Source organism: Echeneis naucrates, chromosome 3 (assembly GCF_900963305.1).
Source record: "Echeneis naucrates chromosome 3, fEcheNa1.1, whole genome shotgun sequence".
Taxonomy (NCBI): domain Eukaryota; kingdom Metazoa; phylum Chordata; class Actinopteri; order Carangiformes; family Echeneidae; genus Echeneis; species Echeneis naucrates.
Genome location: NC_042513.1, coordinates 14,032,209 through 14,175,284, shown reverse-complemented (window position 1 = coordinate 14,175,284; position 143,076 = coordinate 14,032,209). Strand labels below are relative to the sequence as shown.

The following is a 143,076-nucleotide window of genomic DNA, read 5'->3' as shown; positions in this document are numbered from 1 at the left end:
AATTATGTCACACCACAGGACGAGATGAAACACTGTATGAACATTTTTAGTAGAATTTATTACATACATTTGTAACAAACAATTCCATTTGTAACTTACTTTAACATTAGTCAAAATGTAACATCTCATTAAAATATTGAAGATATAAACATATAATAGAAAAATGTGGTGAAATATAATAAAATATGAAGATATACGGAGGCAGGCAAATTTAGGAGAGTCTAAGACAGAGTGGCAATTCAGTTTGTTCAAGAAGGAGGGAAAGTTACTAAGATAACAAGGAGGCAAGGCAGCTTAGAGGGTGCTAGACTGGGAAGGGTTAGGGTTAGGAGGAAGGGGACAGAGCGTGAGGAAAGTAGTGAAGGAAATGTTGGATGAAGCATTAAGATCCAGTCAGTGGATTTGGATGAGAAGTAATAGTAGCTGGGGCCCAGCAGGGGGAGCTCTTAAGACAGACAGACTCTTGGGAGAAGCGGAGGAAGAAATCCAGGAAGAGGAAGTGTATTTAAGTGGAGAGTGAGGCCTGTTTGAGCCTCTTTGAGACCACGCGGTTAGTCCCGATGAGTTGGCCTGTATTGGTTTGATTATAGGACTGTTCAGGTGAGTTTGTTTGCTGAATCTGCCAGTGTAGCTTGTCCTCCACCTCCTCCTGCACTCTACACGTTCATGCCCCCTACCTGAACCAGCGTCTGTATCCCCACCCCGCTCTTACTGGTGCAGTTGGTGAGAGGTCAGGGAAGTTGACGGTAGTGCTGTTTGAGATAGATGGAGATAGGAGGCGTTGTGGGCCTAACTAGACAAAGCACCGGTGAAAGGAGGTTCCCACCTGATGACCCCAAAGACATGTTAGCTATCACCGCTCACTGGCCTAGCTAGATATTACACGTACGACAGGGTGAAAGCTTGTTGTTAGGGAGGTAGTCAATGAGTCTGGTCCTTTTTTTTTTTATTTTTTTTGTCGCACAAGTTTCTCGTGTTTGCTCTAAATTCTTTTCTAATCCTTTTCTTCAGCCAGTTTTTGAAGACCTTTTTCCCCCACTGTGACATCCACCCGCTGCCACTGCTCCCACCTAGATTGTGTGACTTGAGCTGCACTTCAGCAAAACAGTTATTGCACTGCCTGTACATGTACTGTTGTTCTTCTGTGTTACAAGCAATGTCTGAAAGAAGATTAGACAGACTCTTCGTTGAAATCATGCCTTTAAAGACCAAAGAGTCAATCAGCAGCTGCATGTTCTTGTGCTGTAGCATGTACATGTGTTTGTCTGTAGGCCTGGCCTCTGTGGCATGCTTGGGCCTATATCTGACAAATTATCAGTAAGACATTCGATGCATTAAGCTACATTCCTGGTTGTACTGGGTGTGGAGCTCAAATAAGCGCTTGGTTAGAACCTGCCGCTGCATTTTGTTTTTCTGCCCTACTGTATCCTTTTTTCCCGCCAAGAGCCTACTGTTCACATCCCTCGACAGAAATTGAGTGACTTGCTGTTTTTTTTTTTTTTTTGTTTGTTTGTTTGTTTTTTTTTTTTCCCCTGCCACACACCTTTTCTTCAATGATCTGTAGGTGGATAGACGAGCAGTTTTCTTGGTTTTATTCAAGCGATGCTTTTGAACTCTCATTTTACGATCAGCTTTTCTCATGCAATCCAGCTCTGTTCTGAGCTTAATGTTTTCTTTTTCCAGCTTCTTTACTTTTGCTCTCAACTTGGATTGACGAACTTTCTTCTGGTCATTATTGATTTGCAGATGGTCTAAGGGAGGGCTAGGACTGATTGCTGACAGAATAGTAGCTTGGGGAGTTGCAGAAAAAGGCCTAGATAAGGAGCCATGAGCAGGAGCGCTATGGACTGGACTTCCGGCAACATCATATTCATGGGACACATCGAATTCTTCAGGTGATGGGATAGTTGTGTCAAAAATGGCTGCCAAATCCTTCTATCTCTTCCTGTTTTTTGACTTTGGCTTCCTCCATTCCTCACAAAGCTTTTCTCGCTTATGTTTCGGGAAGCAACTTATTTTTTGCGGTTGAATTTCTCCTTTGGCTTTCTTTTCTTTATCTGTTGATGGAGTAGACACAGCTATTATGTATTTTCTACACAAAGTGTACATCTCAAGGAACGCTTCACTAACCCCCTTTCCCTATTAGCAACTCATTTACTTTCTTCTTCTCTCCCTAAGGGTCTCCTCATGCCTGGCTTTATCTTGGTTTAACCTTTCCCGGTATTTCCTTGTCCTTTCTTTGCTTATGCCTAAAAACTCACAAAATTATTAAAAAAAAAATTTAAAAACATTATCAATGATTGTTAACCTTACATCTACAATGATGCCACATTGAGAAAAATAACTTTTATATATAACATTTTAAAAATAAGACAACAGACATCTGACTGAATTAGCACACCACAGGACATTTTCACCATTGTGGCCATTTTGAGTCATTGCTCTGCTAGACTGACCTTGTGCGTTATGGTAGGTGAATACATTTATTGTTTTAAATATTTTAATATTTTTTTTAACTAGAGCGGTCACACCGCAGGACTATCGAAAATGGACACCTTCATGGTCTGACACAAACATTGAAATTGTGAAAATAATAAGAGATTAACACTCACTTTTCAATTGACTCAGCAAATTCCAACATCTGGGGGACTTCATGGTGGGGGGTTTGACTAAAATACCCCTAAAAGCTGTCCATGTCACTGCCACTCCAAAAATCCTACATTTCATGTCACACAGCAGGACAGCATTTGTCACAAAACTGAATTTACTGTAAATATTTTATTATTATTTTCCATTTTGAAACTTTATATAAATGAAGTAAATATATACAAAGTAATGCCAGGAAATGTATTAGCTGCTCCAGATATTTTTGGCTTATTTTACCAACATTTACATTTAATGAATCATCAATGTTACGGACACACCGCAGGATATTTTGCATATTCGCCTGTTCTGTGCCACAGTGACATATGATGGTTTAGTGGGAAAATGCATCTAACTCTGTGTTTCCCACACTTCCTTTCATATTATGACTGTGAAATGGTAAGCAGAATATATTAATTTAACACTGTTAGAGGAAATTGCATTCTAATATAATGTGCTCATTGGATTGTATTTGATCGTTTTGTGTAGTACATTTCATAGTCTTAGTTGTTAGACCTGTATGAATAAAAGCTTTTACACTTCAAACTTATTCTGCTCTCTGTAATGGGGCTTTTTTTCCTGCTGAAATAGTGAGTAACCTTTAGCTGTGCTAAGTGGAAGAGTTGGATTGTATGGCCTTAACAGTCTAAAGGCTGATCTTGGTGGATACTGTGATTGTTGTCACAGATGCAAAAAGCCTCAGTGTGCAACAATCATGTAAAAGAAGAACACAGCGTCAGCCAGTTCATGACCATATTTAATTGTAAAACATTCAGTAGTACCTAGCGCAATTTTTTTTTTCTGCTGTCAATTATAACCATTTATTATGCTCAGTCTGTGTTTTACATGATTAGCGCTTCAGAAATTGATCTGCGCATCAGTAAAAATGTTCCATTTACGTGAGAAGCCTGAAACTTTGCAACCTCATTCAAAGCACTTTTTCATCTGAAACCTCAGGGCCGCCATCGTTCCTGCAAGTTACATCAATGTGTAATATTGCTGTGGAAAAGGAAAGTGAATATTGTATTGACATATTCAGCATCAATGTCTCAAGCACACGTTGGAAGAATCGAAGTAAATTTAGCTGAAGAGCTGCCAAAGTGCACAGCTATGTTCCTATTTGGAAGCTGCTGATTAAATGGTGTCATTTTCACTCATCATTTAGCATCAGCTGATTAAGTCATTTTTAAATGTGTGGTTGTCTATCAGACATTTCCTTCCCACAGCTGAGCGTCTTTAGTCAGTTGCACTCTCCTCTGAGGGGACAGCAGCTAGTGCAGGTTGGAGGAAAAGAGGAGGAAGTGGTGGTGGTGATGATGGGGACTGGTGATTATTGGAGTTATTCAGCGTTTCCACTGTTTGTGGTTTGAGTGAATGGTGCCAGCAACGCTGTCTGAACAATTTTCTGAGGGGCGAAAAGAGGCTTTTCAAGATACTCCATCTGTGTCGATAACAGCAGATGTCAAATTTCTTAATTTTTTTCAGTTTCCTTGGTTTAAAATTGAGAGACACAAACATTGAAATAAATTGCACTATGTGTGTGCCATATTGAATTTGTTTGTAAAATATAGTTTGGTGTATTCTGTTGTGGAAGAAAGTATTAATACGCTAATGCAATAAATGTTGTGCAGCACTTACAAGTGCACAATTATTAGTACCAAAATGTGCTTAAAGAATCAGAAGGGAAATGTTTGTTGTGCTATAAAATATACCATTATTGCCATATTTGTATATGACAGACTGTTTATGGAATTCATGGATTCACAACTTCACAACTTGAGTAAAAGTACAGATACTGCTTGTCAAATATTACTCCACTACAAGTAAAAGTAGCTTCGTCAAAATATTACTGGTCTAGTCTCGAGCCTCTTGGGGTCGGGGGGGGCAGAAGGGTCTGGTCTAGTCTTTAGTCTCCGTGAACTCAGACCAAGACAGTCCACGTGCTATCAAATAATCCATCCATTTACCGCTTCTCCGTGCTGTAGCCCAGTCCATCACTCACACTAGGACAATTTAGAGTCGCCACTTAACCAATTAACCTAAGCTGCCCAGGGGGGGGTCTGATCTACTCTTTAGTCCAGGAGTGTCAAACCTATTTTCATCGAGGGCCACATCAGCAGAATGGTTGCCCTCAAAGGGCTGCATGTAACTGACAGTATAAATGTAACTAAATGCAACCAAATATAATGTATAATCAATGTAACTACTGCTTAAATAACTCTGAATGTATTACTTCAAATTACAAATATGATGAATACATATGAATATGCATATGTATGCATACATACTTTTTCCTAAAATTTTTTGCAGAAATACTAAATGACTGACTAAGAGAGGAGTTTTAGGGGAAATGTTTCGTTGGCTAAGCTGATTCAGAAAGTTCTTCGGACTTCATAATGCTGTCATGGAGTGAAATCTGTTGGCGTATAACTATATAAAGTGGCTTTGAATGGATATGCAAATTAGGCACAAGAAGTGCTTAACTGTTCTTGAGTAAATGCACTTGGATGCTGAGCACACCATTTAAAGTCAGTGAGAAAAAGCAGAGGAGTAAAATAATTCATTTTATTTTTAAAACGCCTGCAGGTTTGTGAGCAAACTGTGACACAAGAGGAGCTTTGAGACATCTGATTGGAGGGTAAGAATCCTCTGGACCTTAAAGACCACATGTCTGAATCACTGATGCTCACTTGTCTGAAATCACTCCTGACTCTACATCGACTCTGCCATTTTATCAGTGTCGGGATTCTTTGTAAATCCATCCAATATATGTTAGGCCCTCAGAAATTCAAACCATAGTGCTTTAAAGTACAAGGCCATGATGCAATGCGTTTCATTTTACAAAGAAAATTAAAGGTACTCCACTGGTAGTACAAGGAAGTCACATTGTACTGAAGTCTTTGTGAAAATGGCCCGACTTCTCATTTGTCTTATTAGGTTGGTAAATTTATTTCTGAAGAGTTTATGGTCTCAGTCTCCAGGTTCAAGTCCTTGTCAATACGACACAACTTTCTTTTTTCTTTTTTTTTTTAAATGATCGTCCCATTTAGAGCAAAATAGACCATAAAGCATATTCAGGTTTGGCTACTGTGTGACAGATTGTAGCACACAAGGAGGCTTCAAAACAGCAGTTCACAGATCTGTTTACTGCTGTCTCCAAAATAAAGTGTAATGTATGTATGACCCAGGAATTGATTTCAGACTCAAATTACTTTCCTATCGTCCATGTATCTCCTTGTAATCAGGTTGGCCTCAGCCTACATGCATGAAACATCCTTGTGTTGTGTGCATTTCAATTCTAACTATGGTTTAGGATTAGCTAAATCCATATGTTACTCTTCTCTATTGGATTTGAACTGTATGCCCATTTTGGGAAGGCTTAGGAATACAAATCAGGAGTCCTAGATGTCCTAGATAAATTTAACTGGATTTGGCTGAGCTGAAATTTTTTTTTCCAGCCGTTTGATTCCACATCTGGATGCCAGGGTCGACAAAAAAGCAAAAAAAAAAAAACAACCACTGAATATGGCTACTTGGCAGAACGTGTGATTTTTAAATGTTTTATATTGTACTTTCACTGATTATGGGCACGTGTATGTGTATTTGTGTCACACTTATTCACTTTTCCAAAATCTCAATTAATCTCTTTACATTATTATAGCAAAAATCAGTTTACTCCCATATGACCAACCTTGCTCTAATAATGATACTAATTATTATAGTTAGAACTCTATACAGCACAATGAATACAGCAGGGGCCACCGCCACTCAAAAGTTGTTAAAATAACATGAACAAACACTATCATCGACAGGAATCACTGCTACTGTTAGCAGGCTAAAATGCTTCTTCTCCAAACGGAGAAAGCTTTAAAGGGAAAGGCATCTAAAATCGTAGCCACTGACTGCTAAAATTATACAGAGGAGGGTTTGAAAAAGCTGTATGGACATCTTTATATGCACAATGTGTACATAATAAGAATTGGATTAAAGTTAACGAAGGTGAATTCCCATCCAGTTTCATCTGAATGTTTCATATAGCGCTGCATACAAGATGTGAAAAATCTCAATTACCACCTTTATAAGTAGATGAATGCAGAACAGGTAGAGAAACAGACTTAAGTTTAATACACAGCTCGCAATATAACTGGTCTTTGGAGCTTCAACAAACCTACACAGAAAGAGTTTGCCTTTTTTACCTCTGACATCTGAATGCGTCTGCTCTGTTAGAAAACTGAAGATGGAAGTGTGGCTTGTTGGCTCTTGCTTGAAATCAGCCCGTCATTTACTTCCTTGGATGCAGAAGTGAGCTCATCCAGTGAAAAACTGACTTTAGACCAACTCCACTCTGACTCAATGGCCATTTCCTCACCTCGCTCCTCCTTCCACAGCCGCTCATACTCTTGTTTAAGCTCTTGATAGGAGCGAGAGAAGGTGTGGAAGATGGAGGTGGCAGGAAATGCCATGATGAGTATGCCACTCAGGATGCTGGTCAACGCCACTATCTGCCCAGGGATGCTGCACGGCACCATGTCGCCGTAGCCCACTGTTGTCATGGAGATGATGGCCCACCAGTAAGAGGCTGGGATGCTGCTGAAACTGTGGTGTGGGTGTGTGGCGGCAAACGGCGCCAGTTCGCTCTCCGCTAGATGGACCAGAGGTGAAAACAGGGTCACGGCCACGCAGACGAACAGCAGCAGCAGGCCGAACTCCCTCATGCTGCGCTGCATTGTCAGTCCTAATGTCTGCAGGCCCAGCGAGTGGCGAGCCAGCCGCATCACGTACAGGATCCGTAGAGCTCGCAGGAGGCGTAGGATCAGACTAAGTTTGTCCAGATAGCCCCTTCCGGCACCCATGATGACTTCCTCTTTTGTCTCATCTCTGACGTCGACGACAAGGGACACGTAGTATGGCAAGATGGCTATGGCATCGATGATGTTGAGGGGGCCACGAGCGAAGGCCAGCTTGCTCTGAGCATTTAGGAATCGCAGCACAAACTCCAGCGTGAACCAGGCGACACAGATGGACTCCACCACAAACATGCTGTGACACTTCTTGGAGCACTCACCCTGCAGACACACAAACAGTGATGGCGGATATTCAATTGCTGTAATGGGCCAATCTGCCAGTCATAGCAAACCCCAGTGTTAGGGTGGGGGGGTCTGAGCCGAATGGCAAATATGTGGGGAATACACAGTTTGAGAGATTTGTTTATTCCATTGTGGTGTGTCTCTTAAAAGTCTACTTTCTTTATTGTAGTCCAGTGCAAAAAATTTTTATATTTGGGCTTTCCTAAAATCAAGGTACCTTCTTGCCAACAGCTGAAATTTTCTGTGTCCCCGAAAGACCATTAGAAAAAAAATGCAGCTGCATCCACCGATGCTTATACTTGCACTTATATGCAGTCTGTGGTTTTAGCTGAACGGTTGATATACGTAAGAAAATATATTTGTGATCAACTCCTCACTCAGGACACGAACATCTCATTACTCAGGTTTCTCTCTGCATCCCGAGTGACAACAGGTCAGTGAGACAATCAGAGGAGAAAATATAGCAGATTTCAGGTAAACCCACAAAAACCTAATCCTGCAAAGTTGGATGGAATGGGCTTTGCTGAGGGCGGCGACTGTTTTGTTGTGACATCACAAAGTCCCAGAAGTCCTGACAGCTTTTAGGGCTCCGTTTTTGAATACAGGCTGTGAGCATTTCCGTGTGGTCTTTCACTGCATTCACATAAAATATAAAACCGTATGGGATCTTTAAATGAGATAACATCAAAGAAACGAAGTTAAGCAAAACTGCACGGCATGCAATGGGAATTTGGTTTAGAAAAACACGTTAAAATAATAATTCTTTGTCAGTGAATGTTAAAAATGGTCTGGTGAGAGTGAGCCATTGAAGTGAAGAAAAAAAAAAAAAATCAATTGCCATTTCAGTGGAGCTTTGAAGCTGACTGATGACAATAACGAGCAGTCACAAAAATGTTTTTAGTGGCCAAAAGGAAAAGCTGAAATTAAAGCCATGTGAAACGCAGGCCTATTTAAGTGTTTAAGCGCTGTAATGTTTACTGACAATGATAAGCTGGGGGGTATGTTTGATTGGGTGTTAAAATCAATATTTTAATCTCCGTTGGTCAGCACGCTGTGTTATCAGAGCTGTAATGCCTGACAATGACTGAATTATTTCTGCTGGAAACAGGGGTCAACCTAATCTAAACTTTCTGCTTCCCAACATTTTCATTCTACTTATTTCAACTATTGGTTTTAAGCAGTGCTGTTACAGTCTGCAAAGCTAATGTCTCGCTAAATATCAAGGCGGCAGGAGCGAACGTGGCGGGTACATGACTTTAGTGATTTCACAGTCAGATCAGACTGTCAACTCAACAGAATCAGTGACATCTTTCAAATGTTTTCCTCAAAGTTTTAGTGACGAACTTTTGCTGTTTTGTTTAATTTTAGAATTCCCAAGGCAGATACACAATCCCTGAATTAAGTTGTGTGGTTTTGCAAGTGTTGCTCTATTCAGCCAGTGTGTTTTATTTCAGATTTATAAAGGCCTATGTAACATGGGTTCAGCAAATGTTGGCTTTTGGCCTAAATCTGATTTAATTTCCAAGAAAAACTTTATCTTCAACATTAAAGTCCTTTGAAAACCTTTTAACATTTACATTTATGTCCAAAGCTGCTGGCAGTATTGAATTTTAATCACACTATTTTATTTTTTTATTTTTTTATTTTTTTTACATTTTGTTTGGTTTGGCTGGAGAAAATTCCCTGTTCAGGATCAACACATTGCCCAACAAGGTGTAACACATCTGCCTGATGCTGTAACTCAGAGTTTAAGATAATTTGCTGTAATTTGACATGAGTCAAAAAAAATCTAGATTTTGACCAAAGCCCGTCTCTGAATATATAACTTTGTTTATATAAGGATGACTGACTGATTTTATATAAGGATGACTGATAAGAATGACTGATACATTACTTACTGTAATGTATTTATTATTGTATGATTAATATAATTTCTCACATCAAACAAGTAAGCAACACACAAGACAGAAGCGACATTTAAAGGAGTGGAAGAGTAACTGAGTAATGGTGCATGTGAGGGTTAAAAATTTTAAATATTAACAGACAACAGATTTTACCATTGTCTCTTAAATTGTGAACAATCTTTTTATCTTTATCATTTGACAAGATTTATTCACCTGTCAAAAATGAATAAAAGCCAGTTAAACCAAGTGGCCAACATTAAACTTTCTGCCAAGCACAAAATTGAAAAACAACACTGGTTTCCAGAAATTAAAAGGAATCTTGGCTCTGCTTTTTGACTCTGAGCCGAGTTTAGAAACACAACTTCAGATGTTTTTTTTTTTTCTCTTTTTTTTCCAGTCTTGTTCATGTCAGTTGTGAGACACATGAAAAACACCTTCAGAAGTGAATGTAATTTTTTCTTGTCCTTATTAAAGCCATTAATACACGACATCAGGAAGGAATCTATCCATCATCTGCGCCTCAGAAAGGTAATCCGATCAGCCTTGTTCAGTGTCCTTATAACTGTAATGCATTTAGCCTGATGGCCATGGTTTACTTTACAGCACCTTACCCCACATTTTGCCTTCACAAATAACCCTACATTTAGATTTAACTAACTATTTATACTTTTAGAAGTCATCTTTGTTCTGTTTTTTTTTTTGTTCTGTGTGTGTGTGTGTGGTGATGTTTGCAAGTAGTATTAGAATTTTCAATTACTATTTTCATTTGCATGCCTAGACTTTTAAATGGCGAAAGTATCCAATTCATTTTATTTAGGCAAACAATTATATTCTAACCATAATTATGTGCTGCCGCATGATTGCAATTATTACTATGATCTCACTAAATACACTGTCTATTCGAACACTGCTGAACCTGTGTTGTAGAACTGAAGAACAGTCGTCTCTAAAGCCCACGCAATTGCATTTGCTTCCAAATATCATGCTGTCTTTGTGTCATTGTTCTCTGACAGTTTGAGCTAAAGATGGGATTTTTCTCCTAAAACTGGAGAATCAGTTCTTTTTAATGCCAAAGGCATTACATGTGCGCATAAAGATTTGGATTAGTCTGACCCTTTGACTGGTCTGTTTATCAATAAAATCTCATCCTCCATGTTTGCTCATGAAATGTGGGTCTACATCGGACACTCCAAGCTCCAGTGGGTGATGTCACAGCAACATTGGTGTTTCATTCAAAGGCCGAGCTGTCAGCCGCTTGTGGAAAGTAAATGGGGTCATAGTTGTATTTTTCTGATCTTTTCTCACCTTGCTTTTGGAAAATAGGGAAATGTTTAACTTCAGTTTTTTCGATTTATTTGCTTTATGAGCCACCAGATCCCAGTATGCTGACTCTGAATATGTGCAGCATTTGATGGATTTTTTTTTTTTTAAACTGAACTCTTCACAAGGAAAAAAAAAAAAAAAATAAAACATGAAAAAATAAAAATTGATGTGAATAATGCATTTTATTCACAAAATGCAATTTTTGATTTTCATTAGACGTCATATTTTATAATGCACTGTTTATTGGAAATGTACTTTGCTTGCTTTAAAATGAAACATAACTGTAGTGCTTCGTGACTCACCACCATCGGTGATAAAGATGTGTCAGTTAAAAAAAACAAACCCTGTTGCTTCAGCACATCTAAACAATGGATAACCCTCTTTGTGTTGGTGTTTCACTGACTTCACACTCACCCTGGTCTCCTCATCTCTGAGATCTGGCATGGTGCTTATGCACAGGCTAATGACGGTGACTAGCACCATGATAACAGAGAGGCAGGCGAACATCTTCCCAGCCAGCCCTGAGTGCGGGTTTTCCACCACCTCCCTCAGCATCCATAACAGACGACGGTAGCCCCTCTCAGCCTCTGAGGGGCTGTTTTTCAGCATCACCCTCTTCTGCCTCCACTCCTCTTCCTTACGTTCTCTCTCAGCCACCTCCTCTACGCGGCTGATCATGCGGCGACGACAACAACGCTCCATGTGACCCGGATCCACACCCCAGTAGTCCAGCTCGTCATGCAGTGACACCGCACAGAGTTCCCGGAGGAGACGCAGTTTGCCTGCAGCCAGGAAGTTTAGGATGACCCTGAAGGCTGTTGGGTTTCGGTCAAAGAAGAACTCCTTGCAGGTTTCATCATAGTCATCGCAGAGTCGTGCAATCTCCTCAGGGGTGGTGCAGAAACGAAGGCGACCCAGTCGGCTGTGGGGAAACTGCTCCAATGTGCTCCAAGGGAAGGTGTAGCGGTTGCCCCCGACATTGATGAGAACCTGAAGGGTGTGGTCAACCACATACGAGGCCTTGGAGTCACGAAGCATTTGGGCTCGCTGGAAGTAAACGCCCTTGATAGTCTCGGTTTCCGGGATCTCAGTAAAGAAGCGGTCGAGGCTGCTGTCGTCACTGCTGATGGAGCAGGTGCCAAAGTCATGGTTGGCATTGCTGATGATGGGCATGCTGGCTGCAGGAAGGGGGACACGGCAAAAGGAGATATTTGTATGTCCAGCTGACAGGAACAGTTATGAAAGAGGATCTTCAGAGAAGCTCTTCAACTGCAATGAAAGAAAAGTCTTTTAAATATCACGTCTTTCTATGAACACAACAATTTGTTGTCTTTGTTCATCACAACTTAACATTTCTGGTTTGCATTGGTTTGTTGTGCAACCTCTATAGAGCTGCTTATCCCATAGAGGCATCATAATGTAAAAGATAGTTCTCTTATGAACCACCTTTTAGATTTTGTTTATTTTAAGTCTGCCTTTTAACCTGAGCGAAGGATTTTAGCCATCAGGCTTGTGGTTTTAGCATGACGCTGTCTCTGTTACAGCACGCAGCCAGACACAAGCCTTCCATTTTAACCTGTGAAGCACTTTGTGTTTATTTGTATGAAAAGTGCTATAAAAGATAAAGTTGGATTTGATTTGATAAGATTAGATAGAATAGAAGTAGTTACTTAGAGACACCTTCAGCCCTCTTTATTACTAGGACTATAATTGGTTTATCCAAATATGTCTCAAGCAAAACTGAAGTCAATTCTACAAGTTGGAGATTTCATCAGATTTTCTCTACTGAATTCATTCTGCATTCAATTCTGACCAGTTTCCCCGAAAGTGCAACTGAGAAACCACCGCCATGATTCACTGTTCTGGTGTTATCTGCCAGGTGACGAGAAGCTTTTGTTGCATATAATACTTGGAGTTTGGTTTTATTCCCATCAAAGAAGGTATTCTTCAGTCTCAAACATGTAATTTAAATGCTGTTTGGCTCCAGAAGGTTGTCATCAGACTTTTACTCAAATTGGCTTCTTTCTAACCATTCAACCGTAAAGGCCTAATTGCTGGAGTACTGCTGAGGCATCTGGATAGCCAACCCTCGGCAGAATCCTCGTAATTGCACTGTGCTCCTGGGAGCCCTCAGACCTTTAGAAATGGCTTTACACCTTTTTCCCGATTGGCACCTCACTATCGCTTTATTACAGGGGTCTTGAGAGAGTGTCTCAGACTTCATAGTTTGTTTCTTGTCCTGACATATGAACTGTAGAAATCTACATCATACAGGTGTTAGTCCAGCCAATTTCATTTGGTACAGGTTGATACCAGGCAGGTTCTTGAGACGCCTCAAGGCTAATTCAAGCCCCTGACCACACTTTAGAGGGACACAACAAACAGTCTGGAAACTTCGGTTTTTCATTTTTGAATAAATTGCATTAATTTTGGTCATAATTTGTCTTACGGGGTTATTGATTGGGTATTAAAACTTCCTGAAGAATTGAAATTGTAATGATGTATTATGAATCCGATTATTTTGTAATTACAAGCAATGCTTTTGAAAAGCTTTGCCCTCAGGTGGCAGTAGCAAAAGATTAAAAAAGAGCACAATTAAGTGTTTGTATTGTGTTGAATTTATTTATTCCAATAATAGACCCAATTATAGCGAGTGTTTGTCTGTGGACTTTCACTGAAATAGTTTCCATTCTTCCAGAGTTGTTTCCACATTGTGTAGTGCATGCTAAGGTCACTAAAAATAAGTCTTGCAGACCTTGAGAAATATTTGATAACATAAAACTTTTGTGATTTAAAAAAAATTAATTCAACCAAAGAATAATGTGCCGTTTGAAATTTACTTATCTGTTTAGTAGATGTTCATCTTATAATGGAGGTCTACAGGAGAAATGCATCTTGGGCTTCAGGGATTTTTTTTTCTTGCAGCAAACTATTTAAATATTTAGTATTGATGTACAGTATTTAAAGTTTTCTATTATATGGCCAATTTCTTCACTGACTCATCAAACAACTACTAAATACAGCTAGATAAGATCCACTGGATTGAATGTTGTTACGCTACTTTCAGATGCGTACACGTTACCTGAAATAAATAAAACACATGTTCACCCAACAGGCCTGACACGCCTGACTCACCAGTTCATACTTTGATACATGTGACATCTCTCACATCACTGTCACGTGACTGTACAAATTCATCAGCCAGCATAGCATGGAGGACCCTGAGAGGTTAAACTGTCTGAGAACTGCCAACACAAACATGTTTTTCCATGATCAACCCATTATGATCCAACTAATCCTGGAGACCTGAAACACAAAATGTGGCTCTACACTGACACCAAACTCCTTCCAGGTAATCTGAGTGATCCAGGGTCATCAATTCAAAGTCTAAACACCCTCTTAAACTTTCCATCTCCTTCCAGACTTCTTGCTTTTTTAGAATAAGATTGCACTGTTTTTCAAATGTAATTTATCAGTGCTGTGAGCTCCCTGAAATCAATTTCACCTCTTATGAGTCGGAGGCAGAACTCTAAGAGATGGTTTTCTGAAAACAAATGAGCACAAATAAAACCAAAGCAATCTGATAGCTGAAAATGGAACAGATGAATTTTTGGTGCTGTTGTTAGTGGTGGAACAATTGTTTATTTTAATCATAAGGTAAATCGATTCATGCACAGATTCATGACTTTGTTGCTTTTAGTTTGTTTTTCGACAGAAGCCATTAGGTTGTCATACATGTCAAGCACCATGTTAAAAATGTAACACAGGTCTATAACATGGAACTTAAAGAAACGGTCAGAAAATGCAGACAACATCGTTTCATTTCACAGCAATAAGATCTTGCGCGACTTCCAATGATGATCTCATTTGCAGTGTTTCAGTGTTACACCTTAAACAGGCAAATGATTTATGACACCGAGATGCTGTTTCAAAAAGAAGCGGCTGAAATTACTCACTGAAACATTAAACTAATCATTAATGCTGCTATTTTCATTTAATAGTTATTCAAACTTGAGGATGCCATATTGACCAATACATTTTAGAAATGTCTTGCTCTCATTTCTGTCCAGCAGGTGGATGTCTGAAAGCTTCCTGGTGAAATCCTGAAAAAGTTCGTTAACTCAGCTACGCTTCACTTTATTTTCATGTCAAGCAAGTTAACACTTCGACTCCACTTTAGTTTTTTATACTATTCGCTCCACTTCACTTGTCTGACAGCTATTTTTGGTTTGCCAATAAAGATTTCCCAAAATCCATGCATTATTTATAAGATGTATCCATCAGTGCCCTGGGGGCCAATCCCAGCTGGGCTGGTTTTACAATGGACAGGTCTACAGCTTTTTACAGGCACCGATTACATTTGAGAAGCTTTAACCAGCAAACATTTTGAATTGTTTTTTGCTTTAGGATAACTCGATTATTGAAACATTTTCTGTGGATAAAAGAAAAAAGTGTGATAAAGTGAGTACTATGAAAACATAATATGCTCATTGTATCATCTAATTACTTTCACTTTCATAATAGTGCTTTAAATTACAAATGCAAAATTTTTAGGTTACTTGCGTTTTTACAGTCTGTTTTTTTTTTTCTTTTAAGTAAAAGATCTTAAAATGTCCTTCACTTGAAAGTGAAATCATTCAAAATGTAGACGTTCCAGTACACTGATAAAGTTTGTAAGTGTGATAACTTTACAGCCAGGATCAACTTTAAACCCTCACATCATTAAGATGATGGGTCTATGGTGCCAAAATATTAAACCTTTTAAGAAGTGGCATTTTCAAATGCTAAATATCAGAGCTACGTGCCTCTCAAACAATTTCCCCGAAACGTTGTCTGGATCTTACATGGATGTTATGTAACCTACTGTCCAGTGTTCGTGTTCACTTCAACAACACGTTTATTCTCCCGTCAGAAAAACAAAACACTGTCACCTGCTTATTTATGAAGGAATATACAACAGAAAGGTTGCATAGTACAGCATAGTTGAGCGCTACAGGCCATCGTGTTGATTGCTGGGAAATGAAATAAAGTGAAAGTTGCGCTCACCTTACGGCGTGCAGGTGCTGTGCCTCATGTTTGTCTCCTGCAGCTCAGTGAGGAGGGCTCTGGTCGGCTCTGCAGGTGGCAGCAACAGGCGCGGTGTGATCGCACTTTGTGGAGCCTGTGGGAAGTTTTTCGGGCTCGGCGTGTGTCCTTGCAGCATCACCGGGCTGCTGGAGGGAATCAGAAGAGTGTGATTTCTGCTCCCTCCCCGTCCATCGAGGCCAGGACAAATGCGATTACCTAACGGCGGTGCCCACCTCAACCCTGCTGCTGTGGTTTCCTCTGTGTCTGACAGCAGGACCATCCTCCTCCTCCTCCCCCTCTCTCCACCCTCCCCTCCTCCAGCTCTCTCCTCTGCTGCACTGTAAAAACATGGAAACAAGGCAGGAAGCACCGGTCCAAATATGACTTTCATCTCTTCTCCTCTGAAAAATCATCGTCTGAGATAAGAGCCTAAGAAATGTCAGGGCCGGGGAGGTCTCTGCTGGAGAGACTTCAGGAGTTGGCTCCACCATCAGAGGACCACAGACCAGAACGGTCTGGACTGAGATGGTCCTGTTCCTCCAGTGACTGAGAAGGAGCATGGAGCTGAATGTGTGACCCCCCCCAGGATACTTGCAGGTGGTCTCTTATAAAGTCTTCCAAGGCCTTACATTCACTGTCTAACGAGTTTTGTGTGTGCACCAAATAATCAGTGAATCTCAGGAACTATTGTTCAGATCATAAATATATTAATTTAATATAGGCCACAGACCGTTTCTGCTGCTTTCCAGGACTTCACTTGTCTTCACTGTTTAAGCCATTATAAACTGAGGAATGATGTTATTTTCTGATGTCCTATTTCTCAACTGGACATGAACATTGTGTTGCACATGGCATTAACCTAGGCTGAAGGCTGAACTCCAGTTGCGTAGTTTTGGTTGGGAACTGTAGTGCTGTAAAACCCCTTAAAGATGAAGTTATGGTGGTTCAGGGTCATGAAAGTCATGTTAATTTAAAATGGGAGACTTTGCCCTGTTTTGACATTTCATCCTTTTCAAACTGCTTTTTTTTTTTTTTTTTTTTTTTACTGCTCTGTTTCCTGGACTTGAATCAGATCTCCAAACCTTCGAAATGGTCCTTGCAGTTTTATAAAACTCAGTCGCCATCATCAGATCAGAAAAAGAAATTATAACCCCTAGCAAGACAAAGACTAGGGTTCTGTTTTGCTCCTTAGCAAAGCAGACAATGTGCCATGAATGATCTGCAAAAGTTCATCTAATTCAAAATCTTCCAGCTGTTGAGACGGAGAACCAGCAGCTGTGCTCTGACTTGAGCTGATCTAAGCTGATGTCCTGCACAAGATTTAGCTCTGTATCCCCCTCAGCCGGCTGACAGGCAGACACAAACACTTCAACTTGCAGTAAATAGACCTAACACAAAAGTTTTGGGTTTTTTTTACAGTGCAAAGCTTCTACGTCTCTGTTTGATCATGAGTCCTCAGCATAAACTCAGCTCTACTTGAAAGCTTTTCTTTAAATGCTGCTTAAGCCTTATTGACAAAGTTTGTGCAGTCAGACATGCAAACACAGAGAGGATTAATGAAGATGACAGATGATAAAACACAAATCAAGCTCACACACGCGCGCGCACACACACACACACACACACACACACACACACACACACACACACACACACTGTTATGTCATTCATAATTTGCATCCCTGGTGTACAAGAAGCAGGTGGTTGTTTGGGTCCAGATCTAATAAGCAGAGCATCAGCCGCTGTGAAGGCGGTGGTGTCATGCTGTGGTCATGTGACTTCTGCAAAAGAAATGAAGATTCATCTCAAGATTTATTTCCTGTTTATATATAAACTGTAGCCCCGGGAAATGGATTACACACAGAGTCACTCGCGTGTTGTTGTGATGAATTGCAGCAACGTTGCCATGGCAACTGATTGGGCTGAGCCTGCCTGTCAGGGTTTCATTAAAAGTTTGCCTCACAGATTTATTTGTATTTGTATTTCCAAAGTGGAAGAATTTGTTCTCTGAAAACATCTCATGTGCTCATACATTTCTTTTTCAGGATGATCAGTCTCCCACTCAGAGCAACGCTAAAACTCCTGCAAAAGCATTATCGGCTAAATGCAGTAGGAGTAGCTAAAAATTAAAGTGCTCGTTCTGCAGAAGTATGTCACCAATAACTGATCATTTCATTGGCATTGAGTGTTGGAGCTGGACCTAAATCTGCAGCATCCAGCCAAAGCGATGGAGTCCTTCAAAGAGCCAGGAGATGAAGCTGAGTGGTCATCAGATCATTAATAACTGTTCTTTTGTGCAAATGATGTGATGAAGAGGAGGAGTACAAAATAGGCACTTCTTCTTTTTTACAGTACTACCAAAATAACACTGCAATTAAAACCTACGCACAGCTCCAACATCCATGTCATTTAAAATCAATCACTTACTTCAGTCAGTCTTTTTTCAAGGAGATGTCGTCGAGATCCGTGTGCTGATCTTTGACTTCTAAGCTTAAGAGACGAAAATGATTGGAGAAGACAGTCAGTGTCTCAGTCCTTTCTTCAGGTGACTCAGGTAGCAAAAAGCACGTCACTGATAAGATGAGAGGAGAGACGATGTGCAGCGAGATCCCCCTTCCTCCTGTCAGCCGTCGGTCAGTCCATTACATCACAGGGAGCTCCCACTGTTTTCACATTGTGTGCTGTTTCTCTTCATGTGAAAATCAAATGTCATTTAGGAGAATCCACACATTAGTGCACCACATATTTGGAGCTCATTTTTATTCAAATGCACTTTTATCATAGAGCTTTTCATGATTTAACTGAATTTCAGCCTCCTTTAAGAAAATATGTCTCTTCTTAACAGATTTGGAGGGTTTGCTTTTTACTGGTGAAGTTGTACTTGATTTTGTTTTCATTGTTCAGATTATTTAAACCTTTCTTTTATGGATTTATTGACTTCTAGTGATCATCCTCCTGTTGTTGATTATTATCATTTGTATTTCTGATTTACTTGTTTTGAACTCTCTTTTTTTACCTCCATTGTTCTGCTCTTTTGTGTAAAGCGTTGTCCAATGTTTAGATGGCACGCTACAGATGAATATTATAATTGTTTTATATTTTGTTATTGCTATGGTAGCTGTAGCCATGTGTGTTGTGACAGCTGTGGTTCAAATCAGGGTCTTAGCAGCAGCGGTGAGCTGAACTGATTCATGTTCCTGTTTGATAACCTCAATTTGGAAAGGGACACTCGTGTTTGTTTTCCTGCTTGGAGCTCCTTTTCTTCCTGGCTCATCGAATCAGCACGTCTACATGCTCCAGACTTCGCATCCAAACACCGCAATTGCTTGAATTGTCTTTGTTATTATGTCACCCTCCACACCTGCCCACTTCTCAGGTACGTACGACTATAGAATAACACCCTGGAGTGGAGGCCACCTACTGCTCAGAGGAATCAGACAATAGAAGTTGCCATCCTGGCGTTGATCTGTGTTTGTTCTCCTTTCTTTCATCCCACAAACCAGAAAATCCAGTTCATCCACACAGATGAAAGAGATGCTGCAGAATTGTAATAAAATGAACTCTGACCTCCTGGGCAGATGAATACCAGGGATTACACGATAATCCACTGGCTAGGACAGGGCAGAGGGAAGGCAAACAACAGAGTAGGTTGGGATGGAGCCAAGCTACAGGAGCATGCTGGGAAATGTACTGAGAAGAGTAAATCATGACTGCCACTAATACTGCGACGGGATTGGAACTGAAATGATAATACAAGTTGGAGTAAAAGGTTTGACACAAATTTAAGGATTTTGAAGCATTAATGAAATACTTCACCAAACTGTTTTTCTTTAGAGTGCCTAGGTAGTCAAAGAGTGATTGTCCATAAGATCTGGACAATGTCTGACTTTAAAGTTTCGAAAGCACATTCAGCTGTTTTGTGCTCACATTTATGTTGCATGGTCATTTCAGTGGAGACCTCTGTCTAAAGTGAAACACAAAAAAAGGTGAATCAGTCACTCACTCAGTCATCTTCTACTGCTTATCCACGTGCTGAGGGACAACCTGGACAATTTGCCAGTCCATTGCAGACACAGGTGAATATTTTCTTAATTTTTATTAATTTTCTAAATTAGCAAGCAAAAAAGAAATGTTGTAATCACAGGCAACATTTAGTAAGGAGAGGGACTTAACACAGTCATGAAATATATAACCTACATTTTAAAATGTACCTGCATAAACTTGTTTCACCGAAGAGTCATGAAACCCAAACGAGTGAGCGTATCAGCCTGTGACACCTTCATTCAGCCTTCTCCTATTTCCTGTAACCCCAACCTGAGCTCTCATACAGACACAGTCCCCAAGCTTTGTTTTCTTCTCTACAAGTTTTTACATCAAATAATCATTTAAGCACTCCCCATAAATACTTATCAGGTAAATATAAGGTAACTTAAGTTTGGGAATCGCTCAGCTCAATCAGCAGTGGGACAATGATCTTAAGCACACAGAGAAAACAGAGAAGAGGAACTATATGATCTGAGCATCAATAAGTTCTGATCTCAGCATCATGGAGTCAGTCTTGAATCACATGAGCAGACAGAGACACTGAAGAACTGTAGCTGATTCTCCAAAATACTGGAGCAACCCACTCATCAAGTACCTGAACAAGCTGACTCATATTAACTCCACTTCAAATGCAACAAGAAATATACATTATAAAATTTGTGCGCTCTCTTGGATCAGCCTCAGCCGGCCTTTCATTTTATTTTGTTTGGAAACTTTAAGCCTCTTTTGCAACTTAATTCCCTGATGCTGCTGGGGTTAACATGGTTCAGTGGAATCTCTCTGACAGAAGAAATTAAACTAAACTCCTGGGGAATTGCTCCGCTCTCTGAATTTGTGCTCTCTCAATTACTAGGGGACCCCGACATTAGGGCAACTGATAACTCTCCCTTGATTCAGCACAATCATTCCTTAAACACTTGTTAATTAACTGCTGCTTCAAATCCAGGTCTTCTCAGCCTTCCCAAAGTCTACGTTCAAAGGCTGCCTGTGCTTAAAAATGCTGTTGACTTGTATTTCATTAATATGGTACGTTGATGTGAGCGCTGCTTCATTAAGCATTCAGGCTTTGTTTGTGCCTTCCCTCACTGTCTCCAGTTTCTCATAATGGAATAAAGAAAGAGAGGAAGTCTGCAGAGCAGAGATGGAGGAAACCCTGAAGTAGGAATCCAATTATATAGGCCAGGTGTCCTTTTACAGTCATTGACGAACTGCCCTCTCCAAGTCCAGCTCAACTTACAAGCTGGCTGACTGATCCTGGAGTGACATCATCTTAAACAGTGTGCATCCTTCTGTAAACGAAGCCACACAGTCTGTCTGATAATGATTTATGAGCACGTTTAACCAAAGCACATGAAAATGTTCATTCTTCTTATGGTTTGGTTTTTTGTTTTTTGTTTTTTTTTGTGCAATCTATGTTTTTCTGTCAAAATACAAATACAATCTCGTACATCAAAGAGTCCACGGCATTGAAAAAAAAAAAATGTTTAAAACATTCTCGGCTCAGAGGTTCCGTCCCGCTGTAAATTCAACCCACATAATTATAATCTGTTTTCACACCCATTTTATTGGAATGACTTTTACTTTACTAATACAATAATATATAATAATACTAATGAATACAAATGATTGAATTTTTTAAATGCACAAATCATTTTTTTCAGTTGGTGAGGTGATGCTTTTATCAGTGGAGCCACTGCTGAGTGATCAGTTCAATGTCAGTGTAGAGGCCAGAGATCACCAGGTGAATGTGCTAATTGTTGCACATTCAGACCAACCTACATTTTATGTAATGACTATCATGAGGTGTATGGAAGTATATACCAAATGGCCCTGCTTAGCATCATTTTTTATATTATGGTCCCATTCAGAGGAAAATAGACCTAAATCAGGGGATGATGACAGCCTGTACCACATACAGCGATCTGCATGACAACCTGGATATAGTACAAAGCAAGTCAGAGCCACCTTTGACTACTCCTCAGCTCCACCTTCTCCTCCAAATACAAACAAACAAACAGAAAAAGTTACCCGACAGACATATTTCAAACTGAAAGGTTTAAAAGAGTAGTTCATCAATCGAAGGCTGATGTCACTGACCGTATTTTGTCATGCCATAATTGACAGGAGGCTGCACTGCTGCTAGCAACTATTCTCATCTTCTGAAACATTGCAGTTCAGCGACAAATGACACCAGCTTCTTTGAAGGGATTTAAGATACAACTAAACTGAATTCGCCAACAAGTCAGTGCAAGAAAATTGAGGGACAATACCAAAGCTCCAGAGCATGTAAGTACATGGCCTGAACCATGGGCTGGGTAACACACTGACATTGTCTCGAGTGAAGCTGAAATGTAAACCGAGACTGTGGGGTTATCTGGCAGGAACAGCAGGAGTAGTTGGTTGTCATCTGCATAGGAGCAGATAAATGGTCACTAGGATGTGGTGTCTATTGCTAAGAGACAGGAGATCTATATGGAACCTTAAGGCACCTCTTTGGTGAAAAACACTGGGTGAGGACATCCGGCCTCGCTGTGACCCACTAAAGGATCACCAGCATCACCTTTATTAGAAAGTTCAGATAGTAGGATGCAATGGTTCACCATGTGAAGGGCAACTGATAGATCCAGAGTCTAAGGACCGGCTGCAGCTCGAGTTTCCCTTCGAGCTTCTGTCACAGATGACAGAACCATTCCAGTGGAGCAGCGGCTCTTAAAGCCCCATGGATTATGCTCAAGTAGAGCCATTCGTGAGAGGAATCCCTGACTGGACTTTCAAAGTTGAGTAAAGGAAGTTTCTAGAGCAGATGTGTTATCCAATGCAGATGAAAATGTTTCCGAAGCTAGTGAAGCATTTATTACATGTGTGACTGACTCACAGCAATCAGATTATTTATGAATATTTCATGAAATGCTAAACTATTTTGTTGCGGGTGGGGAGTGTTAAAATTGTGGTGTGAATTCAGAATGACAATGTGAAATGTGACCTGGGCACTGAAGGTGTTCTTATTTTGACGGGGACACACATTACTCTTTAAAACATTCTGTCCTTGCTCTGGTGTGTCTCCAAGCATGACTAAGCTCTATTTATTCCTGACAGCTCTGGATATGTTCAAATCACTGCTGTCGCAGGAGATCACCTTCATCTCATCATGCATCTCTTCCCTAAAGATAGCACTTCTGTCCAGCATGGTGTTTTTAAGGCTCTAATGGACATCAAGGTTGTCCCTTGTCAAAGTATCTATTTATGATTTTCATGGACGAGATCTTTAACATATTCAAAGATTCAAAGGGGCTAAATAAGGATAAATATAGAGTTTAAAAGCATAATAAGGGAAGAGTATAAGACAATTTCTAACAGTATAAAAGCACAGAATGTGACGGTTAGAAGACTAACTGAAGGCAGTGGAGAACAGTAGTTTTTAGTTTCTCTGAGCTCCTTCCAGCAGTGTGCATCATGGAGGCTGAAAGACATTTCACTCCATTTAGATTTAACTCTCAGCTCCACTGATTGGCCAGCTCTTGGAGACCTTAGAAACCTTTTAACCTCACAGCCTCACAGCTGCTGTGACTTTTTATTTCTCCATTGAAACTTTCTGTGTGGAGTCTACATGTTGTCCCTGTTCCCTCATTAGGTGAAATGGTGTCTTGTTCCCATAGTTGTGAGTGTAAGGGTGACTGGTTGTCTCTCCATTTCAGCCCTGGCTATAAATTGGCAGCTATGATATTCTACTGTGCTAAAGCTTGGCTCCCGTTGTAAGTCGGCTTGGATAGAAGTGTCTGCCAGATGAGCTAATGTAATGTCAATCCTTGTGTACTGAGACTACCTTCTGCCACTACCTCACCACTCACCAGCCATCATCCCTGTTATTATATTATTTTATTTATTTATTTATTATTCTGCCTCCCCCAGGATCCCTAACCCATCACCATTCCCATTAGGACTATCATTAATTTCTCAAAATATTCTCTGCTCAAACAGTGCGTCCCGTGTCTTAATCAAAAATAACTTAAAAATTTGAATTCAACTCTGTTTTGGTCAGGGAGCCTGTGCAAAGGGAATGATGAGCTCTCTCTCTCCCTCTCTTTAGTACAGCAGTGCACTAAATAAGATGTAGATATTTCATAGTTTAATGTGATAAACCAGTGAAGACAGTGTTGAGATAATTGACTCTGGAGGATAATTAATTCATGTCATCAGAGGATAAATCCAATTGATGTTCTCCCTAGAAACACCAATTGATCAAAATTAAATGTTTTCCAAATCTTTGGTTTATGACCAAAACCCTGTGAAATGTCAACCTCATCAGACTTGATGTTACACATTTTGAGCTAAATCAAGTAAAGATTCAAGTTTCCTGACTGACTTCACAAACCCAATCAGAGCCAAATGAGTCCGACCAGGCTTTGGAAACACTGATGAAATTATTGATGAAATGAAATGGCTAGAGAGCAGGAATCCAAAGACAACTTCTTCCCCTCTTTGAATCTAGTTAAAAGAGACAAGCTGTGTACTTAGGCCCTATTCCCTCGACTGCAGTCGGGATTGAAAAAGAATCAATACAAGAAATTGCAAACTAGAGAAATTAGATGGAAAACAAGAGAAGAAGAGCTACTGATAGGAAAAAAACAAGTAAAAAGGTCAAGCAGGAGCAAAAGATGGAGGAGAGAAACTCTGCTGAAATCGAACTGTTCCCTTGAGTTTAACCACTGAGCTGTCCAACTGTGTGTCTGTGCGTGTGTGTGAGTGTGATGTTAATATTGAGGAGAGAATCTCTGCCGAAATCGAACAGTTCCCCTGAGCTGTCCAACTGTGTGTGTGTGTGTGTGTGTGTGTGTGTGTGTGTGTACGTGAAGGTGATGTTAACATTGGCTTGCTGCTTGTGCTTCAGGCTCCAAGTTTGTTTATGCAGAAACAGCTGACCCTCCACACTGTATTATACCTGAACAGACAGGCACAGACACACACACACGCACACACAGTTGTTCAACTATTTTTGTGAAGTTACATCATTTGCATTAATGCATTATTTTCTCTCTTACTGTAACTTCAACCATTACAGCTGAATGACTAACCTCCTGTTTTTGTCATAGATACAGGAATAATTAGCCACATTATGACTGCATTCTTGTGTCTAAACTGATTTACAATCACAAAAATGTATTGAGTTTCTTTCTTTCTTTTTTTTTACATATTCCAAAAGTTTAGAATATGTAAGTATAAACATATAGAGAAGGCACAACCACACACAAGCCCCCACACTGATGCACCCACAGACACACAACAACATGCACAGATAAAAAAGGCTGCTAGAAATATGCATTATCATAATGCACTGCATTAACAAACAAAAGGGCACCATAAAGTGAAAACTGGCAAAGAGACATGAAAATATAAACTTTTCAGCAAAAAATTAATGTGTTCCAACAAACAATGCATTAAACTCTAAATCTTTCTGCCCAGCATTAGAGAAATAACACAAAATCTGACCCAGATGAATGATATTATGCAGCAATATTTTACAATATAACATCATTCAAATGTGACATTTCCCATGAGCAATATCTGAAGATACAGTTAGAGCTGTCCTTTCATAATATGAGTTTTGAATATCTGGCTATCCTCACAGATTTTTCATGATGCATAGCAAAATGCAAAAGAGCAATGATCTCTGCTTTTCACCCACTTATTCCCTCTCGTGTTCTGCAGCTATTCCTGTAGAGGAGGTCTGAGTCAAAAAGTCCTCCAGGAATCAACAGCAAAATCATGCTTTCTACATGCAACAGCGAGGCGAGCAGCAGCTCTGATTAAATGGTAGCTCCTAAACATGGCAAAGATCCAAACTAACGTACACTCAATACTGACATCACACTATAATCTAGCAGCTTCAGGCCTATTAGCCCACAACAGATACTCATCCACTCAGCACCCACATGCAGTACTCTGTTCTCCTTTCCTCTGAGTTCATGAAACAGTTCAGAAAATAACCTTTCACCATCAATAAAACACTCAGCATGTCAAAATCCACTACACAAAAGCAAAATCTCTGTCAAAATAGTCGCAGCACATCATACACACATGTACAGATCAAGTCTTGTTTCTGTGCAGCGACCTGAGTCGTTGCAGACAAATTCTCTCCTCTTTCGTACACCTCCATGTGCCTGCATACATTTGCTTTTTATTGTAAAAAGTTATTGTATCTCAAAATATGTACTATAGAGTCGGTGCCAAGGACTGTGTATTTGCTGTCTTCAGCCTGGTTGAGTCCTAGTTGCTGCAGATGCTATTGATTGGATTGGATTTCTTATCTTTAGGTTACCTAATTAGTAAGACAAAACTCTTAGCAAAAGTAAGAGAAAAAATGTGAAGTGTAGGTTGCAGCTGTTCACTAAATTCAGACTTAACATTTCAGCAACATAATTAACGTTCACTGAGAACATTCATCTGATCATATTGAACTCAGTGTTTTCGTTGGATTATATATGTATATGCAGGGCGAATGAACTTTTTTGATCACCAATGTGGCTGGTAAATTTCTAAAGTTACCAGCAAATCACAATTTCTACTAGCCATTTTTTCGGGGGAAATAGGACCATGTATAAAATCAACTTAATGCATTTGTAGTGGGTTGGAAATGCCACATGTTAAGGGTTTTATGTGAACAGACACTCCTTATTTTTATTTGTTTGTTTTTTTTTTGTTTTTTTTTTGCAAATTTTCTGAATCAATCCAACTTTGTTTATACCGTTTTGACATCAGGTCATCACTCGGTAGAGGGCGCTCTCGTTCCAATGAGGGCACCTTAGGGAGCTCACTCACGTGCTCCGCTCGTGCGCTGCTCAATGCTAACTTTGGCTGTCTCCCTCAATAATCCACAGGTACGTGAAACCTGCTTTTCTCCGATTGGCTCTGTTTAATATTTATTATTTCACATAAATGCATCGCAAATCGTTTTGTGAAGTTGTGACGTGGGTTTTGAGATGTGTTTGGAACGGATTTTTGTTAATATTTGTCAAAACGGGCGCCGCCTTTGTAGATGATCACCTCCGTGAGTTTCAGTTTTACACCGTTCCTGGCACAAGTTATAAACAACTGCATGCGCTCACAGACGAAAATGTGTTGATTTAGAGTAGAAGCCATTCAGCCGTGTGTTCACGGTTAGCTTTTCCGGTCGCTCGTTAACCGAGCATGGTGGCGCCATTTTGCTAAAAGTGAAAATGAATGCTGTAATAATGTTGCGGAGAGGTTCTGTGTACGTTATATCAGTGTAAGTTAAGTGTAACTGTGTATGTGTTAAAATAGGAGTGATCGTAGTAATGTGAATTAAGTCTATTTGTGTTTTGGGTAATATAATTTTTGTATTGTAATATTTTATACAGATCTTCAATATTTATATGTATAGATTATCAAAGAAAATTCTAGTAAGCCTCTTGTTTATTTCGAGATATGACATTTTAAATTGGTGTATATCTGTTTGTGTGTGTGTGTGTGTGTGTGTGTGTGTGTATGTTGTGTAATAGTTTTGGTAGCCATCCTCTTCGCTGGGTGGCGCTGTCGCAAAATGGAGGTCTTAGAAAAGAAGCTTTGCCAAAGAGCCAGTGAGAGTCAACGAGAACTGAATCGCATCTTCTCGCGAGAGTTGTTTGGGGTATATAAATAGGTTCTCCACAGACTGTCTTCCTTTCTGTGTCCCTTAGCGGTGAAGGTGCAACAGTAATCGGTCGTCCCGAGTCCGGGTTCATCCGACACCCTCACCAACCAAGCTGAACTGAGCTCAACCTACACAGCAGCAACATGCCTCCCAAATTCGACCCCAACGAGATTAAGATTGGTATGTTTTTACTGTGGAGCGGGTAATAAAAGCTGAGGCTTGTTCACACCCAAGATGGAGCCGATCGATGTGTCGGCCTCTGACCGGCGCGGAAAACGGTAAAGATAGGACACAAAAAACAGCAAAGACGAGCTGTGTTTAGTGTTTGCAGGCATCAATGTGTCGAGCGGTGACCCATTTTTTAAAACAAAAGGGTTTAACGGTTCAATCGGCTAAAGGTAGACTCCATATTTATCCACGTGGGACAAACCTACTAGCTGTGTGCTAACAAGGATGCTATGCTAAAATGAATGTCATTGTGAACTTCAAAGATTAATACATTAATTTGTGGTTAAACCTAACATCTCTTGTGGGATTTATCGCAATGATTTAAATGTTTGCCATTTTTTAAGCAAAGGGGGAATTCATCAATTTGTTCTATCAAAAGTGAGTTAACGTTATCGCTATAGTTTTTATTAAATAGCTCTTAAAAGGTAAAATATTACTATTATTGACGCATTCTATTGTTAGTGTCAAAACTGATCGTTTTGTTAAGAGTTGCAGTTTTAAAGTTCAGCTGGTTTCCTTGTATTCTGCGATACTGCTGCACAGGTCCGTTCAATCATTTCCTAAAAGCTCACATACATTAATCTGTTACGAATAGTTATACCGATTCAGGACCAGTCAGCCTGAGTGGATATCATCACTGGGCTGTTATTCTTGTTATGCAGCAGTCTGTGAATGCACAAGTGTGCAGAAATCAGGCAAAGCTGAAACAATTTTGTTTTTCTTGCAGTGCACATGAGATGCACAGGAGGAGAAGTCGGTGCCACTTCAGCTCTGGCCCCCAAAATTGGACCTCTGGGTCTGGTGAGTATCCAAATCGGTTTGCACAAATCTAACCAGCCTCCCGCCACTATTCCTGTCTAAGTGACTGAGTATAATCCAGTGGAGGCTCAGACTAACCCAGCTTTAGGAAACAGGGCTGTCCAAACTAATGGACAACTCTGTGCCGAAAAGTCTGGAACAAGAACCTGAAGCTCCTGTGTCATAAATATTTCAATGCATGTAGTTCTACTTGTTAAATCTACAGTACTAGAGAATTGATTTTTAGTTTAGGCAGGATAAATTAATCTTAAGTTGTGTTACCTTATTAAAGCTGATTGTTCCTTGGTGTTTTCTTCCCAGTCTCCCAAGAAAGTTGGTGATGACATTGCCAAGGCCACCGGTGACTGGAAGGGCCTGAGGATCACTGTAAAGCTGACCATCCAGAACAGACAGGCAGCTGTACGTACTGTATATACTGCCATGCTAACCTCATTACTACTTCCAGCCTGCTTAAAGTAGAAATGCTTAGTGCTGCAGGGCCATGGATTTGTAGGATTGAGTCATTTGAATAACTTCCCATTTTAATTTATCTTGTTCAGATTGAGGTGGTTCCCTCTGCATCTGCCCTGATCATCAAGGCGCTGAAAGAGCCTCCTCGTGATAGAAAGAAGGTCAAGAATAGTAAGTAATATTTCTTCAAAACCTTTTTAATTAAAGATGAGTGAGACAGACTGACTACATCTCATCTTTTTTAATTCTTTCTCAGTCAAGCACAGCGGAAGTGTGACCTTCGACGAGATCGTGAACATTGCTCGTGTGATGAGGCCACGCTCCATTGCCAGGGAGCTCTCTGGTAAGTACGTGGGTTTCAGGAAGAGTCGAGACAAGTGTGACATTTATTTCCTATTAGGAACATCTGATACTAGTCCAGTGCTTCCCTTGGCAAGCAGACTTTTTGATACTTTTGCATTAGCCTCCCGCCACTATGCCTGTCTCTCTGAGTGACTGTGTATAATCCAGTGGAGGCTCAGATTGACCCGGCTTTAGGAAACAGGGCTGCCCAAACTAATGGACAATTCTGTGCCGAAAAGTCTGGAACACCCGTAACCAATCCAATACATACATTCAATTCCATGTTATTGTTAATTTAGACTAAATCTGACTCTTCATTGTTGAATCACTTTTGTGTAGACAATAGGTGAGTGGCAGCTAAGTTTTCATGAACCTTTTCCCCTTTCAGGAACCATCAAGGAGATCCTGGGCACTGCTCAGTCCGTTGGATGCACCATTGATGGCCGACATCCCCATGATGTCATTGATGACATCAACAGCGGCAAAGTTGAGTGCCCATCTGACTAAATGAACAAATAAAACGTTCACAAAAAACCGAGCTACTTGTTAAGTGTGTTTATTTATTTTTGTTTGTTTTTTTAAACAAACTACCTGGGTTTTAGTGTGTATCTAATAAACTAATGTACTTCTGCAGGACTGGGGTGGTGTTCTGGGGAACCTTGATGTTGAGTTGATGCAAATGGATAAAATTTGGGGGATCTGCACCAGTGAAGTTGTTCACTTCCATATTTGCAGAGGGGGGAAAATCTTCAACATTTCCAACTAACTCAGCTTCTAAGTTCTGCTTTTCAGAATGGAACTGAAATTAAGTTTCAATGAAAATACTTTAAGAAATTTGTATAACTTAAGTGATTTCAACACAAATGCATAGCAGTACATTGATGTTTACTGCTTTATTCTTTAAGTTTGAAGTGACTTATTAGCTTTCTATAAGGTTGTATTTTATAATTGAAGGACTGACCCTATTAAGCCCAAAGAAGCATAGCTGCTTGAGTGGCAATTCTCTGTATTTGAACCTGAGATGGGTTTAGCGTCTTATAACTGATACAAAGTTGCTTGTACAGGGTAAATGGGATCAGTTGTCCATTTCTGTTCTGATCTTATTGTGATGGGGAAAAGAGATGTCAACTATATTTACAGCATTGGAGACTTTAGAGCAAATTTTTTCATGAATGCTGCTCAAAGCTCAGAACTTTTGGTTTCTGATTGTCATGGTTTACAGTGCATAAATTCAGCAAGTATCCAATGTGTCGAGCTATTTGCCCGTTACAGCGAACAAATCTTTGAGTGAGGTTCTTCACACATTCTTGTCATATCCATTCAATCTTTGCTTCAACTCTAGCAAAGCACCCTCGTGCTATCTGAAAGTAGTTCAGCTTTAAGAAATGAGTCTTGATCAGCCTGCAGATGACAACGGTGTTCGTTTTTTGCCACTGATTATTCTATGCAGGTTTGGCTTTATACAAAATATTTATTGAAAATCCAGTCATATAAAAGTCTACAAACGTATTAATGGTTCCAAAAACTCAGCAGTCAAAGAACAACAGAGGACCTATTCTTACTGGTGCAGCTGATTGTACTAGGTACAAAGTAATAGGGTCCAACAACAGTTTATCACAGCAATTATTTTTTTTTTTATAAACACATTTCAAAGCTACTTTTTTTAAATCACCGGACAAAAACAACCTTTCTTCTAACACTGGATTTCTTACTTGAAGTGTCATAAAAAATATTTAGCCAAACAAAATGTATGAAAAAAAAATTTACAATCAAAAGCTGACCTCAAATGGCAGGATTTCTGTTTACTTGTTCTTTGGACTATAAACTAATTTTTATTCAGGAAAAGGATTGATGCAGTTAAACATCTTTTTTGGAGAACTTTTGTTAATCTAATAAAAACAGTTTGTAAAAAACTGAATTTATGCTTCTCAGTCTGAAGGTGTCTTGTTGACAGTGATCAAACATTTCAGACACCTTTTTTTTTTACAACAGATGAAATCACTCCCTATGTTCTCACCCTCTCCACTGGTTAATCGACTGAGATGCTGATTTACCAAATGTACTAGCTCGTTACCTAGTAAAACGTTACCTAGTGCCAAGAAAATGCTGTTAAAGAAATCAGTGTTTCTACCAAAACATGGGTCAGGTTTATATACTAAACAGTACAAAATGTACTGGAACAAAGTAGAGAGATGGATTATGTACTTGGACATTTGTGGTCTTTGTGCTTTATGTTGTGTGTTTGGTTAGAAGACAGAAGCTGCACCATCACAAACAACTGGACTATACCGTACCTCCTCATCACAGTGCTGCTGCACTGCACAGGGACTTGATGACAAAACAAGCGTCACTTAAACGTGTCGCATCCAGGCAGTGATAACTTCAGAGGAGTTGGTGAAGTGCATTTCATTTTGTCACCAGAGCTTTGTGGTGGAACATCCTCAATTCTCCACCTCCTCTTCCTCCGCTTCGTTCTCAGCTTCAGGCTCCTCCTCCATGCGCTCCTCCTCCTCTTCTTCCTCTTCCCTGCTCTTATCATTCTCAGAGTCAGCCTTCTTCTCTTTATCTTTGCGCTTCTGCTCTGACACTTCCTTCTTTCCTTTCTGACCTTTCTTATACACTGTTAAACACAGAGGGCCAACATCAACACTAAATAAGCAGCATTAGAAATGAGAGAACAACAGTTCCTGATATTTAATATTGATAATTTGTTCCCACACAAAGAGACTATCCAATCACAAATTAGCTGTAATCTGAATAGAACCTGCCATTTGACTTTGGCGTTTAGTGCATGTTGGTATCAATGTTACAGGCATAGCAACAATACCTAAGGGGGGTTATCACTAAGTCAAGGATGGTCTTAAAGGATAGGGTTTTGTAATGCATTCTCATGACTGAAACATTTTTCACACTGGCAAATATGGTCAGTTTCTATAAATCAGACTGATGTTAATCCATAGCACATATCAGTGGAGTCACATGAACTTTTCTTCTGGAAAGATGGACTCATGTACTGACCTTCCAAAGCTTCTCTCAGGGGCTCCAGGAATCGCTCAAACTCCATTTCTTCCATTGCAGCCAAAACATCTCCTGCATTCAAAGTTTTTCTCTTGGCTTTCATAGCGAAATTATTTGCACTGTGACAAGATACACATATAAAAATTATTTCCATAATCACATTACGTTTCAAGCTACCCTGTAAAGTTAGAATATGTTAATTCATACTCTCCATGTTTTTGTTGGGATTTTTCATGAATCAGCATGATTGCGTTTAAATTTTTCACTCTTACCAAGAGGTTGCATACAACACAAACACACTGGCAGCTTGGGATATGGCTCTTCTTGCTTCTTTTGACACATTCACCCCATCTGGGAGCTGTTTAAAAGAAACGTTGTTGAAGAATTACCTAATCTCAAAACTATGGTCCAGGTTTTATCAGAAAAAAAGGGAGGCTGGACCAGTATCTGTTGATTTTGATGTTTTTGGACTTGCATATTATATTTCTAAAGCTTGTAAAAAAGGCAAGACAGGTTGCTGTCATTACTTTCTATTGCATCCTGACTGTATGTCATCAATGTGTATGGATGACACAACAATAATCAAATTTCATTCATCCAACTTTCTTGAATAAGCAGCATTTTACTCTAGCAGTCACTTGATTCATTGATAAACCAACTAATTATCTTTAAAAATATGACAAAATAGTGAGCAAAAACTACATTTAACTAGAGTGTAAAGACATATTTACAACACTTCTTTTGACCATACAATAACAAAAAAAAATCTAATATTGCTCAAAACAAATGAATATTAATAATTCCAAATTTAAACCTGACATTTCACTATCAAGCTAATTTCCAATAAACATTCTGTCATTCAGATAGAGATGAAACTATGTATTACATGTATTATCATCATATCACTTGAGATCTGTTTCTCCAGCCCAATTATACATTTGACTATGTCAAATTTGTGCTTTTCAGGGGCTTGTTGAATAAATGAATATATCAAATATTACTATAGGACAAAATAGGAGAGGTGGTAGGCCATCAAAATGAACAAGTACAAGAAATAATAAAAATATGCGACATAAGCTGAACACAAGAACATGAAACATTTTGTGTACGTGTAATTAAGTACTTGATAAAGTATGGCGACATGACGATATTATAACTGATTAAATCAAATCATATCAAATCAATTTTTTTATACAGCGCCAAATCATAACAAAGTTACACTTTACATATAGAGCAGGTCTAGACCAAGTAAATCAAGTAACCACTTAAATCGGAATTAGTGTCTAATTAATATTCATTCCGTCCACTCCTAGATTTTTTATTTTTAGAGAATAAAAAAAAACACACACTCAGATAATCATTTTTAAATCGACCTATTGGTCTAACGCCTGAATATAACAGACTTTCGTTCCCCGCACTCACCGCCTCCTTGATGATGCGGGTGATCACCGCGTTGGGAAGGTTAAGGTCCTCCGGCCTTTCTGCCATCTCCCTGTTCACCGGCTGTTCACCGGCTGTTAGCCGACTATTCGTCGCCTGTTCCCCGTGAACCGAGCCGCCGTTGGGCCGCTACCTCCACTGACGCCGAGGGAGCGTGCTGGTGCTAAGCTAGCCCGGTTAGCCCCGCTGACGGTGCGGTGTTGGCCCGGAGCTCCGGAGCTCCAGCTGCTTCAGTCCCGGACAGAGCAACTCGGTCAACCGGCCGGTGCTCCTTCGGTTACCGCGTGCAGACGTTGACGCTGAGGGGGTCAAAGTTCACCCGGTGCCTGGACCCGCGCGCGCGCCCATCAAGCTAATTTGTTTTGAGCCGTTTCCCGCAAACCTTCCAACCACGAGCCCCCTACGTCATCTCTCAACTTTGACCTCTGACGTGTAATGACGTACACCGCGTAAAATTACGTAGTTAACTCTATGTAGTCCCGATTGCCTATTAAACTTATCAGTTAAAAACGTATAAAAAGTATGGGAATGGTGGGAATAAAAACAAGTTGTGTTGTTATTATAATTATTCATTTATTCATCTTCTAAAATGCACAGCACCTATATGAATATCTATTGAATGCTTCCTTTTGATCTGACCTTAGAAAATTCAAACTGACTCTTCCTTTTTTGTTGTTGTTTATTTGACTTCATGTTATCTTTAATTAATTTTTTCAATTACTTTTATGTTCCTTTTTTGTTTGTTCACATTACAATTAATGTGTAAACTGTTTTCACTCAGTTTCAAAAGCACAAACGTTATTCTTGTGTTTCAACAGAACTGCATGCAGCTCCAGTTCACTGTTAAAAAAATAATTTATTGCAGCAAGGAGTTCAAATTTAAAATATTGACAGTTTGCCTATCAATAATACACGTTTGCACCCACTTCAATCCAACAACAGCATTTAACAAGACACTAACAGCTGATGCCAGTCCGATACACATTTACCTGACACACATACAAATCGCTGTTTCTCTCCACCACAGTTATATCGACACAACAATATACTGTCTCACACACAAAAAACGCCATTTTACACATTGAACATGAACAAATATTATTTTAAATGGTTGAAGAAAGAACAGGGTTTTAGGGATACAGTTGAGGAAATAATGACATACAAAACTGAAGTTGCATCCACTGAGTTTCAATTGCTGCACAGTGAATCTGGACCGTTCATGCTGGAAAATTGTAATTAATCTAAGTAAACTTGTGAATGTTCATGAAAAACCCCAAATCACTGCCGAAACAGTCAGTGGAGACAGTGGGCAAAAGTGTTGCATTAGTGATGATGTTTTATTGTTGGAATTATTTTCATATTTCCAGCAGCTACAATGATTTCAGAGAAAGTGGAATTGTTCTGCAAAAAAATAAAAAAATAAAAATAAAAATGAGGGTTTCCTTGTAGAACTGTGATTTCATGTAAATTTAAATAGGACCATGTTAATTCTCTCTTGCACAGTACAAATAATCACATATGTGAAACATTAATTGGTCTGACATGCATTGTAATGAAGATAAGTTAATGCACTTCATTTGCAGAAAACAGATTTTTTTTTTTTTTTTTTGAGCAGCCAAGTTGTTCTTTAAAAGTGTTATATCAACAGCTACATGGTGCAAAACACAGCAGCCGCAAAGACAAGTTGAGTATGCTATGACAACAGGGGTCAACCTCGGCATACAGCAACTGGAATGTGATAAACTCCAGCTTTTCTTTGGTGTCAATAATCATCTTTGATGGAAAACAGAACAGTGATGTATCTCAGTAGTTTAATAGATTTTTGGGCTTTATTATAAAATTCCAACAGACACAGTGCAACAACTTGCGTGGTGATAAGGTTTGGATTCAGAATAAGAGAAGCCAAGAATCCAACATCTGACGACTTAACTTTCTGATGAAGACTGATCACCTCTATGCCCACCCATGTCTGAAGAAATACATACTGGGAATGTAGCTGAAATAGGAGCTCATTTTGTACACCAGGACTGTGTTGTACGGGGTAAATACTGTATTATATTAAACGGGGAGTGATTCTAGAGTCAAGTTATTACAAAGTAGCTGCTGGAAAATGTTAAAGATTTTGGGAAGTTGTGCTGAGAGTGTATTTTTTGTTTAGCATCACTGCTTGTTTTGTTATGTGTTTCTACTCTGTGTCTACTCTGTGCCAGGTCAGCTTTTGACATTTTGGCCTTTGTAATATCTAATACATCCTACTTCCAGTGGGATCCAGCCTAGACATACTAGGTTATGCACAGCTGGTGTCAGTTGCTTTTAGCCTTGGCCCGTCAGCTCAGATTGAAACTGGGCAGATGAGGATACGATCCTCCAGCAGGACGCTGAGGACTAGGAACACAAAGTACAGTATGAACATGGTGAGTCCCAGCATTCGGCTCATCTTCCAGCGGCAGGCAGCGATGGAGATGATAACAAAGAGGAGCATGAGGAAGAGCAGCACGATGGCGCAGAACAGGCCGTTGGAGCTGACAGTTACCGGCTTGCCATTGTTCAACATCGTGTATATGAGCCATGGGACTGGCAGACTGGAAACAGAGAGGACAGATGTGTTCAGATAGCTTATAGCTCACATCACGTTGATGTGACCAGTGCATCATAAGAGAGTTAATATGAATCAAGCTGTGCCCTGGGCCCAGATAGCCCATTTCAAAAATACAATACTATCCAACACTTGATCTTTTAAAGGAAGTGAAACACAGTTCACCAACTCGAAACAGCTGAAAACTACCAACTCCTCCGGTACCAGGCTAGTCTACCAGTCTGTTAGTTTTTGGTCAAAACATTTAAACTTACATACATCTACATAAGATAGTATTTAAGTGAGTGACAAGAGAGAGTAAAGAGAGTAACAACTGCATTGTCTCTGCAGAACATCAGGGGTGATTCGACTAGTTGGGAATAACAAGACACACTCTATTGAAGTCTATGCAGAAATGACCCTTTTTCTCACTTGACCCCTTTCTGGTCTCAGTCTCTTTTTTCTTTTTCTTTTTCATCTGATTTGTCTTCACGGTTGATACTGATGCACTTTTAGTCTTGCAGCTAAATATTTCAGCGTGTGTGTGTGTATGCGACCATCACTGGAGGCCCATGCCATGTCATTATCTGTGCTTCCTGAATCTGTCATGAAAGCATTGCCCTGCAATGTGAATAAGTGACCATGGATGTTGCGTGGTGCATTAAGATTGGGGGAAAGGAGAGGAGGGTGGGGGGAGGTCAGAGGACTGCAGCCTACCTCGACCGAATGCCCCCTAAGCCCACCTCCGTCCATCCCCCAAGCTGTGGTGCATTAAAATCTTATGCTGGATATACGTTGTGTACCTAAATGTGCCTGTAAGTGTGTGGTGGGTGAAGACTGATATAGCTGCAATTTAGGAGGCAGGCAAGTGAGGGCCTGGTCTCCAGCCAGAGGGTCACTGGTGCGGCGGTCCAGGGGGCCCCAGGGAATTCTTCAATATAACATGATTAATTTTTTAAATGATGGTCCCATTTTCAGGAAAATAGACCATAAAGAAGGGGATGGATTAGGGTTAGGGTTACAGTGTGATTGACACAGTCATCTGCCTGACAATCAGGAGAGGATCTGATTTCGGTTTGCAAACTGGATGCTTCAAAACCGCAATCTATCTCAGGGGTTTGTCACTTGGTATTCACAGCTTAAATGTTATCACTACAAGAGCCATGTCTCCTGACTTTTATCAAACATTTAATTAGATAACTCAGCCTTTTCTTCATATGTAGCCTTTTCTTGTGAAAGAAAAGTGAGCTGTTGTAGAAGACCACAAGGGATTCTTTTGGGATGCTTTACCCATTTTTTTCCCACAATGACTGCTATAAGACAGGTACACCAGTTACTCACCCTACAGTGATATCAAAGATGTTACTGCCCACTGAACTGGACACTGCCATGTCCCCCAAACCTTTCCGCGCCACGATCACACTCGTGATCAGGTCAGGGATGGATGTTCCAGCCGCCAAGATGGTCAGGCCCATGATTTCCTCAGAAATGCCTATGGTCTCACCCACCTGTGCACAGGAAAATATGAAGACAGGTCATTCAACTGGGAGATTTCTGGAACATCCCCAATGAGATCCTAACATCTCTTCAACGTCTCATCAAATTAAACAGAATCCAGAGTTCATTAGTTTTCACTGTGAATATATAAAAATAGCCTTGTTGTGGCTGTGACCTCTCCAAATCACAAGGGCAGCACCATAAAATCTCAACATGCAATTTTTACACGAGCAATATGTAACGTCAGAATTAGAGAGCTTTAAAGGTGCTGGTAGGGAGTTCCTTCAATTTCCACTCCTTGCTGTGACTTCACATTAATTGTAAGGGAAACTGACTGCAACATTATGTAGTGTACACAGTTGATTTTCAGCAGAAGAACACACTTAAAGTGGGACTGTTAAATTTATGGAACCATCGTTCAGCAAATGCTCTCATTAGACATTGTTAATTATACCGAAATGGGCCAAATCTGTTTCAGTGCTCTTTTGTAAAACTTCAGTTATTTCCACCTTCACCAAAACCAAACATTTCCACATTGTGTACAAAAAAACATCACACTCACAGCAAACGTAAATCTTTGAAAATGTGACATGTGAAGTGCCGACCAACCTGATGAGCCCACCACACCATCAAGTAGGAGAACACTCCGATCCACAGGATGGAGCCGAGAAACGTCATCACAAAGTATCTCCTGGATTCCTGTTCAGAATAATCTAATTGTTAATTGGCACTGTAGTTTAATGAATGATTCATTTGCGAATCAAATGATCATTTTAGTTATTTTTTCATGTAAAAATGTCCAATAATTTGATAGTTTGAGGTTTTCATGTTTGACAGTCTACAACCTTTCCTCAACTACAGGAACCCGAGGCTCTGAGTTTTGGTTATATTAATGTTGGTTATAAAAACAACAACAACAAAAACACATTTATGGATGGACCAAATCATTGATTAAGAAAATAATAAGCAGATTAATGGAAGTCATCACTACTTGCAGGACTAACTGAAATAGTCCCTTTTTTTTTTCTTTTTTTTTTTATTTCTGTGACATTACCCTTTAATTCTCTTTGGCATTGGATTGGCTAACTGGATTGGATTACTTGGAATAGCCATTCATTTTCTTCTTGAAACCACTCGGAACAAACCAGGTTCACACCAGCTCAGGTGTGACGCAGATCAAATGAAAAGGTCTGTCGTGATTCTGAGTCTGGCTCACGCTCACCATGTTGCGAACATCAGGCAGCGTGAGCCACAGCGGGAACACGATGGGCAGCAGGAACAAATAGGTGGCCTGCTTGCGTCTGGTGTCTGGCCACTCCAAAGATAAGGGCTCATTCTCCTCCTCCGCATCCCCATTTTCCTCCTCCTCTTTGTTTCCATCGTTACTGTCATCATCATCATCATCGTCTTCACTCTCACCGGAGTCACTGCTTTCCTCCTCATCACTCTTGTCTTCATCGCTGCCCCCTGGGCCCTCTGATCCCCCCGCTGTTGCTGCTGCCGCCTGCAGCAGTGAAACAGACACAACATCCCTTGTACAAATAACAATATAATAAGCTCTTGTTGTTGTTTCTTGTAGTTTCTAGTCTAGAATTAAGTTCATTTTCTGGTGTGAATGTGCATCATGGAGAGTTGTTGAGTAAGCTGCTAGCAGTTTGTTTGCTGTCACCATGGACAGACAGACAACCACCTCTCAGATCGCATTAAATTTAATAAAATTTTAGAGATTAGGAAACAACGGTTACCTTTGTCTCATCTGGCGGGTTCGACTTCTTCTCAGTTGTGTCTTCTGTCTTCTGAGGCTGTGAGGTGGACGGCTCAGCGTCGCCTCCCCCAGGAGGACCAGTGGCGGCACTCTGCTCAGACTTTGGCTTCTGATCAGCATCTGGAGAAAGAGCAGGAAGACATAAACTGATGAGTGGCAATCTGAATTTGATACATACACACACACACACACACACACACACACACACACACACACACACACACACACACGCATGTCATAATGACCTTAGAGTTGAAGCTTATTTAACTGGAAATATATGTGTTTAACCCACTCACTGTCAAAGGAGCTTCCTCTGATGAGGAATATGGATAACTTCCTCTCACACAGTTTTAAAATTCTGCGACAGTGACAAATTGCTGTCTATTTCACACTTTCAGGAAAAAACAAATGTAAATTGTGTTGTTGAGTTTCAGGCAGAATTATTATGCTGCGTGGGCTGGGATGAAGAGCAAATAATTGGAGTGTTTGGAGGTAAACATGCTCCAGACATGGAGGAAAACTGATTCAAGCACACACACACAGACACAGTGTCCCATGTTAATCCTCGGGCTGATTGATACGGGCCTGTTGAGGCCTCTTCAGGCTTCCTGCCGCCTCACTTTGCTCTGCACCTCAGACTCTGAAGCACCTCATTACTCCACACTGTGACGTGCAAACACACAGACTGAGAGGCTCTGCTGATTGTGGAGAGCAATCTCCTTCTACCATTAACCCCTCTGACAATCAACAGACAGACAAACGGCCTCCTCTGGGTGCTGCACTGCCATCTGACAATGTAATCCACAAAGACCACAAATCATTCACAAAACATAAGACAACCTTGGTTACTTAGCTGTATTTTGTGCAATTATTAAATAGACAATATATTGTAAATAGACTCTATTTATAGGGCAGCCTCCACTTATGGGAGCTCATAAGAACAGTAAACATTCAAATCTATGTACAATGATTATGCTTGATTTATAATTTGTTTAGATTCACAAACGCACTTGCATATATAGAATAATATTGTGAAGGTTTCCCCCACGTGTTAACAGCTACAGCTCCACATGTTGCTGCTGCGCTTCATCTAGGCTATGAGTTTCCCCCTTCTTCCTGTCAGTTAGACTCATGAAGCTGAAATCAATCACATTTTCAAGCTGTGGGATTTTATTAATAAGTGGAACTGTGTACGTTTAGGAAAAGGTGTTAAACTCACCTTCAGGGAGGCACTGCTGGGACTTGCTATGCAATTTGCCCGTGACTGGGATGTTCAGAGGCTTTACTTTGTTTTTTGCTGAAATTCAGAGCGACAAAGCGACGGCTCGTACAAATTGCATGTGAGAGTTGAGAGATAATGTACATCTTTTTTTCACCATAAAACTCACACACTGGCCATTTTGTAAGAGACAAAAAGTCAAAAACTAAATCACAGCAAACTTTGCTTTGACTGAGCGCAAATGCCATTTAGAGGTTCAGAGGTAAATGACACCTGTCCTGTTTTTTCTTTAGTAGTGAATGGTAGTTTGGGTGTAGACTAAATCCTGGCACTTTAATCCTAACACTCATTAAAGGCAAATGTAGGATAATGTTAATATTTTCCTCTATTTTTCCTTTAATTTAGATTCCACAAATGAAAACATTATTTTATATGAAAGTACGCACAGATTTTGAAGCCATATCAACAACCAAATAGAGACATTTTACCAGAATTGAACATCTGACAGAATACTGTAATTATAACAGGATTTTTTTTCCCAAACAGCCGATGTGTGAAAAAGTCCAGTGATATTCACAACAACACAACAACATGCAGGCACAACCACATCGACATCAATCAGTTCAACATCCACAAAGCACCATCTAAAATAAACATGAGACAATCCAAAATTAGGCCAGGCACATTTCTGAGACGAACACCAACTAGGCTGGGCACGACAACAGCAGACACGCACACATCTTACCGTTTGTCTGCACTGACCCCTCCCCTCTGACGTTACCATTAAAGGATGTCTCTGTTTGAGATACACATCAGCATGAAAACCTGACCTCATTCATCTCATTTCACTCACATTCACCTACACATGCATGACAAATCAGATTTTAAAAATGCTGTTTAAGAAGGAAAGTTTGTTTAAACTACTGCGGATGAGAATGCCTCAAATCAACGTGAGCGTGTGCAGTCACAATAACACACAACAAGAAACAGTAAGACGACATCCTGTTACCCGCTCTTACCTCGTCTGGCTATTCTTGCGCTGGGGGTTTTAAGGGCCCCTCTAAGGGCTGCCTCTAGGATGGAAACCGACAGCACTGATTTTAACTTTTTGTTGTTGCATGCCTTCTGCTGATACAACAGCAAATTTTTTTCAGTCTATGTAACAGTTTGTGTAACAGAACCTTCTTGCTGTGAGGATCTCTTTTTGTTGGCCTGAACATATCCTCCCCTACTTCTCAGCACAGTTGTCCTGATAATTTTACAATACACATTTTAAAATGTTTGCCCTCACTTTTATGGTGTTGTGTTATGAGGTCGTGAAACCACCTCCCACCATCGTTGAGATCCTTGCTGTTACTTGAAATCCCATCTGTTCGGAGCGGCTTTTAGGTTGCTGACTCTCAGGCAGCATGTAGTCCTCTTTTGTCGACTGTACGTTATTCAGTGTTTTTGAATGATTTTATCTGATTGTATTCTTTGAATTGTGAATCACTTTTTTAAATAGTTCCAGCAAAAAGTGCCGTACATATTCATTTTGCTTGTTTGCTTGCCACTGCCCAACTGTGCCAGGACCAGATCGCCACTTGTTTCTGATAAGCTGTCTACATTCACCTTCAGAGAGAGATTTCCAAGATTTGATGCTGTACGTTTCAAGAAAACCAGAGGATGTATAGTGAGTTAAATTAATTCTGGTCCAGGTGCACTTCAGCTAAGTGGAGGCTTCCCCATGACAAATTTAAAGACTGAAAATATGCGTCAGAGAAAAATAAAAACCCGGAAAAACAATGTTCCAAAAAAGTGTCCTTTCAATGACTTTCAGCTGATTCTCAAAAAATTATCAGATTGCTGTGACTGGTGCCCTTGAATTACAATAAATTTTATCTGTTTTTATATTGGTCTTTTAATATGCTTTTGTACAACATTTGATGATCTCACGGTATCTGGCTGCATCAAATAATGCTCCTCTTTTGTCAGTCCAAATACTGTGTCACAGTTCAGACATCTAGTGCAGCACACTGGCTGCCATAATCTGTTGCAGCATGCATTAATCCATGGAGGAAAAAACAGATAAATAGTCACGTTTCCTTATCTGGAAGCCTAATTTAAGATGCTGACAGTAAACCAAAGTAGGGACAGTCAATCCAGCTGCATGGGGCCGGGGCCAACGCCGGTCTCCAGGTGGGGGTTGGGGGTGAGGGGGTCATTGCTAGTTTAGTTCCCTGGAGATAAAGAGCTTGGTCTGCTAGCACGCTGGTTTTTATCCAGCTTTTATTAGCCTATATTGAAAAGCTGATTAAGGATCAGCTGTGGCCAAGCGCGGCGAGAGCGAGGCACAGCAACCTGGTGAGTTTGAGGACGCTCTGAAGGTCGTAATGGTTCATCACGCCAGCTTGACTTACAGGAAGGGACAGGGAGGCAATGACCTGACTCACTGTATCCTATACCTGCAACAGTCATTGATTACCAAAGAGAAAATTATTCCATCAAGCTTTCAGTCACGATGATGATGAGTAATAATTTCATGATTTAATTATTAGTTATCATTATATTTATAGAATTTTATTATCGAGGCTTACATATTGTGAATAATTAGAGTCTTAATAACAAACCACAATCTGGTTGGGAGCAGATAAAATTGGGCCAATTTTACCCTGTGCTGTGGGTGTGACATTTCAAATTGTACAGGGACTTTAATAAATCCCACTATAGTTTTTCTTTAAACAGCTTCAACCCCAGGCTGAAGGTTTTAATCTTGTGACCGTGGAAGCCATTGTTGGTTCTGGTTATTACCCTCTGCCAAAGGGTCCAGTGTGTGGATCATCAGCTGAAAGATGGTGCTCCGCAGTGATGTGTTGTGGAGGGAGGCTGAGCTGCCACCTCGCTGCAGGACTGGACGTACCTGCAATTCAGCAGATAAACACATCGGGGGCCAATAAGAGACAATTTAATGTTAGCACTTTTTTTTACATAGCAAAAACAAGCCACTTACGATGACAAACTATGTGTGGATCTGACAAATGAAGAGTCAGTGAAGCAGCTGGACACACAGAAAACATTCATAGCTCCAGTTTGTGATTTGTCTCTCAGGAATCTTGATTGTTTTGAAAGCAAAAGAAACCATACTTGGATGTGAAAGTGGAGCTGAGGTCAAATGTTCAGGCCTTATCATACCATGTTCTTAAAAAACTAGTTAATAAAGATGAACTCTGAATAAGCAACATTATTAAGAAAGAGCGTATCATCGATGGGATTTCAGTCATTTCCATGGATTGAAAATGTTGGTGCAAAATAAATCTTAAATAAATAAATCTTCAATTTAAAGAACTTTTTGTGATGTGTATTACAAACGTGTCCACTGAGGTTGCAAGTGGAAGATTCTTTGGGATTAATTTACATTTGTCTGAAGATGCTGTCAGGAAAGAGCAACATTGAAAGGATTTTTCATACCCTGAGTCTTGCTTTGTCTTCCTGTGAATCTGATGGTCTGCTCCGTTGTGGGCTACCTGGAGGTGGTTCAGGTTCTGGTTTGGATTTATCTTCAGCTTTTGAGGCAGGAAGGGGAGCAGCAGCAGCAGCAGGAGGAGGAGGGGGCGGTTGAACTTCACTCTCCTGTAAATCAATGACAACCTGATCAGCTGGGAGGGCTTCAGATAAGGACACCTGTCAAAGGTCCATTATGTGTGAGTGTGAAAAAGAGAATTTCATGTCTTAAGGAGGGAAATGAGTGAGTACACCGGGGCGAAGGTTTGACAGGCAGCTGGATGCTAAAACATATCAGCATAATCCAAACTCTATTTGGCTTCAAATAAAAGCAAATTAGAGCTGCAACAACAAATTAATGAATTTATCGATTACTCGAATAGAAGGGCGAAACTTTGAGTTGAACATTGGTGGGATTGAGATTTCTACCTGTGAAACAGGTCAGATACGCTGTTTTGTGTTCGTGTTTTTGTTTTTTCTTAGTTTGGAAGCTTTGGATATGTGGTCAGCTGTACTATTTTCCATACTATTTTGAGGAATAAAAGAAAACTTGATCACATTGGGAACATAATATAGCATAACAACAGTAACCAAGGGGGGGGGGGGGGGGGGGGGTTTGTGAGTTTGACTGATAAAAAGAAATTCATGAAGCATTGCAACAGGACCATGAAATAAGTCATTAAATAGTGAAATAATTATATATAGTTTTACATTTCTGGATGGGTGCCATCACCTCCTTATTGCGGGTTGGCAACATTAACATATATATTTATATTTGTTATTTTATTATAAATATGATATATACTTTATTTATCCTGAGGGAAATTCACCTACATGCATCATTCACACAATAAGACACACAGAGACATGCTGCCTCACCTTTACACTGCAATGTGCTTTACTTCCCAACATGACAGACAAACAGCTCGTTTTTGTCGAGATTAGGTGATGAAAGGTTCACAAACACAAAATAGGCTCAGCAATGGGGACGTATATTGAATTGTATGCTGATACTTGTGGCACATGAGATTTTGTGCTAAAACAGCTGGTTAATATTCACACAGCTCCACTTTAGGGGATCAGACTCTGGGTCTTCTGTCCTCAGTCTCTCATTCACATGTGGCCGCTGGTCAGTGTGACCGGCCTGAGCATTCCCCTTTAAGGAGGTGGGCTTGTGGGTAATGTGTGACGTAGTCAGCACGTAGCCGTGTTGTGTTGTGTTGTGTGTACGCTTGCAGAAAAGCGTGTTTGTCCCTCTCTCCTGTGAATGGTGTGAGAAGTAACTCCAGCTGTAGCCTCTGTAGGCTTTATAGGCAGTGTGATGAAACTCCTAAAAGTCCTGTGTTGTGATGCTGAAGGAAGTAAAGAGCTGAATAAAGCCGGTCCATGTGTTCAACTACTCCGCCTTTCCTCTTAGCCCGGACTGCTAGTTACCATGGTTACCAGCGTCAACGAGACTCACTAACTCACTAATTCTCGCCTCCATTTTTGCCGTCATCCTGAATCTATGACAAGAAGTACAACCATAAAAGGAGGCAGAGGAGGAAGTAGACATGGAGCACACAGGACAGTCTATTCATCAAGGTGAATAGAAGAGACAGCAACACGAGGTAGCACACAGCACAACCAGCAGAGACCGGACCCCCCACAGACCACCCGGAGTTTGAGACTGTTTTTATAGTGTCCATATAAAATACGTTTTGTACAGATGAGAGACTAGACCCCCCCCAGAGATCTGACCCCTCCAGAGACTAGAGACCAGACCAGACGCCTCCAGAGACTAGTTCTTGTAGGGTCTCTTTAACTGAGCCATAAACATGTCTGTAGCAGAATCGCATCAGTGTGTTGTGTAATGACAATAAAGCTAATTTCCTTCCCTGTATTTCCTGAGGTATTTTTTTACACTTTTACTTAAATTATTTTTTAAGCGATTACTTTTGTACTTTTACTTAAGCAATATTCTTACTAAGCTACTTTTACTTGCTTTGGAGTAATATTTGACAAGGAGTATCTGTACTTTTACTCCAGTGGTGAAGTTGTGTAGTCTCTCAGCTCTGCTCTGCTTCATGAATCTTAAGGCCTTACTGCATATTCAACAGGTATCAACAGTTAATCATGCCCAAGCTATGGAATCTTGGTTAATATGATAAAAAAGCAAGCCTGATCTGACAACCAGTACTTGTGACCCGTTCAAATGGCAGCAAACCTCATTAAAGCCATCAGATGAAGGAAGGAGCACACACATGCTGGATGTGAACTTGAGGATGCAGCTGCTGACAGTTGAAATACTGAGACGCAGCTCTGCTTGTTAATCACAGACCTTTACTGCTCTCTGTCGGCGGCTGCTTTGTCTGCAGATGTGGCTCAAAAAATGTGCTTTTTAAAAATGCATTATTCCTTTGTTTTTTGTCTAAATTCAAAATGAAATGACGTCTACACACCGATGTTCCAGAAGCGAGACACAGAAAGTGATGGTGACATTTCTATCACTTCATTGGTGTGACACACTATCTGTGACACCTGGAGTCCTTTCTGTTCAGCATCATCAAAGGATTTTACACAAATACAGGCTGTCACCTGCTCAGACCCACAAATCACTATCCCTGTTTCACTGCATCTGAGCAGGCAACAGTCCCAACTGTGAGGAGATGAAAGGAGAGGAAATATTGTGTGTGTGGAGGGAAGTTGATGCCGTAACAACTGATCTGTACAGATTACTATTATGTGTGTATGAATGTTTTTGTTTGTCTGAAGTCAAAGAAGTTAAATATCTGTATCAATATCTGCTGGAGTTAATTCACAGCTCAGATCATTCTAGAGAACAATGCTTGTGTCAAGGCAGCACTGTGGAATAGTAGTTACCAGTGTTGCCCCACAACAAGAAGGTTGCAGGTTCGATTCCTGGGCCTGGAGCCTTTCTGTGTGGAGTTTACATGTTCTCCCCGTGCTTGTGTGGGTTTCCGCCAGGCACACTGATTTACTCCCTCCGTCCAAAGACATGCATGTTAGGTTCATTGGTGACTAAATTGTCTGTAGCTCTGAGTGTGAGTCTGAGTGGTTGTTCATCACAGATTGGCTCCAGCACCCGCCACAACCCGGAAACGGATAGGTGGCCGAAAATGAATGAATACTTGTTATTTTCTACTGTCATCAAAACACCAAAAGCCATTGATTTAGTGCAATTCTTGATCACTTCTCCATCACCTCTGTGTAACTCATCCCCCATCCAAATGATTCTTACTATGGATGTCCATCTTTAAAATCAGCTCAGAAAGTCATAGTTCATTCATCAGAAAGGCATAGAAAAGCTGGGCAGAGCAGCTTGGAGGAAATCCTATTCAAGTTTAGTTTTTTCAACAATTAGTGACTCAAAGTAAACTGATGTGCGTGTCTTCATGGTAATAAAAACCCATTGTGATAACTCGTATCAGACTTTGCAGAATTGGATAAGAAAGAACATACAATATCACCAGACTAACAATCAAATCTAGAGCCGTTCTGTGATTTAAAATTATCCTCCACAGTGGAGTTCTTCCATTCGCCAGTATGAAACAGTAGATTCGATTTTGCTGTGGTATTCACAAGTCAAAGAAAATATTATTTTGTGATGATTGATTTCAACCGAAGTAGAGACAAATTACAAAACATCACCAATCAATCTACTAGTGCTTTGATTAACCCATTTAATTTGTGGTCTATAAAACCAGTTTCAAATGTGTCATAAGGTTGTTGTGTATTGTTGGTGTTGTAATGCTACAGGTGCCCTTGCCTGGTGGATGTAAGGCACAACACAAGCCACAACCAAAGTTAGAATCATCATTTCAATTTCTTTTCTCCAGATCATGAAATCCAAAGCAATGATTCCAAGTGGTGTTGTACCACTTGTCACAATTGCAATATCTGACAAGAAAAATAATCATGATGTGATTTTATTTTTTGCTTCTTTTTTTTTGGCATATCGCAGTTTCCCTAAACTCAGATTTACTTGTTGAAATTGCTTAGTTTGTACCCCCAACAAGACGAAACACAGATATTGAGATTGGTGATGTATCCTCTGTATTTTACAAAAGCGAACACTGGCAGAGGTTTGTTTTCTACAACTCCAGAGTAAACACCGAGGAAATTTATTAGGACACTTTATATCTTCAAGCTTTTTTATCCCCACATGAATGTGAACTCAACTAACCTTCTCCGGCTCCTCTGCGGACCACACCTTGACGATACTCATGTGCTTGTTGACCTGGGTCTTGACCGCCTGCTCTATCTGACTGTTGAACTTCATGAAGCTCACATAGCTGATGTAGCCCAGCACCAGCAAGATGCTCTCCCACCAGATGATCATACTATCCAGGAAGAAGATGATGAGCATTATAAGGTCCAGGATATAGAACGTCACGTCTCTGAACAGGGGCCACCAGGTGAGGTGCAGCATCTCTCTGGAGAAAATGGCACACATGCCGATCACAAACAGGATGTTGAAGACAGCTGAGCCCACAATGGTGCCAATGCCCACGTTGCTGTGGGAGATGAAGACGCCGATCAGGGAAGTGAAGAGCTCAGGGGCAGAGCCGCCAGCTGCCATGAAGGTGGCCCCGGCCACATCGTCAGAAATGTCCATCTTCACAGTGATGACCTCCAGAGCAGGAACGAAGAATTCATCGCAGACAATGGCCAGGGCAACAAACATGTAGGTCATGCCGATAATGTGCAGTACCACCCAGCCTTGTTGTCGCTGCTCCACTGAGAAGATGTCTTCAGGGTATTCACCCTTCCTGCGAGGGGGAGGTGGGGGAGTTGCGGTGGTTGCAGGCAGTGGAGTTGGAGTTAAACTTGGAGGAGGTTTGGGGGTTTGAGGATCTACGTAGATACACTGTTCGATATCGGTCTTGTTGACGATGATCACCAGAGGAGGTTTATGACTCTCAGGTGAGACAACCTCCTCCTCCGTCTCATTGGATGCCATCACCTCCCGAATGCTGACTTCCAGAACCTCATCGACAGCTCCCTCTGCTCTGAGAGGGCCGTCCGTCTGTGCGGAGGCCCGCGGCTCTGATAGCCTGACTTTCAAAGTCAGAGTGTAGATGACACACAACAGCACACCTGAGATGTAGAAGAGTAGGCGACTGCGCCTCAGTCTCCTCCTCAGAGGCGAGTGCACGTTCATTGCCCTCGTGGTCTCGACTCCAAGCAGAAAGCTATGTCAGATGCATTGCTATTCTTTGATAGCTCCAGCACCGTTGTGTGGCGACACACCGCTGACAGAATAGAGACACACACTCGCGCACACAGTGTGTTTCATCTTTTACAGCTGGAGGCTGCAACCTGTGGATGGACTGAAAACAGAAAGCACACAGCTGACACTCACATCATGAATAAGTGTGTTTTTCTCTGCTTGCATGTGGCACATCTAGTGAGTAGAGGTTTGTCTTGTGGGGGGGGGATGCAAAGAGCCACCTGTTACTATGGCTACATAATCACACAGGCTTTGGCTTGACACAAATCAGAGTCCATTGAAAGCACATTAAACATGTTCAATCGGCGAGTGCCCCCCCCCCCCCCCCCCCAAATTAAACATTTTATTCGCCTCTAAAAACATATTTAGCGTGGGCTCTGCGCGTGCACAATAGGCTTCCTATAGAAAATGAATTATGCCCATCAGCAGAGCTGGAAGAGCTGTGTTCACACAACGGCGCGATCTCTCACTGAAAAATGGCGCGTTGAGCTTTAATTATGGAATAACTGAGACCGGTGCGGATTACCTAAGGCAAGGTCGACGCAAATTGTTGGTCCACAGTCTTTCACTAACTGAAAATAAGAAGAGGAGGAGAATAGAAGGCAAAAAGCTGATGTCTTACCTGTGCCGCTGGCCGCTCGGCCCCTCGCCGCTGCGCTGCTCACAGTCCCTCCAGCTGTGCGCAACGGACGCAGAGATGCTGACTCCGGTTTTTGGGGAGCTACAAGGGCGCACCGCATGTCAGGGCTTGACCGAGGCTCAGCATAATGCTGCTAAGAGGATTAGGAGCCAAACACTTCTCACCTTCCCTTTCACACATAACACTCTGTATCAATAAGCCAACATTCAAACTGCTGCGCTGCTGCGGGGTTTGGAGGGAGACCTTGGAGGCGCCTGTGAGCGGGGCGCTCTGTTTGGAGGCTCACAGGAGGAGTTTGGTCTTTAGTTTGGGTGGGGTCAGTGAAAGCCTCGTTTGTAGGATCGTGGATAAATGATGAATGTATCGGCGTTAAACAGTCATGGAAAAATGACTAATACGTCCAAATGTAAATCACCAAGGAGTTTGATGTGGATCAAGTGCTTGGTGTTACATTTACATTTCCCATGTCACATGGATTGGTTACATTCATCACATTTCACTTACTAGAGACCATCGTTATGAAGTGAAATGCTCAAAATTGGGGTCAGAGGTCACACAGACTGTTTTAAAAAATGGATGCAGAGCTGAAATTAAGAACTTTAGAGGTGCATCCATTATAAGTCAACAAGAGTGTCTGCTGGGGTGATGAGAAAGGAAGTGATTTAAACACATTCCTGCAGAAGCTAAAATCCTTGTAACCTTTGTGTGTGAAACTGAAACTTTATTCTGAATTTCTAAAAATCTCAGTTTGGGTTGCTAGTGTGCACTAGGATTTTGCTGTTTATGTTATCAAGCCAGAAAATTTGTTGGGTTATTGAATTCCAATTAAATAAGATTTTTTTTATTACAAGTTTAATAATGCCACAATGTCTTAATTTTCCTCATTAAAACTTTACTGACTGTCAACCCCACAATTGGGGATGGTTGTCACAAGTGCACAAGAAGTAACTGCCAGTCCTCAACTTTTGAAAAGAATAACCTGAAATAGATTAAGATGCACAATTTATATAACTAATGGTAACACTAAACTATAAAAAGAATCAACTGTAGATCTGCAACATTTCCATCTTTCACCAAAAAATATATATTATGCATTATTCTGAATATAAGTTAAAGCTACCAGGCATTTTTCATTGCAAATACAGGGAGAGGTAACTACCATGACTGCAGATCACGGGAGGGGGGGCATGTCCCCCCCAATAACAATACCCTAGGCCTTCATATTTTGATATTCATCAATTAATCATGCATAAAGTAGTCCCATACACTGGGAGAAAAGGAAGATGGTGAGAAGAATTGATCTGAGAGGGTCGGAGGGAGGCGAAAGATAAGAACGTGAGTAGACATGCCCAAGACCCTTAAAATTATGATTTACTAATGTAACAGTTAAGTAAGCAGTGATACACGCTGTTGGCTGTTTAGGACAAATAAACAAGAAAGGTAAATACAATAAATGATTCCCTGTGTAAAAAAAAAAACTTTATCCATTGTGACTAATGCACAATGAAGCAGCTAATATTTGTATATAAGAAAATATCACATTTGGAAGAGGTATCCAGAACAGGGAAAAAATAACAGAGCCTAAACAGATCTCAGATGTTTAATTTGGTCAGGAAACCATGAGTCTGAGTTATAACCAAACACAGCATTAATCTGACTGTGACAACACAGTAAACAGGTGATTGAATGTGTCTGCATCAACCTGTGTCAACTGAAAATTCTCCCCAAGAGAAATCTATCAACAGGAAATAAATTAAACACAACTTCAGCACACACACAAAAAGCAAAGGCCCGTTTGTGAACAGAATAGGAATAATAAAAGAAAAAAAAAAAAAAAAAATCAACAGATTTTGAACAGGCCATTGATCATTACAGCACTATGAACAATCTCTCCAAACAGTGTAAACCTGAAAGTAATTCCTTCAAAACTCTGGTCTCATACTGCATGAACAACAGCTTTTTCTGAGATATACTGAGCTGGAACTGTTACAGATGAAGAAGACATTTTTTCAGTGCCCATCGCTGGACACACTTTCCAACAGCTTATGAGTTAAGTCTTGACATTCCACTTTCTGATCACTTTCTGATATTTATAGGCTTCAGTAACTTGTTGTAATAATGATGGGTGAATCATCTAGTAATGTGCTATAGATTTTATTTGATAAACTGAACAACTGTCTGGATTAAGCGGAGGTGGTGGTTGTGATGGTGAAAACATCAGGGAGATCTTTCCAATGGACCACTCACCTTCTGGGAAATTGCTGCTGGACACTTGCTAAGTTGTATGATTTGTCAAGTCTTAACATTTAATCAGTAACTGACCGATTTATTGTAACGATCTACTACAAAACAAGGAACATCCAGGCCCAGAAGAGCAACACATTAAGTCTGATTTAATGTCCCTACATCGGTTTCCTGTAAGCTTCATTATAGATTGTTTTCTACGTAGTGTTTCATGTACCAACATTCATTTACATCCTTACGCTCTATGAAATCTGGATCATCAGGTCCTCTGGAAGAAATCCGTAGATCAACCTGACATCAAGGCATTTATAACTACAGACCTGGTTGCTTGCAGTTCTATTAAATTTGAGTGTTAGTAAAATGTGATAGACTCAACACCTTTCCCCTGACTCCTTAGCATAAAAGTTGGTATGAGTGCCTTAAAACTCATTTGACACAAATTTAAACGTTAGATGTGACATTTTATCAGAAAGAGGCACAAGTCTTACAACAAAAATTAAAACAGGACACAAACAAACTTGGAATTTTAAATCTCACATAAAACTGCTCCCTTTGCCAAAAGAAAATGGGAATAATATCGAGGTAAATCTCCCATAGGTATACAACACATCAGGAATGATCATTATCATTTCTATTAAGTGTGATCAAATGGAGAGCTATTAACACTGATCAACAACAGCTCCACCATTGTGAAAGAGCAACTGAACACTTGTTGAATATCTCTAACAGTTCATCAGCTCCGCATGCTCCAGTGAAGAAAAAGTGTTGGATGAGTTTACAGGTGCCACAAATCCTCTTTCTGACTACACCCAACCATGGCTGAGTCCAGGGGCGACACTGACGTGAAACCCTGGGAGCTTCATAACCTGGTGGTCAGTTACTCTTTCAATCTTGCCTATTGCGAAGCATCGAGATTGATTTCACATCATAGTGTTTCAGGTTATGTACTAGATTAGATTTTCATTCACAGTTTATATCAGTTCCTGCTGCAGCTATAAATAAAAATTAATGTTGTTGGGGGGTAAACAAAGTCATTGAGGCTGAAGCACAAGTGTTTGTTGAAGATTATCAAAGAAAAGTGCCGTAAAATTTAAATACAAATAAGATAAAGAAATTTCCGGTGCATAAATTTGTATGGCTTTAAAGAGAGAGAGATTGATTCCTTCATCCCAGGCTCAGAGTTATTTATGCACTTTAGCAAGAAACAAACTGAAAATCTTCACAGTGACACTTACTAGTTCAGAGAGACTGCAATAATGCAACAGCCACTGAAATAATTTTCCTTCAATACAAAAATCATAATAAATGTTTGCAAGTTACTGCTGTAGCTTCCTCTGTAACTTACAGAAACAATGTATCTGCAATTGAAACCAACAGAAACCCAAATAAAGAACCATCACAGAACACACTCACTGATGTGACGTGTTCAAGGAGGGAGTACATTAAACTAACAGAATTAACAAAACAAAAACACGATGATTATATGTGATATGATTATATGTTGACCTTAATAGATTTGTCATTAGATAGCTTTTAAATGTTTTGAGAGTAACAGCATAATTTTTGCACCAACATGTAATTTGGAATATGAATATGACAAACCTGCAGTAATGTTACACACAGAGCAGCTTTTAAATGGTTTTCTTCTCAACACATCAACAGTAACTTTTATATTTTCAATAATAAACCAAATTATTCCTATATTTTCATAAATATAGGAATAATCATCCTGGACCGCAGTTAGCTGACAATACTAGGATTGATTTCATTTTTACTTTTGGAAATAGTGAAAAATATCTTCCAAATCCCCGACAAGAAAGTCAACACAAACAAATCAGATGCATGTAGACGTTTGGTCAGTGACTACAGACAATCACTGGTGCAGAAATGTTGCTAAAAGTGGACATTTTTAAGAGAAGAACCTTTATAACAACTGAACTGAACAGCAGACTGTTCAACAGAGAGTGACTGAGCTGGTAGAGGAGGATTTACAGGATTAGTTCTGAACAGCTGACCCAGTGCAGAAAAAAGGTGACCAGTCTCCCACCATTAGGCCACCTTGACTGTTACGGTGTTAAGGAAGATGACAAATGACAGTAGGAAGAGAAGAGCTGTTTTATCTTTCAGTGGACAGCAGTTCACTGTGTCTGCAAACTGAATGTACCAATTAGTTAGTGGACCTTCTTTTTCCTCGAGCGGTATCGTCTGCTCCTTTGCTTGTACAGGTGGCGGAAGTTGATGAAGAGTCCTGGAGAAGAGAGGAAACCTTGCTCAGTACGTGGCTGATGGATACATTTTCTATCTGACTGGGCGGCTGCAGGAAGTGTTTCTTTTCGCTGCGTCCTAACAAACCGAATGACCCGTTTCCTCACTGCCTGTTCAGTTACACATTCACACACATTAGCTCTGTGCCACTGGGCACCAATTTTCACAAGCCTGGCGATAATGAACAGGCTCTTCAATCATTCTATTAGAGCCCACATGTAGAGACCAGATTAAAACAGAAGTGATATAACAAAGCTAATCACATACAATAACAAATAATGAAGAGGAGTATTTCAGAGCCCTCACACAAAAAAGACGAAAAGACCAAACAAAGTGACACACTTTTCTGTGACAACAACTGAATTAATGAATAACTAATAATAATTAATAATAATAATTAATAACTGAATTCATAAAAACACAAGATATTTTCACAATTAACTGAACTTTGTAATCATGTGAAAGTGTGGTCCTTCCATTATCCAATGTCATTTATGTTCCTGGGAAATGGTAGACTGGGAGGTCCAATGAGATGCATCACTTTTCGAATTGAGTCCTCAGAAGGTTTTTTTTTTTTTTTTGTTGTTGTTTTTTTTTTAAACCCAATCTGAAAAACCTACTACAACCTGCTTACATCTGGCTTTTGTCAACAACGGAAAAGGTTACAATAACAATTCGAAACCAGATTAATTGACTCTGCACCAGGCACAAGTATCTGTCGTTTTGGTGAAAATGAAGGTCAATTTCTTACTTGACCTGTGGCACTATTAGTGACACTTTAGTTAGTTTTAGTAAATTTAAGAAGTTTAAGGAGGCGAGAGTTGATGTGTGAATCAGAGTGGAAGGTGGTATGTCAGTGGATGTCTCACCCAGAAACATGAGGACCAAGTAGAGCTGCAGCGTGTAGGAGAAGCTCAAAGAGTGTCCTAGCACTGCAGGGAGGGGGAGGCTGAACAGACGGGTCTGATCGAATATGGGCAAGGACTGGATCACAACCACCGCTGTAAACGTGCAGAGAACACACTGTCAGAAACAACTAACCTGCCACAAACATTTGTTTATTCCTCCACTTTCTCTATAGACTGAACAGCGTTGCTAACCTTCAGCTATAACCCCCAGTGGGTACAGAGGGATCCAGAGGCTGTATCTGAGCCAGGTTAGCAGCTTCCACTCTGTGTCGATGCAGGCCAGCATGTAGAAAGGGTACCTGGTGTAAGAGGTGAGGGGGCTAATGTCACGGCGGACAACATAACAGGTTCACTGAAGAAAAAGAAGGCGAGCCGATCTGACCTGAAGATCTCAATGGTGCTCCAGAGGTAGAAGACAAAGAAGACAACAGGCTTGTTCTGCATCTCCTCCAGGCTGCCGAAGATGACGAACAGAATGACATTCCTCCCTGCAACCTGCGACAGGGAAAAAGAATTTTTCTCATATTAATTTAGGTTCAAATTATCAGATCAAATCAAACTTGAATCGTATAGCACTTTTAATGCAAGCAAGCAACACAAAGTGCTTTGCAGGTTAAAAGAACAGAGAAAAAAGCATCAAAGGGTAAATTTGTTAATCTATTTTAGCAAAACATTTTACAGCGATTTCCTTTTTTCTTTACTTACTTTTTTGGGCTTTTTATGCCTTTATCATAGCTGCAATAAGAGAAACAGGAAAGGTGGGGGAGATGGGGGCTATAAAAATATTTGTATTTTAAGATTTTTAATGTGCTTGTTTTAATCTTCACAGCTGAAGAAGATGAAAACATGTTGCAATAAAATTGGAAGTGACTGTCTACTGTATCCTACCTGTATCATAGCAGGAAAAAATCCAGTCTTAACCAGACCCAACAAGGGATTAATGACTTCAAGCATGGCCATCATCTGACAGAAATACATCATATCAGCTGTGGTGTGGAAGGTATCGTAGAATGAATCTGAGGGAGCCAAGGGAGAAAAACAAATGGCACATTGCGTGAGCAACTGTCCATAATCCTCATCATTTGCAAAACAAATTCCCACTGTGTATAGACGTGTTTCTGTTTCTATTCAAATGACCTCATCACTGAATAGCTCCTAGCAAACAAAAACACAGACCCCGTCTCTCCTGTTTGTTTTATCTTATTGCACAGTTGTGCTAATTGTGTTTGCCCCTTTTCTGTTGCTGTGTTCCATTGACACCCAAAAACTACTGTGCTGTAACAAATTTTTGGTCCATTCATTTCAAAAGATACAAAAAAAGACAAGTGCTTTAGTTTAAATATTGCTCATTCTGTATTTACTCCAATCACTTTCTTTACTGTCACCCAGATTTCTGTAATATAAATCCAAGTAACTGACAACAAGGTGACTAAAGATAAACTGGTTTACTTCTGTTCAGCAGAATGTAATGTATGCACTGTACTCTATTCTATTCTGACAGGCCAGTCGCCATTCCCAGTACAGTCTGTCACTCACATGGTGGCCAACCTAATCCATACCAATTTATCAGGCATTTTGCTTGTTTCAGACGAAACCATCGTCTGAAACTTAACATCATGTCGATTGAAGAAGACTTAAAACGTGAGACTGACGCCATAAACTAAACCACTGAGATTTCATCTGTGCTGAGCATTATTTTACATTTTACTTTGAATGAATGATGAAATGATGAAATGATGATGAAATGATGAAAACAATAGTTGGTTTGTTCGCATTGACTAGCATGTTTATCTGTCATTATCATTAGGAAAATAGCAATGATAAATAGGCTAAAGAATACAAACAGGCAGAGGGTTACCCTACAGTCTGACAGCACATGACGTTTTTCATTTTATTTCTTACACAACATATTCTGACATTTTTTACTATATTATACTTTAGAAACAAACCTTGACCAAGAATGAAGAGTCGAACAGTCATGTTGACAAATATCCAGGAGAATCCCAGAAACTGTACAAGGTTGTACATAAACAAGTAGCCTTTCTTCAGACCAAGGTAGGCTGAGGAAACAAGAAAAATTACCTCAACCAAAAAAAAAAAAAATGTAAAAAAAATCAAGTAATACCACAGACACATCAACAATGAGGAAGAATGGTGTTTAGTGAATCAGAAACACGTGATGTGGTTTTTGCTTGTTTTGCTGATGCAGAGCTCAGTGGGACTCACGGTCTTTACGAACCCTTGACTCCACACTTATCTTGTTTATCTTCTCCTCCTCCTGAAAGAGATCAGACCATTAAATACCATCATGTATCAAATGTTCTACATTTAGTGTAGAAGTCTTCACTTGCTTTAATTATTAAAAATGTATGACTTGGGGAATTATCTATTACATCCCAAATTTGTCTTGAAGCACCAAATTCATTTTGTTTGGTGCTTTATTGACACTGAAAAACACATTCTCTGTCTATGAAAGTGAAAACTTTACATATGTTAAAAAAAATAATAAATAAATAAGTGTTTTAAAATTCAGACCTTGGCCTGAAGCTCCATCTCAGCATCAGACTCGTCCAGCCAGCGGTCGAAGTCTGGAGCCAGAAACAGAGGCTTCTTTTCTTGGAGTGTCAGCCGGTCCCACCATCCCTCATCCTGCTTCTTGATCTTGATGTCAACCTGACGCTGCGTGGACTTGTGATCAATCTGAAGTCCACCATTATAGACACACACACACAAAGTTAGGAAATTTTAATTAACAATTCTTGAAGAAAACACACAAGCGATGAATTAATGAGAGCAGATGTGATGTGAATACAGTTTGTTTTTCTTTATGCACCATACACATTGGATGTAAAAGTATTTTCTCTATTAACGATTGGTGGAGCAAGACCAGTAGTTGCAAAAATTAGTAAGAATGTATTAGAGTCAATTGTGCCATTCTAGTTCTGTTTTTTTTCCCTAAAAATGTAAACAATATTACAATTACATTTCGATATAATAATAATTTTAACCCCTAATTAGTAAAAGAAGGTTAAGAGATCAATACCTCAGGCCTGACAGGTTGCAGGAACTCCAAGCTGAATACGTATTCATTATCTCCTTTCGCGCCATGGCCCTGTGCTGTAGAACAACATTACAGACACTGTAACATTAGACTTCACGTTGTGTTCATGTTGTGCTTCCATTACAGTGGTCAAAAACTTTGAGTGTACAAAATATCTTTTAAACTCAATAACAGGAATAAACATTTTCTCCACTTATTTGTACAAACTTGTATACAAACCTCTGAACTGAAGTTTGTTATTTTCCTGTAGGCTGATGTCAAGGTTCTGAAAAACACAAAGACTTCTGTCTTAACCACACTGAAATGGAGAACATAGATGTGCTATGTGGTGGAAATAAAAGGATAAGGTGCTTTTATTATTATCAATGAGTTCAAGAAAGTATTAGTGTGTCTGCATTACACTGAGAATACATTCTCGTATTTAGTTGATCCTCACTGATTATGAATGGACTCAGTCAGTGCAACGTGAAATGTGTTCTGTTGACCTGCTTCAGGTTATCTATCTCACAGTAAACGTCATGCATCTTTCATAAGACATTCGTCCAACAGATGCCAGATGAGGATGAAGCAGGCTGAACATGCACATTGCAGAGGCGGGAGGATAACCTGTGTTTCATGTTACAAATGCAAAAATTGTACAGAATTAATATAAATAAGTAAATGCCAGGCTCACAGAGGAGTTGAAACTAAAAGTCTAATCAATACAAACTTTTAATGGATGACAACAACCACAATCCCTAATTTATTTTGCAAAAACCTGGGCTTTAGTATCTACTGGCGTTGATATACAACACTAAAGGTAACTTCCTGAGAAGGTGCCATTTTATGGTTATAAAAGCTCTAGTTAATGGCTCTGGTGGTGCATTTACTAATGCTTTACATTAACGCTCAGATTTGGGCTATTGATAAGAGCCACTTCTGTTTGATGGGTTGTGAAAAAATTCTCCAATGGCAGCTCATTTTACTGCTCTCAAACTGAAGACTTGATAGATGATTGATTTTCACAGAAACTGGACTTAAACAGGCCTTACTTTACCTTCTCGCTTGTTTGTGTTTCTCTGAGTTAACTGCAGTGTCTATTATCATTACGACTTTTTGGTAGAAAAACCTCAAGTGCAAAGAGTTTGCAATCACAAGGTTGGAAGTACAGTAACCTTGGAAACTGGTTTGAAATTTCTATTCCAAATGATTAATTAGAGATGTTTTTTTTTATTTTTTTTTTTTTATTTGCAGTTCTCAGCGTCCAAGTACAAGTGAAGCACTTCTCATCACAGGGGAGAGCTGTCAGTCTCAGCTGTTTCCGGACTGTGTGTGATACAGCCAGTGCTGGTTTTTAGTGTTGACAAACACACTTGTCATGTATAAAAACAGCCAACACACCCTGTGTAACGCCATCTTATTTCACATTCGTTATGCTGTGAAAACACAGTCATGAGAGGAGGTTTGTGGTCTTTTGTCCTCCACACGGGAACATCCGAGGTGAATTTATCCTCCTTAATCTGGAGCTGCATCCTCGCTGAGCTAACGGAGAAGCTAACCGTGTCTGCTGTGAGACCTCCGCAGCGGTGAGGAGGCAGAGGCCCGGGCAGGGCTGGATGTGGACTGTCCTACCGTGGCATCGCTCAGGTCCACCCGGAGGTAAATCTCTCCGTGACGCTGCGCCCAGTACACATGAGGAGTCAGGATCTGCATCGTCACTCCGTCCTTCCTGGAGCCGACATGCTACAGAAAAGGGGAAAAGTTGAGTTACACCGCCGAGATGAAGTCCAGCTCCGCGGATCCGAAAACCCCCACAGACCGGAGCAGGCGACAGACTTCCGGGAGGAGGCGGCTCGTGGACTTCAAAATAAACGTCTGGGTGTTCAGAAGATACTGTTATCTTATTTATTTCCCTTAATACGTATTTTCTTCGCTGTGTGGTATCGCATTACAACATGTATAATGCTGTATAGTCCAATTTCATGTTCTTTTTTATCCTAAAAAAATGAATGTTATGTTATGTCATGCTAATCATTAATGATCACTTCCGTAGAACAAAAACTTCCCGACTTTCCCCGGAGGGGCCTGAACTCATCACTAAAGTAAACTTTCACAGTCACGGTGGATTTCCATAATAACCGATTCATGTCGGTGCAGCTCGTCTCTCCGGTGTTTCCCTCAGGGTGACTGTTCTGGTGCAAACCTTTAAACCAGGATCTCCCATTTTCCCGTCTCTGGTTACACTTTGCCCACATCAGCTGAGTGTACTTCGGGTTCCGTGTGCAGTCGTGCAGCCTCGGACGCGGACACACGCTCTGCCATCCGGTGCTGTGTGAAAGTTCACCGATGTGCTGGGGTTTAACCGGACAACCAGCCCGGACTCGAACCACAGCCACGGATCCATCTTCCTGCTTCCGCTGGGAAATATACCTGACATGAGCCGAGGAGGTGACAAGGTGGAAGGAGCTCCCGGAGGAGCGGACCGGGCGGAGAGGAAGAAGATTATTTACATCGTTTATGTAATCGCTGCTCTGGATATAACATGGATGTTTTTGCAGTTTTCTGTCACCCCTGTAAGTATAAACCTGTTAGTCAGAGCAGGAAGCTGACATTTCCGCGCAGAACGTGAACGCCGAGTAATGTCAGTTCAGCTGCACTTCAGTAGATTTTATGACAGGACTTTTCCTGGTTTAAAGTCCTTTTACTTACACTCTGACACTGAAGCTATTGAATACTTTTCTTTGTAAATATGTAAGCCATGCACAGCCACTTTTAACTGAACATGCGGTACACCTATAATGCACCAATAATACACACTACAAATAATAAAGCAGTTAGTAAAATGTCTTTGCAGTGTGAAATGGTTTTCCCATTGAAGGCCGTTACCTTTGGACTCGCCTGGAGGCGGCTCTCATGTCATGACAGAAATGGGAAATCACAACAAACGTGAAGGGAGAAACACACTTCAGTGAACGGCCTACAGTATTGTAGTGAATAGCCCAAATACTGTAGGGGTGCTGTGTAGAACGGCCACTTTTAACTTTCACAGAGGCAGATTTCATTTCAAACACAGCCTGATGTTACAGGTGAGCTGTGCCACCTTCATGTCTATGGTGGGTCTATGGGTATCATTCATTTTCTCAAAGGAAAGAGACTGCTCAAATTTATATTTATATATACTGTATATAAAAGCACAACCATAATTTTGTTGTAGGATGGCATTTTAATTTCCTTTGGGCAACTGAAAAAATATATTTATTGTAACATCATGTTATACTTTGGTAGCAGCTACAGCTGAGTTTAACAGTTTTAAGATAACTAGTATATTTTCAGTTTCAGTCATATTGATTTGTATGCATGTATGCACAGTACAGGCCAAAAGTTTGGACACACTTTCCTATTCATTTGAATGAGAAGGTGTGTCCAAATTTTTGGTGTGTCTGTGTGTGTTTGTGTTGTGTTCTCTGTACACTCTGTACTAGTATGACAGTGTTTGTATGAAGAGGGGAGGTGGTTGCGCCGAGCACTGAGCCTGTGCTTTACCCATCAGCTGATTTCTATACATACGTACTCTTTGTACATGTATGTGTATATGGTAACATGTATTTCAGTTTTATTACCATGTCTCTTTGCAGTATTTGGCAAAGAAACTCGGCTTTGACACGTTGTGGTTTGGCTATTTGCAAACCATGGTGGGCGTCATTCAGCTGTTTGGAGGTCCCATGTTTGGGAGGTAAGCATTAGACCTTGTACTGTGTACTTGTACATACTTGTGGAGATTGTTCTTTATGTAGTCCACAGGCTAGCATTAGTGACCTACCTGATTATGTTTGTCTGACAGAAAACTTGTGGTTTTTGGGTTTTGTTCTGTTGGCAGGTTTGCAGACCTCTTTGGAGCGCGAATGGCCCTTTCTCTGTCCTGTACTGCAACCATTGCTTTCTTTCTCCTGTTGGCCATAGCAGACCATCCTGCTATGCTATTCATCCACAAAATTCCCACATTTTTCATGCATGTGCTACCTGGTGAGCAACGAGTATCACTGAAAAGACAACCCCGCGCCCACTTGAAATTTCACACCAATAGGATTATATTCATATGCATTAACTCTGAAAAGTATGGCACAGTTGAAGATTTCTCCCCTGTCCACTCCATTACTGTCTGCAGTGTCTCAGATGGTTGTTGCAGACCTTTCAGAACCTGAAAAACGGGCAGACGCTTTATCCAAAATAGGTCTTTGTTTTGGCATTGGTATGATTGCCGGCTCCACGTTGGGCGGACATCTGAACGCACGCATCGGGTAAGTGTGACTGTATGTTTCTTTTGTGTGGTGAATGAATAAAGGAGGATTGCTGTAGAGCAGAGTGGTAAACACATTGCTACAAGCTGTGAGAGCCAATGAAAGGCCAGAGATCTTTATGATGAGGAACATCAATGGAAGATCTTATTTCCACTTTTTCGTATTTCCATAGTAAGGATCAGCTGCCTCGACAAGATGACACTATGTCCTATTGAAAAGCATAACTACAAAACAATCCTATTGTAGGCCATGACCAGATTTTACTACTCCATATTTGTTGCTTGTTCTAAAGTGGCCTACAATAGTTGTTAATGTTTTAAACAAACGTGGAATGCTATGAGAACAATGTCAGGAGAGCATGTGTATGTTTTCTTTTTTTTTTTTTATTTCACAATTTAGTCCTTAAATATCCAAAAACATTTTTCCACGTGACACTTTTTTAACTTTGTATTTCCCAGGGAGGCATTTACTGCTTGTGTTGGTGCTGTGGGGAGTGCCTTCAGTTTACTATTGGTTTTAAAGTTTATCCCAAAAACTACTAAAGCTCATACTCCAAGAAGCAACACAGAAAGTAAGGCACACTTCTGTCTCCCTTGTCTTATGTTCTCAGCTATTTAGGAATTGGTATAGAATGTAGACGATCAGGTTTACGATGCATTAGGACATACGACTGAAGCATTATTTTCTTTCAATTTACCTTTTAAAGTTTAACTGAAACCACAAAATATCAGTTTCTCTGCTGAAATCATTTTTACTCATTTATTTTTCCTGAAAGGGAAATGCAGAACATATAATTTACTGAACATGAAGTTAAGCTGGAAGAGCCAAAAACATGCAGTTTGTTATAATCGGAATTAAATTGGTTCCCTCCTGAATCAGTCAGTTGTTGCTTGTAGTGATGGATCCTGTTGAAAAAAGGAAGGGAAAGCATGCTTGTCATTGCAAAACAATTCTTCTTCATATTAATATTGTCAAAATACATTTTACAAATACTGGAAGACCCATCATTATTTGCTGCTCTTGCCTTGATCAGACAAAACATTTGAAGTCATTGTATAGACCAAGACATTAACTAGATAGTAATCAGCTGAAATTATTAGTTGTAACTCTGCGGAAAAATGAACGGGACACAAGCTGAGGCTGCCTAGCTGCAGAATTAGAATTGGAATTCACTGCATCAGATTCTAGTAGAATATTTTGATGTGAATATTACACGAGATAGAAAACCTGCATTTTTCAAGTCCAATTGAGAACCAGCATTGGACAGTGCAGATCAGCCGGGAGGATGGACTGCTTAAAGAAAGTGGCATTTGACAATGATGGCAAGCAATTGCACGAGTCTGTTCCCATGTCAGCATACCATCATTACGTGTTATCATCAGTCCTTCCTGATGCTGAGCGAGAATTCCTCCACACACAGAAGAAAAACCAGACCCTTGAGAGGGAAAACATCTTTCTCAAGAAGAGAGTTGAGGTTTTGATGACTGATGCTGAACAGTTCAAGGCAGAACAGCAAAGAATCAACCAGGTGATCAAAAACAGAGACTGCCTGAGGAACCAACTGATGCTCTGCAAAAATGAACTTTCTGTTATGGGTAAGAAGATCAGGATCCAGAACAAAGACATAAAGAGGGGCTTCTTCCAGAACAAGGTCCTCAAGGAGGAACTGGAGTCAACGAAGAAGGAGCTACAGTCAGTTAGGCAGGGGGTTGTCGAAGAGAAGGCAGGGCAACAAAACCTGAGGGAACAACTGGACCACATGATCAAAGCGAGAGACGACCTGAGCAACAAGTGCTTTCAATGGCAAAGTGAATGCTCAGAGCTGCGCGACAAAGTGACAGCCCAGCAGTCGAGCCTGAACACTAAAGATGACCTGTGCAAAGAGCACATGAAGCAAATCCAGCTTCTTAAACTAGAGAGCCAGAAACTGGAGAAGGAGAGGGCCATCATAGAAAGCGATACAAAGGACCAGAGACAGACAATCCAAAAGTATCAAGAAGCGCTTCATGCACAGAAGGAGAAGCTCAGACAGAGCAAAATATGTCGTGCTGTGGAGGAACAGATTGGGAAAACCATTGTAATACTGCAACAAAGACCACAGGTGATCAGAAAAGCCAAGCAAGACGCACCTCTCTTGAAGATTGAGTCCTTACGGAAAGAGCTGCTCACCCAGAAAGAAGATCTGAGGAAAAAAGTGGCACAGTGTGGGGAGCTGAAGCATAATCTAACACAAGTCGCAGTAAAGCTCCAGCTGTGCCAGGCGTCAGTCAGAGACAAAACCAAAAAGCTCAAGGCAGTAATAGCAGAGAGGAACATGTACAAGACTGAGACTGAGAAACTGGGCAAAGCGTTATCAGAAATGCAGAAGATTCATCACACTGAAAAACAGCAGAAGAAACCTGCCAAGAGGACAAGGAAAGCCACGACGTCACCCGGAGACAAATCGAGCCAGTTATATCTCTCATCTAACCCCCGAAAGCTTCAGCTGAAGACTGGAGACAAATTGAAGTCCCATCTCTCCACAGTATCGGAGGCCCAAGTGCAGTCTGATTTAAGGATTGTGGGAACTAAATTATAACTGTGGACCTTTTCATCTGTCTCAGGATGGGGGTGTCTCTCTGAGTGACCTCTCCCAGAGACTCATATTATTATATCACACTAAAGATCCTGAGAAGCTCTAGCTATTTCTTTGAAATGTTTCTTGTGCTTTATTTGACACGTCATTAAAAAAAAAAGAAAATTTTATTTCTATTTAATCTGTTAGTTTGACATGCATGATATGGTGCTGCCAGTGGAAAGCAACTTAGTACATGTTAATTAAATGGTACTTAAAAGATTTAAGGTTAGGTTCAGCGAAGTGTTGAAACGAAAAGTGGTGGTTTTATGTGGGGGTATATGCTGCACTGTTCTATTTTGGATTTAGCTCCCTTATTTAATGGACTTTCTCTTATCAACAAACTCTCCCAAATGCTGAACTATTTCTTTCAACTGGTGTCTGGGTTTTATTGAAATAATTTATTTGAAAGGATGACTTAAAAAAAAACAATTATAATTATATTAAAAACTAAAGGTAAGAGAAGGATAAGGTAAGAGGTAAGAGAAGGATAATTGTTCAGTTTTTGAGTTGGTCTTGAAAAGGAAGATGGTTTCTGTGTATGAAAAAAAGCTACACTTCTGCTCGCGTACTGCTCAATTCTCGTTTCTCAATAAGCTATATTCTAAAGTTTCTTCGTATTTTCTGGCAGCCATTGTTCATGGAATTGTACATCAGTTTTTCACATTTGTTTTCTTTGAATCTCCTGCAGGTGAGAAGAAAAGCACGTCAATATTCAATGTGGGAGAGATCACAAGACTGATGAAGTTTCCTGGTGTGAGTGCCACTTTCGCTGTAAAGGTATTCGCAGGCTTGCCATCAGGTAAGACTTGTGTTTTTCTTGCGTTTATTTAAAACATTTCCATAAAGCTATATTTCTTAACATAATTATGACAAAATCTATTATTGCTATGTAAGATTGTGTAACTTGCCGACGCTCTTTGAATCGTGGTCTTTTTTCTTTACTTTACCATACATGTTTAAATGCTTCCATTTATGAATTGTACTTGAAGTGACACACGCTAAGTCAGCTTGAAAAGTGTCAGAAAATGAAAAAAGAAGTGTCGTTCTCTTTCCAAAGGCATTTTTCAAGTGATGTTTTCGATCATTGCTTTGGACTTCTTCAAGCTGCAACCTCATCAGAATGGTTACCTAATGGCCTATTTCGGTATAGTCCAAATGGTATGTTTGGTTCCAACTAAAATCCAACATTAAATGATTAGAATTTCAGTGCTTCGTTTGATACACATGCAGCAACTCATGATTATATCAGACTTTAATCCCAGATGTTTGTTCAGGTTATTCAGGGAGGAGTGATTGGTAAACTTACAGCAAGATACTCCGAGAACTCGCTACTGCTTCTGTCCATCGCAGTTTCTTCATTGGTGGGACTAGCTCAGGTACGCATGAAAAACTTGCTGAACCTGCTCACAGCTACCGCATTTTTTGTTTTCTTGTTTAAGGACGCTAGGTTTTACTAATTGTTGACAGACTGGCACAGATTTTGTCCTGATTAGGTGCTAGGTGAACTCTTGGTACGACGCATGCACATTCCAAATTTCATGGCAAACCATTGAATATCTTTTGTGAAATATTTCATCCTGGACTAGAGCGATTCACAGTAATGCCAAGCCGAAATGCATGTGACATTATTAGTAAATAAACTGAAATCACTGTATATATATTGTATATCATACAATGAAAATATTCTGTAGGTCCAATCTACAGTTCTTTTGATGTTGATATGTCTTTTTGTGCAGGCCTACATGCAGAATGTGTTCCACTTTTGCCTCACTGTCATCCCCATGATGTTTTCTCTCAGTGTGTTTAATGTGATCACAGACAGTATGCTAACCAAGAGCGTACCATCATCTGACACAGGTGAGGTTATCCTGCACAGCACAAAGCTAGAACTATTCATGGTGTTAATGATTTTGAAAAGAAAAATTTTGGGCCACATTTGGTATTTGTCACATGTGAAACTCACGAGATAGCGAGAATACACAGATTAGCCAAAAAACTGCATTTTACCATACCAATACCATATAAACACACAGATAATTAAATGATTTTATTAATGAAGTCCACCCTGCTCTTGTACACAGGCACAATGCTGGGGCTGTGTTCATCTGTTCAATCTCTGCTTCGCACGGTCGGCCCTACTGTTGGTGGCTTCCTGTATGTGAACTATGGCGTTTCCTCCATAGGCCAAATCCAGTTTGTTGTGAATATTGCTGTATTTGTTTATATGCTGCTGCGTTGACGTGAGAAAATTCCCCAGCTAAAGGTATGAAATTGTGCCAAATGATCCAAACCATAAAGGCGGAGATTAAAATAAATTGAGTGATTGATTTACGACAACTTAACCCTTTAAACCCGGTTATGCTCAAAGTACTGCAGTGATTTACATGATGCGAGACCTCCAAGCTCTGTTGTTTAGTGAGGAAATCTCCACTAGATGGCAGCATATCCCCCATTTGCCAGATTAGACAAAGTAACTGAGTTGATTGTTCACACCCACACCAGAGGGATGGTTTCAACTCCGTTTGACACTAAAGAAGGATCATTCATCATAATTAAATATTAATCATTGTAACGGTTTTCCATTAAAGTTACAGGAAAAAAGGATGTAATCAGATTACAGATACATTCATTAAAAATGGGGATTGCAGGCCTAGCAACGCCTCTGGTGGACATCTTGCCATTATTTTGTCTTGAAAGCAGAAAAAAGGAATCCAAAAGTACTGGAAAGTAATCAAGTTACATTACTTTAATATTGTGATACTTAGATTACGCTACTGATTCTTTTTTTTTTTTTTCTTTTTTTTTTTACAGATAATTTGTAATTGTATTGGAATACAATTTTAAAGTAACCCTCCCAACCCTGGACACTTGCATATAACAGCAGTCAGAAGAAAAAAATATAACAGGCAGCAAGACAGTAGTTCATATTTGCGCAGCAGCGTTCACCAGTACAGTCTTTAAAGGGAGCTCTGACTGATTCTGGCATGTAACGTGTTGTGATAATATAGGCGAAAAGATGAACACATAAATGACATTGTGTTTGACCTTTCTGGCCCAAAACCTGTAGATCAATTAGTTAAAATAAGTTCAACACCAACCAGGTACAACCAAAAAAATATTGCTTATGTATAATTGAATATTAATGATGTACATCTGGTAACCTACTAAGCTTCCTTTTAATAAATGCAATTTTATTAAACTCTTAGATAGGTTTTTAAATACTAGTAATTGAGTAATTTTAAATTGTAACAAATCTGAATACCTTTTCCCTACAGTCAGCAGCCCTAAGATATTTACCCTATATGGGCAAATTACATAGTACATAGAAAAACAAGTGACCTTCTGCGAGGAGGACATACAAATGGTTGCGTGTTAATCGCAGTCTGGGTTTCTTTGTCGTTTTTATTTACAGTTGTCTTCCATCTAGCTTGCTGCAGCATGTTGAAATGATGTCACAATATCGGGAGCAGATGTTTTCATTGTTTCCGCAATGAAATGAATTTTGTTTTTGCAATATTATACCCAGCAATCCCAGATAAATATGATCTTACTTTAGCAGCAGGGGGTCAGCAGTGTTTAATTGCTGTCATGGACCAGGCTACACCTTCAACAGATGTCACTGGTGTTGTTTTCTTTTTTTCCAGGCAAAAGAATGAGAAATTTTCCTTGCGAACCTTAGACATTTAAAAAGAAAGTATTTTGTTTTAACCAGTGATTAACTTGTTATTTCATGTTTTTATCCAAATAGAGGTATTGTTAACAAAATATAAATAATTTTCCTGTCAAGCCTAATGTATAAAGCCACAGACATCATGTAACATGTAATTAGAATGTCATTTTGGAAATAAATCATTTTGTAAATAGAATTATGAGAAATAAGTGGCCTTAAAACCAAAGACTAGCATTTCACTGACACTGAGCATACTGATTCCAATATGCTGTCATCAAAAACAGAGAAAGATCAGGCAATAATTGCTTTTAGACAGGTTTCTTAATCTATTCTGCATTTATTTGAAGAGTAAAAAAACCTTTTCTAAGGACAGTGGTTCTGGTATATCATTTTTTCCACTTAACTTTAAACAGCGAAGATTTTTTTCAGTCCAAAAATTCAAATCAAGGATATTTAAAGAATTTATTTGGTGGGACGGAGCTGGTGAGGTGTGGCAGCTTGTTTTAGACCGTTTGCACCTTTAATGTGATCAGCCGTCTCAGTGGAAATCCCATCAACTGAGTCTGATCCAGGCGTCGCTCATTATTCACTGTAGTCTACCAAACGTTTTCTTCAAAAGCACGCTGACTCTAGGATCAGCTTTAAAAAAAAAAAAAAAAAAGTACTTTCTCTTTCTGACTCACAGAGACTCATAGGAATTACAGATGGAGCTAAAGGGTGTCACTGTATCTTTGAACCCAGGGGGCACCCCTGACTGCTGGAGGGGGTGCCCTGTTACACTTGGGCCTTTGAGTCAGGGGAGCTGGAACAATGCTGTTGTTAACACTCCTGATGGGGACCTTTGGGCCCTCTGAAAGTTTAATGTGACTCTGCAAGCGACCTGCACTCACTGAGGTCAGAGATGAGCGCGGCCCGGCGATGGTCCAAGGTTGCCTTGTGTCTGTGCATTGGAAACTAAACGCCAGCAGGGGTGGGGGGGCATTGGGTCCTGGCCTTGTTTTGTCCCCTGTGGCATGGATAATGAGCTATCTGTCTCCACCTGCCACATGGAGAGATGAGGCTCACTGTCTCACTTAAAAAAGCACAGGTTACCTATCTGATTTGTCCAAAGCAGACCAGAGACATGATCTGAAACATAGGAACCTTCGGCCTAAATGTTTTATACCGCAGCTTTCTTCCTTCTTCTTGTGCCACACCACAAAAACCTCTTCCCCACAAACACTTAGTTGCTTAGTTCATTGTGAGCTCCATCCAGATAATAAATGTAATCAAACATGGGTGAGTTTTAATGTTTCTTTCTTAGAAAGTGTTACATCTGTCTTGAGAATGACTTGTAAGAAACATTATTTATTTATAGCCCTTTAAACCACACACAGAGCTGATTCTTCATTAGAAAGAGTACAAACTTGAGGTAGATGTGACAGCAGCTCACCATAGATGCACAGCTCTCCAACAACCCCCCTCCCAGCCCCACCATCCTGCCTTGTGGACCTCGTGGAGCTCATGGAGTTGGCCGGAGGAATGAAAGGTGATCTTAGAGGGGTTTTGTCTCGGTGTAATCAGACAGAGACATCATCAATCATGAGAGGGGGAATTACAGCGGGCTACAATGGGAGATAAGATAATGAACAGGGCCACAGCGACCTGGTGAAGGACAGCTCGAGTTCCCATCCTGATTACATGGCAGAGACCTGACTGGCTGCAAAACTTGCTGAGGATGTTCATTGTACGAATCCAAGTTGAAGCAAAGAGTGTTACTGTCTGGCAAAAGCATAAAGATTGTAGCAAATAAACCGGTTTTACTGAAGTGGCGGATCATCGTCAGTGGTGGAGTATAAGAGGGTCAGACGAACAGAAGACCAAAGACCTGTTGTTGAAATGTGGCCTAAATGGTAGTCTTAAAGTTCATTGGTAGCAAAAGGGTTTATCCTCTGGGGAGCAATAATGCGCTAAATGAATTTAATGGTAATCTCCATTTTCTTACTCATGTGCATAAGTATCTTTGTGTGATTGTGGCATTACGGCAAAAACCACAAAGTAATCAAAGATAAGAAATAATCCTCATGGACATCCACCTGCATTAGGATCAGTGTTCCCCTTGTTTGGAGCCGTGCGAGTTGACAAGACATGCTAAGACTGTAGTGAAAACTGCAGGCCCCCGACCAGGAGGACTTTAGACCACCAAGTGGTGCACGAAGAAGTTCCAATTAGAATCACAACTGTGTATCAAGCGAACATTTTTGGCAGCAAATGAGGGAGCCTTGAAAATAGTCATGCCACAGAGACACAGTCTTCAAATGCAGCTCCTGAAGTGGGACACAGCCTGTGGGATTTCCAACTCACCTTCCTTGTGGAACTGCAATAAATACTTGATTGTTGTAGCAAACCAAATATCTTTGGGTTTCAGTTAATTGGGCTACAATTAACAAAGCTGTCTGAAGATGTCACCTTCAGCCCAATGCAATTCTGATGTTTCATAGACAGGCAAATAGTCAACCAATCAGTCAATAATGAAATAGTCACTTAGTTGCAGCTTTAATTACATGTGCACAACCTGACCATTGTCTAGGATCAACACTTCGAACCAGTCATCTTTATTGGGTATTTATGTATAAATACCTGGTCTGCAGGTGAGTGTCACATGCATAGTGACGCATGTGACACTCACCTGCAGACAAATATCACACTACAGTGAGCGTGTTGTGTCACATCTTAAGAGACAAGCTGCCCCCTCCTCCTGAATCTGCACTGAGATGAAGCGTGCTCGGCCGTGTGTCAGCGGCTCTGGGCCCAATGACGCCCAGCCTGACCAGCACGCTCTGGTCCACACTCTCACTCCCTGACATGTGCCACTGCTCACTAATCCTCCACTGACGCCTCTCTGCAGCATCGCACTTGACAACGGAACAATGGATATCCACCGTGCTGACCTCCAAGGCCAACCGGCTTTCATTGCATCAGAGGGGATCTTCCCTTTCCCCTAAGATGGAGGCTGTATTCATTTCCCATAGCATTCAGTTACCGCACAGGAGCTGCAGAATGTTAGCACCTTATTATGACACACAGGGAACATAAGTTCCTTTATCATTTTTAATGCTGCAGGATGGAAATTCTTTGTTTTCGTCAGGCTTAGGACGGTTGGAGATTTGAATGTTTGAGGCTAATATGGTTCAAAAGAGAGGATGTGGATATCATTTTAATTATGGTTGAGCCGATTAGATAACAATGTGAAGCATTAGTAAAAGGCGGGAAAAAGTGTGCCAGGGGAGGCATCTGTTTGAATTAGCAACTTTAAGCTCTGCATGTTGTTTCCATGACTCATATGGACCAGCATCTGTGTTCCGCAAAAACAAATCTGACCATTATTCCACACATTGGCAAGATTATCTTGCCATACATGACACAACCGAGATTTCACATGGGCCAGTTTGAGTTCTTAATGCTATCAATTCAACACAAGTTTAAGTAGATCTGGATTGTCAATCAGGGCCTGCTGCATCCTGAGGGTCCAATTTAAGAAGTTTAATGTCAAAGCTTTAATGTGGCTTAACGGTATATAAATCATTAATATTTAATTTTAAAGAAGATCATGTCAATATTAGGTGCACAAAATAGCGCAAATGCTAAGTTACATTTAAAAGATACACATATCTTTTAGTTTTTTGAATATAGTTTCATAAATCATAAAATAAATAAGTGAATACTATATGTACATAATTATTTAAAGATTATTTCTTAAAATAAAAGATTTTTCTTTCTTATTTATTTAAATCATTGAAATCACACGTTCCAAGAACTTTTAAAAGTTTGTGTAACATGTTGGTATTTTTTTTATACTTTAATTGACAGCAAACTGCTAGAGACAACTTTGAATCTGTCCTTTTTGTAAAATCTCTTCAGCGGGAAAAGTGGGATGACTGGGAGGAACAGCCCATCGGAACTGAACTCAACTGGTGACTTGGTCATTGGTCTTGTATGTGAATCATACAGTTTATTGGCCAAAACAAGGACCATGATCCAGCAGAGGCTGGTTCCTGAATATTCTTATGCAACATAACATCCTCGGCCTAAGATCAACTATCAGTGTTGAAGTCCCGTCATTCTGAAGGGAGAAGCAGAGCTGTTAACTAACTGCTTCCTGGTGATGAGCTGGATCCGATGAGCAGGTGTGCAAACACAGTGGCCTCACACAAAATGTCTCTTTAACCATAACAAAAGCCATTTCTGGACTGAAGCTTAGGCAGCTACAGGAAGGACCATCCAGCTACACTTCGTCTTCGTTTTCATCAAACTGTCTCAACTCTCTACAGACTTGGAAAGATGGAAATTATTGCTGTCAAGTGGGAATCATTAGGCCGGCAGTTAATGTCCATAAGGGGAGGTGCCTGAAAGCTGTTGTTTCCAAAGACTGAGAGCCATTTTTGTTGCCATACAGTGAACAGCACACCCCAACTAATGAATTCAGTTTGACAAGTTTGAAGGTTACAGTAAATGTAAAGACTGTTTACTTTTACTCCTTATGCTCAGGAATGTGTGGTGTTTGTCTCAAAATTGTCAAAATTCTTTCAAAGCTTTATTGTAATGGGTTAAATGGACTGACATGTACATGATATTTACTCAGGCAATTGATTTCCTCACACTGACTATTATTTGGGTGGCAGATGGTGAGCCGGTGGTAATCCCAGCTGCCAATTGGCCTGACCCTTTGCACTCCACCCTACTTCTCCCAAACTAATATGGGACACCCCACCCCCACCCCCATCACCCACCACCAAAACCTTAATGAACCGGCTGAGCAGTCCTGCCGAAGAGCTTCTTTAAACTGGTGAGTAATGGCTGTGTCAGCAGTCAGGGATGAGCGGACGGGTGAGGAGGCATGGGGGAGAACGGGGTATTAGAACCCCATCAAAGCTAAGTGGGCTGCATTGTTCATGAACACTGCAGCTGCTGTTACTTTACAGTCCTGACACCTACAACCTAAGGTTTTCATTGTACTCACTCCATTTGCTTATGAGGTGAACAAAACTATAAGGAAGAAGAGCAACTTATGTCTTTAGGAATATAAAAAAAAAGTTCATTTATTTGTCCAAAATACAGACAACTTATTCTGCCAGATCTTAAATTTATCCATTGAATTTTGGTCTATACAGTAATTAACATTTTTTATGTATGGTTTATTGGTGTTTTTTTTTTTTTACTGTATGTTCATTTTACTTCCAAGTTTTAAAATGACACACGGTTCTGAAAGTACAACACTCCATCTGTTAAAACAAAGGTAATGTGGCCTACAGAAATGTAACAATAGTTATTTCAGTTACCGATTTTGATATAATCCTCTTGCTTCCTCCGCGTTTCCACAGGGGCCCTAATCTAATCTAAAGTCATCACAGCTAATCCGCAGCAGCAGCACCAGCAGCAGCAGTGGTCGAGGTAAATTAGGTCTCTGACTGATAACCATCTGGCAGAAGTGTGTCTAATTAGTTTGTTTTACTCTTAAGTACAACAAAAATGAAACTTAGCTGGGTGGGAAGCGGTTATGGAGCGATAGCAAATCACTGTTTTAGTGTTATATACTGTCCTCCTTAGTTAAAAAGAATCTGTACATTTAAAATAGAGTGCTCTTTAAATTGGAGCAGTTATAATAAATATTATATATATTATATATGTTAAATATTCATTCATTCATCTTCTACCGCTTATCTGTCAGCCCATCACAGGGCCAACCCACAGAGACAGACAGAGACCAACAACCACTCACACTCGCACTCAGACCTACAGAGGAAACCCACCCAGGCACGGCAAGAGCATGCAAACTCCACACAGAAAGGAAGAAACTGAACCTGCAACTTTCTTGTTATGGGGCAAAAGTGCTAACCTGCCATGAAACAAAAATATGTTAAAAACAAATAAAATGTTGTAAATATATGATACTAATGATTTGAAAATCTGGAGAAAACAAGAGACACAACAACAGGAAAAAATGCAGATTTTTCTTCTATAGAAGGGTAAAACTGAAACCTGAAATCTGATATATTTTCTACTGACCCTATTGAAATAATATTTAATAATATTTAATAATACTAATTGAATCACAAAAATCTGTATAATACCTGTGCAAGGTGGATCGTGACGGTGCTCAACAGTTAATATACAACACTGAGCTGTCACGCTGCTTTAAATCACCTGGTGCAGTGATACCTGGTAAATAACACAATACCTGGAATTTGTAATCCTACTCTTTGATAACAGCTGACATTCAATGGATTATTCAAATCCTCTTAAATTGATTCACTGTTGAACTGTAGTGTGGACTTCAACCACCGCACTGTCGAGCATGTAATCAGAAAGCCTACAGATCTTATTTTAACCAGAAATGTGTTTATCTTTTGGCCTTCTATTGGCTGAAAATGCAAAAAAAAAAAAAAATTAATATATAAATATTAAATATGAACATGTTTACATTTTTAACAAGGTATACATGAAGCCAAATTTCATACTTTATTTGATGTTTTGTTCGCTCACCAATCCATCCAACATATTGATCATGACAACATTTTTGTTTGCAGCCTAACACTTCTCCTGTGCTGAAATCAACAATAATTACCAAAAACTAGTTAAAACACGTCAGAGTTTCTTTTGGACTCCAGTGATGAAAATCTCAGACAAATTTGACGTCAATCAATTCATCCCAAATTTACTCCCAAACTCTTCTGGTGTTTCTGAGTCTTAGCTAAGTCTTGGGAGAAGGTCATGGTGGATGGATGGATCAATACAATATTGGACTTATGGACAGGAGGCACCTGGTGATGTCAGTTTTCAAACTAAGAGTCAGTGTCATGTGATGGTAAAATGATGATCAAATGATTCCTTGCATTTATTATTGTTACCATGTTACATGAGGGTGCCCAAACTTTAACTTAGTGTTTATGTGCACTCAAATCAGCACCTTTCCCACCTTAAGCCCACACCAGCAAGAAGAGAACAAAACACAGCTTCAGTCCTGCCATCGCCTTCAATCCCTTCAGTCCTGCAACCAAGCCATTTCATTCGGAGGACTTTGGTAAAGTTCTTTTTAATTATGAAAGTATTGTAATAAACACCCTCAACATGCATCTATATCAGCACCACTTACGCTGCAATATGTAAAACCATCATGTGGAACTTTAATCCAAATCTTCTTTTCACTTTTAGTATTTGCCTCTGTCATCAAACATATTTGATGCTCAGTGGAGCAGACACAAGGCCTCAGGACAGCCTGAATAGTCTATTATGTTCTATATGTCAATTGTAAATGGCAGTAATAGGCCCTGAATGCACGACTGTTAATTTAAAAAAAACAAAAAAAAAAACCAAACAAACAATGCCGCAACCACCAGCAGCATACGCAGCAGTTGGCTGTTAAGTGTCTGGATCTCCTAAACAAACCATGGGACTCTGAGCTGCATCAAGAGGCTCAGCCGAAGTTCAATCTGACATTTATCTCTCTGGGCCATTCTGCTGATGGCAGCACCACGTCACTTTAGGAAGCAGCTGTTTACTGTCAGAGATCTAGGTCAGAACAGAGGGAGCTGGACTCCCAGCCGGTCAGAGTCCTGCCAACAGTTTACACACACACTGGCCTTCAGCACAACTGTAGGGGCCCCTGAATGATTCAGGGCTGGACGGGGGCCAGCGTGCCAGAGGCTTCCAAGGTAGAGAAACACTTAACATCTACTGCTAACAATTACAAATTAAGATGACTGTTGTGAGCATTGGCTGTGCCCCATTCCAGGGGGGCCACATCCTGTGGAGGCTGCATTTGGCAACCAATTGAGACACAGTTGGCTCACCAGAACGGATCAAACGCTCCTTCAAAAATGTTTTCTTGCTTTCCTAGAAGATCCTTTCACTTCTCACTTATCCCGAGATTTATTGATAATAAAAACAATATTGCAGCAAAAGACACCAACAGATACACTAGTAAGTATTGTGTTTCAGGTAATGGTACAACTGTTAAAAGCAAGAGCTTTAACAAACTCAATGTTTTCAGAAAAAAAAAAAAAGTTGTGTTGTCAAGGTTGCAAGGCAAAATTAGCTTTGTTTTGTAATACAACAGTATGGACGGGACAGCTGGAGATGCTGATTCTGAAGGAACCAGTCCATTAAGTGTCACACCTTTCTTGACTACACCACCTGAATCATGGGACAGCCAACATAAATATTAGCATGCTAGCATTGGCTAACCTTGGGCCTGTTTTACGAGCTCTGGCAGCATCCGACTGCTGCTGGTACTGTCACAAGCTCATATTGCTCTGTATGATCTGATATTTCGGTGGACAACAGTATTACCTCATTAGATAAATAGAAATTCCAATCCAGTTAGATTGTGGTGTTGTGTACCCCTTTGAGTGAGGTAAATATTTTTCCACTGTTAGGTTGCGGGGGGTGCTGGAGCCAATCCTAGCTCACATTGGGCCGTGGGAGGAACCCACGCAGGAACAGGGAGAACGGACTCCACACAGAAAGGCCCCAGGCCCAGAACCGAACCCGCAACCTTCTTGTTTTGGGGCAAAAGTGCTAACCTGCCATTAAACAAAAATATATTAAAAACAAATAAAATGTTGTAAATATATAATACTAATGATTTGAAAATAGACATTCTGACTCTGGAGAAATCAAGAGACACAACAACAGGAGCATCATGCTGATTTAATATCACATTTTTGACATGGACATTTTTCTTGTAAAAAAGAGTAAAACTAACCATGGTCATAAACCAAAAGCAGATTTCATCTTCTGGGGAACATGATGACAAAGAGATAATTCATTGCAGAGTCATGAAAGAGAAAACTCAGTAAAACAAGGCTATACAAGAAAAGTTCTGATTTCCGAATAACAGATAAATGAAAAGCTCCCTGAGTTCAGCGTTATGTTTTTTCAGTTCAACATTCACCGAGCTGATCTGCTGCCAGAGTTTTCCACCTGACACACAGGTAAGAGGCTCAGCACCCACCGTCAGATCCCAAAGGCAGCTTTATCACCCTGTTATATAACACACACACACACACACACACACACACACTGATGCAGGGCTGATGTGAGGACGCTGCCGCAGTGCTGTTGTCAGCACTGGCCAGATCAGATTTAACACCCCCCTCCTCATCTCCACACTCCTCCTTGAGTTTCCCTCATGATCCATGGTAACACTGTTCTCCTGGGCTTGTATGTGTGTGTGTGTGTGTGTGTGCTTTACTCAGTAAAGAGGTGTTACTCAGTGGTGTAAGTGTGGTGATGTAATCAGGTCGGTTGAAATGTGAAAAGAACATATGTGACAGCAGTTTGGTCTTTTTTTGCAGAGCGAGAGAGAAAGACAGATAATAAAATACATTTTTTAGTTTTTCAGTTGTCCAGAAACAGACCAACATCTGGGAGTCAATGCAAGCCGCATAATAATCAGAACAATAATTAATACGTTTATTGATAATATTTCTTAATAATAATGACAAAAAGTTCATGAATTTGGTGGTTTTCTATATATTTTTATTGATGTATAAATATATAGCATGTAGAGATAAGCAAAGCAATGCAATAATCCTGATAACAAAAAAAAAAAACATGCCAAAAGGTTTATGTAAATGTGATAAATGTGCCCTTTAATCTGTTGTTAGTTTTCAGAGACAGTTCTCATAGCTTGGGAACTCCAAAACTATTCCAAGAAACTCAGTGATGAATAATCAACAAAACCGAAAGCAGAAAATGTTTCACAGATTCAAATGTATCAGTTTGAACACAACCTAACCTTCTCCATCACTGGCTCAACCATCAAGCATGAAAAAAAAAAGAGGCATTTTGCAGTCTCGGACCATCCATTAGACTTCGGATGCCACTGCTATCTGTATTTTTACTCTCAATAATTTCATTAATTTTGTTTAATAGTAGAAATCTGGGAAAAATTATAAAACTCTTTGTGAAAATCAGACATGACAGTGTTGATGGAGGTTTGTGCCATCTCATTAAAGCTGTTTTCAAAATCTCATATGAGGCACAGCAGAGACTCATTAATGTCGTTACATAACACGACTCCTCTAATCATTCTTTGAACCCGATATTAGGCTACTCCTGAGCTAATCTATCTGTCTTGGCATAATCTATGGCTTGCTCGTGTAAGCAATCTCCACCTAAAACTTGATGGTGTCATTGTGTACTTTAGCTTATTATTATTATGTAAACTGTTGCGATGCTGCGATTGGCCCGGGCCAGGAGGCTGCAGCCACTTGACTCAACAGCAAAGTAATCATCTAAACACAGAGAGCAGATCTGATCTGCAGCTCAACACTTTCACACTCCTGCAGCAGGTGTCAGTTTCACACACGACAGACCTGACGGCATGCGTGTCTTTCTTTAATGCTTTTACAACTCAGTTTCTTTTTTTTTTTTTTTATCTTGTTTATTAGGAATTACAAATTTTGAAAAAATTTAATGGTGTAAATCTGGCAGAGTGCGATAAACTCGCGGCCTGTCCGGCGTGTTGCCCAGAACCTCGACTGGGATTGGCTCAAGCAGCCTGATGGATAAGCAGGTGAAAATGAATAAATGAATGAAATGAGGTAGAGAAATGGGTCATGGACTATGGACTAGCAACATAAATTATGTAAATGATTTTGGTTTTAGCCAATCTCAGACTATTTGTGATACTGAATGGTGAAATTTGGTCAGAAGACAACATTTTAATGGGAAAAAAAGCTAAAAACCTTTGGCCCCACCATCTGTCTTTGATTACTTTTTAGTTATTAGAACTTAGCATAATAATAGAGGACCTAACAAACATTCCCCTTCTTGCATAGCACATAATATTTCAGTGGGTTATACACATGATTTCAATAAATAATAAAGCAATAATGCTATCACTCATTTTGCTCATAAGATATTAAAAGGAAGCACCAGCATAAGTAAATTAAACCTGCATAATATATGAAGAGTAGGTGAGTGGGATACTGGTCGGTTAGTTGGTTTTGGCCTAAATTATAGTCTGGTCTCAATGCTGTTTCTGAGGATTTATAACCTCTGAAGAACAAAGGACAAAGTTTTCAGGCATCAGCTATGGTCAGTCTGTTTAACAACCTATCATCATAATTATACAAGAAAAAAAAAAAAGATTGAGTACACTAGAAGCAGATATAGTCAAAATAACAAATCCTTCCCAAACTATTCGGATATACAAACTGTCGAATGTAATGAAAATGTAAAAATATCATGAAAGTTTTGAACACTTTTCAAAAAAATCTTTGGCAAAATGAACAATATAAAAGTGATTTGAGTGTGTGTCTCCATCCAATGCTTTTATACAAATAGCTTCAAAAAATGTGACGTGGCCACATGATAAACTCAACATCATCTCATGTCCAGATTGTTTTGGGTTCATGTTTTTTTTTTGCTGACCCAAACTGTTTAAAGCATGTGTGAGAGCAGGGAGGTCTCCCTGTAAAACAGCTTGTGGCATGTATTTAGAAGCTTTTAGCCCTAATAGCTTTTTACATGCCAGTACAAGAAGAAATATTACAATTTCAACATCAGACTGCATTTTCTTTATTTACCAACATCTATTTCCACTGATGGCAAGTAACACTAATAGTGCTAGTCTCACACGTCAACACGACTCAAGGCTTAAAAATGGTATGATTTATTTATTTTAAAGAAAGCTGGTCCCCTATCACACCCACCATGCTGCCCATTGGTTGGTTGACAGTCATTTTAAAGCCACAAGTTTGCAATTTATCTGAAGAAGGTGGAACTGAGAAGGAGTGATGGCTGGATCCGACCTGCTCTCTACTCTATTCTGATTGTGTGCGACACAGTAGTGACATCCTAACACATAACCTGATTTATAGTCTATTTTCCTCTAAATGGGGCCATCATTTAAAAAAATCTATCGGGTTGTAATGAAAATGACTTGAAACTGGAGAATGAGACCATAAACTCATCAAAAAAAATTTACTGAGCTAATAAATCAAGTGAGAAGAAGGGCAATTTTCCCATATTCTTCAATACAAATCTGACTTCTTTTTACAACCAGTGGTGTTGTTCCCTGATGGTCACAGTAGATGGTGTACAAATTATAGGCTGCACAGCACTGGTTTTCATTGGTTTTACTGTTCAGGCTCAGTCTACATCCATTTTTATATAGTTTATTGGCTGCTTTAAAACAAGGATATTTGAGGTTCAACACAAAAAAATCGCCACTTTCCACTCTTTATTGATAAGTTCATTGTTTTTTTTCCACAGGTTAAAAAGCAGATGGAGGTCAAATTTTTTTCCTAACCCTAACCCTAACCCAGCTTCTTTTGTCCAAAAACAAAAAATGAAAAAAGATTCATATCCACATCAGTAACCAGCATGTAATCGGGTGAACTCGGACTGACCTGAGAAGAATAATTAACTGGTAAATCTTTCAAAGGTCAACAGTGTGGTGGCCAAGGACGAAGAGAGTAGCCACCATATGGCTAAAAATGCCCACAAGAAGTGTGTCTTCACTGCTCTTTTAATCTTTTGAGCTAATTGTGCTTCTTCCCCCCCACGGTCTCATGTTGACTGCGGCTGGTGCCCAAGCATACAAAATGTGGTCAAACTATAATCTACTTAACTGCTCTCCACTTTGTTTTTCCAATTATGGCCAGGCCTTGTTATTGTGGGTCTGAAACTTGCTGACATCAGGGTTAATTTTGCTCTTCAAGCTAATTTTCTACTTAGAACTTATTTGAGATGAAATGATTACGAAAAAAAAGTTGTTTTTGCAGATTTAAAAATAACTATGTATTCACTGTGAATGAATTGATTCTGTCTTAAGATCTACGTGAAAATGTAGACAAGTTGTATTTAAGGTGCAGTAATCAATATTTTTCATATAAAAGTGTATCAAATGTGTGATAAGTTGCTCATCCAGGCTCTAGCTAAGATTTAAAACTCCTGATAATGTGTTATTATTGTTTCATGTGAAAACAAATGTGCCACATGGGTCTCTTGCAGTGAAGAATTTCCACCTCTCTTTTGGTTTTGGTTCACTCTCAGAAAAGCTCTGACAAACCCACTGTGCATTAACTTTTCATGAAAAACAGAATTAGAAAACATCTGGATGTTTTAATAAGCAACACAAGTCTGCTCTGTTTAAAGGGTAATGATGTGTCATATTGTGTTCACAGCTTTTGGTTAAAGAAATACTTGTGTCAGAGGTTGAAATCCCCCTTAAACAAACTTTAATAATTCCTTCGAAGCAGCCAATTCTAATATTTTTTTCCCTAATTTTCATTTCAAAGTTCTATTTATTGTGTAGTAAATTATCACAATGTTTTGTAAATGTGTTCAAATGCGTGTTTGTTGATGGGTTGCGGTCCTGTCACAAAGAGCGGCACCCAGCTTTGCACAATCCCTACTGACAGCTTTTTTGTTGTTGTTTTTTTTTGTTTTGTCAACTTTTTATTTTGGTTTTCTGACCAAAATAAAATTTTAGCAATGTAACCCTACAACTCGGACCGCATTCTGGATGCTGGTTGTCTCCATGTGCAGGAGAAGATATTTTGTCTTTGCATGGTGTACCCCCATGTCAGCTGGGATTGGCTCCAGCTGCCTCCCCCCAGTGCTTTAGACAAAGGACAGTGAACTCAACAACCCCACCTCACTGTACCGGCTCAACAAAGTCAAACAGATTAAGGATAGTGTTTCTTGAATATTTAAATATGGGCTTTGCCAGTGACTCCTAGGAACAGACTGGGTGACAACCAAGAACAGGTAGGTGACCACCAGAGAGACGGTCGACAGTTTGCAGACAACACCCGGGGCAGTATGGGTAAGCAGCCCATCCTGTGTTTTTTGTGGCAAAGAATCCAAAAAGCTCGATACCCCCAGGAGATCGCAAGACGGGGGTGAAATCTCCAGTCAGATGGATCTTTCCGCATTTCCGGAAAACTGTGCAAGAACCAACATGGCCTAAGAGTCCATCACTCCGCAGCTCAGTCAGTGGCTGCGGTTTGGCCAGGACGTGCCGAACATCAGAGATTGACTCCGAACACGAACCACCATCATAATTAGCTATGCCTTGGAGAGATTTGGCCAGATTGAGAAGAGAAACACCAAGACCATCTCATACACCATGAAATGCAGGGCCGCCAAAATGCACCAAGTACGAGGATCTGGTGGAGCAGTGTGGGGGCAGAAGCTGGAAAACATCCTACGAGCCCACAGAAGTTGGCTGAAGGACATTCCTTCTGTAAGGTCCTCACTTGGGTGGGCATCACAGGAGCAGCCAATAAGAGGACCATTCAATCTGCCAGTGAGGCTGCAGATAAAGCCACCAGGTGGCTTTGGTTGAAGAGGGCTGATCTGTGGGTAGCTGCTGGGGCACTGCTGGGGCGCCTGACCCCAGGTCCCAACAGTCAGCACGTCCACATGCTCGCTCGATAATCAGAGTATTGCCTTCTCGATTATGATCAGAAAGGAAAACTGTCCCTACTCTCTGATATGAGGCGCCGCTGTTCTCATTTCAACTGGTGGGATCTAAGTAAAGTGCCTTGATGTAACTTTGTTATGATTTGGCGCTATACAAATAAATCTGATTTGATTTGATTTGATTTGAAGTCACTTCCTCTTGAACTTTTACGAAACAAACCACACAGAGCCCTGGAGACATCATAGACGAACATGGAGCAGGAGGAGATGTGTAGTAACATGATTCTTTGTTTAAGAGTAAATCTGTAACTGTTGTCCGTAAGAGTAAAGCTTACAGACAACACCACCGATGTATTTGTCACGTTGTCTTGTTCTACTTCCAGGTGAAGGCCCAGGGAGGACAGACTTGCGCATGAGCAGAGCGCATTCTCTGATTCAATCGGAGAATGGCGTTTGCTAATTATCGCTCAAATAATTTGGGCCTGCTCCTCCGATTTTATCCATTTCCGAACCGATGAAGGTGTTTACATGCATTTTAAAATTCTGATAGCAATCGGAATGAGGAAATACTCTGTGCATGTAAACATACTGACTGATGATGCACCACAGTGCATGCTGCAGATTTACATTAATAACTGTAAAGTGCCCTCATGTAATTTAAGTCATTAGTACAGATATTTACTCGTGTCCCAAGCAAGAGTCGGTTCAGATGTCAGCAGACAATATCACAAACATGGGATTTAGTCCTTTACAGATTAACATTCATTCATTTCAACCACTCAACTGTGTGAAGAAACAATGAAAGCACGAGCCTTAGACCAGTAGGGGACGATCATACTTTCTTTTGGTTAATATCTGACACCTTGAATTTAACTGTAATGTTTGTGATTTTACATTTAATTGTCCATGACTTTTCTTCAGTTCTATTTTCTCAGTCACATTAGGGAAGAAAGATTTGAACGGCTCACTGCTTTCTGTTTGGAGGCCTTTCTTTGCCTTAATCATAGCAATAATGCACAGTGCTTTTTCATTTAGCCCCTGATTGTCTGACGTTTTAAAAAACAAGAAGCAATTTTCATTCAAATTTGATTACAAGGCTGCATGTTACATATTCGTTGCCTGATTTTTGTGTGGTAGTTCTTGGTGAAGCTTTTCCCTGTGTAAAAGCCATATGTATAATGACTGCCTTCTTTATAATAAATGAGATCAAAGTGAATTGGTCAAATGGGTGTCAGCCAAAACATCAGCTATTCAAAACTCTATTATTTCCTCTGTGACCTTTTTCCTCTGTCACAGGAGAGGCAAACGGATGATCTCTCGTTTGTCAAAAAAAAAGAGCAAAGTAGAAGTTAATATGCAGCTCCTCAGCAAACACTGGGAGTCATTATGAATGAGAGGCAATCACACAGATCAAATATACAGCTGGGGGAAATAGAGCTCGAATTCAGAGGCAAGAATGAGGGAAAGGAGGGGAAATACAAATTGGAGAGCCTGGTAAATATCATAATGAGTGCCTCATGTAATGATTCCTTTAAATGCAGATACCAAAGAGGGGTGTTGACTGATGGATGCCCTCGTCGGCACAGGGAGATGGAGCAAGATGGAAACTGGTCTAAAGTTACAGCTCCTCCATTAGAGAGCTTCAGGAGTCATCACTAGTCCGGGTTGGCTTTCTTTTTGTTGTTGTTGTTCATTTTCTCCTCTTTTTTTATGTGAGGACTCAATGAAGATCCGAGTCTGAGCAACACCAACGTTCTGGCAATGTGACTGATTGATCGGGTAGATGAACAGTAAAGATTAAGAGGATGACAAATAGGCATGCTGCTTACACAGCGCTTGGGACTAATCCTCCCCCTCCACCCCCTGGACTCCCCTTTTGAGTAGCTGCCACCGAGGAGCACCCACAGACAGCGACCAACCCCGACAGCCAGAGGGAGGACACACGCAGCCTGTTGACCTGCAACAAGTGTCAGCCTGAGCTCATGGCAGGACCCCAGCCCATCTGCAGCTCCAGACCAGAGCCTGGAGCTCAGTAGAAGCTCAACCTGCCATCTGTCCACTGGGCACCACCGGAGTCCCAACAGCTACACATCTCAACTTTTTACCAAGTGTTATTGCTGCACAAACGCAAAAGGACCTTGAACTTTGTTTGTGCGTCGATCTAGGAAGTTCTATCTTTTTGAGAGGACGAATACTTTACATCAAAGTTTCTCATCTCCAGACATCGTCAGTGAAAAAATGATGGAGGATCGCCTGTCCAAGCTCCCCATGCTGCCGTCATCTTCGCCCACTGAGTCGTCTGCCAGCAGCGGGACGGATGACAACAGAGGAGGTAAGAGATGTCTGCCATATCTGCCAGCAGCAACAGGTGGAGCCTAAAAGATGGGACACAAGTTTGGCCTCAAAAATTTCTATTAAATGTGTTGTATGTGTTTTAATCACAAGTTCCTCTTTGAGAAAACTGTTTTTTATCTGTTTAATGTTTAACTGAAAACTGTTTGTGCAGTATTGAGTCCTCCAACACCACAAAACCATGAATTAAAAACGGAAAGCTCTTAACTATGCACATAAATCCAAGACAAAAGCAAAGAAAATATGCTACCAAGCTCATAGAACCCAATTCCTTAATATAAAATAGACTTAATTAAAACAGCAAAAGACCAACAGACATATTTACTGTGCAACTGTGAGCATGTAGTCATGTATTAATTTATAATTTAATGGGTTTAGTCAAATTAATTTCAGTATCCCAGCATCATTTGTTTTAGCTCTTAGTTTGTCTCCATCTATTTTGTTGTTTTCATTTTAGAATCATTGACTGGAGGAAATGTTCAGACCTAAATGGCTGTTGCAGTATTGACCCCTGTGTTTTTCTTAGACTGTTGAGCCCTGTGCAGACTGGGCTGACAGTGCAGATGGCAGGCACACGCGTGAGACAGTACAGGACTAAATGAAAGGCACTAACCGACCTGCCCTGTGTGACTGTGTCTGACTCACAGCCAAGAGTCCAGCCCCTGGCAAAGCCCTGAGTCCGGCTCTGGTCTGCAAAGTGTGCGGGGACACCAGCAGTGGGAAACACTATGGCATCTATGCCTGCAACGGCTGCAGCGGCTTTTTCAAACGCAGCGTGAGGAGGAGGCTCATTTACAGGCAAGACAAAGCTCGAGCGCTCGTTTCAGCTTTCATTTAATGTTTAAAACCTTCAGAGAGCAAAACTCATCATATGTTCCCATCCAGTGAAACCAATATGAATTGCCTGATAGGAAACGAAAGCAAAACTGTACAATTTTCAGTTTTTTACTCAACAAATTCTCCCTGCCAGTCACATTAGTTATATTCTACAAAACCCACATTTTATTATATAATAGAAAAAAAAACTGAGGCAATATTTATTGAGAAAATGTGTACAACTGCATGATTTTGTCATATGATAACAAAACAGCCCTTATTTCTTTTTAAACATGCAAACCATGATCCAAATGTAAACACAGTTTCTAAAAAAAAAAAAAATTGTCAACTAATCATCAGTGACATTGTACATTTGTTGCATCTAAATCTTGACAAGCATACTAAAATACACAAATATCTTAAACCCCCCAAAATCACCTTTCTATGTCCTAGTCTGTGAATCCACATGAACACAAATGGGAAAATGTGGGCCCATTTGAAAGCTTGACTGTGTGTCAACAGGTGCCAGGCAGGTACGGGCATGTGTCCAGTGGACAAAGCTCACCGTAACCAGTGCCAGGCATGTCGGCTGAAGAAGTGTCTGCAGGCGGGCATGAATAAGGACGGTGAGTGGGTTTGAAATACTTTTTACAGTGTCAGATAAATGTGAAACACACAGTCACTCTCAGTTTACTTCATCAGCGGCTTCACCTTCTCTTTTGTCCTTGCAGCTGTGCAGAATGAGCGACAGCCCCGCAGCACAGCTCAGGTCCGTCTCGACTCCATCGACGTGGACCCTGAGAAGGAGCACTTGGCCACCACACGGGAGCCCACCTCTTCTTCTTCCTCCTCCTCCTCTTCCTCTTCCTCCTCCTCCACTGGTTCTGTCATCACATGGCCCCATATCACCTCTTCCATGTCCATCACCTCCTCTGTCGCCCCCCAGCGCTGCGTCAGTCCCCAGAACAACCATCGCTTCATGGCCAGCCTCATGACAGCGGAAACCTGCGCCAAGCTGGAGCCCGAGGACGGTGAGGATGAGGAGGGCTTCCTGAAAATTATTCTAAACACTAAACACAAACAACAACAAAAAAAAAAAAAAGAAAAAAGAAAAAATGCTGCTATTGGTTGTCAGAATTTTCAAGAACATGTGAAATTGTCTTTCTTGGGTGAACAACCACAAGTAAAAGTTACAAGCACTTCTACACACGACACAGAGGTCAAGAAAGATGGAGTGTCCACAGAGTGTCCACACACTGGGAAATACTGATGGTGAAGAATGAATTCTGTCCCTGTGTAAACACGGCCAGTATGTTTCTTACACACCAGATATAATGCTGTTGGGGTGAGACATTAAGCAGGACAGGATTATTCAGTATAACTAGAGAGTAAGAAGTTTTTAGTTGGTGGGAGTGGCAGAGGTGTTGAGTTGATTGAATATCTATGAAAATGTTATTTCCACTAACTGATGCAGAATGAGAACATCTTGAGACAGACAATGTTTTCAGGAGGGATACTGAGTTTCACATATAATATGTTCCAAATGAATGTCAGCAGGACAACACAGTAGCATTTTAGCATGTATCTGTAGACTCCAGTCCAGAAAGTGAGACCCGAACCTGGTTCATATTCAGATTTTTAAGACTTTACATAGACCGAAAGCATTTTTCCATCTCTTTTTAATATTTTGTGAAAATTATATATATATATATTTAATTAGTTTTATAATGTTGCCACAAAATAAAGATTCCTGATTGATATCCGATTTTTAAGATCTCTGATCCTGTTAAGCAAATTGAACTGAACATGACCAGAACAAAACCATCTGTATTGGGCTGGACTGGGTAGCTGAACAGAGACTGAACCAAAGTGGATCCTTGATTCTGAACATATGTTTTCTGTTTCAGTTGATGAAAACATTGATGTAACCAGCAACGAGCCAGAGCGAGCGTCGTCCGAGTATCACATGGCTCTGTACCCGTCCGGCTCTGAAAATGTGTACGAGACTTCAGCAAGGCTCCTCTTCATGTCAGTGAAGTGGGCCAAGAACCTACCGGTGTTTTCCAACCTGCCCTTCAGAGACCAGGTGAGGCCTTAACTCAGGCCTAAACTGTCATAGGGGTGCATGCTCACCTCTTTAATTGTTACTTGGCTGAGTATTTTGTCTGTTTTCTAAAAAAATGGAAACGCACACAAGTGTATATTGGATTGCATGTGTCCCAGGAAAATAAAATCTTTACAAGCATACGTCAAGTACATTATATCTAGGGAATATTTTTAAATAAGAATTTGCCATTTTTTAGGCATCATGATTCCAATTTTTTCTGGCAGGAATGAGCTTCAATGCTTTCTGAAACATTTCATTTACATTCTTCACCAGGTCATTCTGCTGGAGGAGGCGTGGAGCGAGCTCTTTCTGCTCTGTGCCATTCAGTGGTCTCTGCCACTGGACAGCTGCCCCCTGCTCTCCCTGCCAGACCTCTGCCCCGGCATGCAGGGAAAGACCAGCTACACCAGCCTCGACTTGCGCCTCCTGCAGGAAGTCTTCACACGCTTCAAAGCCATTACTGTTGATCCCACAGAGTTCGCCTGTCTCAAGGCCATTGTGCTCTTCAAACCAGGTAAGACGCTTGAGGAAGAACCCTTTACTCCAAGACTTCATTGCTGCAGCCACCCTGAGGTGCCTCAAAATGTTGACACTTAAATTAAGGGAACTTTCTGTCTCTAAGAGAAATATGTCTTTACAATTACAACTTTGTAATAATTCACTTTGGCCATACCTTTGTCTTTATCATAACTGTGACAACTGCTAGTTAGATTAGTGACACCATGCTATCATAAGGATCATCTCCTCTTTATGACATATGTGTAATTAATCGGTCAATGTAACACAGCTGTTCAGCAGATTTTTTGCAACTGCGCGTAAAACTTATTTACATCTTGTAACTGTTCTCCCTTTTTTCCCAACAATGTATGATCAGCAGCAACAGATTGTATGTAAATGTAAAATTGCTAACAGTTTTCTCTTCTTCACAGAGACACGTGGTTTAAAAGACCCAGAACAGGTTGAGAACCTGCAGGATCAGTCTCAAGTGATGCTGGGACAACACATCCGCTCACACTACCCCAGTCAACCAGCCAGGTAACTGTCCCTGTTTTAGATTCATCACAAGACAAATGCAGCCTCACTCCTGTCCAGCAGAGGGAGCCCAAAACATGCAAATAACAAAAATGCAAATTCCACTTCCTGTATCATCTGTATCACAAACATTTATCACAGCAGATTGTATGGTTTGTCTCAACTTAACTAGTTTAAAGAGAAAAATGTTTAAATATAACAATTGTGATCCGGTAGCAACTATTTCTGTTCCACTGTATCTGGTTGTTGTATTTCAGATTTACTCTAATGGAATTACAGTAAAAACCACGATACAGAATTTTAAAAACATTTTCTGAAAAGGCATCAGCTCTGACTTTAATCTCCCGTGTGTTTTTTAGGTTTGGAAAGCTGCTGCTTCTTCTTCCATCTCTGCGCTTTGTGAACTCGGAGCGGATAGAGCTGCTGTTCTTCCACAGGACCATTGGAAACACTCCCATGGAGAAACTACTGTGTGACATGTTCAAAAATTAAGAGCATCATGCACACACCCATGCAGTCGTCAACAGTCAGATCTCCTGGCTTGACGGACTGACATTTGACAGTCAGAGTTACATGTTGGAGATCCTGTATGACCTATAATCAAAGGCCACTTTATTTGTTGTCTCAACATCAGGTCGCTCAGAAAATTTAAATGCAATCCACTTCTTATCATCAAGCTTGCTGTCCTTTTGTGACATATTTAGACTTTGATTTTAGTCTGAACAGACTCATGATCACAGATCCTCTAGTGTCTCTTTATGTTGTTTGTATTTTTGTGCAGGTCTGTATTTGTTTGGTGATAGATGGACTGTACATCCCAGCTCTCATTAATGTGACTGTTATATTCATGTTGTCATGCCTTGATGGATTAAAAGTAGCTTGAAAGTGTTTTTTAATTCTGCTTTCATGACTGCCGCACCTCGCATATCCGAGCCCTTAACTAATAAAGAAGAACATCAGATACAAATGAGTCAGCTACAATACGCACCTATCAGCCATAACCACAAGGTCCCCTCTTGCTGCTAAACTGGCCCTGAACCATCAAGGCCTGGACTCCTCAGGGCCACTGAAGCTGAGCGGTGGTGGGAACAATGGGTATCTTGGAGAAACTCATGCTTACTGTGTATATTTCTATTAGTGTTTGGGACAGACATGAGCTTACAGCCTGACTTTGGGTAAAAAAGAAAAGTCTTCAATAAAAGGGCTTTATTGTTGTGCTCTTGGTAGGAGGTGGAGAGTTATCGCAGTATGAGTATGAGTGTTTGCATAGGAAACAGCATTCATGCTCTTTGTTAGGCTTCTTTTTTTATGCATATCCATCAAATTATTTATAACATTCAGGTCTGAATTGTCTTGTGTTACTCCACTGAACAGGACTATGCAAAGGAATGTTATGCATTTAATTACATCAATGTCAGGAAAATCAAACACAATTACAATTATTGGTATAATTATTGATTTAATTTCCTAAATAATTATGCTAGTCTCCAATCATAAAAAAATTGAGACAATGGTCTTTAATGTTTACCATGTCTATATTTACCACAAGAAGAGGCAACAGCAAGTAAAAAAAAAAACCAAACATCTCAAAGCCTAAGGGGTGCAAAACTTTTACAAGGAGCATTCTGTGTACTGTATTTAATGTATTTCCTGATGAATAGTCAGATATGGTGCCCAACTTCAAGTGGGCACCATATCTGACAGAGCACTTCGTTCCTGGAGTGTGAGGTGGGGTGGTATCGATACGGCACCGTGCATCTTAACTGCTGATATATGCACTTTAATAATTACACAGGCACTTTGGCAAAGCATTCGCACTTTTTGGATTTGCACAAGCCAGTTTGCACATTGTATTTTTGCACACTTGATATAGATATATTTATTGACTGTTTTCTATATTTATTGTCCTTTTAAAATCTTAACTATGCTGGCCACATGGTTCCTGCAAGAGAGGGACATGAGGTTTAAATAGTTGTTTACTGACTTCACTTGAGCTTTAACTCTGGAGTTCAGAACAGCATAAAGCACATCAGTGGTGTCTTTTCATTGTGAAATAGCTGCAGTTTAATGCCGTGGGTCCCACGTGAGGCCTCTGTACATCACCCATTTAGAAATCCTGGTGTCAGATCCACTTGGCCTCTCTGCGCTCTCTGTCATATGAGCAAGCTCATGGTCCCAGATTAGGAAACTTTGAGCTGCCAAAGGAGATTCAGTCTGTTTTCACAGCAAAGTGTGCCACTTTCAGTGGCGAGAAACAAGTCCAGAGGCTGAAAGTGTGCCTTTTAAATACACAGAGTGGGCTTTAGAAAGCCTGACAGGCTCACTGAATCCAGTTAAGTTAAGTTGTGGGCCTGTGATCTGTGTCTGTCCTCTCATCAGTGACGATGCTCATAAAACTGAGAGACTCAGAACTGTGGCTTCACCTCACGTGTGAACAACAATCTCATTTCAACCCTTTCTAATCTCTTTTTCACACAAAGGTCGCCTCTGTTTAAATGAGAGCTTTTCCTCTTATTATGAGATTAGTCTCTTGGAAAACAGGCAGATGGAGGAAAACAGGTAAATGCTGCATTTAGTGCAAAAAATGACTTTATCACACAGACTGCTTTTATTTCATTGAGAAAGCATCGCACTTCTGGCATTTTTCTTCTGACTATCTTCATAGTCTCTGAACTTATCCCTGAAGATCTTTACCAGCAATTTCAAAAACAAATAAAATTAATAAACGCTGTTAAAAGCTTTAAAATTAAATTTGTAGAGCTGTATTTAAAATGTCCCCTAAATATAAATATGTCCAAACAAAATTAAAATAACTTCTATATTTGAGGAAGATTAAGAGGAGGATAAATCTTTGTCATCATTATAAAAAACGAAAAACAGAAAGAGAAAACAGATTTAAATGACTAGAAATGTATTTTTTTGTCATCGTCATACGCCACAGTTAAGTGGTCACTTGCCTTTAGTTATATGTGAGCCCTGCCACTGGCGACCCTGTCATGCTTCTGCCCCTGACGTGAAACAATAACGGCATGAAATGCCCCCAAAAAGATCTTTAAATAGAAATACTTTAGATAAACTGCATTTTAGAAAAACAAGGTCACTTTAAAAAGCAGCAGGCGTCGCTTTGAGTCATGTTCCTCCTCAACTTCTTTGCTGGTTCACTGTTATTGTTGAACATCTCTCTCCCTCACTCCCCCTGAGCAGCTGTTAATCCGCTGTGTTCGGCTCTTGGTTGGAATGTGTCGAGGTCTTTTCGGCCAAACTGTCCCGGCACGTCACACCACCAGCAGATCACTGAGGTGAGGTTACCTGACAGGGAGGAGGATCCATTGTCCTCTGGACCTTCATTTGTCCCTTATCTGTTCGACTCAACCGAGCCGCTACCATGAATCACAGCAAAATTGAATTTGAGCCTTTTGAATATTCCTACTATGACTACTCGGACTGGTACTCTAACAACGCTGAGCCGACCAAACCGCCCAAAGAGTGAGTATTAAACCTCTCTGTTTTGTGCTTTTTGTATAAGCCCATTATAGCTATTACTCAAACATGTTGTGATACTTTATTAATTTTATTATTTAATTTTATGCAACATATTTTATAAGTCTAATCTCCTTGTTTTGTGTCAGAGTTATTTTACCATGTGACCCCACAGCAGACGACAAGCTCTTCCACATATGCATGCTGTCAATATCTGTAAGTACACTGTGGTCAGAAAAAGCTTTTGTTTTTTTTGTTGAACATTTATTTAGATACAAATCACTGTCCTCTTAAAGAAATGTCCAGTAACAACATATGTTTAAATCCAAGGAAGAGATCAGGTGACACTATATGGTAACAAGGAGGGCCTGGAGGATCATATTTCATAAAAGTTATTCATTTTATTTGGCAAAAGAGAGACAGAAATGACATTCTGGTGGCATCATAACATTTAGCATTTTTTTCTTTAGTATAGAGAACAAGCAATGACATGTGGCCTGTTCAACCAAAGACTGAAAATCCTGTGTGAACATACAGAACTCTATTTCATGAGAGAAAAAGCAAAGAGTTGAGAAAAGTCAGAGAATAAACATGTTGAAACAAATTGAAATGTATGACTACTGATTTAAAGGGAAAAGAAAAGCCCCCATGACCTCATCGTCGGTAGGTTTCTGAAGGCCAGTTTTTAAAGGTCAGCCTGGGCTACTGACTGTTCGCGACTGTCCTTGTGTGGAGACAAGACTTCAGTCGATACTCACCTATCACTCAACTAGACATCTTCTGATTTTCTACAATTCTCCTCCTTAATAAAGTTGAAACGGATGAGTAATCAGAAAATTCACCCCCTACAAATTAGCTTTGACGTCTTTTTTCAACAGTATCTTCCTGTCAACATTAAAGAGGCCATACTTACTATACACTACTATTATTAGCATGCCAATAAATTCTATTAAATGATTTGAAAAAATTGTTGAACTTACTTTATTTGAAAGATTGCAGCCTTACTTATTTTGTAACATAAAAACCAGTTTGTGTGGTGAAATTGGTTTTCGCCATAAAACTCAGATGAAACAGGCTAAAAGTTTGTAAATAGTGTAAATAGCTGGTGAAACTTGCTCCAGAGTTCCAGATGATAAATGTTATACAAACTCTAAAAAGTAAGTCGCCTTATTAAAAGCAAATGAAATGTAAATGGAAAAGTTTTGGCATCTCCCACCACATCATTCTTCATCATCGTCTGCTGTGCTTGCCTCCAACGGATCAAATTTAATGAGGTTTGCCTTTGTTTTTGCGGACCACTGTAACTCGGTCAAAAAACCCCCTCAGACCGCGTACAGTGGAAATGGGCCAATTTGCTTCTTCAGCGGACTCTAAACTTTGACAGCTGGGTCAAGGCAGCTGAGCAGAAATAACAAGGTCCTGTGCTGAAACATGCTCTTAGTAAAGTCACGTCCTATCTTGGCATTCAGTGGAATATGCCACCTTTTTATTGATGAGATAAACACATAGATCTTATTCATTTCACGTTAAAGCTGTAAATGCCATTTTCAGACTGCAGAATTTATAACAGAATTTATATATTTTGTCTCTTTGCTTCTGATTTAAAATGAACCACCAACTATTCAGTCAACTCGTTGAATTCAGTTCCTAATAAGCAGACTTCCCAGCATGCACTGCTTGAGCTAAAAACACTCCCTTTGTGTTATCACTGAAGAGAACACAAAACGAAACAGGGAAAAAGTTAACTACAGTGAATCTCAGAACGGAATTCAGTTTTACTTTATTTTAAAAGTAAACGGAAAATGTAGCTTGTTAGCAGAGCAACAGCAGCAGGTTCAGTAGTCTGTATCCACACAGGCACAACACTGAGTTTGAAACTGGATTTTTACCATTAAAGTGATGTGATGACAATGATAATTTATTTTAAATTAAACCAATTTTAAACATCTACAGTATGCTGAAGAAGAAGTGCAGGGGTCCAGGATGTCTTATGCTGAAGATGTTTACTGAAGCTTGAGCTCAGGGAGATAGGAGGACTCATCAGCACAGGCTCCTTTGCTGCCTCTCAGGATAGCTTTCGTATGCTCAGAGAGATGGCTTACACTCCATCATGGGTCAGATTCCCCAATTAGATGGAAAAGAGGGAGGTGAGAGATATGTGACTACATTTTTTGGTTCATTAATCATAAAACAAGGAAATATGACTAAATCTGCCCAAGTGCCGATTCTGGCAACATCCAGCCACTTGTTACTGGCAGTCCAATCTCACAGACAAGCACAGCTGCATCTGAAGGAGCTGTGACTCTGAGACCCAAAACCTCACGCTGACCCCTCACTCATTAGGTGGCCAACAGAAGAGTCCCCTCAAAAATAGCAAGACAAACTATTTAAATTCAAGGGTGACTTTTGCTCTTCTGTGCTTTAGCATCATACCAGATCGTACCATTTCATACTGTTTTGTGCAAAGTCTTAGTCCATTTCCTCTTTCCCTGCAGCTGGTGGTCATGCTGATCCTGGCAGCTGTCACCAGGAAAAACAAACTCTGCCAAGGATTTGCAAGAGGATCCTCCAGTATTTTCAGGTGAATTATCCAAAGACAAATTGGACTAAAGTCTGCAGGTTGTCTCGTGTTATCTTAATCGTTCTGCTTGATATCGCAGTCCAACCAACTTCCTGGATCAGACTCAGAGTAAAGGCCTGGTCATGGCAGTTTTCGGGTTGGTGTTCAGCAAACTGGCCATGCTGATGATCGCCCCAGACCCACTGCCTTTCTGCAAATATACGGCAGCAGAAATTAAAGGTAGATATTTCCATGTTTCATTTATCCTGGTCGTAATGAGGGCAGCCAACGCTGAAATGCCTTTACATGCATTCTGTTTAAAAGAGGCAAGATTGTATTGAAAATATTGGATTTTTTTCCCCAAAACTTTCAATACAATCGGCTTCTCAGTCTACCTTTCTTTTTCAATTATACATATGATATATTTATTTTCAATTATGGCTCAATTTAGAGGCAAATATTCCATAAAGCATAGTATGTATTAGGACACAGCAACCTGCCTGACAATCAGGATAGAGTACAGAGCAGGTCATCCTCGGCCTAAGAATTACTTCAAACACTGGTGAAATGATAACAAGACAGAATTGTCCACTACTGTCAGTGAATAATACATTACCTTTTGTAATCCCTTTCTGTCAGAGTACATGAAGATAATTGCCATCTTCTACTATCCTGTCCTGTATTATCCCCTGTTGGTCTGTGGCACTGTGCAGCGCAAAGTGGGCTATGTGTTTGGGGCCCTCCTGTCCCTCAGTCACTTTGGGGTCCTGGTGTGGCAGAAGTTTGACTGTCCAAAGACTCCAGAGGCAAGATAACACGTTTACAGCCCATGTTAATGTTGGCAAAATCTGAATGTACCTGGAAATACTTCAACCAGAGTAGAATCAGAAGTATTCAGTCATTCAGAGTCATGTTCAACCAGATGAAACACAAACTTGATGCATTAGCTTTAGATAGGGCTAAATCTGAAAGTTACTTTAGAAGACATACATGTTAAAAAGTCCATATCTTCATTCTTAGTTTCACTGTGCTTTGGCTGTAAAAGGCATTGTACTGTGCTTTTGAATTCAAATGGTAAGTGGACCTGAAAAAACTGTACGAACAAGAAGTTGGCGATACCCCTTTAAATTTTTTCCCATTTTCTTCCTCACAGATTTATAAGTACTATGCTCTGCTTGCAAGTCTACCTCAGATGGCCTGCCTTCTATATCTCTGCATCCAGTTCGTGTTTCTGTTCGTCAAAGGACCTGAAACTGATGAGGTGAGAAAAGACAGAATGTAGAAACCAACATTCAGCCAAGGACTTTTTCCGTCTTGTGAGTTGTGTAAATAACCAACATGCCAAAACAGTTTTTGGTGGAACTAGAACAAGAAGCATGCATTAAAGCTTTGCAAATCATAACCATGAGAACTGTAAGCAGCTTGTCTATAACAGAGAGGGTTTAACTCTGAGCAGATTATGACATGGGAGGTGATGTGTTCACAAATGAGCTCAGAAAACATTTTTGTTCAGGACAAAAAAACGTGAGCTCAATGACATAAACCTGTATTAGTGCTTTAAAAAAAAAAAAAAATCTGGGTACTTTCAGAATTGAATTAGAAAATAATGGGATCATTATTTCCACCTTGAAATGATGAACCCTGACTGGGCAGTATCAATATCACTTGCCCAGGTTGGGAATTTTAATGCAGCCAGCTCAGAAAGGAAATTAGGACTCAGTTCACCTTTAATGAACAGAACAGACAACAGTAGTTAACTTGTAGCGAGATGAGAGATGAGTAAAACAGGATCAGAGACATGTTGACGAAGCGCAGGGAGCAGGAGACAGGTAGGCAGGAAGGTGAGGGGAGGCTGCTGATGGATGACGGTGGGAAAACAGAGGTAGCGCTGGAGTATGTGGATGTGACCGCTGTAATGAGCTGAGAGTTAGCGGAGAGGAAAACAGACAGGAAAGGATGGACCTTTCCTCATTTTATCTGCTCAGGGTGAAATTTTCATAAATGGAGAAAATAATACACCCCAAATGAGAACATATTGTAGTTTCAAGTGGATACTAAACAAACACAAGCCTGTTAGTTTCTTGTCCCGTCCGGTGATGTCCCTCTCTTCATTGATGCCATGACAATCTTTTATGTCATCATCATATTTTGGCCGTTGTATGTCTATATTATTTGACAGGACAGGGAAGTTTGACAGGAAATGGGACAGAAAGACTTGCTGCCTCATAGTATTTGCACCAAGTGGTTTGTGCCCTAAACATCCGAATCATGACTGTCCAAGTCTATTGCATCTTGTAATATCACATATTTTAAAACTCTGTCTGGAATATTTTATAATCAGCCTCTGAAATCTGAAATCTGAATCGGAATCTGAAATGAAATAATCAAAAGAATGTTGTTAATGTGACTTATCATAAGTGATCTCTTGATTTCATTTTATTTCTCAGGACCTTGACAGCAATTACTACAACAACTATGTGAAGTTACTTCTCAAGAAGAAGTCCTCCACTGTCAGGTGAATGACACATGATTAGTCATGGTTTTATTTGGCAAATCTAATCTAAAATCTAATATATACATTTTCCACAGCAGGCGTTTTGACTGGTCGACCAACGCAAACTTCATCATTCAGTGTCAGCAACAGCTTTAAGTGAACTCTTCGAATACACTTAAATAAGCAGTCTTGATCATTTTTCGTTTCAGAAGAAGAAATTCAAAAGCAGAAGAACATTTGTGCTTCGGAGAAACAAATATTCCTCACAGTAAAAAAAAACAACAACATCTCCTTTATTCCTTCATTGATTTGAAGCACCAATTGGGGAATAATAATCCATGATAAAAGGCAAAGGAGTTTGTAGAAAACATAAACAAAGGGGTAAATAAAAACAACAAACTAGCTTGTCTGATGGCCTTTCTATCATTTCGTAGAGCTGGGTCACTTTTGGAAATTTAATCTTTTCGTCATGATAAAACTCTAGAGAGAAACATTCATACTGCATTTGGCTTAAATGATCCGTTTCTCATTATAGCTCTTCAGCTACAGACAAGCCAACACTGGCAGAGCGGATACTGGAGGTGCCCAAGAGTTATATTTACATCCCTGAAAAAGGTGAGTGCCTTCGAGAAAATGTACATGTTCTTTAAGTTTGGTGAGAAATGGACACAGGCCATCAGTCAGAGGAGAGCCAATGACTAATTTTGTCTTCCAGTGTTTCGTTTTCCTCTGAAGCTGGTGGTGTCTGCGTTTGTTTCATTTGTGGCAATATATCACGTGAGTCCTCCCTCAACCATTGTCACCGTCATCACCATCATTTTGCCACTTAAATCTGACAAAATCTATTGAGCACAAAGACATCATGTGCAAGTTTCCTTTGTTTCACCCTTTAGACAGCGTTGTTGTTGGTCGTCCTGGTGGTCCCAACTCTCCATATTGTTCGTGCTGGTATTGATGAAAATATTGCCTTCCTGCTGCTGGGCTTTGGGATCGTCCTGTCAGACGACAGGATGGAAGTCGTCAAGATTGTGACGTTCTACACTTGGTTGCTGGAGGGTTTGTTGGTCCACTCCTTTTGGCATTTTAACAAAGTCTGCCGCCGCACCGTTAAAAGTATTGATAGACTCTTCTGTTTTTCTTTTGCTCCATGTTAGTGTGCTACCTGTGTGCACTGACCCTGTCGTGTCTGGTCAGTCTAATTATGCTCATGAAGTCCATGATTCTACACAGGTACATGAAATAAAACCCCAAGTAGATTTTTCTTTTCTTAATAATGTAACTTCTATCATAAATGTTTCAGCTTCATTCCTGTTATTTCCTGTGATGAAAAACAAACAGTTTCAGTACTTATGGACTTCAGTGCTCACTGTTGCTCCAAAGACACTTAAAGTCTTCACTCACTTCAACAGCGTGCCACGTGGAAAACAACTATAGGCTGCTTCTAAACGTAAATGAACGGAAACTCTCGGTCTGTAAATTGAAGCCAACCTTGACTAGTCTTTGACATTCATTGTGTCGAATTACCATCCTGGTTTCAAACAACCAACATGGCTGCTGACAGCCGAATTACAAACCACCATTTTAAATGTTTTTTTTTTTTTTGGTTTATTTATTTTTTTGCATTTTTAAATCAAACTGTGCTTTTTATGGTCAGACTTGGCAGGGCTCCAATTATATCATCAGACATTACATTCACACGCCTGTGTTCTCATTTCTATCTCGACTCCTACTTTATATGTGACATTGTGTTTATGGAGTGTGTGTCAGAGTGTGAATGCACTTGACATTTTCATTATGTTTAATATCACTTTATTCTCAGGAAGGACTCAAACTAAACTTAAACCCAGTGAACATAATATTAAGTTGCCACACATCTGAACTGCTGAATCAATTTTTATCGGATACCTAAAAAGGGGAATTCATTCATGAAATTTGTGCCACTAGAAAGCTTTACTTGTAACTTTACTCTGCTATTAGCTGCATGAGGAAGTGTGAGCTCCTCCAATGGCTATTCCTGGCTCCAGTGTTCATGGTTGACATTAAATTTTTTTAATGACTGATTATTTGCACCGATGTTTTGACCATTAGAGTTTCATGTCTTCGTCCCATCTGTCTCTGCTGGATGTTGTGCTTGTTAAATTCCCTCTTGTCTGAACCTCACATATCACTCCTTTGACTTTTTTAGGTCAAACTTGAAAGGACTTTATAAGGGAGACATTTACAACATTTATAACAGCCAGAAGACAATCTCTCCATCTAAACCTGGTATTGCCTGTTGGATGGGCCTGACAGGATACCAGACTGCCATCGTCTGCTTTGGTAAAGCTAAAACTGAAATTATTGTACAGTTTTCACATCATCAACAAATCTCCACTAAATCAATCCTTAAATTGTTTCTATGAACAAGAATCATATTTTAGTCTTCTGTAACACATACACAGCTCCACAAGCTGTCCTGTGTAATAATACATTACATGATTTTTTAAGTATATATTATTATTATTATTATAAAAGCTAATAAAGTCATGCGCCAACCCCTCTGATTGGCTCAGGGACCTGAAAGGGGACCTAAAACAACTTTCCTTATTGACAAAATTTTACACCCGAAAAATTTAAGCAAAAAAATGCACGAACAAGTGTCCCAAAATCCATTCACAACCCTGAAATTTTTGTGTGCTTCGATACTTTATAGTTTTAATTGTCAGTAGACAAAGCTGCTGTTTTTCATCATTTGTTTGCACTGGTTAGTGATGTTACTGAAGTAAAGATCTGTCTCTGAAAATTTTCAGAAACACGTAATTCTTTCAGACATGTAACCCGGTAATTTGTAGAATTCCCTTTGTGTCTTTGTGAATATGTTTCCAAAAGCTTTGCCCGATTCTTCCTTTATTATATTATATTAATAATTTACTATCATTGTTTTATTTGACAAGAAATTATTCAAATCAAATCAAATCAGATTTATTTGTATAGCGCCAAATCACAACAAAGTTACATCAAGGCACTTTACATATAGAGCAGGTCTAGACCAAACTTTTTATAAAATTATTTATAAAATTCTGTTTTCACTTATATGAGTGGATCTATGCAACTTGTAGAGATGGGTGGAGTGTTGGTTTTGGTCTTTTAATGGATTTTAATGTTTCTGTGTTTTGGCAGGAATGGCTATCCAGACTGTTGTGTTTTTTATCTGCTTCTTGTTCCTGGTGTTTTTGATCATTATTCCTATTTTCCATGGCCGTAACATCATCGTCTTTGAAATCGCAGGAAAGGCATGGTGAGTCATTGATATCTCTTTGTTTGTCATTAATGATCACTTGTTTTGATTTCATTTCCATCATCCTGGTTTGTTTATCTCAGGCCAGCCTGGGTCACACTGATACTGGTCACACTGCTTCAACATGTGGCTGCAAAGTTTGCTTTTATCAAGAAGGAAGCTGGAACAAGAGACTTGAAAAACAGGTATCATTCATAGTTATATGACCATGAGCAGATGATGGTGATGTTTTGCTTTTGTTTTTTTGCCGCTGACCGGAATATAAAATCTCAAAATATTCAAGAGCTATTTTGGCAATTTAAGAGATTAGATAAAAAATGTATTGATTGATTCTTTTAGTGAGATATGGTACTGATTTGATTGTTGGCTTTACCAGGATTATGTTGTTTTTTTTTTAATTTTAATTAATGTTAATTATAGGCTAAAAAAAAGAAATTTGAAGAATTTTTTATGTTATTATATGAAGTTACTTATTTGATCTACTTTTATTCCATTAAATTAATTACAAATACTTACAAATTAATTATATATATATATGCCAAGAGATAAATATATAAATTAATAACAATTCATGTGATCTGGCAATTATGAATTCTGCTTCTGGCAGTTTAAAATACCATTAAGTCTTTTCTACTGGGAAATAAAATATACGTAATTTGTAATTGGATTTGTAATGAAGTACTCAACCCATTTATAGTGCAGTTGGAGGACTCACATGAGATGTGGAGAAAAAAAGTTAAATATACAGTGTAGCTTCAGTATGGATTAAGCTCCAATTCTGTTTGCAAATATATTTTTCTGATAAGTTTTGTGGTGGTTTCCAGAGAGAGCCTCTTCCTTCTGACCTACCTGCTCTTTCTGATCAACACTGTGGTTGGTGTGATAGTTGCAATATGGAGAACAGTGATAACGGCTTTGTACAACATTATCCACCTTGGCCGCATTGATGTGAGTCTGCTGCACCGCACAGCAGAGTCCTATGACCCAGGTATAAAAGTCTTATAAGGGCCTTTTAAGGTCTTCAAACTAATTTAAGAAAGCAGTGTAGTTCTGGTCAAACTGTGGCCTTCTGACAAACTTTGTTAGTGGAATAAATTGTTGTCACCTATGAAATGATATAAACCGCATGAACGAATAAAATATGAATTTAATGCATTCAATGAAACTATAGATGTGAAAATTTACAGGTTTTGACCATGATCGTGTGACCTTTGACCCATCCAGCCTACCGATACTACACCCACTTCTTGAAGGTGGAGGTCAGCCAGTCACACCCGGTGATGAAGGCTTTCTGTGGGCTGCTGCTGGACATGATGATCGAAGGCGGTAGAGCGGGACAGAAAATACGGGACGCAGAGGAAGGTAGCGACATTTTACTCTGTACACACACACTGCAGATATACTCACACTCAAAGTGATGGTCTCTGAAAACATTTATCCACACAACCACAGGAAGTACGTGAAGTCATAGTAACTCTCATCACTTAATCTGTATCAAACTTTCCAGGTTACCAGGGCATAGGACAGTAAATATGAAAAAAAAAAAATGGCTGACTATAAGTACAAGGACACAGTCATTCAATCATTTTGTTCTCTAGTCAGGTTTTTGACACGGTTGTAGGACTCCCTTTGTTCTCAGCACATGGTCAGTACCACAACACATTTAAAAGTCAGAACCCTAACCCTAACATTGAAACTAGACTACTGCGATCCGTACTGTCCAGACTGTAACAGTGATGAAGAACTCATCTACTTCAACAATTTCTAAAACAACCATTTCCAAATCATAACAAACATCTAGAGTTGTGGTATATTCATGCCCCTTCAGTGCTTCAGTTCAGTGTATTCTTCTGCCCTGCTCCTCCTTCATGCTTTCAGGGATTCAGGAGGACAGGCCGAGCAAGACCACCAGCAGTCGGAGGGTTCGCGCTCGCTGGCAGCTGCTATACACGCTGGTCAACAACCCGTCCCTGCTTGGCTCCAGGAAGCACTTCCAGACACTGAAGACCTCGGAGAGCGTCCTGAACGGCACCCCCAAACGCAGCTCTCAGAAAGGCAGCATGAAGGAGGCTGGCAAAACTGCTGCAGAGTCCAACACCAAAGAAACCCCAACAAACCAAGAAAAAGCTGAATGAGGTTCACAGTCTATGCAGTAGCTCTGCTGGTTTGCTTCAAACAAAGGCCTGCTGAGGTAACGTGGATCTGTGAATAAAACAGCGTGCTTAGTGCTGGGGCCAATTACAAGGTCTGCCTGTAACTGATGACAGCGACTTCATGTGTTTAAAGTCTGGAAATACAATACAGAGGTGATGTGATTATCATTAGGCAACTAAAGCATTAGATTAAATTTAGGCCATGGCTGGAATTGTGGTGCTGGGCTCAATGATCCATAACAAACACAGCACCGTTTTCAAGTGTGACCACGTCCAATGTGATCTTGTTGGGAGTAACTTGTGCTGGCATGATGCTACATTTTCACAGCTGGTGCAGGGTTCATGTGTTTGCTCCTCAGCCCAGATCTGGTAGACCTGCTATCTTACTGGCTTTTTAAATCAATGCAATCATAAAAATATTTAACAGATGTTTTCTTGATCCCAGTTCCAAGCAATAAACCCAACAATAAAAAGGATACGTATCATTTTCCTCTGATCGTATTTATGAGTAAACTTTTTTTATTTTTTCTTGTAATATAATATCATTAAAGAAAGACAAATATGTTATCAAGATGGATCGTGATTAAAAAAAAAAAAAAAAAGAAGAAGTTTCTTCGTCATTTATTTGCACTTAAATGACCCAGCTGGTTGAATAAACTAAATTGTTGGTCAGGGTTTATCCAAACTCGGTCAAATGAAACACGTGGTGACAAACTGAAAGCCAGCAGGACACTGTGGCAGAAGTTGGTTTTTAAGCTCCTCCTGCGATTTAATTACCTTTACATAAGTGTTTGAATAGTTTCAGAGCTTTTGCCGACCATGTATCTGTTACTGATGTCCCCGAATTATCAAGGTTGCAGGGCAAATGGGCCAGATGCCTCTTTGCCCCAACAGCAAAGAGACACATATGAGCAAAAGACAGAACATTTTAAATAAAAAGAGAGAGTTAATCACCAAGAAATACGCAGCAGCACTGCACAAAAAACAAATCAGGTCCCAACTAATTAAGTTTATTAGAGCTTGATCATGAAACTGACTGTGCTGATCGATGTCAGCGTCAGAACTGGACTGCTGGGTCAGTGAGGGGTTGCACATCAGTCTGCAATTGCCCCAGGTTAATCCAGAGACGGCAACACATGCTGCCTTTCAGTATGTTCCCTGTTCTCTTTGCTTTGTTACATTCAGCAGGCTTTCTGCAAGATGGCAGAATTTACAGCTGTAGCTAACTAACTCAGCAAGTAATTATTTTAGCAGCAGTTCTTCTGAATGCTGCTTGCGTTTTCACAGAGAGATGAACATTATCAGTGTTGTTTTATCCAAACTTTATTGAGGCACATAGGAGCAGTTGGGAGACTTAGTGAGGATAGTTAAACACTTTGTTAAAAACACGCTATTTCTTTTAATACACGGGTATAAAACAGAAAAATACAGCAGCTTACAGTTAGCAAAAAGTTACTCCTCAAGTCAAGAATATAGAAACAGACTCTGGCTCACAACACCAGGCAGCATGCTAACACATCATCTACTGGGGAAAACAGCCGGTAGAACACATGACCCACATACAATAGAGCAATACGTCACGTACACACTCATCAGTGCGTTTGCTGTCAAGTAGACTTGGTGGATGATAATATTAAATTAGCTTGTCCACATTTCAACATGGTGATAGAGCTTAGTTTTCTTCAACATGAAAACAGTAACCTTCACAGAAAATGTTCACAGTGCAACTGGACAAAGAGCTCATAGCTGCAGGACACAACAGTTATGTCTTTGAAACAACACAGATTTGAAACATTTAATCTCCCTAATGAGAGAATTGAGTGTCTGTATTTTTAAGCTATTTCACTCCCACAGTGATACAACAGCACAGATTTACTTTGAATACTTTAAAGCAGAATATTAGTGTATTTAAATTATAGTTAATCCATATACTGCTGCTTACAGTCTACATTAGCAAAGACTTTCACGTGTGGTATAAGCTTTATTAGCCGTGTGAACATGTCTTTTTGTCTGACCTGATGCTGACCACTGCTCCCTCAGTCGGATACTGGACATCAAAAACAGGTCAGTCCATTGTTGACTCATGTCTTGTTTTCACTCAGAAACTTAATATGAGGAGCATTTCTGGCAAAGATGGTGTGAATGAACATGGAGTTTCCCTTCAGACTTCCCCATCAATGCCAAACATAACCACAAAGGATTTTACCATGTGAAACTGAAATGGTAGAGCTTCTTCATACTTAAATTATAACTATAATTATAATTTATAATTTCAAGGTGGAACACAACTGTTTTTTTATTTATTTTTTTCCTTCCTGGTGTGTTTTATAGAAACTGGATGGTGATTTAATCAATCAGCCAGCACCATGTCGAGTACAGCCTTCATTAGAAGATGCTTGTCTGGAAAACTTCTTCTGACAGATGATAGAATCTGGCAGCTGGACACAGTGACCTAATATTTAAGCTTTGATGTGGTTTAAAGTGTATAAATCTAATTTGAGTCTTCAGATAGAGCAATATCTCTAGACCGCTTTCACAAAAGTCTAAAGTAGCCTCCACCAATGACACCGAAAGCAAAACTGAATGCAAATTATTTGACATAAGAAACCATCCAACATTTACTGGCTGGGGTATTTATAGTTGGTTATAATACTCACTGCCTCTGCTCCCAAAGGGAGCCTATCACTATACTCAGATCCTACTTCACAGTCATCTAAATTACCCTTACACTGGGACAAAGTGAACGACTCAGTCACAACACTCTCCCCTGTATCCGCCTCCCTGTCTCCGTCTCCGCTCTCGGTCTCCCCCTCCTCCTCGTCCAGCTGGCTGACGTTGATCTTCCTCTGAGAGTCGGTGTGGGGCACGTGGATGTTGAAGTTGGCAGTGAGGTTCCTCTCCAAGTGGTACTGGTCTTTGGCCTTCAGGATCAGCTTGTACGTCTTGCTGCGGTATTTGTACACAAGGTGGAAGCACGTCGCGCCGAGCAGAGGCACAGTGGACACTGTCAGCAGGCAGATGCTGACTGAGATGATGATCATTAGGTTTGGCACCCTCCTCCTGGTGGTGAAAAGCACCTGAACTTCACAGTCCGCCCCTCTGTAGGTCAGACACAGGGAGTAGTTGGTGCCAGGGCGTAGGCCGCTGAACTGATACGTGTTGACGCCTTCCTTGATTCTCGACCACTGCACAGCCAAGTGTTTGCGATCGGAAGTGACACATAAATACAAGCCGCCGGAATAGACTCCTCCAGAGTCGTCTGTTGAGCCTTGCTGCTCCTCGCTGTCACCGTGGGAGATCTCAGAAGTGGCATCCTGATTGGCATTTTGCTCTCTGGGTATGAGTAGAGGGTTGAGTCGCACTGTTGCCTCAGTTTCCGACACCCATAATGCAATCACACCAAAGTCAAATGTGTACTGCTTGATATCCTCGAGACTCCCATTGAAGACATGGCTGGAAATGTAACTTGTGTTTGCCTTCAGGCCACATTTACTAGCAGGTGCTGAATCTCCCGTTTCCTCCTTAGAAGAGTTGATCTCTGCTGAGGGGAACACAGTCGGTACCGTGTTCATGAAGTCTTTGCTCTTTACATTTGGCAGACGCACAGAATCAAACGCAGAGGTTTTTTCTGTTGCCTGGTCTATAGAGGTGTGCGTTTCCATGCGAGTGGGAGTTGTGCCAATTTGTGTTACAGGTGTCGGTTTGGCTGAAGCCACCACCTTCACTGACACCCAATCATCTGCTATACCAAACTCATTTGTGGCTGAGCAGCTGTAGTTGCCACTGTCTTCTATCTTCAGGTGTGAAATTATAAGAGTCCCATTCTTGAAGACTATGATGGGATTATGGGACAGTAAGAAGTCCTCATTCGATCCTGTTGAGTTGTCCTCGGTGAAGGACAACACCAGCTCTTGGTTCTGGCTTTTGCCACCAATATTCCACAGCACCAGTGGCTTTGGGTTTCCAGTGAATTCACAAGTCAGGACCAGCGTAGTGTCCTCATAGAGAGTGGAGTTGTGAACATCTGGTTCAGTTTGTATTGTGACAGTTGGACTTGTGCATTTTGACTCGGGCAGTTTCCTGATCGCTTCCCCTTTGAGCTGCTCTGGACTTGCACACATAATCAGATTCTGTTCTGTGACCAACATGGTGTTTAGTGAAATCCAGTCACTGAGCCAATTAAGGGAGCACGTGCATGCAAAAGGATTGTTATAAATCTGCAAGTGGGACAAAGACACCAAACTGTCGAATGTCCCTTCAGCAATGGTTGTAAATTTGTTGTTGTTCAGTCGGAGGGATCTCAGGTCTTTGAGGTTGGAGAAGGCATTCCTCGGCAGGTGGATCATTTCATTGTTGTTCATCTTTAACAGATGCAGGTTTGTGAGGTTTTGCAGATCCTCCCAAGGAAAGTCTACGATTTTGTTGTGGCTGATGTCCAAGTTACGCAGATGAACCAGAGGTGTGAGGGCCCCTTGTTCAACAGAGACAATCTCATTGTGGGCCATCCACAGCGATGTCACCTGGCTGACATTCTCAAAACTCCTCACGGGTACGAAATTGATCCTGTTCACTAAGAGATTCACAGTCGTAACATTAGAAGGAAAACCTTCCGGGACTTCAGTTATGTCTTTATAAGAGCATTCAGCAAAATGGCGGCCATATTTGTCTGAGCAGGCACAGAGCTCAGGGCAGCCGAGCCCAGTGGTGAAGACAGCGATAATCCACAGAGTGAAGAACAGGACGTCTGCAGCAGCCATTTTCTGCTCCTGTAAAACAGCATCACAGTCCATCCATCAGTCACACAAACCAGATTTAATGATCACAACGACTGCAGAACGATTAGAGTTCAAAAGAAAACAGTTTATCAGAAACTGTCACACAAGCTTTAGGCATCAATAGAATGAAGAATGCTGTATGGTGGTGTGTTAGGTTGTGTTGTGTTGTGTTATGTTATGCTGTATTGTGTCGTGCTGTGTTGTGTCGTGTTGTGTCATGTCATGTTGTGTTGTGTCATGTTATGTTGTGTTGTGTCATGTTGTGTTGTGTTGTGTTGTGCTGTGTCGTGCTGTGTTGTGTTATGTTGTGTTGTGTCGTGCTGTGTTGTGTTGTGCTGTCTCGTGTTGTGTTATGTTGTGTTGTGTCGTCCTGTGTTGTGTTATGTTGTGCTGTGTTGTCCTGTATTGCTTTATGTTGTGTTGTGTTGTCCTGTATTGTGTTATGTTGTGCCGTCCTGTGTTATGTTGCGCTGTGTCGTCCTGTGTTGTGTTATGTTGTGTTGTGTCGTCCTGTGTTGTGTTATGTTGTGCTGTGTCGTCCGGTGTTGTGTTATGTTGTGTTGTGTCGTCCTGTGTTGTGTTATGTTGTGTTGTGTTGTCCTGTGTTGTGTTATGTTGTGCTGTGTCGTCCTGTGTTGTGTTGTCCTGTGTTGTGTTATGTTGTGTTGTGTTGTCCTGTGTTGTGTTATGTTGTGCTGTGTCGTCATGTATTGTGTTGTGTTGTGTCGTCCTGTGTTGTGTTGTGTTGTGTCGTCCTGTGTTGTGTTATGTTGTGCTGTGTCGTCCTGTGTTGTGTTGTCCTGTGTTGTGTTATGTTGTGCTGTGTCGTCATGTATTGTGTTCTGTTGTGTCGTCCTGTGTTGTGTTGTGTTGTGTCGTCCTGTGTTGTGTTGTGTTGTGTCGTCCTGTGTTGTGTTATGTTGTGTTGTGTCGTCCTGTGTTGTGTTATGTTGTGTTGTGTCATTGAAGCCGGTGACCCCTTACTACGCAGTGGCTGCGGGCTCTGTCCTTGGTGCTGAAATGCAGCTGCTGGCTGCCGGGTTTGTTTACAGCAGTGCGATCTGCTGCAGCTGCAGCTGCAGCAGCAAACCAGCAGATTTCTTCAGGCAGATCACACCAGCCTCATCACTGTGAACCGACACAACAGCACCAAAGTTCCCAATGCAGAGGCAGCTCGATATGAAACACTGATGCAGGGGAGGAAAGAGGACGCCTCACTTCTCTGCGTCAGGAGCTCAGACCTGGATGAGAAAGCTCTTACCTGTGTGTGTATTTCTTTAATGTCTGGAGAGAAATCCTGAGACGTCTGAGGCTGTGTCCAGTCGCGGCAGCTCAGGATACATGCTGGTATTAAGTTGGAGCCGAGTCCGTGTGTCCGTCTGGCTGCTTCACATGCTGAAAGCACTCGCGTCTTTGTGTGTGTGTGGGTGAGTGAATATATGTCATGCTGAGTTACCCAGCCTCTCCTTGTCTCCCCCCTTCCTCTGAGCCCTGGACGGAAAGCATCGACAAAAAACTGGATTTAAAGGGGAAACAACCTTTCACATGACAGCCACCGTTTACAGTCTGGGCCTGTATTTGAGGGCTGATTACTATTAAAACCTCCAAATATCTGTTGATGTTAACATAATGTTGCAGGAATTCAGCGTTCTATAAGTGAAAACTATAGGAATGAAACACAAGCACTAAAAATAGGCTGTAAAGAAGACATTTAAATGAAGAGAACTGGAAAATAAATGCAAGCACAATGGCTGTTGATTAAAACGAAATCCAAAAAATAAAGTTGAGTTTAAAGTTTTACTATTATTGTAATCATTATTATTTATTTATTTTAATTTATTTATCCACAAGACGGCAGAGATCCAGGCTTTTTGTCCTGAGTGTTGTTAAAGCAGCTTCAAAAAACATTCAACCCTATTTTGCTTTTGTGTGTGTATAACGACCTTTCTAGGTGCAAAATCGAAGCTAGGAATGCTCCAAATGACGGGTGTGAAACGATGACGCGGATGTAGATCCTGTAGGCAGATTACCATGTTCACAGAGTGAAGTTCAGCTTTCACCCTGGAAGACTTTCTGTAGGTGCAAGACTTGGTCCATATGTTGCGTCTCACAGTTGTGCTGTGTATGGCCCAGACATGGACCCAGAGTATACTGCTACAGAAGAGACACGATGTACAGGCCAGTGTTGGCGGTTCCCATCACATGACTGCTCATCAGGTTGTGTATCGTACTGTCCTCCAAAATTTTTCATCAGCTTCATATCCATAATTAGAATTCATTGAGCTAGTGAATCAGAATTATCAGATAAGTGATTGTAATTGTGTAGCTGTGCTGGGAGACAATTTGTTTTGTCAGGGTCTCAATAAGCTGAAGCTAAACATGCGCAATGTTTACTTTTTAAATAATTCTGAATAATTAGCACGCTAGCAGCTGCAAATTAGCACAAAGTATTAATCGCACCAAAGGCAATTTGGTCATAAAAGCAGTAGATGATGGAATGGAAGTTCAGTTAAGGGTTTGCCAAAAATGATTCCAGGTCATTCTCGGGGGAAAGGGGGCTTGTTCATCAAACGTGACAATTCTTTGAGTAATTGTTGAAATATTTACTCATAAGTGTTAAGTCGGCTTTCGAGGTGTGTGGTGCGCCCCGCTTGTTGTGAATAGCAAAACGACAGGTAGAATGCGAAAAACTGGAGGAAATTTTCCTTTCCTTGGCTAGCTTTATTCATTCACCCTTTATTGACAGCATTCAAAGCAAAACACCAAACACAAAGTGGGGGTTTTGTTAACATTGTTAACCTACTTCTAGCAGAAATGAAAAGAACATTATAAAGGAGACCAGCGGCAAAATGTAACAAACTTTCACGGGGCGAGGCAGCAGGCTGGTGTGGGCTGTGAGGTCACAAAATGGATACATTTGTGACACGGAGTTGCTGGAAAATGGCGGTCCAATCTACCGTAGCTCCGACACATGTTAGAGTCTGAACATAAAAGTCAAAGGTTTTTGAATTGTGTGCAAACGTGTGCCAAACAGACTATAAATCTGTAAAGAGTGAAATACGGTGTTCGTGTTGGACTAGCATTCAGTGAAACGGGCTCATCACGCTGTGAGAGCTTTGCAGGGGAACGTGAGAAACCAGGACAGAGGAAACACAGCAAAGACATTTCAAGGCTTGTCTGCGTGCGTGCGTGCATGACAGGCAGCAGCTGATTAGACAGGAGAGCTCCAGGTGCAGAAAACAGAGGCTGGAATGAATCCTCTGAAGAAATCTTCCATTTAGCTCACATCTGATTTCATGTTCATCATCCTGCCAGAAATCCTTGTCTTCTTTCTCTTTTCTAGCTACAGTGGCCTTTGTGCTGTTACCATCTCAAAATGCATTCAGCTGGAACAAGTTTCAGCTTTCATTCCTGGGTTGTTTGTCAGAGTTACTCAGATCCATGTTTTTATCTTCAGATATTTTTGTATTTCATGTGCAGATGTTACATTATCAGTTTAACAAACCTAAAAACAGATTATGATGAGCAATGAAAACAAACAAAAGACTATAAAGCCTCAAATAAAAGCGAAATATGTGGCCTGTGTTATTTTTAGTCTCAAGTAGGAAGATCATTCAGCTTGCGAAGCACAATATAAGATTATTGTTAATCTTAAAGCTCTCCATCTCATTCAGATCTATCAATCACAGGTACCGGGATCCAAAATGGTGGATGAAATTATAAATCTAAATTCTGCAGTGGGTGAGAAGAACACAGCAGCGTTTGCTGTTGTTTCTCGGATCCTGTTTGCACCGTTTGTAGCATCTCTGTCTGGCGAGAGCAGCTCATACATATGTGTCAAATAGTGCAGTGGTTGATGGGATACAGGGAGTCCAACTGCACTCTGGTTAAATCCACATATGGCCCGGTGGTTCATATATACAGTTTTATATTCACTGGAGGTCTGAATTTTATTTTACATTTTCTTGCTGAGCAACAATTTTTATTTAATTTATACCTTATTTATGTTTTTTTTTTTCTTTGTGTGTGTTTGTCGTGTTTTCATTTGCATAGTACCAGCACACTCAGCTGCTTTCTAATTTGTGCAATCTGTCTTGTAAATGACATTGTTGAAGATTTTGAAAGATATTTCAATCAGATGAAGAATCCCACTGAATGGTGTCTGTCACCACTGTATTGGAGTACAAATGAATGTCATTTTAAGATTTGCTAGCACCGTGTAATAATAATTCATGACTAAAAGATACGTGTGATGAGGATTTTCATTTTGATGAACTATAGTGGCCAACTGTGTCATATAATTGTGAGTTTCAGAATAGAAAAGAAAAGAACAGTTTAAAGCGGGGAGCATGTTAGCAAGTAGCAGTTTTAGTGCTGTTGCCTCAGAGCAACAAGGTCATGGGTTTGATTCCCGGCTGTGTGGAGTTTGCATGGTCGCCCTCTGCCCGCATGCATTTCCTCCCACAGTCTGTCCAGAGACTGAAGAAGAAAAGACCGTCAATATCTGGGCTCTAGTCATTCAATAACCCAGAGAATTTAGGATAACGATCACACTTTGGCCAGAAGACTTGTTCTGAATGTTTGTAGTTGCCAAAGGAACTTTGTAGCGCCTCCCAGAGGCCAGATGCTGGAACTGGCTGAAGAGAGGATGAGCGCCATCACCTACAATGTTCCTCCCCTTTTATCATGTCATGCCAGTTCTATTCTTCAGAAAAAAAAAAATAACACTGCCATTTTATAGGAAGAAGTGATGAATGAATTAATGAATAAAATCATCAGCATATTGTAAATATGTCAGTTGGTGATCCAGTCCATATTTTTTGAAAATCATCAGCGCGATGTCTGCTGGTTGGTCAGTTTGGTGCACAGCCGCATTTACTCACCAGGGGTCAGTCTCTACTAAGTAATTCATTTGAAAGGGTTTATTGGATATATTTTTTAACAAGAACGAAGAGATTTTATTTTGGCAGCAAATGCAAAACAGTCAGTTGATGTGCTGAGGCTCATTAAGGCATCCAGCACATATGTCAAACAATAAATATTAGAGTTATATTGAGTTTTCAACTGCTGATATAAATATCTGGCCGCTGATTTTTCCCTTCTGTTTTTGGGTGCTGTACATGTATTGTGTTTTCATCAGCTATCTGATGGTGCTTAACGAGAGGGAAAGGGAAACAATGACTTGAAAGTCAATAAGAGAGTCTCCACCAATAAAAGAGGGGCGTCTGATTGTCTGTTACTCTGCTGCAACATCTTCAGTGAAAATAGTCAGATCACTTCACAAACTGAAAAACTCCTACAGTTGTTTATCAAAGAAAAATAACCAAAGTTGCTAGGATTTATGCTTAAGCATAAAACAAATATCCACCATATATAGATATCGGTTTAATAGTTATTTAGATTTAAAAAAAAAAAAAAAAAACTTCCAGAAAATGCCAACCAAGAAAGTGCAAAGAGAGAGAAGTCACTCTGCAATCTGTCAGGTTGTTGTTGACATATTTGAGGGTGTGGACCAAAGTCTGACAGACTGACACCAAGACAAATCACAATTGTGGCTAAAAATCGTGTGCTTTTCACTAAAAGCCGTTGAAAAATAAAATAAAACAGAGTCATTCTAGCATGCTTGAGCTCGCAAAGGCAGAGGAGGTGGGTGTGCATCAGAATCCAGCCATGAAGGAATTTAATCAAGTCACCTTCCATATTTCACACAAGCAGAAAATTAAAAAGAAATCACACGTGATCTCGAATGCAGATGGAGGGTTGGCTCGCCCTCACCCCCGACCACTCTCACCCTCACCCCCACCTCAAGCCCCTCCACCTCCTCCCCAGTGCTCTCCATCCATTTCCATGGTAACTTCCAGCCCTCAGCAGGGGAGAGCAATGTGATTTCGGCAGTAATGTGTTTCTATTGCTCCCCCTGCGATCCCCTGTGGTAACACTGACTATCACACCACTGTGTGGAGAGCTTGGAGGGCTTTGGAGAGCCTCATTTACCTCCATAATCTTCCCTCGTCATCGCCATGCTAGTATGGTGTAATGCACTCATGCACACACAATGCACAGACTGAGGGAGACAGAACAAGTCTAAATACAGAGAGAGCCCTTGTGCACGGCTGAGTTGAGAAAGAATTAACATAGTGAAGACGCTGCATTATGCAAATGTGTTATGGTTCCTCTCCGACAGTGCTGGTAAATTGGATGATGTTTTATGATGATATAAGAGTGAGTTAAGGCATGGCGGATCAGTGGATTTAATACCTCTTTGATATGTGTCTTCCTCCCCTGAGGAGCCCCTCCTTGGCTCGCTTTCTCCGAGATGCTAAATTCGTCAGCTTGCCTGACAAATTTGACGCTTCCCACTAGCTCTTGTGATTCTTGGAGTTCAGGCTGGAGCGTCAGTGAGACAATAAACGAGTGCTGGATTAGTCTGTGGATGAGCAGGGAATGAGGCTGACTGGAAAGAGCCCACAGTGTTAAACCTGACCGAGGAGATAAAAGGATTGGAAATATGTTTTGACTGCTGAGTGCTTCACCCAACGATCAATTTATTTCGTATCACATACAAAAAAAAGAAAAAAAAAAAAAAAGAAGACTTTTTTGGTACAGTGCGGTCTTTAGGAGAAGTAAGATTGAAGGTATCATCAGCAGGGCGAGACACTTTGAGAGAAAAAGGGATTAATGCTGTTACTATGGCTAAGGGTGAGTGAAATAAGGCAGCCAAGAGCATCGTAGCATATACACAGACATGCAAACACAAATACAAGAGCAACACACAGGACAGCGGCCTTGGCTTTGTTCAAAAGCTCTTAGCCGTTTGTCTAGTATTACACAGGCTCCATTTACTCCTGATTGCCTGTGACTGTTGACCTCTGAACCCAATCCACACAGGTACTGCAAGAGAAACCATCAATACTGGCAGCAAGTTGTTTTTGCCTCTAGGCTGGTGGATAAATGATGCCCTTGGACACACAAACAATCATAAAAAGAGACACACACATATAGTCATACAAAGACATACCGGGAATCAAACCACTGGTTTTGCATGATCGAACCCATTCACCCCAAACTGACAATAAATCACGAGCAAACACAAACACAGTTTCCTCACTCCGGGCTCTCAGATTTTAAAGACTTACTTGTGCATCAACTGTGGATTAATGTTTACAGCTCAGAGCTTTGATGCTTTGTCCCAATTTAGGAGCTGCATCCTTCAGTAGATGCAGCCCATGAAAGTGTGGTCCATCGTTGATTTGGAGCCGACAAAGACCAAACCAAAAGAAAATGGTTTATGGAGGACTTTTGCCTCCTACCATCAGCTGTAAATCAAGGCCTCTGTTGCATAGCAACTTTGACAATGTTTAACTTGTATTCACTTAAACCTGAGTTTTAAAGCTCTTGGTTTGAACAGATTTACCGGTCACTGAAACCCAATACTTAAATCTTAAGTGTAATATTTGTAAGAGTCGGATCGCTATTGGAGTTTTTTTGCTGCCTTTTTATTAAATTCTTGGATAGTTGAGGCCAAAAAAGATCCCACTGTTGGATCCTTCCTTTCCAAGGAAAATGAAAACACATTTGTTGGCCGCACATGAAGAAGCCTTTAAAATAGAGAAACCAGATCACCTCGACTGTGACGCAATTGGATTTCAACTGCAGCTTCCAAACAATGTTGATCCTGACATGGGAAAAAAATTGGGATGATAAACAGCAGCTAATGCTAATGTTAGATATGCAGCAATATGAAAACTGAAAAAGCGACCTAGAAGAGTGAGTGGTGGGTCTATTAACTGGACAAACTTTTTTTTTTTTCTAACAATCGTTTTCTTTGTTTGTTTTTGTTGGGTTTGGATTCATTTTGGTTGAAAATTAAAACCATGCTATAGCGACAAATCCATGATAGAAGTTATGCCTCTGATACAATGAAATTGTCCTTTATATTGTGAAGGTAAGAGGACATTTGTTGCTGCTGTTACAATGATAAACAGATTCCTGCATTTTTTGACCCACCCTGTCCTCCTCCTGATGCAAACAAACATAACTATGTCTCACAATAACCTGCTGTTGACACATTTGTTGTCACTGCATTCAAGGACACATCATCATTTCACAATACCTACAGCAACTGAAAAGCAAAATTTCACACAAGCGTGAACACATCCACATTATCCTTTGACACCGTCTCCTTTCCACTCTTCTTTTGTCTTCTTAGTCTAATTGTTCAACAAACATTATCAGTGCAATAGATCTGTCAGGTGACTTTCACTGTTCTGGCTTCACGGTATCCTTCTATTCACCTTGTCCGAGAGTTTCCTCGTGGTCCTTGCTCCCAGTGGATCTTAAGGTTTATTTAATGCACCTCAGCAAGCTTGACTTTTATTATGCTAAATGATCTGGCATCACTTAAGGAAACTGAAGCACATCTGTTGTGCTTTTGCTAATGATCAGCAGAAATGTAAAGTAGTGCATGCAATTCACAATTAATGGGCAACACAATACATAATTCAAAACCATTAGTATGGCAACTTAGAAGAGAAAAGTTTGTTTGTAGGTCAGCTTGTTTTCCTTCTCTTTTTACTCTCCTTCAGGGAGAAAAACAATAGTAAACATCTTTATACCCCTGCTACACAGCTTTGTACTTAAGGTAAGAAAAAAAGCACGACGCCTTGCAAAAGTGTTACAGGAGTTAATTTCTCTTGAAATGCATGTCTTCAAATTACAAATGAAGAAGCTGATAAAACCCACTACTGTGTGCTGTGAAATGCAAATTAAGTACAGAGATAGTGTAAAAGACATTGGCAGGCAGACAAATGGAGAACACTGGACTGTACAGAGATTCTCAGTGTCTTCCACATACACACACACACACACACACACACAGCTAGACAGGGTGATGAATCATGGCCTTGATGCAGGAGGCCTTGATTTCAGAACATCATCCAGTATCAGGCCTTGGGGGAAAAGCCGGGACAGTAACATATTTTAGGTTTATATTCAGTATCTACATAGGTACTTAAGCATCTAGTCGCGTGCATGCATAGCGATACCTACCGAACCCCAACTATCCAACCTCTTCCTCCTCCCATCCCCCCACCCATCCTCACTGTTTGCAGCCCTTGTCACAGATACAGCAGATTTACTTGGGGGGGGGGCAGTGCCCAGGGACAGCACACAAGCTATCTACCTTAACCCGCCCCCACGCCTCCTCTGCCCCAGCCTCCCATCATGCAGAGAGTAAATGTATTCATCTCATCCTCTCCGGCCAGAGAGGTCACAGTCTTATCTCGCCCTCTGCTGTAGCGCTGTCAGCTCACCAGCCACAAACCATAACTTCTAACTGCTAGCAAGAGCGCCGTGTGGTCGGAGGCCAGCAAGGAAGACAGGGAGCAGAGGGAAGGAGAAAGAACGAGGAAGACGGGGGGGCATTGATGAGGGGGGGGATTGGAAAGAAGAAAAGAGTTAAAGGTAGAAGGAGAGAGGCAGAGCGACAAAAGTGGAAAGGATGGAACATAAGACAATGAAAGAATATCCTCAAAACAGAAAGAAGAGGAAGCAGGGAAGTTAAAATGTATCCACTAAAGAATCTAACATTATGTACCTGAGGTCCTGCAGGGATCCCCCTTTTTTTCTCATTTAAAAGTGAAATTAGCTGCATTGTTCAGACCCGTTGCTCAAAGTAAGGTTCATTAAAGTGCAGACATCAGTCAGACTTCAAGTTTTCAAAGCAGGTGAGAACACGCTTCGTATTTACCAGCAAAAACTCCCACTTCATGTTTACACAAATTACCTACTCGCTTGACGAATCGGCTGGGAAAACTGCACATGACTCGTCCTTTAAACTACCAAAGCACTCTGCTGAACAAACTCCCAGATCTCAGGTAGAATGTTGGTTCTGTATTTGCTGTGAAACGCCACCGGGCTCAACGTGTTTTCCATGAAAGGTCATCGTCTGCAAGCCCACTTGTGTTACCTTCTCTAAAACTTAACAAACAACGGGTAAACAATCTCCTTTCATTTGAAAACATCAGTCATGTGTAATACGGTTGAGATATAAGCCATAAAAAAATCTAAATAACTTTTCGATTTAAAGCAGAACATACCATTTGGACAAAAAAAAAAAAAAAAACGCCAGTGCTTGACGACATCCATATAGATAATGTTATTATGACTGTATTTCCCTGCAGTTTCCAGTAGATGTTGCTAAAGTGCCATATTCGATAGCACCTTTGAAGATTACTGACACTTCCAGGAAATTTCTTCATGCAAGAAAAACTGCAGCGCATGGTGTCACCCAGCTGGAGATTTTTTTTTTTTCTTGAATTAAAAGCCTTGAAGCTTGAAAATGAGTCTAAACGACTCGTTAAGACAGATGGGTTTCGGAGTGAATTTAAAGTGAGGCGAGGATTGTGTGAAGAGGGGGAGGGAGGTGGGGGTCCTACACACAGTGCTTCTCCCCCCTCCACGGGAAGTGTTTTACAACGCAGCCATCAGATGTCAAGGAAGCCACTTCAACCAGAGTCCAGTTAATTAAGCACATCAGTTTCTTAATGTGATCAGTTTTAATTAAAAATAGAATGTAATCGGGAGCAGTAATAGGAGGGTGGCGGTGGTGACAGTTGGGGGAGGGGAGGGCGATGGGGTGTGAGGAGGTTACACAACAGTGGGCAGGTTGTTTGAATGTGTGCATGAGTGTGGGTCTTTGTGCATGTGTGTGTGTGCTTGGCCTGGACTCTGCAGCAGCCCCGGTTTCCCTCACTTCAGATTTGTGGGCATCTAATTAATATGGATGGAGCATTAAGCCTTTTGGACTCTGGTGCCTCTCATTTCATGACTATTAATGATTTTAATGAACTGGGCTAATAAGGCAGTTTTTCTCCACTGAGCTCTGAAAGGGCTGTCCGACACACGCCAGGGTCAGAAGGACGGGCTGCCCCAGCCTCCACATGGGAAATTAAAGCAGCACTCACAAACCCATTACTGTTACATTGTGCGTGAGCTCATCAGACGCTTAAACATGAGAGATAGTGCCATGAGAAACTGTTTGTCAGAGAGAGGGAGCGAGGAAGAGGCAACTGTGATATGGAAATAAACAATGAAAGGAGAAGAAGCATCATGAGTTCATCCTCATTCAGACACAGGTAGCATGTAAATGTTCTCTATTAGCTGATTCAGTGTTTTCCAGCAGTGCCAGGTTCTTCCACAGATTATCGCTACAGAAGGATGTTAAAACCTATTTTGCTGAGTGCCAGGGACCTTTATCACCACTTGTTACAGTGAATCTCCTGATATAACAAAGTGCTGCCAGGTTGTATGTTCAGCATGTTGCCGTTCGTCATAATTCCATTTTTGCCGTCGGTTTTTGGCTATGCCAGCACCGTGGCACTATAACAATGTCTTTGGCTTGGTTCAGACGAAAACACTTCAACGGTTGGAAGAATTGTCATTACATGTGGTACAAGCATACATGCATGCATGCTTCCCAGACAATGAGCCCCAGAGACTGTGGTGATGCCTGAACTAATATTTGTAGCTTTGTATGAAAATTCTGACTGTATTCTCACAGGCATCACATGACAGACGGACAGATATCCTCCCCATACTGATTACTTGGATTTTTCTATTTCTACCAGGTTTTCTGAAACTGTATGTTTAGATTACCCTGCAAATAAGTCATTCTTTAATCAAGTGCATGTTAATTTGCATAAATAAATTTAACCATTGGATAAATTAACATTCCGAATTTAAAGGTTTCATGAAGGGGTTTTGTGCTCTCTCTGTTTTAATCATTAAATTTATCTTGTTGCCCAGAAATTAATTAAATTTCCCTTTTTTTTTAAATCATGTAAATGTTATTTTAGTCAGGCTTTGGATGGCATAAAAACAAATGCAAACCATGAACATTCGAAAGTGGAAGTAATAGTGAAGTCAAAATAAATGAACTTTCTATATAATGCAAAAGAATTATGGAATAAAAAATTGCTTTTGAAAGAATAGCCTCGGAGCTTTGCATTGTCAGAGCAAAATAAAATATCTATGAACTGATTTAATAATGTAAATCATCTCTTTCAGCGCTTTATGTTGTATTAAACATTGTTTTCTCTGTGCATATGTAATAAAACTATTATTTTCTTTACAAAGCAGAAGTAGGTACATTTAATCTGTCTGCATAGGGTTACCTTGCATCTTTTACAATAACTTTAGGACATATTGTGGGAAGTGTCAAAAGGTTTTTTTATTAGGTCAGATCTTGAGGGTTTGGTTATATCTTTTTATTTGAATGAAAAACAAAAACCAAAACAAAAAGCTAATATGAAACATTAAATGTAGCAATTGCTAGCAAAACCTGATCAGTATGTCTGGAGGGGACTGAAGTGAACCCTACTTCAGATTATCAATACAAGGCAATAATTCCTGCGAGAATCAAAAGGTGATCTGTTTAGTGAGTGACAAGGCATTTCATGTGAGCACAGAAAACCTTGATGCATGAGTATTTTCATTTCTTTTTCTGTTCAGGCTTCAGTCAGTGAATCCACTCTGGAGAGCTTTTGTCCTGTCCTTTGGGAATGAATGTGTCTCATCTCATTTTAGTTCATTGAATCAACGTAGAAACAGTGAAACACAATAAAGTAGCTGAGCTGCAGAGGCGGCTCCGGATGAAATAAGAAACTGCACGTTCTGTGACTGAGGAGTGTGTTCTTTTCACAGCAGAAATAACAAGGTGAAGTCTTGTTTTTTTTCCTCCTTCATGAACATAATCACAATGTGAGGAAATCGCTTTCCTCAGTTAATTCAAGGTCCGGGATAAAAGGGAAACTAATGCGGACCGGTTCTCATGCATGCAGGCTTGTTACCTTTGCTGCCACAAACATTCCCTCTGCTGATAGACAAGCATTGATTCACTGCAGCAACAAACAAAACTGTTGAACTCAAGTCTATCAATCACAGCTCAGCCTAAACTGAGCGAGGCGCACACTCATCCTTGACTTCATCCCTCTCTATCTTTCTGCTCCTCGTTCTCCTCACCGGCTGGGTCACATCATGGCAGAGTTGCTGGCCTTGTGTGGGGAAATTTACAGCCCAGTGTAACCATCTGTTATGTAGCATGATGCTCCAGCTCCTTCACCTTCTTGAACACACTGCTTTGTATTGTAAATGTGCTATTAACATTCATGAAGGTATTTACATGCATTCACAAGCCAGGCTGCAGGTATTTATAACGCACGCTGCACGCAGGAAAAGTCACAGCATTCTTCTAAGTTATGATGGCTCTCCTTAAAGGGCCAACTCGCCCTAACAGAGGCGCTCATGGTGATAAAATTTGCTTTTGTGCATTTCTCGTAATGCTGTGATAAACTGTAGATAATTAAAGGACAGACCTCATATCAGTTACGTAGCAGCATAATGAGGATGTCATATTTATTTTAGTTTTAGTTACCAAATAGGGGGTTGTAGAACTGTTGAACTCCCATATTTTAGCACGCCAACTCTCTCCTCTGTCTGACTCAGACAGCTTTAGTTTGGCTCCTTCTAAAGCACAGGGCTGTTAGGTGGCATGTGTAAGACATGAAATATTCATAATAAGGCACACAAGCAAGGAACTGTTTGAAATTGTTGCCATTGCTACGTAGCCAGCATTAGCATGAGCAGCTGTTGGTGAGGTGAGCTCTGCGTCAAACTTAATTATTAAGAGCTTTTTCAGTGGAGAAAAGCTGCAATTTTGTTTCTGCTTCTATCTCCCCGTTTCTTCTACCAAAATTAGCATGCTCACCAGCTAGCCCCAGCCAGGTCACCCTGGCACTTCCCGATATGGAGTCGCTGTGCTTTCAGTCTGCACCTCAAATATACTGATGGGAAAAAACGTTGAAAATAACTTCTCTATGATTCTTAATTTACAAAATTATTATAATTTATAAAAAAAATATATATAAAACTTAATTTGTGTGTGAGTTATTGGGCCTTAAATAATCACGATATGAATCAGGCAATTAATGGATGAGTACCTGACAAAAGCCCATGTCAGATAATCACGAACTATCACATTAAGAAGAAGTGAAGTAAATTAGACTGAAGATTTAGACTAAATTAGTGAAATGAAGCCTAGCTGAAACAAGTTCTCCGGTGAAAATGCGCAAAAAAGGAATCACTTGCTTCCACTTTCACAATGTAACCAGCAGACCTCAACTACAACTCTGTGTCCACATACAGAGATACCAGATGACGCTGCTGCTGTGGCGTGATACAGCACAGAAATGCAGAGACCGTCAACAGACTTTCCAACTCCTTAACTATTGGAAGATAAATAATAAAGTCAGAAGTGAATAAAGTCTTTCTGACTCAAGTGCAATTACATTCACAGGTTCTCACTGCTTTGATTAACACAAACGGCCTCATACAAGAGGAAACTGACTCACTCTCTCTTCTTGTATAGATGGGATTTCATCCACAGGTACATTTTCATTTTAGATTTAAGTGGCTTTAACATTAACTTTCATTTAAAAGTTGGAGACGTTTTCATTATTCATTATCTTGTTGTGCTCATTTCTTCTTTTGCTGCGGTTAAATTACCTCCAAACTGGGAAACTTGTACCACCAACTGTTCAGCATAATAAACCATCTCCTAAAAGCTGCATAAAAGCAGCAGATGGGCAACTGATGCTAATTTTTTATTTGCGGAACTTTTGATTATTTTGGTTCGATCTGTAACACATCCAGACCACACTGATCTTTTACATGTGAGGTCGGAGCTTTTAATGCTTTTAAAGTTCACATCCTCATTTGTCTACTTGAACAGTCTGGGGCTACTTCTGCCTCTTTACAACCATCAGTGAAGGGAAGTCATACATCAGGATCCACTTAAATGAAGTTTTTCACTGCACAATCTCAGCAAAACCTTGAGTCCAGGTACTTTACATCTTTTATTCATTCATTCATTCATCTTCAACCACTCATCCGTTTCTTGGTCGCGGGGGGCGCTGGAACCAATCCCAGCTCACACTGGGTGAGGGCGGGATCACCCTGGACAGGTTGCTAGTCCATCACAGAGACAAACAACCACTTAGAATCACCAGTTAACCCAAACATAAAGTCTGGATGGTGGGAGGAAGCCCGCGCAGGCACGGGGTGAACAGACAAACTCCACAGGCCCCTGGCCGGCAACCAAACCTTCTTATTGTGGGGCAGTTACAGAAAAATTAGGCTGGAGGATGTTGAACACATCAGCATGTTCGCACACTCTATATGCTATCCCCAAGTATGTGCCTCTCATATGTTATCTGGGTATTTTTAAAATATCCATCAATCCATTTATCCATTTTCTGCCAATTTCTTGAGTTGAGTTGTGGTAACAGCAGGTTAACTCAGGCCAAAGTTCCCTTTTTCCCAGCAATGCTTTCAGGTCCTCCTGGTGGATCCTGATGTGTTCCCAGTCTACATAATATATAAAATCTACCATCTGGTTGTACCTAAAAGACCTCCACTGGAAGGCACCCTCCAGTGTCTGAGCCACCTCAACTGGCTCCTTTTGACATGAAGGAGCAGCTACTTTGAGCTCCCTTAAGCCGTAGGCATTCATAGCAATATCTCAAAGACTGATCCCACCCAGCATGCAGAGGAAACTAATTTCAGCCGCTTGTATCCATGATCCATGAGTTTTCTGGCCACCACCCAAAGCCCGCGACTATCAATAAGTACCAGCCAGACCTGGAAGGAGAACTTCAGGCTGGTGGAATCTTCGTTTGCAGACTTTTCATTTCTTTACTCAAAATGTAGGCATGGGATGTCTTTGTGGTAGAATATGAGCTTTTATACTGTCTTATTGCTGTTTGTTTAGTGTTTATCAGACATAGATGTTTGTGTTGTTCAACACTGGGTTCTGCAAAAAAAAAAAAAAAGTTTCAGTTGCGATTCTGTCAATATTTTGATTTTTACAAATGTAGGTCTGCATGTGACTGCGAAGACTGTAAGTGAAATAAAGATAGGGGTAATTCTCAAACCTCAATCATTAAACATTTCAGTTCTTCACGCTAGATTGTGAACATTGTCCAGTTTGTTCTGCGATTTAGGAGACCAAGGTTAAATTTTGACAATTAGCAGTAAAAACTGAACACTTGACAATATTAGAACCATGTGACACCACTGAACTCTCCATTCTCCACATCACAGTGAGAAAATGAGCATAATAATAGTCGTGAAACATTATGTGGAGATAAACGACTATAGCCTGCTGGCATTTAGCTTGATCTCCTCTGTATGCTGCAGACGTGCGTCCGCTCCTCAAGGCCTTCAGTGGCTTATTTTCTGCTCGGTTCTTGATGGGCGAGGGAGCAGAGCTAATATGGCCACAGTCGCTTTTTACAGCCACATCTATTACAGCCGCTAACTATCTCATTTGTCCTCCTGACCAAACAACAATGGCGTCTGACTAAGGTTCTTGCAGGTCCAGTTGCAGCTGAAGCAGATGGCAGACAAGCATGTAGAAGACCTTCTATGTTTACATTTTTCCTTCCACTGAGTAAGTATTTCATTTGGTCATTATTGGGTCCCTCACAGATATAGTCATTATTTTCCGTCACCATTAAAGCCTTATTGCCCCTTTTTTAATTAAGCAAGTTTCTTAATTAGATCTGCAGCATTCAGGCCTACAAACGGCCTGTCGGGGTAATGAAGTAAATGAAGTAAAGGCCCGGCTTTATGGAGGGAGAATGGATAAAGAGAGACAAAGAGAGAGTGGGAGATAGAGAGAAAGGGCATCTGCTGTGGAGTGATGGTGTTTAGTTGCGTATTGTGTTGCTCTGTGATGAATGTGTTTGCAAGGTGAATAAAGCCAAAGAAGCAAAAAAAAAAACAAAAAAAAAAAACTTTGCCATGAGGCAAATGTTGTCTTTATATTATTCACCACTGACATCCTATTTTAGTGGAGCTTGATCTTGTTAGTGCTGCTGCAGTCAGATGTTTGGCTGCCAAACATTATGCTCATCTCTGTGAGACATCACACACTGAGGACGTGCCTTGAACTGCAACAACCCGCCGTCACAATCGGAAGGACAGAACCTATCTGTTTCTGCAAGATGTTTTGTGCACTTGCATCTTTCAGCGGGGTAATTCACGGTATGCGCGTCAATACATCATAGCCCTTTCTAAATTGAGCTTTGAAACACAAAGGGAAGGGCAAACAAGATGGACACAGAAATCAATCTCCTGCCTGATAACACAGAGTGAATGCACATGCTGCCACTTTGAGAATTGACAAAGAGTCGGCATACAGCAGTATCTATCTATCTGCCTGTGATGTCCTGCGAAAACAATTATCTCTGACATGCCATACACAATTCACGAGGCAGACTCAGATAAGGCTATTTAGTCCCAACCCAGATTGAAGAAAACCATACACGCAGTGCGACGCGGAATTTGAAAGAACAAAAGACAATCAGTGCAGGGTGATTGAGAGAAAATACGTGGCAATGAAAAACCGTCAGTGCTTAGAAAAAAGTTCACCTCTTCCCTGCGTGCTTTTCACTGCAGCTAAGATGTACTTAATTTATTTGAAGCTTTTTTTTTTTTTAAAAAAAAGTCAGCTTAAAGAGGGGAAGTGTGGAGTTAGCTCCTCTGCACATCTCCCTGCTCGTGAGAGTGAGAGGGGACGGCATGGTGGGAGTGCAGTGGCCGTGTTTCTGCTGCTGATGCGTAGACTTTATCTCAGCCCTGCCTCTGAGCTACTATTGATCTGAAGCACATTAGTGCTGCACTAGGGGACTAAACAAGGCCCACAGAGCTCTGCCACAATCACACAGCAGGCTAAAGATAGGCTTTTGCCCGGAGACCTCAGCAGAAAAGACTGCTCAGACACAAATACAAGATAGACAGCTTTTTCTGATTTCCCTAAAAGTAAAAGCAGCGCATCATTTCTTCTCCTCAATGTTCTCTTAAGTGTTTAAGGTTTTTCTCCTTACATTGGGAAAATTACACAGAAAAACTGAAACTAAGAGAAACACCTTAAAGTACCTCTGATTGTATCTTAACTTCAGCATTGATGGTGGTAACTCTTAAGAGTGAACACATCCCAACAGAAGTTTTCGAAGACAAGGAATTGATCTGCAGTCACTTTATGATTTAGTGTTGACTTGCTCGCCTTTCTGCAGCTGTGGACTTCCACCTCCTCAGCAGTTAAGGATTGTTCTGTGGTTCTAATACGACAGGGTATTCTCAGCCAATTAACGGTGACCTATCATCCATCAACTGTGCGTCATTTAAAATTCTTACCTTAACAGTTACCTTACCTAAACATATTTTCCTGGATATATCACCTCTTCCGACTTGGCTTCTTTACCACCTTTTCTTCTGCCACAACCTGAATCATATGGACAATAACAGGTGAGATGATAACTGGTATCAGCAAACTAACGCTGTCCATGGAAACTAACATTTTTCTGCGAAAAAACATTGCTGTAAATGTTTAAATTGTTTTCCTGAACAAAGGAAAGCAATTCTGCAACAGCCTTAAGTCAGGTTAGCTCCATTAGCTAAGAGGACATTTAACCATAAGTGTTATAGTTGATTAAAAAGCACACAAACACACACAAAACTTGAGGTGCTTTGTGTAATAGGCCCCAGGCCTGTTGAACACAGCTGTGGACAACATTTGTGTTGACAGCGATAATATTTTACATGGAATGCAAAAGGATGGCAGATTCACTCTGCATCTGTTAGAGAGACAACCTGAAACTTACCCTGAAATTAATTCATGCCAAATCACATTTTGGTTCATGGACACATGCAATTATTCTCACTATCACTGACTTTTTGGTTAGTAAACATGCAGAAAAAAATCACAACAATTATTTAAGTCATATGAAACCCTCCAATTAGAGGACAGAAGCAGAAAATGTTTGAGCACAAAATTAAACATAAAAAGATCTTTGACACAAGTCAGACTGTTATATCAAGAAAACATGACAGCATCAAACAGCGTTTTTTGTCGTAGAGCCATAAAGAACAACCATAGAGGATGTTCGGTGATTTGGTGGGTCAACAAAAACACCAGAATTTGACAACTGAGGCTGCTGTTCATTGGGATAATAATGTGGAGAAGTCTGAATAACGATATTGTGCGTTGTTGAAAATGTGCTCGCTGCCCCCGTGTGTTCAAGGAGCAAAGCCCCTGAATGAACTGTCACTGTCTCTCATTTTATTTTACGGACAAGGTTTTGCTTCATGAAAACTTTATATGTTGAAACTTTGACTCAGTAGATTTTGTGGGAGCTGTAAAAGTCTGTGTGCAATGCCCTCTGCTTGTTCTTTTCAGCCCTGCACTTTTCTCACATTGTGGGTTGGAGGGTTTTGTTATCCTTTTATCTGCCATGGAAAAAAACTGCAACTGTATACTTTTTTACTTTAGAAATATATCACATTGTGTGCATTAGTGTTACTGAGTAGTTTACACGTCACTGTCTCTGCACTAATGGACATCTGAATTTCACATTATGTTGTGTGTTGTTCTACAAGCAGAGAATTTACAGCCACGATGCCTGAACTCAGTCACAGATTTTGAGAGTACAGATGCCTTCCACGGCTAGATCCCCTTAGTGTCCCTGGAGAGAGACCTGACAGAGAAAAGCCATAAGCCAAGCTTCAAAGGACACAGAGATTGCCTGCCCGCCCCCCCTCCTCCCCCATCGCTTCTCCCTCTCCTGCTTCATTCATACGTCAGATGGAGGAGATGGAGGCACGCTCTTAGGAAGAAGGGAATGGGTACATTTGCAAGCCATTCCCTTGAGGGGATGTAAAATTGCATCCACCTGAATGGACTGTCAGTGGGCGGGGGGGGGGGGGGGGGGTTGCCATCCCTTGACAGCCTCAGCACCCTGCCACATCTCTCTGATTTTCCTCACCAGCTTCTGCCCTGGGCCTCCAGCCTCACTGTGTGCCATCTGTGCTGTCGGCTGTAGTGCCCCTTCTGGGTAATCCTCCTCACTGGAGACCCCTTTGATCAGAGTCAACACACCAGGCATGGCCATGGGTAGGCCTGCTGCACTGCACTGAGCCACCCTGAAATACCAGTGACAGAGTTGAGGCAGAGAGCAGCTGAGTTTTCATGGATTTTTACTTTTCAGCTCCACCATGTTGGTTAGCACCGTCGCCACACAATGAGAAGGTTTCGGGTTTGGTTCCTGGCCTGTGTCCTTTCTGTGAGGAGTTTGCATGTTCTCCCCGTGTCTGCGTGGGTTTCCTCCCACCGTCCAAAGACATGCATGTATAGGTTAACTGGTGACGTTAAATTCACCGTAGGTGTGAATGCGAGTGTGAGTGGTTGTTTGTCTCTGTTTGTCCTTGTGTGTTGGCGCTGTGATGGACTGGCGACCTGTCCAGGGTGTACCCCGCCCCTTGCCTGATGTGTGCTGGGATTGGCTCCAGCAGCCCCGCGACCCGGATACGGATGAAGATGATTGAGTGAGCTGCACAATGTGGAAAGGTGTCATTGGAGACGAGCCAGTTTTACTCTGAAATTCATGGCAAAATCAGGCCACCAACCAAAGTGCATCTTCCTGCTACTTTTCTTTTCCTGAAAGGTCCTTTCACTTCCTGCATGTGCATGTCAACATAATGTGTGCTCTCAGCAGAGGAGAAGCCGTTACAAGCTGTGAGTTTATCTTTTAGTCTCTGACCCAACACACTTTATGAGTTTGCTGACATCATTTTCTTGCTACAATCCATGCAAGGCCCATGGCGAGGAGGTCGGCCTTCTCAAAAAAACAGCACCGAGGATGATTGCTGGTGAACTAACCATTTCTGAAGACAGTTGCTGTCGTTAAATCTGTCGGGCTTTCCTCTCTGGACAGATTTGTTACTCAAAGTTTGCAGTTGTTTCTCAAACAATGGGTCTTTGGTTTCACACAGCAGTCAACAAAACTGTTCTCTGTCTACACTGTAGCCAAACTGTAGGTTGAGGCCAATGTTAACATTTTAATTTTTGTTCATTCATTCATTCATGACGTCATTCTCATCAAGTGTTGAGCTACATGGGAGACATGACAAAGAAGAAGTATTGTATTTTTCCACACATATATAGAAGGACTAAATGTCTCTATATCATTTAAATTTCAGGTTTGCTTGAATTTGGCATCGATCTGATGCATATTATATTTTGCTGCAGACTTTTAGGCGGTGCAGTCAGAGTGGCAGAGAGGTGCTTATGCTTGTGTCTTCCCCCCTCTCTCCTCAGCTTCAGCCTGCTGCTCTGTGCCATCAGTGTTTGCCATGTTGTTGGAGATGAGGATTGGAGAGGATTTGGTTAGAGGAGGGGAAGCAGTGCAAATGCCAAAATACTTTATGTGCTCTTCTGTCTGGCAACCTTTTCATGCAGCTCACATTTTGCCTCCAAGGATCCACGTGGAGGGAAAGGAGATCTAGGCACGGGTTTGTTTTACACTCTCCCACTCAAAGCGAAATATTCATTAGGTCCTCCTCGGAAACAAAGAGGCTGAGAGGAAGTTTGTGTGTCTTCATGTGTGAGTGTTTGTTTGTCATTCCTCACTTACCAAACATGATGAGAGAACATCATGGCCATATTATAAAGCAGCAGGCAACATTAGGGCATTGTGATAGCATTTCTGGGCTGGGTGGGTACATTAGTTTGAAAGTAATGCACGCCTTGAGCAGTAGCAAGCTTTCCAGTGATGCAATATAAGATCCAAATGAGAGTTATAATCACTGTGTGGACAAAGGGAAGGGAAATGCATCGCCGTCACGAGTAGATGCCTGCTCGTTCGGACAGATGGAAAACATTTCATCAGCCTCCCTGGTTCTCTGTATTCTGAGAGGTCCATGCTACATATTTTGCTCTAAGAGGGATGAAGTGGAGTCAGATTCTGAATAAAATAAAAAGCATTGTGAGCTGGCCACTCAGTCGATAAACAGTTGTGATTACCAGCTCAATCCTCCTGTGCTGACATGATACTTGTGCGACTTTGGGCAAGACACTGAATTTTTATCTCCCAGTCCTTTGCCACATGTCATCCCATGTGACATGTCATTTGTTGTTTTGTGAGCTGCTTTTGCAGCCTTGAGGTTTTTTTTTAATTTTGTTGGAGACATGTTGGTATTTTTGTTGAAAAGATGGTGCTGTGGATGAGCGAGGGATTGATCTCGCCTGCTCTGCTTCCCAATTTCTGGTGGAATGTGTCTGTTTTTTCACGGAACGGGATTTTTAAAAAAGGATCATGTTGTATTGACGAAGACTTTAAACTAGTGTAGTGCTGCTGAGGAAAATGTATACTGGGGTAATAAATCAAGTGGGGCCATTTTATACAGAATTTTTACAACTAGAGAAGTCATCCCCTTTCTCCCTGAATTTCCTGTCTCTCCTTCACCTGTTATATTATTTAATTTTACCCTCTGGCTACTTCCAGGAAATTATTTAAATCCCCCACACCAACCAAGTTTTCAACTACACGTCCCCAAATTGACCGACCTATAAAGAAAAGAAGCCAACCTCTGATAAGACATTTCTAACACTATTATCAATGGTGAGTTGTGCTAAAAATCGTAGTACATTTCAGACACTTACTAAACAGGGGCAGATCAGTCCTTAAGAAAGTTTTGATGACATTTGTTGAAGAGCTGGTGAGATTCCGAGATATGGGCGAAACTAGTTTGCAGCCATTCAAATCTTAACATAACTGATGGCAAAACTATTTCATAGTTGTCTGGAACGGTCATATTTGAAGGTGAAAGCTAAAAGCCGTCCAGCATAGTAAACAAATACATAATAACGCACACTGTGAATGTTTTCAAGGAGTTTCTCCTTGAAGGCATTCACAGTGAAGGGACTTAAAAAAGTGACAAGAGCAGTTGTGTGAAGAAGAAAAGGAAAGCAAGTGAAAGACTGAGTTTAAATCCTGAATAATGCACAGCCTCTGTATAGATTCCGATGGTTGTACATTGTCTTGGGAATCTGCTAGTTTGTTTATTTTTTGAAACTTTTCTTCAGTAGACATAGGTAAGTCATAGGAGCTTTGAAAAGGCAGAGTTTTCGCCTGTGGGGGAAGATAGATGCTTACTGATGTTGGCCTGCGGAGCTGGTCTACAGAAGGCTTTGACCAGGGTTGGGTTGTAGGTTATGAGCATAGCTTGGGGGTGTAATGAAAGACCAAGCAAGCAGCAACAAGACAGTGGAACAGACAGACTGTGCGGATTATTAGATGCTGCTCAAACAGCTAACAAGTGCTGCTTTTGTAATGTGAAGTGTGTTGCACTGATCCTACCTACTACTTTTCTCATGCTCTCAATGTGTGTTACCTACTACATATTGTTCACATGCTACTGTGGAAAAAATCTCAAAACTTCCTTTGGCTTTGACGGCTTTGATGGCTGGACAAGTGCAGCAATAGTGGAGTCTTGTGCCCCACTGATGCTTTCTGAGTGCTTTCCGTGTCTAATTACAACTGTGACTCTCTGACCTGTAAAAACAAAAAATGTTTTCTTGCCTTCTAGTGCTTTCTGCTGCATGATGGGATCTCTTCAGTATCCTTGTCACCCTGAATAGGAACGAGCGGGTAATTAAAATTCTTCCCCGGTCTCTTCCTGAAGTGACTTCATGTCAAAAGCCAAGGACACTGGGTTCCCAGTGAGGACTGATAGATCAGCTTGTTTTTGAACCAGACCGTCAGTTTGAAAAAGAAAAAAATCATTGACAAAGAGATTGCTGCCCTTTTACTCACTTACAGTGAGGCGATTGGCATGTCAAAAATTGCCTGTCCCTGGAACGTGTTTTCAGACAAGAGGAAAGGAGGAAATGGACAGGTCTCAATAACAGCTGATGTCTTGGTGTGTCTCAGTTGAAGTCAGAAAGCCATGACCCCCAAAGTCTCAGGAGACCAGCTGGTCTCCTCTGGGAGCTTCTGTCCTGTCCCGCCAACTGACAGCACCTACATTGATATGTTTTCAGGGATGGTCATCCCCCTAGCTCCCTAAGCTACTCCGCAATCTCTCTCAAATGCCACTTCCTCCCCAGCCCCTAAATCCCATCCACACCATCTTTCAATCTTCATCCTCCTGCTCCCGCGGCTTATCGATTTTCTATTTTCCCTTTTCTCCTCCCTCCTCCCAGTCCTCCAGCTCTCTCAATCTTATCAAACACACTTCCTACAGTTCAGCCTGTTTCACTCTTCAAGGTTCTTTTTATATTCCATCTCTTCTCTCCTCTCCCTCTTTCACTCTGTGGTCAGAGTTTCTCCTCTTTGACAAGGTCGAAGCCCAAGCCGTGCTCGGAGCTGCTTAAGCTTCGTAAATGGAGATGTAATGTAATAGAGTGGTGAGGTAATAGAATCTGTGAGGGCTGGGTCTGATCTTGTTAGCCAGGGCCAGGCTGCAGAGGCTCCATCGGGATTCTCGGGAATCGAACATCCTTGGATGGAGGCTTTGTTCGAGACTTCCGCTCTGCAGAAACTGTTTTCAGTATCAAAACTGCCCTTTAATTATACTCATTTAATCAAAGCTCTGGATTTAGTCTGAACAAAGCAGATTCATTCAAAGAGGCTCAGGCTAATGATGCACTCAGGCCGTTCTCCTTCATGTTAGATAGCTGCATGAATTACACAAAAACCATATACTATTTTGTATCATTGAGAGCTCAGTAGCTTCAAAATATCAAATATTAATAGAATAGCTCATAGAAACATTCAGATCTCAGGGCTCATTCAGTGGCAAAGTCACAATGATTTATTCACTGCAACCCACAAAATTAACATTACACTTGGATTTTAGATGTCTGAAATATTAACTTGAGCATCAGTATATGTCAATAAATAATAATAATTTTTGAAAAACACAAATTTGCTCACAAACATATACATTCCCTGAATGCCTATTTATCTCAGGGATGAGTGGCAATCATTTAATATTTGACCAACTCATCGTGTTTACAATTACAACTTCAGAGTATCCTTCAGAGGGAGCAGGTCTGTTCATATCTAGTCTTACTTAATTAATTTACTTAATTTGTATTGATTTTCCCAAAAGCAAAAGAACTTTCCATGCATTAGTTTCACTAAAACCACATTTAATCTCAGTGAATACACCTCTGTTGTCTCTTTTATAATGAATTTGTACTGTTGCCTCTTTGGAAATGACAAAGTTAAAATAGGGATGACCATGAAATGAATAACATCAACTGCTGCTTCCTGACATTTATTTACTCGCTTACAGTACGCTAAAATGGTCCAATCAAGTCAATTTACAGCCAATTATCATATCAGTTCATTTGATGCATTCTATTGGGTCTGAAATATAATTACTTGCGAAGCATCTCCTAGAACTTTCATTTAATTTGGAGCAAGGGTAAATCCCTAAACTTGAATGACCTTTGAAGGACCTTTGTTAGGACAGTGTATTTGCTTTGAAAGCAGCTTGTTTAGATGATAATTTCAAATGGTTTTCAGATGTGCTATTTGCTATAGTACATTCCTCTGTCAAATTACGGTTGGCCTTAAAAAAGAGAAATCCATTACAGCGTGTGTAAAGTCACTTAAGGATGAAGAATGATATATATTTTCAACACATCTCATCAAAAGGAATTCTTGTGCCTGAAAGGAATTCCTGACTTCTTGGGAGAAAAGTTTTCAAGGCTGTTTTTGGATTAAACTGATAGAAGGTGTCAAGAGGAAGCTCAACAACAGTCTTGGGGGTTATGTATTGTTCTGCTTCCCCACAGTCCTGCAGCCTTGTTAGGCCCCTTTCCCTTCCGAGGATGGATCACTGCTGCATCCTTTGTTCCATCAGCGGTGACCTTCACTGGGACTCTGATACAGTGGGACATCACCCGGCTTGGCAGCACTAGACGGACCACCGCTAAGGCAAGGACGCAACCACTATGGATCTATCACACAAACAAACGGCCACTTCCACATGCAGCGACGCAGGAATACATCAAACTTTGACACAACAGCAGGTCACAGCTGCAGGTGGCTGACTACTTCCTCTTACAGGAACAAAAGCTTGGCAATCTGAAATTTTGTGAAATTTGTGAAAATGTAAAAATGAATCGATAAAATAACTGTTTCATTACTGGGAAAGACTTTGGCAGTTACAAATGAAGAGTGTGGGGGCATGTTGAGTGGAGACCCTCAAAACAGAGGTACTTAGTCACAAACATAAAGTTTGTTTCAAGACTTTTCTTTAGCCAAAATTTTAGAAAAGAGGAAAAAGAAAACTTTAATTTCTTAAAATCCACAAACGTGGTTAAAAAGCAAACACCACTGATATAAAGGTACCGATCAGAGTGACAAGTGTCTGCCCATCACAGGGCCAACATACAGAGACAGACAGAGACCAACAACCACTCACACGCACACTCAGACCTACAGACAATTTAGAGCCACCAGTTAACCCAAACATGATGTCTTTGGATGGTGGGAGGAAACCCATGCAGACACGACAAGAACATGCGCAGCCTTCTTGTTGTGGGGCGACAGCACTAACCACCATGCCGCTAACTCTATTCCCTAACACTGTCCTCCATTTAGCTCATACCATTGAGGAAATGCCACAAATATTTGTGTATGTATTCAATTTTAAAACCTGAGACAATAGAGATTGAAAGGCTTAGACTGTCTCTGAAAATGAAATGAATGAAAATCAATGTAAACTCCAGGTCTGTAAAGTGAAGCTAATGCTGAAGAGCCTTCAACCTTCAGTCTATCTGATGACCATCAGGGGATGACTTTACTGGTGAAGTGAAATCGTGAGAAATGTTCACTTGATTTATTACCTCAGTAAATAGTTCCTTAATTGTGTTTATGGCGTCATACTTCTAAATCTTCCTCAATACAACATGATGGTAAGTTTTTAAATGATGGTCCCATTTAGAGGAAAATAGATCCAAAAGCCAGGGACAGATTATGGTGTGGTTATTGTGTGACCGACAAGCTATAACACGCACAGTGACCCGGCTCATATTCAGTGTAAGAAACAGAGCAGGTCTGATCCAGCCCTGAATACTCCTCCGGTTTTTCTGGTTTCAAAACAAGATGGCAACGGCCAAATTACAATCTGGAGGCTTCAAAATGGCACCTGACAAATCAATGTGTGATGATGAAGTCCAAAATCCTTCACTTTTTTTCTGAGTTCACAGAGAGGTCACCAACAGCTGTTTACTTTCTTTATTTTCCAAGCATAAGTATCTCCTCCACATGTGCCATAACTGAAAATCAAGAGATTTCAACAGGCACACAATTTAGTTGCGCTTCATTTAGTCATTTTCCAGTGTGTATTCACTACACAGCTCCGTGTATGCAGTAAGTCAAGCAACCAAGTCAGACACACATCAGACACACATAGAGTCCAAAACTCTGTAGGCACTGTTCTTGTGTTTTCTCAGTTAGCCTCACGGCCACTCGGTTGAGCCATTGTTTGATAAACTTCCCTTGCGGCCTCATATGATTAATGGTGGTTAACAGAATTGAATTAAGGTTGAGAAAGACATGGCTGTGTCAGGAGGGGCAGTAAGGGGGGAGGAAGGGGCAGCACTTGGTTGAAGGTAGCAAGTGTGGTAAATAACTTCTTTAGAGGAAATATACGACAGCCCCTCCTCCACGCCCTCTCCGCCATGCCAAGTAATTACTCGCCCCGGCCTCCTGTAATAATTCCTATTACAAGCAGAACGGAAGAGTCGGTAACTCAGCGCACAGGACAAGGTGAAGGCAAGGCCACGGTGCAGCGGATCAATATTTCATTTACTCACCCTCCTTCACCATCCCGGGCCTGGGATCAAATTCACCAACGGAGGCTGACGGAGTGAGTGAGCCAGAGAACAGGAGTAAGACGGAAGGAGGAAGAAAATAAAAGAAACAAGGTCCATTGAAAACAATGACACAAAGCGCCTAATTTCCTCTGGGTTTTGGGAGGAGGAGATGGTGGAAGAGGGTGGGGGAGGGAGGCAAAGGCTCTGGAGACGCTGCTTGTGGAGGAGGTCAGGTGTGTGTATATGTATGTGAATGTATAGAGATGCTCCCACAAGGTCGTAAATCACACATAATCATCAGAGAAAAGGAGAAAGGGCGCGGGAGGGGTCATGGTGGTTCACTGTCAGACGCCACAATCACATAGGCAGTTTTAATTAGCACATTAAAATTTAAAAAGGTTAGAAGAACGCTAATGTGAACGTTTTTCCGTTATACCCAAATTTTAGATTGTTTAAGAGGTGACACACGCATCAGCGTGACAGCCTGCTTTTCACCCAAATCAGACCTCAGCCTGGACCGACTGAACCAGTGACGGCTTGATGCTCCTCACACAGCCCTTCACTCTGCATTGGTTATCGCTGTGTGAGGGCTCAGTGTGCAGCTGAGCACCTAAATCTGAGAGCGTGTCAGAGGTTAAGCTGTGCCATCTTTTGTTTCACACACTGAAACATATTTTTCACCTTTGAACTTCCCCTGAAGTAGCTTTAACCTTGTGTAATGTGGCAGGTGTAGCAATATTTGATTCCATATTGTCGCTAATGTTCCTCCATCTGTTTGACTGGTTGCTGACAAAGAAACAGTTACCCATCATTTGTGCCTCCAATATTTGGTCTTTTTGGAAACCTTGAAACATAAAAAGGATTTTAAATGACTTTCTTTCATTGACGCTTAGATGCATTCATAACAATGGACCCACCAGTTTAATAGGATCAAAGGTGCTACTTTATGAAATTTGAAGGTCCTACAGTATTGAGGTGGACTAACTCAGCCAAAAGGCTGAACACTAACTGACAGTGAAGGGGGCTGCTCTGTTACAACAAGAAGCTCTTAGCCTATCTCTAAACAGCTTCCAAAAAAAAAAAAAAAAAAAAAAAAAGCTATGTGTCAAAGCCAAACATACAGTACAAGTTTATGAATGCAAGTACTGTTGCCTTGTCTTTCCACTTATTTATTTAAAGTATGAATGCAACATGTTAAAGGCTCTTTCATTGTAATCGTCGGTCTAAAAGGAACTGAAAAGGCCACATCAAAATGATCAGGGGCTTTAAAAAAAAGAAGCGACTGTACCATGGAATCATCTTTTTGATCAGAGTTTAATTTTTTTAATTTAGGAATTGTCTCCCCACATGCCTCGATACAGCCCACATGAGAAGACCTACCTGAGAAAATCAACTAAAACTTTGTTTTCGAAGACTCTGGGACGTTGCTGATGCTTCGTCCGGGGGAAATACATTACAACTGCAAGCAACCTGAACTTAAATTGGTGCGACCATAGCGGTGTAAACGTATTCCACAGCGACTCCCCAAAATCAAAGCAGTTCGTTTTCTGCTGCAAAGCTGACGGAGGCTTGGATCAATAAGCGAAAACACTCCAGACTTCCCGCAATCTTCTCTCACAATCGTTTCAGTTCTGTCCGAACCACAAAGGTCAGATTACCTGAAGAGAGGACAGAAGAGAGAGGGGCAGCTCATGCATTAAAGACTGAGGAGAGTTATGGGGTTTGGAGGTGAAGGAGGTGGAGGAGTGACTTTAATAAATAACAAATTCCCCTCAGCTCCACGGAGCCGTGCTTTGTGTTTAATTGCACTGTATTGATTTTTCTCTCTCTTTATTCTTTTCGTTCTCGGGTCAGGCATTGCTCTCATTTTGGAACAATCAGGTGGCCAAGGTGCACCTTGGCACTGAATGCCATTTATGCTCTCTCCCTCTTCCTCCTCTTCCTCCTTCACCCTCTCAGTCTTCTGCCCTTCCTCCTTTCAACTTCATCACGATGCCTTTTGTAATTTATACTTTTTGGGGCTGCTCAGTTGTCAAGGTCATCTTAAAATGACTGAATACTTTTTGTTGGGGAGTTTGAAGAACAGATTGCATCCACAGGCTGAAAGGTTGTGTTTTTCTTTTTCTTTTTTCTTTTTTAATTTCACAAGTCTAAGGTGTTTTTCATATTTGAGAAGATGAATGGAATAAAGAAAAAGTAAGACATTGGCCACAGAAACTAAAGATTTATTTTTATGCACTTCCTGCAGAAACTCAATGCCCCAGAATACTTAACAAACACTGAAAAATCACATTAAAAATGAACCTTTTTGACAGACACGTCACTCACTCTTTAATTACATCTTACACTGTACTTGAGCTCAAGCTCTGGAAGTGTTTTTTAATGATAATTTCTTTGTCCTTTCACATCTTCAGTATCATTGTTCACATTCATCTGTGTCAGAAAGTTTAGAAAATACTTCATAGGTGACATAAAGCCTAGCAGGAGCACAAAACACACACAAAAACCACAAGAATTCATCAGGAAAAATAATAATACTCAGCCGATCTAACAAGATGTGTCAGCAGCTCTCACCTTTAAACAAGAGCGTGTGCTAAATTATATGTTTGGAGCCGACAGGGTTCAAGTTAAATGCCATGAATAAAGCTACCGTGGCTCATACCCTGGTCTGATGAATCAGGGAGAGGATCACACGTGTTAACTGTGCCATCACACCGCTCCAGGCCTTGTCTGTGAACGGAGGTGTATATTTTCATCTAAAAGGAAAGCAATTTGCAGGGATCCTCCCCTTTAAAAGCTGACTTGACATTTCCTGCCATTATGAGCACAATGTGCTCTATTATAGAATGAATGGCAATTAAGCACATGAGAAAATGTCAGGTGAATTACCATCAGCCATCACCCACTGATCCTCCCATGCCTGACCATCACCCCCCCCCCCCCCCCATCTCTGACACCACAAACTGCCTGAGAAGGGGACGTTTGTAGGTCCAGAATAAACTTTTTATTTAAGTATTAAAAGCAGACTGAGACAGATTACTTGTTTATTTCAGAGATCATTTTGCAGATACAGCTGTGTTTCTAGAAGGCCCAAGAGTGACTTCTAGCACAATGTAATATGGAGATTTTTAATTTATGTCAAGGTAACCAAGAAGATGCGAACTTCACAGGGGACTGCTATAAATATGAATAAAAGACCAGTGAAATGAATCAAGATGTTTATGAGAGGAAGCAGCAACATGCTTCTGGATCAACACAAACTAAAATTGCTTCCAACCATTTCTCACAGTCCAAAGGGAAGTGCACTCTGTCTCTGAGCCAAAGCCTGCGGTTTTGAATTCTTGAGATTGTGATTTGGATGTGGCCATGTTGTTTGTGTTTGAAACCAGAAGAAACTATATTTGGAGGAGAAGGCAGAGCAGAAGAGTGATTGGCAGATCTGACCTGGTCTGTACTCTATCCTGATGTCAGGAAGGTTTCCTTGTGTGGCGTAGTCTGTCAATCACACGGAAGGTACGCTCTTTTATGGCAGCATCATTTCAAAAAAGAACACCTTTTTTTATTGGGGAATACTTAAAATGAGAGAAGGAGAATAGATCATACTGAGGTAAGAGGTAAAAGTGAGAAATAGATTCATTTTTCATACAGACCTCAATAAAATCCGACTTTTCTTTTATAACCAGTGAAGTCTGCCCTGATGGTTCTGAGAAAAAAATGCAGGTTTAATGTTCTTCAGGACTGACTTCAATTAACTGACACAGAGACTACATTCACTTTTATACACAGTCTATACTCTGACGTTTCAATGTAAATGATCGTCAAGTGAAAGATGGAAATTCATACTGTCAGTCCGTCAGTTTTCAAAGTGCAAACCAGTATGCAAACCATTACAATCACAATCTAAATCCCGATTTGGAAAAATGTGCTGCACATGGGAAGTTTTGATCATTTTAAATAAAAAACATTTTATTCCCTCAAACATCTGGTAGTCTTTTGCAATTCGGAGAGGGTACTGCACAGAACGCACTGTCAGCAGTTTTTATTGGGGTTTATTTCACCAGAGGCCAACATTTCTGAAAAAAGCGCCTCAAAATCTGGGCTGATAAACCTTCGAATCACCTGCAGATTGATGCTACCAGGTATAAGAAACAAAAAAGACTTTATTTGTCACTGGGATCAGAACAGAAGCATTTTGGCCTGACAGAGCTGAAAACCATTGTATTTCTGCAATTGAACGACAAATTACAGGTTCACCCTCTCATCTTCACAGCCACACACTGTGACGGAGAACTCACACGGACAGGCGGCCATCTCTTAATTATTCTGGATGTTTTCCAGCGACATTAACTAAGCGGAGTGGAGAAGTGAGGAACGCTGTTCTCTCTGTTGGCTGCAGCTTCCTTTGTTCCTCTTGTATATTAATAATGAAGAAACTTTTTTAGAATTCCTTTAATTACTGATTACTGTGCTTCGTGCCTCTGGAGAAGGTGTGTGTCAGGGTTCCAGGGATGTTCTTTGGGATGTTCTGTGGGAGTATGGGGTGAGGGGGTGTGTGCGGATACTCTGCAGTAAGTCAGACTCGTTTCTGGTGGGCGTTGGCCTCTGTCAGGGCTGTGCTTTGTCGGACAGGATTTTGAGGTGCAGCCGGATGTTGCTTTTTGCGGATGATGTGGTCCTTTTGGCACCATTGGCCTTAGACCTACAGCGCTCTCTGGATCAGGGATGAGGATCAGCATGTCTAAATCTGAGGCCATGCTGTGACAGCCCTGGGCCTGTGGACGTCTGCTGGCTTCTATGTTTGTGTCTTTGGTGTCTCTGGGCTGTTGAGGTCTGCCCATCTTATTGGTGAGATTGGTTCCACCTGGATGTAAGAATTTAAATCTGATGGCTCTCTCCCCTTTTGGAGGGCTGGGACCTTCTTGACCTTCACCGTCAGCTGGTTTTGTTTGGGTTTGATCCGTTTGACTGTTTCCTTAGTCGTCATGTGATTTCTGTTGTTTACATTCACCTCACTGTACACAGAGGTGCATTCAGCCAAAAGCTAACATCACAACATCCTTCTGGTGGATGGGTATAATGTTCTGCAACATTTCATGGCTATCAATCCAGTAGTAGTTGACATATTGTCCTGCATGGCCGGGTTGAAAATCACAATTTATATTCTGAGCTAATAAATAAACCAATTTATAACAGCTCAGCTAGGATTTATTCTCCAAATGAACCAGGAGAACCATACACTGAGAACATTGAGAAAGCTTCACTTTAATAAACTCAAACCATAAGAATTTTAAAAATAAGATTAATAATGAAAAGTTTTTGATACATATTCATAGATAATAAAGAAAGACAGATACAAAAGTACATTCACAGTCACACACAGTAACATTTCTAAAAAAAAAAAAAAAAAAAAAATCATGATGCCTTCATCCATACCTACTTACCTCATACTAACTCAGTAATCATCAGTAAAAGATTTCCAATGCAATCTGCCTGAGGTCATGCCTCTTTAATTATCCAAACAGGTCAGAGGTCATAAACACTTATCATGTGGCGAAGGGTTAAAGGGCAGCCAGTGGGGTCAGCAAGGTCAAGGCAGTGACAGGGCATGGAGAGAATCTGGAAGCAGATCCCGTTGACTAACCAGACGTGATTAGCGTCAGCCACCACTGGAAATTTCAGCGGGTCAGACGAATACATTTCCTTATACACTATTCTAACTGAGGAGAAGCTGCACCTCCTCGGCAGTGTAGTGGTTATAGCACTGTTGCCTCACAACAAGAAGGTCGCAGGTTCGGTTCCCCTTTCTGTGTGGAGTTTACATGTTCTCCCTGTGTCTGTGTGACCCACCGTCCAAAGACATCATGCTTAGGTTGATTGGTGACTCTAAATTGTCCGTAGACCTGAGTGTGAGTGGTTGTTGGTCTCTGTGTGATGGACTGGTGACCTGTCCAGGGTAATGTAATATCATATTGCATCTGTATATGAACTGGAATGGAAATGAAAAATACTAATGGAGTTTCCTGATCTACCCGTTTTCCACCGTTTGCCTTGAGCAGCATGGTGGTGTAGCGGTTAGCGCAGTTGCCCCACAATAAGAAGGTTGTTGGTTCGGTTCCCAGCCTGCAGGTTAGTTGGTTAATTGGTGACTCCAAGTTGTGCATAGAGTGAGTGACAGACTGGGCTACAGCACAGAAAAGCAGCGACTAGGCCAGGTTCAACTGGAATCATCTCAGAGCTCTGTCTATCTGTACTTTCAAGGATTGATTCTGTGTTTTATACAAACATCCTACACAGCCATGTCCCAGAAGCCTCAGGGCTGTTTAGTTTTTCAAAGTCAACTCGACCAACAATAATATAACAAACAGGAATGACCTGATGGACATCTTGCATCACCCCCCGCCTGCAGCTCGCAGCATGC

General features: G+C 40.6%; 9 protein-coding genes and 2 non-coding genes across 11 annotated transcripts; 6 read left to right on the top strand and 5 right to left on the bottom strand.

Annotated features, from left to right (window-relative positions):
• Positions 1 to 6,516: 6,516 nt before the first annotated feature.
• On the bottom strand, positions 6,517 to 16,050 carry LOC115041382 (potassium voltage-gated channel subfamily G member 4-like). The gene is made up of 3 exons (XM_029498793.1): positions 16,004 to 16,050; positions 11,372 to 12,226; positions 6,517 to 7,709 (listed from the first exon to the last, which is right to left on the bottom strand). The coding sequence occupies exons 2-3, from the start codon at positions 12,128 to 12,130 to the stop codon at positions 6,867 to 6,869; spliced, it is 1,602 nt and encodes a 533-aa protein (XP_029354653.1). The 5' UTR covers positions 12,131 to 12,226; positions 16,004 to 16,050; the 3' UTR covers positions 6,517 to 6,866.
• Positions 16,051 to 27,738: 11,688 nt separating this feature from the next.
• rpl12 (ribosomal protein L12) lies at positions 27,739 to 30,093 on the top strand. The gene is made up of 6 exons (XM_029498284.1): positions 27,739 to 27,896; positions 28,672 to 28,745; positions 29,064 to 29,162; positions 29,303 to 29,384; positions 29,470 to 29,556; positions 29,944 to 30,093. Exons 1-6 carry the CDS (start codon positions 27,860 to 27,862, stop codon positions 30,060 to 30,062), a joined length of 498 nt encoding a protein of 165 aa, XP_029354144.1. The 5' UTR covers positions 27,739 to 27,859; the 3' UTR covers positions 30,063 to 30,093.
• LOC115041606 (small nucleolar RNA SNORA65) lies at positions 28,785 to 28,907 on the top strand. The gene has a single exon (XR_003840630.1). It is a non-coding gene; the product is annotated as a small nucleolar RNA SNORA65 (small nucleolar RNA).
• On the top strand, positions 29,680 to 29,806 carry LOC115041607 (small nucleolar RNA SNORA65). Its single transcript, XR_003840631.1, has one exon. It is a non-coding gene; the product is annotated as a small nucleolar RNA SNORA65 (small nucleolar RNA).
• An 852-nt stretch (positions 30,094 to 30,945) lies between the features above and the next one.
• Positions 30,946 to 34,423, bottom strand: pole3 (polymerase (DNA directed), epsilon 3 (p17 subunit)). The gene is made up of 4 exons (XM_029498679.1): positions 33,996 to 34,423; positions 32,846 to 32,931; positions 32,574 to 32,692; positions 30,946 to 32,175 (listed from the first exon to the last, which is right to left on the bottom strand). Exons 1-4 carry the CDS (start codon positions 34,059 to 34,061, stop codon positions 31,997 to 31,999), a joined length of 450 nt encoding a protein of 149 aa, XP_029354539.1. The 5' UTR covers positions 34,062 to 34,423; the 3' UTR covers positions 30,946 to 31,996.
• Positions 34,424 to 36,345: 1,922 nt separating this feature from the next.
• On the bottom strand, positions 36,346 to 49,713 carry LOC115041193 (sodium/potassium/calcium exchanger 1-like). Its single transcript, XM_029498522.1, has 8 exons — positions 48,736 to 49,713; positions 44,517 to 44,678; positions 43,860 to 43,968; positions 39,831 to 39,970; positions 39,308 to 39,589; positions 38,695 to 38,784; positions 37,930 to 38,096; positions 36,346 to 36,595 (listed from the first exon to the last, which is right to left on the bottom strand). The coding sequence occupies exons 1-8, from the start codon at positions 49,711 to 49,713 to the stop codon at positions 36,346 to 36,348; spliced, it is 2,178 nt and encodes a 725-aa protein (XP_029354382.1).
• Positions 49,714 to 51,913: 2,200 nt separating this feature from the next.
• Positions 51,914 to 60,601, bottom strand: LOC115040806 (very-long-chain (3R)-3-hydroxyacyl-CoA dehydratase-like). The gene is made up of 11 exons (XM_029497851.1): positions 60,512 to 60,601; positions 59,120 to 59,165; positions 58,883 to 58,956; positions 58,375 to 58,539; positions 58,066 to 58,117; positions 57,789 to 57,899; positions 56,728 to 56,855; positions 56,222 to 56,334; positions 56,032 to 56,138; positions 55,801 to 55,932; positions 51,914 to 54,914 (listed from the first exon to the last, which is right to left on the bottom strand). The coding sequence occupies exons 1-11, from the start codon at positions 60,590 to 60,592 to the stop codon at positions 54,838 to 54,840; spliced, it is 1,086 nt and encodes a 361-aa protein (XP_029353711.1). The 5' UTR covers positions 60,593 to 60,601; the 3' UTR covers positions 51,914 to 54,837.
• Positions 60,602 to 60,937: 336 nt separating this feature from the next.
• Positions 60,938 to 70,158, top strand: slc67a1 (solute carrier family 67 member 1). Its single transcript, XM_029497850.1, has 10 exons — positions 60,938 to 61,452; positions 62,515 to 62,612; positions 62,757 to 62,902; positions 63,045 to 63,177; positions 63,636 to 63,748; positions 66,483 to 66,593; positions 66,852 to 66,952; positions 67,069 to 67,170; positions 67,531 to 67,651; positions 67,876 to 70,158. The coding sequence occupies exons 1-10, from the start codon at positions 61,315 to 61,317 to the stop codon at positions 68,031 to 68,033; spliced, it is 1,221 nt and encodes a 406-aa protein (XP_029353710.1). The 5' UTR covers positions 60,938 to 61,314; the 3' UTR covers positions 68,034 to 70,158.
• Positions 70,159 to 84,591: 14,433 nt separating this feature from the next.
• LOC115041194 (receptor for retinol uptake stra6-like) lies at positions 84,592 to 104,135 on the top strand. The gene is made up of 18 exons (XM_029498523.1): positions 84,592 to 84,615; positions 93,620 to 93,675; positions 93,819 to 93,885; positions 96,165 to 96,250; positions 96,330 to 96,469; positions 96,869 to 97,035; positions 97,383 to 97,498; positions 98,667 to 98,744; positions 99,259 to 99,338; positions 99,439 to 99,500; positions 99,617 to 99,779; positions 99,878 to 99,953; positions 100,909 to 101,042; positions 101,883 to 102,000; positions 102,084 to 102,185; positions 102,825 to 102,988; positions 103,225 to 103,362; positions 103,879 to 104,135. The coding sequence occupies exons 1-18, from the start codon at positions 84,592 to 84,594 to the stop codon at positions 104,133 to 104,135; spliced, it is 2,028 nt and encodes a 675-aa protein (XP_029354383.1).
• LOC115040949 (photoreceptor-specific nuclear receptor-like) lies at positions 86,121 to 90,681 on the top strand. The gene is made up of 8 exons (XM_029498114.1): positions 86,121 to 86,214; positions 86,882 to 87,032; positions 87,573 to 87,676; positions 87,782 to 88,081; positions 88,958 to 89,136; positions 89,431 to 89,671; positions 90,087 to 90,192; positions 90,549 to 90,681. The coding sequence occupies exons 1-8, from the start codon at positions 86,121 to 86,123 to the stop codon at positions 90,679 to 90,681; spliced, it is 1,308 nt and encodes a 435-aa protein (XP_029353974.1).
• Positions 104,136 to 106,771: 2,636 nt separating the features above from the next.
• On the bottom strand, positions 106,772 to 108,910 carry LOC115041192 (immunoglobulin superfamily containing leucine-rich repeat protein 2-like). The gene has a single exon (XM_029498521.1). It carries the CDS (start codon positions 108,908 to 108,910, stop codon positions 106,772 to 106,774), a length of 2,139 nt encoding a protein of 712 aa, XP_029354381.1.
• Between the last annotated feature and the right edge of the window lie 34,166 nt (positions 108,911 to 143,076).

Coding starts and splice junctions, on each gene's coding strand:
- pole3 (XM_029498679.1), bottom strand. CDS start 34,061: ATGGCAGAAAGGCCGGAGGACCTTAACCTTCCCAACGCGGTGATCACC. Junction 32,932..33,995: donor CCCGCATCATCAAGGAGGCG/GTGAGTGCGGGG, acceptor TCTTTTAAACAG/CTCCCAGATGGGGTGAATGT. Junction 32,176..32,573: donor CCTGAGAGAAGCTTTGGAAG/GTCAGTACATGA, acceptor TGTGTTTAACAG/TGTATAAGAAAGGTCAGAAA.
- LOC115040949 (XM_029498114.1), top strand. CDS start 86,121: ATGATGGAGGATCGCCTGTCCAAGCTCCCCATGCTGCCGTCATCTTCG. Junction 86,215..86,881: donor GACGGATGACAACAGAGGAG/GTAAGAGATGTC, acceptor TCTGACTCACAG/CCAAGAGTCCAGCCCCTGGC. Junction 90,193..90,548: donor TACCCCAGTCAACCAGCCAG/GTAACTGTCCCT, acceptor TGTGTTTTTTAG/GTTTGGAAAGCTGCTGCTTC.
- LOC115041192 (XM_029498521.1), bottom strand. CDS start 108,910: ATGGCTGCTGCAGACGTCCTGTTCTTCACTCTGTGGATTATCGCTGTC.
- LOC115041194 (XM_029498523.1), top strand. CDS start 84,592: ATGTCAGCAGACAATATCACAAAC. Junction 93,676..93,818: donor CCGACCAAACCGCCCAAAGA/GTGAGTATTAAA, acceptor GTTTTGTGTCAG/AGTTATTTTACCATGTGACC. Junction 97,036..97,382: donor ACTGTCCAAAGACTCCAGAG/GCAAGATAACAC, acceptor TCTTCCTCACAG/ATTTATAAGTACTATGCTCT.
- rpl12 (XM_029498284.1), top strand. CDS start 27,860: ATGCCTCCCAAATTCGACCCCAACGAGATTAAGATTG. Junction 29,163..29,302: donor TCCAGAACAGACAGGCAGCT/GTACGTACTGTA, acceptor TATCTTGTTCAG/ATTGAGGTGGTTCCCTCTGC. Junction 29,385..29,469: donor TAGAAAGAAGGTCAAGAATA/GTAAGTAATATT, acceptor ATTCTTTCTCAG/TCAAGCACAGCGGAAGTGTG.
- LOC115041193 (XM_029498522.1), bottom strand. CDS start 49,713: ATGAACGTGCACTCGCCTCTGAGGAGGAGACTGAGGCGCAGTCGCCTA. Junction 39,971..43,859: donor ACTGGACCCTTTGGCAGAGG/GTAATAACCAGA, acceptor CTCTTTCTCCAG/ATGCTGATCAGAAGCCAAAG. Junction 38,097..38,694: donor TGGTGTGGTGGGCTCATCAG/GTTGGTCGGCAC, acceptor TCCTGTGCACAG/GTGGGTGAGACCATAGGCAT.
- LOC115041382 (XM_029498793.1), bottom strand. CDS start 12,130: ATGCCCATCATCAGCAATGCCAACCATGACTTTGGCACCTGCTCCATC. Junction 7,710..11,371: donor TCAGAGATGAGGAGACCAGG/GTGAGTGTGAAG, acceptor GTGTGTCTGCAG/GGTGAGTGCTCCAAGAAGTG.
- LOC115040806 (XM_029497851.1), bottom strand. CDS start 60,592: ATGCAGATCCTGACTCCTCATGTGTACTGGGCGCAGCGTCACGGAGAG. Junction 55,933..56,031: donor ACTGGGGGTTATAGCTGAAG/GTTAGCAACGCT, acceptor GCACGTTTACAG/CGGTGGTTGTGATCCAGTCC. Junction 54,915..55,800: donor CTTGGTCCTCATGTTTCTGG/GTGAGACATCCA, acceptor TCTCTTCTCCAG/GACTCTTCATCAACTTCCGC.
- slc67a1 (XM_029497850.1), top strand. CDS start 61,315: ATGAGCCGAGGAGGTGACAAGGTGGAAGGAGCTCCCGGAGGAGCGGAC. Junction 63,749..66,482: donor TCCAAGAAGCAACACAGAAA/GTAAGGCACACT, acceptor AATCTCCTGCAG/GTGAGAAGAAAAGCACGTCA. Junction 66,594..66,851: donor ATTCGCAGGCTTGCCATCAG/GTAAGACTTGTG, acceptor CTCTTTCCAAAG/GCATTTTTCAAGTGATGTTT.